General features: G+C 39.0%; 8 protein-coding genes and 2 pseudogenes across 10 annotated transcripts; 9 read left to right on the forward strand and 1 right to left on the reverse strand.

Annotated features, from left to right (window-relative positions):
* Nucleotides 1–6,029: 6,029 nt before the first annotated feature.
* Nucleotides 6,030–8,862, forward strand: LOC116044641 (annotated as a pseudogene).
* Nucleotides 8,863–15,038: 6,176 nt separating this feature from the next.
* On the forward strand, nt 15,039–17,911 carry LOC116045117 (annotated as a pseudogene).
* A 5,285-nt stretch (nt 17,912–23,196) lies between these two features.
* On the forward strand, nt 23,197–54,347 carry LOC116044656 (GTPase IMAP family member 4-like). Of its 2 annotated transcripts, none has more exons than XM_031292062.2 (2): nt 23,197–23,312; nt 24,280–25,271. In XM_031292062.2, exons 1-2 carry the CDS (start codon nt 23,282–23,284, stop codon nt 25,221–25,223), a joined length of 975 nt encoding a protein of 324 aa, XP_031147922.2. In that variant the 5' UTR covers nt 23,197–23,281; the 3' UTR covers nt 25,224–25,271. The 2 variants fall into 2 exon arrangements, with proteins under 2 accessions (XP_031147922.2, XP_035860629.1); XM_036004736.1 differs by lacking the exon at nt 24,280–25,271 and adding an exon at nt 53,245–54,347 and having other exon boundaries at nt 23,267–23,312.
* LOC116045126 (GTPase IMAP family member 9-like) lies at nt 26,354–46,901 on the forward strand. The gene is made up of 2 exons (XM_036004739.1): nt 26,354–26,447; nt 46,232–46,901. The coding sequence occupies exons 1-2, from the start codon at nt 26,423–26,425 to the stop codon at nt 46,888–46,890; spliced, it is 684 nt and encodes a 227-aa protein (XP_035860632.1). The 5' UTR covers nt 26,354–26,422; the 3' UTR covers nt 46,891–46,901.
* A 6,400-nt stretch (nt 54,348–60,747) lies between the features above and the next one.
* On the forward strand, nt 60,748–63,920 carry LOC118495778 (GTPase IMAP family member 9-like). Its single transcript, XM_036004860.1, has 3 exons — nt 60,748–60,780; nt 61,996–62,908; nt 63,914–63,920. Exons 1-3 carry the CDS (start codon nt 60,750–60,752, stop codon nt 63,918–63,920), a joined length of 951 nt encoding a protein of 316 aa, XP_035860753.1. The 5' UTR covers nt 60,748–60,749.
* A 5,101-nt stretch (nt 63,921–69,021) lies between these two features.
* LOC118495779 (GTPase IMAP family member 4-like) lies at nt 69,022–70,587 on the forward strand. The gene is made up of 2 exons (XM_036004861.1): nt 69,022–69,838; nt 70,574–70,587. The coding sequence occupies exons 1-2, from the start codon at nt 69,022–69,024 to the stop codon at nt 70,585–70,587; spliced, it is 831 nt and encodes a 276-aa protein (XP_035860754.1).
* Nucleotides 70,588–72,981: 2,394 nt separating this feature from the next.
* Nucleotides 72,982–79,541, forward strand: LOC116045150 (GTPase IMAP family member 4-like). Its single transcript, XM_036004735.1, has 3 exons — nt 72,982–73,264; nt 76,114–76,176; nt 77,276–79,541. Exons 1-3 carry the CDS (start codon nt 73,213–73,215, stop codon nt 78,208–78,210), a joined length of 1,050 nt encoding a protein of 349 aa, XP_035860628.1. The 5' UTR covers nt 72,982–73,212; the 3' UTR covers nt 78,211–79,541.
* A 4,629-nt stretch (nt 79,542–84,170) lies between these two features.
* LOC116044649 (GTPase IMAP family member 4-like) lies at nt 84,171–90,933 on the forward strand. 2 transcript variants are annotated; one of them, XM_036004738.1, is made up of 2 exons: nt 84,171–84,316; nt 84,957–86,233. In XM_036004738.1, the coding sequence occupies exons 1-2, from the start codon at nt 84,292–84,294 to the stop codon at nt 85,859–85,861; spliced, it is 930 nt and encodes a 309-aa protein (XP_035860631.1). In that variant the 5' UTR covers nt 84,171–84,291; the 3' UTR covers nt 85,862–86,233. The 2 variants fall into 2 exon arrangements, with proteins under 2 accessions (XP_035860631.1, XP_031147911.2); XM_031292051.2 differs by lacking the exon at nt 84,957–86,233 and adding an exon at nt 89,692–90,933 and having other exon boundaries at nt 84,197–84,316.
* A 2,978-nt stretch (nt 90,934–93,911) lies between these two features.
* Nucleotides 93,912–98,007, reverse strand: LOC116044642 (GTPase IMAP family member 9-like). Its single transcript, XM_031292038.2, has 3 exons — nt 97,847–98,007; nt 94,874–94,936; nt 93,912–94,735 (listed from the first exon to the last, which is right to left on the reverse strand). Exons 1-3 carry the CDS (start codon nt 97,869–97,871, stop codon nt 93,993–93,995), a joined length of 831 nt encoding a protein of 276 aa, XP_031147898.1. The 5' UTR covers nt 97,872–98,007; the 3' UTR covers nt 93,912–93,992.
* A 5,379-nt stretch (nt 98,008–103,386) lies between these two features.
* On the forward strand, nt 103,387–114,266 carry znf622 (zinc finger protein 622). Its single transcript, XM_031292082.2, has 7 exons — nt 103,387–103,531; nt 106,158–106,731; nt 108,119–108,400; nt 108,501–108,663; nt 109,700–109,815; nt 110,846–110,989; nt 113,360–114,266. Exons 2-7 carry the CDS (start codon nt 106,164–106,166, stop codon nt 113,485–113,487), a joined length of 1,401 nt encoding a protein of 466 aa, XP_031147942.1. The 5' UTR covers nt 103,387–103,531; nt 106,158–106,163; the 3' UTR covers nt 113,488–114,266.
* The last annotated feature ends 3,318 nt before the right edge of the window (nt 114,267–117,584 follow it).

Below are 117,584 nucleotides of genomic sequence, written 5' to 3' on the forward strand. Positions count from 1 at the left end.
GTTTATGTAAATTGACTAAAATATTAGTAATGAGGACAAAATCCACAATCCTCGATCCATGCTAAAATTAATTTTATCTTGCAGTTAATGTAAATATGAGGCTCCAGCAATTCAAGTTTATTTAAGAAACAGTATAATATCCTAGTTAATTTTAAAGCCCTGCTAAATGTCAAACTCAGAAGTGCACAGTATGTTTTGGCATCTTCAAAGAAGTGGTGGCATTTCTTGTAAATACTGAGGGGAGTGGTGAACAGGGTTAGCTGTCTGTGGTAAACAGAAGGAATGAAGAAAATGAGGGTGGACTGGATATTTAGGCTGTGCTAGTATAATTAAAGGATACAAATAAAAGGTCAAAGGTGTGAATCATTTAGTCAGTTATTGAAAGGTTAGATTAAATGTTAACACATGAAAGTGAAAACGTAGGAGGGAAAAGAAAGCGCAAAGTTAACTAATAAAGAGGGTCAGCTTAAACATAATTGTGCAAAATCCTGAAGCATAAAACTATCTAGGATTAGATAGATTCTAGATCTGTTTAGATAAGTGCTTCACTATTACAACACATATGTTGCATTTCTGTCCATCCAGGTAGACAGATCACTTCTCAGTTGATATTTTCCATTTGATCTTCCTGAGGTTTCTTCCATTGTCTCCCTGTTAAATTTGTTTTTGAGTTTTTTTCTAATCCAAGGTTTCAAAGGATGGAGGCTGCTGTATGCTGGACAGTGATTTGTGATAATGGGCTATATGAATAAAATTGACTTGACTAGAAAAGTGTTGGTTTGTGGTGTATAATGTCAGTTCGTCACCTGCTGTCTTTACTTCAAGAATCACCACTGAAATATGTTTTTTGGACATTGGGTCATCGTTAACATCTTGTGTGTGGTTTGTTGTCCACTGCTTCAATATGTCAAATAAACACAACTACATTTCACAGGTTAATAATTGTAGAAGATGATCGATAAATGTTTAAAAGTGCCACAGATTGTAAAGAACATGTTGCTATGCTGATCATGAAATAAAGCTGACAATACATGAGTAATGCTGTACTCTCATCATTCACACAAACTTCTTTCTTTTATATTGTTTAATTTTATGTAACTCTAAAACAATAGATGCCACCAAGCTGCACTCCTGTGAGGACACAAACATTGTACAATAGCCCCCTCTACTGGTCACTGTAAAGTCTTAACGATACAGCTGGAGAGAAATTATTGGAGAGCATAATATGAACAAAAAGTAAAATTAAAAGGCTTTTGATTTATGTAAAATTAATGATTTTATGTATAATATGAATGCTCAAAATGTAATTTATCTCATGTTGAGGTATAGTTTTTTATGACAGAATGTTAAACCACATATTTAAGTAGACTAAAGTAGACCAGAGTGCAATAATTCACAATTTCATTTCCATTCTATTTATTTTCCCCCATTGTCATGTTTGGATTTTGTGTGAATATTGATTCTAAAAAATCTACACCATCTAATGAAGTCTGTAAAAAACAAAAATATATAAAATCTGATATGAGACAATAATCAAAGGTTAAAGTTCCCCTTGTATAGTTAATTAATGCAGGGGAGGCTTTTAAATGGTAGAAACTGGTTTAAAAGCATACATTCCCATTTAGATGTAATCTTTAATCTGTTATAATCAGTATAGTGTTCAATGCATTTCATGTCAATGAACAGAACATTTCTCATATCCCCAGCATTGTTTTGCACCTGTTTAAATTATATTAGGGCTTATATTTGAGAGTGGGAAATTTACAAATTTACAAAAATACACACGTAATTCCACCAGAATCTCCACTGGCTCCCTGTTCCCTAACGCATCCAGTTTACAGTTTTTCTCAATCGATTTGGTACATTTCTCCAAACTCAGGTAACAGCTCTCAAAACAGTTAACACAGCAAACTAAACACACTCTTATGTTGGCGAAACAGTAAAGTATTCACTGCACAATGAAACACGGTATTTTATTCTAGTAATGCATTTATTAAAATTCAATATTAACATCAAAACTAAAACTGTGTTCTGTTGATTTGATAAATTCAGCTGAAGATACACAAAGAAATAAATGAAAATACATGTTTTTCATTAAGTTCTTTAATGAGGAGTTCAGATGTATAACAATGAGTTGTCACCCCACAAAAAAATATTATGCAAATAAGTACATAGGTAAATAAAAAAAAAAAAAAGTACTGTATTCACTGAATCAATTAATGTATTGATCATGCCTCTCAATTACATCTGGCCAGAGAATTTCATCAACATCACAGCAAACGCCTTGGATGCTGTATCCATCCTTGACGTGCTTGTGCCCCAATATCTCCACAGGCCTCTTCCATCGCTTGAAGAAGACTTACTTGGTTGTAAGGGTTGTGATCACGTACTTTCCATCTCCAAAAGGAGAAGAATTCCTCAATTGGATTCAGGAAAGGAGAATATGGTGGAAGGAACACCATCCTGAAATGTGAGTGATTCTCAAACCACTCTCGCACTAGTGCTGAATGGTGGAATTGGACGTTGTCCCAAACAACTACAAAATTCCACACCATTTGCTCCTGATCACCCTGCGGAAAGAGGATTTCATTGAGGAGGTTTAAAAAAATGTAGGAGCCTTGCTGTATTGTATGGTCCCAAGACAGCATTGTGTGCCATGACACCAGTTGTAGAAATTGTGGCACAGAGAGTGATGTTGCCTCCTCGTTGTCCAGGGACATTGACTGTAGCACGACGGCCAATCACATTTCTCCCTCTTCTCCTTTTTTTGTGAAGATTGAAGCCTGCTTCATCAATATACAGGTACTCATAATAAGTTGCACTGCTATCCAACTCCAATATTCTCTAGAGTAAAAAGAACACAAGGTACAATACAGTAAGTTAGTGTTTTACAGTAATGGCATTGATTGCAGTCAATACTACTGTGAAACTGTTGCTGAAGTTTGAGTTCACACTTTGAAGCAGCAGCATACATAGATATGCCTAAAGATTTTCACTTACAGTAGCATGGAATAGTTTATGGACAGAAACTTAAAATTCAGGAAAAATATATCTTTGTGTTGATAGTAAAAGTGCAGTAATTGGGTTGCACATACTTGAACAAACTGGAATCGCAACTCCTTCACTCTAACGGAGTTCCTCTCAAAGGGCACTTTGTATATTTGCTTCATCCGGATTGCATTTCTCCTTAGAACACGATCAATTGTGGAGAGACTGCATTGGTAGATATTGTGGAACAGTTGATTGTCCTGTGTTATTCTTTGCTGAATTTCTTTGAGGTGGAGGGTGTTGTTCTGGACCACTATGTCAACAATGGCATGCTCTTGTTCAATTGAAAGAAGTCCACCTGAATGTTCTTTAACTTCAATTCTGAAAAATGTTTGGACAAGCAGGAACATTTACTGTAGAAATCTAGACCTATGTCAAACAAGACTACATGGACTCTCATTGTAGAAGTAGAATGATATAGTTACTTACCGGTTTTCCCTCTGAAATATGCGAATAATTGAAGCCACTGTGGATCTGTTTATATTGGGCTGATTCTCTGCCCAGCTTCTCTCAGTGAGAGACCATGATTTATGACATGGTCAATAAGTGTGGCTCTGATTTCATTTGAAACACGTGTGGACCCTATCCTTCTACCTCTCCTCCCTCCTCTTACACCTTGCCCTCCTCTTCCTCTCTGTCCATCTCTTCTTATATTTTCTACTCTTTCTCTTTCCACTATAGCATTGCCCTCCAATCTATCCATCTCTTCTCCTCTTCCTACATCTTCAGCTCTTCTTGCTCCTTCTCCTACATCTTCAGCTCTTCTTGCTCTTTCTCCATCTCCTCTTCCTCTCCCTCTACCCTGTCCACCACCTCTCACTCTTACACCTCTTCCTTTTCCACTGCTCATTCTTCTTCTTTTTATTGTCTTTTCTCCTCATTCGTCTTCTTTGTTGTTTTTCTCTTCCCCTTTTGTAGTTGTTGTAATCAAGACAGCTGTGTGAACAATTAGGAAATTGGCTTTTTCTGTGTTGAGTGGATTACTAACTCATCAGATATCAATTTGGGGTTAATTGAGGACATAAGGTGTGCAACTGACTATTTTACAATTCACAGAGTTTTGTTTGTTGTGTTTTGAAAATGGTACAAAAATGCTTGTGATCTTTGTGAAGACCAATGAAAAAGCTACAAATGTTTTTCCTGATATATTAAAGATTTGGTTGGCTGTATGAACTGCTGTGATAACATTAGGGAATTTTGTGCACAGTGTTTTGAGAAAATTATGCATTTGATTTGTAATTTGTATGAAATGAAGGAGAATTTACTATCTGTTTAGGACAATTACAAAGTGTACAGATCACTGTGTTAACTGTTTTGAGAGCTGTTACCTGAGTTTGGTGAAATGTACCAAATCGATTGAGAAAAACTGTAAATTCCTCCTCATTACTCACAAATCCCCTCCGTAACCTCCAACACAAACCTCCTCTCCCCACCACTGGACCAAGCACCATACCTGGGGTGACAGAGCTTTCACCATTGCAGCCCCGTCCCTCTGGAACTCTCTACCCATACATATCCGTGACTGCACTGACCTGGACACTTTCAAATCACTTCTCAAAACCCATCTCTTTAGAATAGCCTTTACCCTATAATAACATTACACTTAACCTACTGTTAGCTGCTGGTTTTATCATTTTTATCTATGTAATATGCTTGTTTTTGTGTTTTGTGTTGTTTTATTGCTTCACCTGCTTTTATTGTACTACATGGTTTTACTGTAAAGTGTCTTCGAGTACTTTGAAAAGTGTTATATGAATAACATGTATTATTATTATTAGAACACATTAAAGCATTTTATAATGACTTACAAGGTCAAGTATCATAATACCCTTTAATTGCTCATCAATCAGTGAGTACCATTTGTAACACATTCTGCAGTTTCATAACCTTGACCTCAGTGTGTGTTTGTACTCATATATCACTACTGTTGTGGGGACCTGCCGACTTTTTGGGGACAAAATTCAAGTCCCCACCAAGTGAATTATTAAAATCTAGTTTCAAGACTTGATTTAAGGTCAGGGTTAGGCAGAGATTAGAATTAGTCTAGGTCTTAGGGAATACATTCAATTTAAAACAATGTCCCCTCAAGTGATGGAAACGAGTGTCTGTCTATCTGTGTGTGTGTGTGTGTGTGTGTGTGTGTGTGTGTGTGTATGCTTATGTGTTGGGGCGGGGAATTGTATGCACTTTGTGCAAAACAAAGTCTGATTGATTTGTAATGCTGAAATAGTCATTAGATAGTTGCATGCAGTATGGACGCCACTGTGAAGCTACTCAAGATGGGCTTCTCTCGTTGGTCAATCCGTGGTTGATCACATGATGAATAAGTGTGGCCCTTATCTCATCACAGATGGCTCTCCTTCTTCCTCTTCTTCCCTTGTCTTCCTCCTCCTCGTTGTCCCCTGTTTCTCCCTCCTACTCCCCTTGCTCTCTGTCTATTTTTGGCATCCATTATTCAAAACAGGTAATCTGACCTTTGACCTAGGTATAGGCCTATACTAAAGCAGTGATTGGTTAGTGTTCAGTTATGACATAATGTGTTTGCAAATGTAAGGAGTGTGTGTGTGCCCTGGTAAATAAGTGTAGCATTTTGATTGGTTGTGTTTAGAAAAGGAAAGCCAGTCACTTCCTGTTAGATTTTCGTGTCTTAGGTAGAGAATTGTGTGCAATGTTTTGAAAAAAGTGTTTTATGCAATTGAAAACTGAGTGAAAGGCTGAGAAATAGCTTATGGTTTTGGAGATTTGCTGTGTAGTTTTGCACTTTGAGTGAGAGGTTTCAAGAATTGTGTGACATGAAAAGATTTTGTGTGTAAGCAGTTGGAAAAAACTGTAAGTTATAGTAAACTAATGTATAACTTAATTTTGGGCTAAGAAAAGGGGGTCAAGGACATAAACTTTGCTGTCAATACTTTATGTTCAATGTATAAAACATCCTGTGAACTGAGCACATGAACACCTCTAGTCGTCAATCATCGTGCTCTATGGGTGTGGTTCGTAGCATTAGGTTTTCATATAAGAAGCATTGTTGCAAACACTGTCAACTCAGTGTTTTTTGACAACACATGATATAATAACTCCCAAAACAACATACATGAGCCTTCTATTTGACTCTGTGATACGGCCGCATCATGTCGTATTTTTAAAAATAGCATTTGTTGAACTGCTGACTGAGTTTGCAGCACATATGTTGTGAACAGAGACTAAATACTACAATTCAAAGGGCTGGCTACACCCATGTGCATTGTATTTTTTGGCAACTTAAAAGAACTGGTGTCATTCCTCCCTTGATGGGAGAGGTGAACAGGGTAAGCTGTTCATAGTTAAGACATGGAACGATGAAAATGCAGTAGGACTGGATATTGAAGCTGTGCTAGATTACAAAGATCAAATGGGACAATCAAGTGTGTGAACCATTTAAGGTTTGAATTAAACAAACAAGAGTAAATAAAATAAATATTACTATAAGTTAGCCAATAAAGAGGGTCAGCTCAAACACAATTAAGTCAAATACGGACGCAGCCTGTCTATAGGCTGTTGTTGGAAACACTTTGACAAAGTTCAGGCTGAACTGTAGGTGCTGATGGGATCAGTTCCGCACTGACTTTGGAGCAGTTATAACACATTAAAATGAAGAGAAGTAGCTGACCGCTGAAGGTGCAGTCTAACTGTAAATTGTCAATAAAATGTAAACAAGTACATTTGTACTTGTCTTTATTGAGCGTTTGTGCCAGAAAATACATACCTTTCCACCCATTTATTTCTATATTAATTATTGTTTTAAGAGTAATTGTAAATAATATAACTACATAACCTAACCTAACAATAACCTACATATAAAACGTTCTGATGTTAAAGCATTTGTTTAATCTGTGAAACATTGTAGCAGAACACAGTGACTCAGTGTAAAATGCACTTTGATGTCAGCAGTGTTTTAAAGGTGTGGTTTGTTGTATGATATCTTTTTATTAGGAGGTGTTGTTAAAGACTAACGTCAATTTACTTTTTTGGCTTAGCAGCAGACCTGCACTTCTCTACATAACCCAACAATGGCCAGCAAATACTACAAAAATGATAAGTCAGCTGTTTGTATAATGTTGATTGTAACTTGTATCCTTGTATATATGTGTATACGTGGTTAGCATGTTATAGGCCATAGTAATTGACTGATCTCAACAGTTTCAAAGGGGGCAGAGCTTAAATGGAGAAATTGAATATTTCTTGAATCCACAGCATTTTAATGAGTTGAGATTTCAATTTTTGGGAGGTGCAAAATTGCTTATATTTGTTTTAAGTAATTTATGATGATGTCACATGTTTTGTTCCTTAACTAGTTAATGATATTAAGATGATTCAGGGCTAGCCAATTACAACCCTGTGGGGGCTCCTGTTAAAGACTAAATTTAATGTTGTAACATTTAAAAACTTATAGTCTTAACTGTTTTTTAAGGCCCAACGTGAGTTAAATTTCTTTTTTTACAACTGTTTACACGCATTTTCAGAACTGTCCTTTTTTCAAAACTCTACACACAATTCCCAAAACTGCACATAAAATGCAAAATGCCTCATATCTCCTTCAAAATGAGGTTTCAAAAATTTAAAGATATTTTGTGTAAGCAGTTGTAAAAAACTTTAATATGTAGGGTACAAGTATGTAAAGTACAAACTAAAAGTGCAATTGATTATTCAGACCATCTTGATCCCATCCCCGCAACTGCCCTGTCAAATTTGCCCATGTTGTAGTTGCACATTGTTAGGTATACCTGAAGTGCTTTGTGATTTTATTTTTTGTCCATCCCATCAGAACCGACCATATACAATAATGACGCACTCAGGATTGTGTTTGTGGGGAAGACCAGAGTTGGGAAGAGCGCCACAGGAAACAGCATTCTGGGAAATCTTTGCTTTAAATCAGAGTTTTCTTTTAACTCTTGACTGAAGAATGTAAAAAGGTCTTTGGTGTAGTGGATGGGCAATTTGTTTCTGTTATTGATACCCCAGGTCTGTTTGACACCAGCATTGATGAAAAGAAAACGAGGACAGATATTGCCCAGAGCATTTCTTATGCTTCTCCTGGCCCTCACATTTTCCGATACACAGAGGAAGAAAAGAAGACGGTGCAGAAGATAAAGGAACTGTTTGGTGAGGATGCAAAAAAATACAGCATGGTTCTCTTTACCCATGGTGACCTGCTCAAAGAGAAACCTTTCCAGGAGTTATTGAAGGACAGCGGAGACCTGCAGAAACTTGTGGCCAAATGTAATGGCCAGTACCAAGTCCTCAATAATGAGGTCAAGGATCGTTCTCAGGTAAGGGAGCTGCTCAACAAGATCAGAACTATAATAAAGAAGAACGGAGGAAGTCATTACACCACTGAAATGTTCCAGAGGGCAGAGAGGGCGATAGAAGTGGAGAAACAACGAATCCTTAAAGAGAAAGAACAGCAAATGTGCAAAGAGAGGGAGGAACTCAAGAAGAAACTAGAGGAAGAGTTTGAGGAACAAATGATGGAAGTTAAAGCTGACAGGGAGAATGAGAATCGATTAAGGGCAGATCAGGAAAGAGTTAAGGATGAGAAAATAACACAACTGAACAACACGCAGCACGTTTTGGCTAGATCAGAAGTTGAGGACAGTGATGAAGTGATCCAACTGCTAACTGATGTAATTTTACCAATGGCGCTTCATTTTTTTATGAAATTGTTTTAATATGTGATTCTGGACTGCAGCAGCTTAACTAGCTGTTTTGACTAATTAATAATCACATTCCAGTTTTTTGTTTTATCCATTGGGCCTGATTTGTAATATAAGCAGTTACATAATGTCTCTAGTATTCCTTTAGAAGCTTGCTATTGTGCTCCACGTCATTGTAATCAAAGAAAGTTTTGGAGAAATATCACATATTTTAAATAAAATGTTGGCCATATTTTAATGTGTAAATGTAATATTTACCCTTAATAGCTAAGAAGTTTTGCTCCTTATATGGCATCCTTGATGAATCTGGGAGTTTAGGGGTTAAGGTCATTTATCTACTCTAAGTAACATGTATCAAGCATCCTGGGCTTCTATCATTTATATTACATGTAAATGACCATTATAACTTTAAAGTCAATACGTCAATAAAAATCGGATTTTATTGTCAAACCCTATTTCATTTTTACGATTTAATGCTAATACGGGTGCATTTTCATGAAAGGTTTTGTGGTAACATGAATTGGAAAGAGTTACCTCTGTGTTTGTGTAAATATGTCTTTTTTATTACTATTATTATTATAACTGATTCAATTTTCTTGTTCATATATATATTTTTTTCTCCTATGTCTACTTAATGTGTATTTGTGTTATTCGGATGTGTGTACATTGTTTTTCTTTTTTATTTTGAGCTGCTGTAACACAGGAATTTCCCCAGTGTGGGATTAATCTAATCTTATTTTATCTTATCTTACATACAAAAAAAATTTGAAAAAGGTCATAATATGATATGAAACATAGACGTTTAAATTAAGTTTATCTTTCTACTTTTTTTTGCTGAAAAACATATTTGACTTTGTTAACATTGTACAATTCTTAACATTCTGTGTGGTTTCATATCATCTGATTCATCATGTTAAATAAACCACACTAAATTTCAAAGATTAATAAATGTGCAAGAGGATCCATGAATGTTTAGTAGTGATGCAGGTTGTCAAGAATACTAAGTTGCTATGGTGATCAAGAAAGAAAGCTGATAATAAATGAGTAATGCTTTACTGAAATCATTCATAGGTTAAAGAAAATGAATAAAGGACTTAAATCCTGCAGTTTAATGTGACTGGAGTGTATAGTCAACCCTTGTGGAAACATAAAAAGAAAACACATTTTTTACATAACTTTATTCCTTTAATTACATTTTCCTTTTATGTAACTGCGACACATTAACTGTTTATTAATGCCACCAAGCTGCACTCATGTGAGGACACAGACATTGTACAATAACCCCCTCCACTGGCCAGAAATAACTGTACAGTGTGAATGGACAGAAATTAATTGGAAGCCAGAATATGTACAAAAAGTAAAATTAGAAGGCATTTTAAATTATTTTGAATTTATGTATAATTTGAATGCTCAAAATAGAATTTTTCATTCTAATGTTGAGGTGTAGTTTTTTATGACACAATGTTTAAGTACATATTTAACTAAACCAAAGCAGAACAGAGTACAAAAATGTACATTTTCCATTCCATTTATTTATTTATTTATTTTATTCCCCCATTGTCATGTTTGGATACATATACATATAATATTTGATATCATGAGACATTAATCAAAGGTTAACCCTTGTTCTGTTTATTAATACAGGGCATGAATAATGATATAAACAGTTTTAAAGCATAAATTACAACTTGTATTTAATCTGTGAAACATCCCACTTTAACAGAACATAGACGTGCAATGCATTTGATTTTAATGGAAAATAGAACATTTCTCAAATCCCCAGCATGTTTTTGTATTATATTCACATGTTTAAATTATATTAAGGCTTAAAGTTGAGAGCAGGGCTGCTTTGAGTGACAAGTCCTCACATGTGACTATAGCTGCTTTCCTATTTTGCAGTTCCTAGAACATAAAATTCCTAGAACCCTTTTTTTCTCGTGTTCCGACTGGACCAATTTGGGGATTTTTAAGTTCCTCTGGCCACAGTTCCTGTAACTCTTTCAGCTCCTACTTTAGGGCAGGATCTTTTCGCTGTTCTCTTTTCAGCATAGGAACCTAGGTCAACGAGGGTCGGGTTTTCGGTACAGACAGACCAACAACGGGACAATTTTAACAATTTTCGCCATCTTATTCATCACTAATTTCACTTCTGACAATGTTTTAGGCGAGAAATTAACTGTTTAGATTTCGAATATAGGCAGTCTTGCAAAAATTGATGCCGAATTGACAATTTGCTTCAAAGTTTTCGGAGTTGAGAAGCTCCATGAAATGAGGCGACAGCCAGCAGGCGCCTGCCCCGGCCTATAGCTCGTCGCTCGGCCAGTCATGCTCAGACACCTTGCTGTAAGTTGGAGGTCTCTCAAACCGGTCTCGTAAATCAGAGGCTTTTATTTCGCCATTGACGGTTCGTTTGTTTAGATATCACAACACATGTCCATCATAAGATTAACGGGAACCTGTGGTTAACTGTCTTTTCGGAGTTAAACTCCACAAGCGTGTCCTGCGGCTCGCCGGCCGTCACACACACACAGTCACACACAGTCACACACACACACACACACACACACACACACACACACACACACACACACACACACACACACACACACACACACACACACACACACACACGTCCACAGCGCAGCAGGCAGAGGCGGGGGAGAGAGAGATACTCGTTTCTCTTCGGGAGGCTTGTTTAAATTATGACAAATATGCTATATACATTAGATTTAGTATTTAGTTCATACTTTTTTTGGTGTATTTGTTTTCTGATTTTAACGCTATAAAGACCGTTGCGTTCTGTTGCCGTGCTTGCATCACTCCCTTACCCCTCCTACCAGTCCCTATGGCCACTTGGCCAGTGCGAATGCAATTGGAAAAAACGGTTTTGGGGTAGAGTAGTTAGTAGATCTGTTTAGAAGTGGACTTTTCCTTTAACTATGTTCCTGTAACTACTTGGTCGTAAAGCGGCTTATGTAAACGCCTTTCCCCACCTCAGGAGTAATACATGTTTAGAAAATTGTACTTGAGTATTTCAGCAAATATACTCAGTTACATCTTACTACTGCTAATAAATGTAGTTTTTATGTTGCCAGAGAAAAAACGCACACTCTTGTTTCTATCACTTAACCCTTATGTTGTCCATCGGGTCACAATGACCCGTTCAGTTTAGTTGACTTTTTGTATTGGCCTGGCGTTGCGCTTCGGGTCTCTGTGACCCATACGTTACTCGATGGTATATCTCCGCTACCGCAGCGCTGGCCTTCGTGTCACTATGACCCATACGTTATTCTATGGTATTTCTCCACTGCCGCGGCTCTGGCCTTCGGGTCTCTGTGACCCATACGTTACTCGATGGTATTTCTCCACTGCCGCAGTACTGGCCTTCGGGTCACTGTGACCCATACGTTGTTCCATGGTATTTCTCCACGGCCGCGGCTCTGGCCTTCGGGTCTCTGTGACCCTGGCCAGTATTCAATGGTATTGCTCCACGGCCGCGGCTCTGGCCTTCGGGTCTCTGTGACCCTGGCCAGTATTCCATGGTATTGCTCCACTACCGCGGCCCTGGCCTTCGGGTCACTGTGACCCATACGTTACTCCGTGGTATTTCTCCACGGCCGCGGCCGCGGCTCTGGCCTTCGGGTCTCTCTGACCCACGCGTTATTCCGTGGTATTTCTCCACTGCCGCGGCTCTGGCCTTCGGGTCTCTCTGACCCATACGTTACTCGATGGTATTTCTCCACGGCCGCGGCTCTGGCCTTCGGGTCACCATGACCCTGGCCAGTATTCAATGGTATTGCTCCACTTCAGCAGCACTGGCCTTGGGGTCACTGTGACCCACACGTTATTCCATGGTATTTCTCCCTGCTACCGAGACTCTGGCCTTCGGGTCTCTGTGACCCGCACGTTACTCAATGGCATTTCTCCAATTGAGCAGCTCTGGCCTTCGGGTCACTGTGACCCTGGCCAGTCATTTAGTGGTATTTCTCTTCACTACCGCTGCTCTGGCCTTCGGGTCACTGTGACCCGTACGTTATTCCATGGCATTTCTCCACGGCCGAGGCTCTGGCCTTCGGGTCTCTTTGACCCATACGTTATTCCATGGTATTTCTCCCTGGCCTTCGGGTCTCTGTGACCCTGGCCAGTATTCCATGGTATTGCTCTCCACTACCGCAGCTCTGGCCTTCGGGTCACTGTGACCCACGCGTTATTCCGTGGAATTTCTCCACTACCGCAGCTCCGGCCTTCGTGTCTCTCTGACCCATACGTTATTCGCTGGTATTTCTCCACTTGAGCAGCTCTGGCCTTCGGGTCACTGTGACCCTGGCCAGTATTCCATGGTATTGCTCTCCACTACCGCAGCTCTGGCCATCGGGTCACTGTGACCCTGGCCAGTATTCAGTGGTATTTCTCCACTTGAGCAGCTCTGGCCTTCGGGTCTCTGTGACCCTGGCCAGTATTCCATGGTATTGCTCTACACTACCGCAGCTCTGGCCTTCGGGTCACTGTGACCCACGCGTTATTCCGTGGTATTGCTCTACACTACCGCAGCTCTGGCCTTCGGGTCACTGTGACCCACGCGTTATTCCGTGGTATTTCTCCACTACCGCCGCTCCGGCCTTCGGGTCTCTCTGACCCATACGTTATTCGCTGGTATTTCTCCACTTGAGCAGCTCGGGCCTTCGGGTCACTGTGACCCACGCGTTATTCCGTGGTATTTCTCCACTACCGCAGCTCCGGCCTTCGGGTCTCTCTGACCCATACGTTATTCGCTGGTATTTCTCCACTTGAGCAGCTCGGGCCTTCGGGTCACTGTGACCCACACGTTATTCCGTGGAATTTCTCCACTACCGCAGCTCCGGCCTTCGGGTCTCTCTGACCCATACGTTATTCGCTGGTATTTCTCCACTTGAGCAGCTCTGGCCTTTGGGTCACTGTGACCCTGGCCAGTATTCCATGGTATTGCTCTCCACTACCGCAGCGCTGGCCTTCGGGTCACTGTGACCCTGGCCAGTATTCCATGGTATTGCTCTCCACTACCGCAGCGCTGGCCTTCGGGTCTCTCTGACCCATGCGTTATTCGCTGGTATTTCTCCACTTGAGCAGCGCTGGCCTTCGGGTCACTGTGACCCTGGCCAGTATTCCATGGTATTGCTCTCCACTTCCGCAGCTCTGGCCTTCGGGTCTCTCTGACCCATGCGTTATTCGCTGGTATTTCTCCACTTGAGCAGCGCTGGCCTTCGGGTCACTGTGACCCGTACGTTATTTGTTGGTATTTCTCCACTACCGCGGCTCTGGCCTTTGGGTCACTGTGACCCTGGCCAGTCATTTAGTGGTATTTCTCCACGGCCGCTGCGGCTCTGGCCTTCGGGTCACTGTGACCCGCACGTTATTCGACGGTATTTCTCCACGGCCGCCGTGGCTCTGGCCTTCGGGTCTCTCTGACCCGTGCGTTATTCGCTGGTATTTCTCCACTACCGCAGCTCTGGCCTTCGGGTCACTGTGACCCTGGCCACTATTCCATGGCATTTCTCCACTACCGCAGCTCTGGCCTTCGGGTCACTGTGACCCTGGCCACTATTCCATGGCATTTCTCCACTGCCGCGGCTCTGGCCTTCGGGTCACTGTGACCCTGGCCAGTATTCAGTGATATTTCTCCACGGCTGCCGCGGCTCTGGCCTTCGGATTCTATGTGGCCACTATTCCATGGTATTTCTCCACTACCACTGCTCTGGCCTTCGGGTCACTGTGACCCTGGCCAGTATTCAATGGTATTGCTCCTCTACCGCAGTGCTGGCCTTCGGGTCACTGTGACCCTGGCCAGTATTCAATGGTATTTCTCCACTACCGCGGCTCTGGCCTTCGGGTCTATGTGACCCATTCCATGGTATTTCTCCACTACCACTGCTCTGGCCTTCGGGTCTATGTGACCCGTACATTATTCCGTGGTATTTCTCCACTACCGCAGCTCTGGCCTTCGGGTCACAGTGACCCATTCCATGGTATTTGTCTACTACCGCGGCTCTGGCCTTCGGGTGTCTGTGACCCATTCCATGGTATTCGGGGGACCCTGGCCTGGCTTGTAGTAGTAAAACAGACAGGGTGAGGCAAAGCGGAAAGAAACAAACCTCGTTCTCGTCCTACTAAACACTTTTATTACACACACACACACACACACACACACACACACAAATGTATATACATATACATGTATATTGTACAGATTTTGTCTTCTTCGTCTTCTTCTTCTGGACCTTTGTACTCTTTGTACTCGGTTCAGCAGCCGGTTGCGACGCCGGCATGGCCCGCTGTGTGACTCTAAATTTGGAGCTGCATCGGGTTATCGCCCACGTGGCACGCAATGGCCCCCAAGTGGAAAATTTAGTAGTAGCAGAAGAAGAAGAAGAAGAAGAAGAAGAAGAAAAAGAAGACGACCACAGTGACAGCGACTCCGACTCCGACTCCGACTCCGACTCCGAATGGTCATCCGGCGGGTGTGCGTCAGAAGAGGACCGAGACAAACACGATGACGGAGAAAGAGACCGCCACGACGCTGACGAGCACGACCACGACCACGACCACGACCACGACGCAGGAGAAGACGAGTACGACGACGCCGACGACCGAGGCGAACGAGGAGAAGAACGAGGGGAAGAACGAGGAGAAGAACGAGGAGAAGAACGAGGGGCAAACGCGGCACAGGCTGGTGGACGGCAAAGGGGAGATGAAAACAGAGAGGGCGAAGACGCCGACGCCGACGACGACGAAGACGACGACGACGACGGCGAGCAGGACGACGAACGAGGAGAAGAACGAGGAGAAGAACAAGGGGCAAACGTGGCACAGGCTGGTGGATGGCAAAGGGGAGATGAAGACAGAGAGGGCGACGGCGGCGACGACGACGGCGAGCAGGACGAGGAATGAGGAGAAGAACGAGGGGCAAACGCGCCACAGGAGGGTGGACGGCAAAGGGGAGATGACGACAACGAGGGCCACGACGACGAGGAGCAGGATGTGGAACAAGACGATGAGGACGAGGAGGACGAGGAGGAGGAGGAGAGCGAAAGGTTTGCGTCGAGAGACGGCGAGATCGAATGGTCCTCCACGACGTATCATCCCCATCGCCCTGGACCTCGTCGCCGCCGTCGTGCCGAATATGAAGAGGACGAGGAACAACAACTGGACGACGGCGACGACGGCAACGACCAAGACCAAGACCAAGACCAAGACCAACGTGACCGAGACCAAGACGAACGACACGACCAAGACGAACGGCAACAACAAGACCCGGCCAGACGCGCCACCGCTCCGCAGAGCCCAGGACCCACAGAGTACGCGGCAACACGCGTCCGCGATATACTCTCCGCTTTCGAGCTGTTTGTCACGCGGCACATACAAGAGATCGTGGTGACCGCCACGAACATCGAGGGCCTAAGGAAGTGCGGCAACGGCTGGAAACTGATGGACGCCACGGACCTGCGCGGCTACATCGGGCTGCTGCTCCTCGCCGGCGTGTACAGGTCCCGAAACGAGGCACTGGAGAGCCTGTGGCACGAGGAGAGCGGCAGGGCCATTTTCCGCGCCACGATGCCGCTCAAGCGCTTCCACGCGTTCTCGCGACTGCTGCGATTCGACAACCGCGAGACGAGAGCCGCCAGACGAGCCGCGGACAAACTGGCGGCCATACGAGACGTGTGGGACGCCTGGGTGCGGCGGCTGCCTCGCCTCTACAACCCGGGCCCCGACGTGACCGTGGACGAGCAGCTGGTTCCCTTTCGAGGTGGGTATTTGTCACCGCAACTGCTACTTTCATTATCGTCGTATCGCGACCGCAGTGGCACAATTGTCTCGTCTTTTTCTTGGTCTTTTTCCAGCTCGCCGTTTACAATGCTTTTGTGTGTGTGTGCGCATGCGGACGTTTCTAAACATTTTGTTCTTTTCTCGTGTGCTTGTATTCTCATCTACAATTTCTATCTCATTCTTCTTCTTCTTCACCTTCCCTCCTTCCCCCCTTCTTTGTCTTCCTCCGAGTTCTTTTTCCGTGTCTTTCTCATTCTCACTCTTTGACGACACGTCCAACACGTCCAACGCCAACAACGACAACGACAACGCCAACAACGACAACGACGACGACGACGACAACGACAACGACAACGACAACGACAACGACAACAAGGTCGATGCTCCTTCCGCCAGAACATGCCCAGCAAGCCCGCCAGGTACGGACTCAAGTCCTGGGTGGCCTGCGACGCCGCGTCCAGCTACGCGTGGAACATGCAGATGTACACGGGCAAGTCGGCGAGCGGCGGGCCCGAGAGGAATCTGGGCGCGCGCGTGGTGCTGGACGTGACCAAGGGCCTGCGGGGTCCGCGCAACGTGACGTGCGACAACTTTTTCACCTCCTACGAGCTGGCCCGGCGGCTGCTCATCGAGAGGCGCCTCACCGTGGTGGGCACGATGCGCAAAAACAAGCCCGAGCTGCCGCGCGCCTTGCTCAACACCAAGGGCCGTGCGCTCTTCTCGTCCAGGTTCGCCTTCACGCCCACCGTCACTCTGGTGTCCTACGTGCCCAAGAGGCACAAGAACGTGCTGCTGCTGAGCACGCTGCACACGGGGAAGGCGCGCGTCCGCGCCACCAGGGACGCCAAGCCCGACATCATCCTGCACTACAACAGCACCAAGGGCGGCGTGGACAACCTGGACAAGCTCGTCGGCACGTACAGCTGCCGCAGGAAGACGACGCGCTGGCCCCTCGCCGTGTTCCACTCGCCTTTGTGCTCTGGCGAGAGCTCAGGCCCCAGTGGATGCGCGGCAAGCTCTACAGGAGGCGCGTGTTCCTGGAGCAGCTGGGCAGGGCGCTCGTGACTCCGCTCATCGAGAGACGCTCGCGTCTCCCTCGCACGGAAGCGTCCGCCGCACTCGTCAAGGCCTTGACGAGCAGGGCCGCGGCCGCTCGAGAGCACAGAGAGGGTGTTGACGACGACGACAACGACGACGACAACGACGACGATGTGGAACCGACCGCGCCCAGAGTGGCCAGCAAGAGGAAGAGGTGTCAGCTCTGTCCAAAGACAAAGGACCGCAAGACATACACCGCGTGCGGGGCCTGCAAGAGATACATCTGCGGGAGATGCACGCGGCTCAACTGCGCGGAATGTGTGCGCGGACTGTAGCCTCTTGGCTCGAACGCCGCCGGTTTGGGCTTGGGCTTTGCTCTGCACAACAACGAGCAGACAAACACAACAACGACAACGACAACGACGACGACGACACCCGTTGTCTCGCTCGTGCTTTTGACCGTGTCGACCTGGAATCGCCTACGGCCTGACACTGAACACCACGAGAGACGAGCGACGTCAACGCACACACAGTGTGTGCTATTGAGATGTGAACAGGTGCAACAAAGTGACATGAACAACACTGTTGAAAATCTTTTGAATAAAAACCCTTTGGCATGTGTCTGCTGTGTGAGATGTGAGATGATGTTACGCCCGCACGCACACACACACACACACACCCACACACACACACACACACGAAAGGGTCCAGGGACCCGAAGCACAACGCCAGGGTAGTAGGACAGTACATAAACTAAACAAGTCCCCGTGACATGAAGGACAACACAAGGGTTAAGGGGACATTGTACTTCATAAGTGTCACTGTGCCGTCTACGGCACAGCTTGTGGCTGTGGCGTCGCTGTAATCTCCATTTATAAACGTTTTTATAACTTTAAAGCATTAAATCTTCAAAATATACAGCCATGCGACACATCAATTTAAGGCTTAGACTCTCAGGATTCAATTAAGCCCACACACAAACCATAAGATGATTTACAGCAGTTACACAACTGCTACAAAGTTATAATAAATAAAACAATACAGCGTAAACAGCGCAGCCCGTGTGTAGTGCATCCTTACCTGTTTCCTTGTCCCTTTAGCCACTGCGTGGATTTTTTGCCCATCCCTGAGTGTCAAAGTATATGGGAGCTGTACCAATTTTAATTTGGGTATGACGTTTAGACCAAAAAGCTTGAAAATGCAGGAGACTCTTAATGTATTCCCTAAAACTAAGACTAATCCTAACATCTGCCCAACCCTGACTTTATATCAAGTCTTCACACTAGAACTTAATAATTTACTATGTGGGGACTTGAAGTTTGTCCCCAAAGTCCCCAAATGTGACTGTGTAAACGTGTGTCCCCACAACAGCAGCAATACATGTTTACAAACACACTGTGGTCAAATAAATGAAACCACAGACGATGTTACAATAATGTATTGCAGTTCTTGAGTTTAATTACATAAAAGTACATTTTTATCATGCATTTTGGTTCTGACCAAAATATTTTGTGAACCAAATTTTAAAAAAATGTTTCTCACTTAAAGGTCCATGACATGGTGCTCTTTGGATGCTTTTATATAGACCTTAGTGGTCCCCTAATATTATATCTGAAGTCTCTTTCCCGAAATTCAGCCTTGGTGCAGAATTACAGCCACTAGAGCCAGTCCCACAATGAGCTTTCCTTAGGATGTGCCATTTCTGTGCCTGTAGCTATTGATGAAGAGAGAGGGGGGACAAGGTGGAGGGTGCAGGTGTGGCCAACTGCCACTTTGCTTGTTTGAAAGCTGTGATGTCTCTCTCTCATAGGTGGGCCAAATTATCTGGGCGGGGAAAGCAGAGAAAGGGGAGGTTACCTTACTCCTTATGACCTCATAAGGAGCAAGATTCCAGATCGGCCCATCTGAGCTTTCATTTTGTCAAAGGCGGAGCAGGATACCCAGGGCTTGGTTTACACCTATCGACATTTCTAGCCACTGGGAGACCATAGGCGGGCTGGGGGAACTCATATTAATGTTAAAAAACCTCATAAAGTGAAATTTTCATGCCATGGGACCTTTAAGACAACTGCCACCATGATACACACATAGATTTTATAAAACATGGAGAAAGTCTCTGTGACATTACCTATAAGTATCTGAAGAGCCATTGTGACATATTGGCAGTGTCTGACTCAACCTTAGTCCCGGCTAATTCAAAAATGAGCAAAGATTTGGTGCATGGATGCTGAGGCCGGCTGAATAAAGCCTGGTTGCTGAAACACATCTAACTAGCTTTAAGCTACCGGCACCAACCTGTCACTCAAAGCAGCCATGCACTTCATAATGTGCATTTTTAAGCCTTAATATAATTTAAACAGGTGAGTATAATGCAATAGAAAATGATGTGGACATTAAATGCATTGAACACTAAGTCTTATGTTCTACAGTGGGATGTTTCACAGATTAAATCTAAATGGAAATTTATGCTTTTAAACCATTTTCTGTCATTTAAAATACTGCATTGCATTAATAAATGGAACAAGGTGAAATGTAAACTTTGATTAATGTCTCATGATATCAGATTTTATATAATTCTGGTGTTAACAGGTTTACTGTTTTTTTTTTTACAATCAATATTCACAAAAATCCCAATATGACAATGGGAGAAAATAAATAGAATGGAAATTAAAAAGTGAATTCTTGTACTCTGGTCTAGTTTGGTTTATTTTAATATGTGCTTAAACATTGTGTCATAAAAACTATACCTCAATGTGAGAATGAATAATTCTATTTTGAGTATTTAAATTATACATACACTAATAGTTTTTAAAATAGATTTTAAAATAAGTTAAAAGCCCTCTAATTGTACTTTTTGTAAATATTCTGTCCTCCTTCTCTCCAGCTGTATAATTCACACTGTATAGTTATTCCTGGCCAGTAGAGGGAGCTATTGTACAATGTCTGTGACCTCACAGAAATGTAGCTTGGTGGCATTTAGTTTGGTTTATTTGAAACAAGTAAACCAAACTAACAGGTCAGACAGCAAAACAATATTAGTATATAAATTATATGTAACTCAGAACTAGAAAGATAGACTTTACTTAAACGTCAAACTTTCCTAAAAAGCATGCTGTGACCTTTTTCAAATTGTGGCAGCGGTTTTGTTATGTACAAAGGTAAATTATTCCATTTCTTGCTACTACAGAACTTAAAGCAACAGGCACTCGTATTGGCAATAAATTGTCTATATTAAGTATGTTTTTCTTTTAGTTTTGACCATAAAATCCCATTTCTATTGACCTGTTGACATTAAAGTTATAATATTTTAGATTTTTGTAACATCAAACACTGTTTTTGATAATGTGTCAGCATATTTTCACCATTCAATGTATTAACATTCTTCACCTCTCTCGTATTTCCCCTCATTAGTAGTGGAGTTGACATTTGTTCAAGTTGCCTTTACAATGGACAATGGATGGACGGTGGTGGTGATGGCGCAGTGGATATGACACATGCCTTTGGTGTGGGAGACCTGGGTTTGATTCCCACTGTGATACATCAACCAATGTGTCCCTGAGCAAGACACTTAACCCCTAGTTGCTCCAGAGACGTGCGACCTCTGACATATATAGCAATTGAAAGTCGCTTTGGATAAAAGCATCAGGTAAATGACATGTAATGTAATGTAATGTAATGATTACAGTGGATGAAAAATATACAGCATGTTATCCAGCTCTCCTCCAGCCACACCAGAGCTGTATTAGGTTACTGCTAGTTTGGCTACGGCTGAAGTTACTGCGTAGCGATCATAGACTGTATATAAAATCTTGCACCAGATCTGCTCCCTGGAGGATAGGCTTTTGCTCCACTTTTTTCCACAGCTGATAAATTACCCAAACTTCTTTCAATGGATGCGTCAATGGCAAAGCTCTGCTATGCATGGCAATGGTCTGTTATTCTTAGCAACGGTCTGTTATAAAGAATTAGCAGACTGCAGAATGCCTTTAGATTTAACAAACCATGTCCTGCACCCCTGTCGGGGTTGCATTCGCTATAATGACGGCCTCGCTCTACATCATCATTTACATAATGGAAGTAGCTACGTCTGTGACTTTGTGGATATTTTCTCCTTGTTAACATCATATATGTGGTTTAATGTCCTCTGCTTCATAATGTCAAATAAACACAATGTCCTGGGTGTAATAATAATTATGATCCATGAATGTTTAGTAGTGCCACAGATTGTCAAGAATATGTTACTATTGTGATCATGGAATAAAACTGATATTTAATAAGAAATGTTTTACTGACATTCAAATGGCCAAAATGAAGTCACAAATTTCAACTCACATATCTCAGGCAACACTGATCTTTTGCTAAGCATAAATTTGCCATTTTAGAAATGACTGCAGTTGATGGCAATAATTATGGAGATATTTCTGTCTGGAACAAAGTGGTGGATTGATTGACAGACCGACTTTGCCATCCTGAGAGCTAAAAACAGCTTGTTTGAAAAGGTACAACTTCACAGTTCAGAGATCCTTTTTTCCCCCTTTCTCTCCTGTTAATCATCTCCTGACCCTTCACAGTTGTCTCACAACCCTCTATGGGGTTCTGACCCCCACTTGGGAACCTTAGTCCAAGTCCTTAGTCTTAATTGATATGTATAGCCTAATGCAGTTGAACAGTTTCCTATCCCAAATCTTAAAATGTTTGTAGCATAACAACTCATCTGAAAACAGAGCCAAGCAATAAAGGCGTTTGGGTCAACACCTCTATCTAAAGGGATGAGTTATCCTTGTTCTGATTTAAACTGTGTATTGTGAGTACAACTGTTTCCAAGTGTTTTGTATTTTTGTACGCATTATAAATATCTCAGAAAGACAGTTTCTGATTGAGGGGTGATGAGATTGGTTATCTTCATAGTCCCAGTTTTACTTCATAAATATTGTAAACAATGCATTCCTGCTTTCAGTAAGTTCCGCTGTCCTTATATTTCCTTTCCTAGCTTGTTAAAAAAACAAAGACAGTTTGAAGATGGGTGTATGTAGAGCTGACAGGCAACAATCTCTGCGGATTAGCAAGTTAACCACAAAAGAAGAAAGACCTGTATTATTTTGAATCAGAGCTCAATCTAGTTTCACTTCTAAGAAAGTGAGACTCATACATGAACATATTAAAAGGAAATAAACAATTAATGTAAAATACATGATAACCCAAAAAAATATGTATAATCTTACTGTTTAATAATAAGAAAAGAAAATTGTTGGGTTGAGTGCAAGATGTGCAAAAAATGTTGAGGGAATGTGCAGAGGTTTAGGATATGGAGTTAGGGGTTAGGGTTAAGGGTTAGGTTACGGTAAGGGAATGGGGTAAGGTATATTCCAGGACTATTGTATAAATAATCCCAAAACAAATGTACAATATATTTAATTGTATCTGAAGTCATTTTTATTCAATAAGTACAACTCAAGTGATTTTTTTAACGTTAATAAACTTCTTATGAATTCAAAACAGTTATTTATTTAGGATCAATTATACTTTCAGAAGACATAGCTCTTTTTGACTAAAAAAGAACCGTGCGTATATGAACCATACACATCTTGGTTTCACTGTGCTTTGTTTTCAACATTGAGATATGGGTGTGGTTTAGTGAATGAAGCTTTTACATCGAGAGGTGTTTTTGCAGACAATAAGATCTTCACTTCAACAGCACATCAAACATGGCCTGCGATGCCAAAAAAGCCGAACATGGTAAGTACAGAAACTCTCTTCTACATTGGCAGCGATAAAAAGACGGTGTGTTTTCAGGGAACAGATGGGTGGAGTGTGTGACTAAAATCTAGTTTGATCAACAGCCAGGACACATTACGTCAGTGTTTTACACAGCAGGAATAGGCCCTCTCCTCATCCACACATCCACTTCACACTTTTATGTTAATTCCAGGAAATGTAGCTACCTGTGTTCAAAATGAACATGCAATATAGTCCTTTAGCCTTTATAATAATTTTGTCTACCAATGACTCCTCATAACTTCACCTTATTTTCTAATTAAACCTTTGAACTAGGTAAAAGTATTTACATTTCATCCAACATTGATTGTTTTAAGTGTGTGAATCTACTTGACCATATCACCAGAGAAGAATTTGACTTTGATATTAGACACTATAATTACATGCAATGTCAACTTCTTTGTCTATTGCTAACTTTACAAAGTTCTCGCTTTCTACAATATTGTGCATGACAATTACGGAATGGTTATGGTTAAGCAATACTTGGTTAAAGTTAGATTCCACGACCTTACTTTTCAGGTCGCTGCATGAAGCATACACTATTCCCTGAATTGACACAGATAGTAGGCTTTGGACATAAACCACATTCCTATAGACACTGGGCTAATAAACAGAGTATAGAGTATATTTGGTTAACAAATTAGTCAAACTTTGTAAAAGCCATGAGTACAATGAGGGCTGCTTGGTTTGCAACACTTTACCAGAAAGTACAGCCTCTCTAAATTTTGGAAATAACTAGCCATGTTCTGCACAAGGTCAAACATGCACATTTGGTTTGAAATCCTGTAGTACTGCAAAATTTGGCCATTCAATACAAACTCAAAATGTTCTTCTCTGTATCATAAATGTCCCAAATACCAATACCAGACAGAGCTAAAATGCATGTAAAACACAACTGAGAATTAATAATATAAATTTTCTTCCTCAGAACTGACCAGATACAATAATGAGGAGATCAGGATTGTGATGGTGGGGAAGACCGGAGTTGGGAAGAGCGCCACGGGAAACACCATTCTGGGAACACAGTACTTCAAATCAGAGTTCTCCCCTAAATCTTCGACTACAGTCTGTAAAAAGGCCTCCGGTGAAGTGGATGGACAAAAGGTTTCTGTTATTGACACTCCGGGACTGTTCGACACAAGGATTGATTATAATAAAACCAGTAAAGATATTGTCCAGAGCATTTCTTATGCTTCTCCTGGACCCCATATCTTACTGGTCATCATCAAACTGGGCAGATTCACAAAGGAAGAAAAGAAGACGCTGCAGAAGATTCAGGAAATCTTCGGAGAGGAAGCAGACAAATACAGCATGGTTCTCTTTACCCATGGTGACCTGCTCAAAGGGAAACCTATTGAGGAGTTCTTGAAGGACAGTGAAGAGCTGCAGGAACTTGTGGCCAAATGTAACGGCCAGTACCACGTCTTCAATAATGACCTGAAAGATCGTTCTCAGGTCAGCGAACTGCTCGACAAGATGAGATATATAACTGAGAAGAATGGAGGAAGCCATTACAGTACTGAAATGTACCAGAGGGCAGAAAGGGCAATGGAAGAGAAGAAAATAAGGGAAACAAAGAAAACTGTAGCATCTCCAGTCTCTCTCCTTGGGTGGCCCCACCTTCAGATCTCTTTTCCTGGGTTCCATGCCCCCAAAATCTCCCTCCTGGGTCCCTTTCCTTTTAGGTACCACTTATGCCAGTATAACAGACCCCTGATGGTCGGAGGATGTATTGTATTTTCCTTCAGAGGTCAATATAGGCAAATGTGCAGGTCCAAGTTCATGAAATATCATATCATTACAAATGCAATAAACTATAAAGATATTATGGAAATGTCACCGTACATGTCATACATCAGGTCCTTCAATTAAAACAACGAAATATGTGATGTGTGAACATGATTTTTGACTTTTCAAAGCTAAAAACCAGAATCGTTGAAATCTACAGTGACTGTTTAATACTCAATCTGTGGTGTACAATACTTTTAAATAATTTTTGTAAATGATTTTTTTTTTTGCTGTATTCAATTATGAGAAGATGTGGATGTGTGAATGTGAAATGACAAACGCATAATCACTAACTTCTGTGCATTTGAGCTAACAGGTCAGTAGCGGAGACCCACAGCACAATGTTTTCCCGTTTCAGCACAAGACCCTTTTTATTACAGAAATAAAAGTAACAGAATCAGATCATAGTGTTAAAGGTCAAACTCAGAAGTGTTTTGGAAGCCTACAATCTTGTGAAAGTACAGTAGAATCTGTACTAATGTTCATTTGACACGTGAATAGAGGCTTACAGTAGATCAACAAGTCAAAGGGCTGTTCACACGCATTCATGGCTCTATATCTTTGGCAACTTAAAAGAACTGGTGGCATTTCTTGTAAATGCTGGGAGTAAATAGGGTTTGCTGTTTGCAGTTAACTGAAGGAACAAGGACATGCTGGGGGACTGGATATTCAAGTTCTGCTAGAGTATAAAAAATAAAATGGGACAACAAAGGTTGACTTAAAATGAAGCAGGAAAAGAAAGAGCAAGTTAACCATAAAGAGGGTCAGCTCAAAATCAATTCTGCAAAAACCTAAAAGATAAATCTATCTAGCGTGTTTATAGAAAAACACTTAACTCAAAGAAAGTAAGCAAAACGTTAAACTAGTGTTCTATTTGTGAAGAATATAATAGCCTACAACTGACAAATAGACATAAACATTGCTGTCAATACTTTCCCATGAAGGATTTGTTGTAAATAACGTTATATTCCACATCCCATTCTGTGAAAAGTCTGAAGAAAGTTGTTCTCATCCATTTTATTTTTATCCTAAATTGCAACACTGTTTTCATATCTGTGTGAACAGATTTTGAGACAATCCTTCCGCCCACCCTGAATCTCTTATCTTACTACACATCATCTAAATTCAATGTATAAAACAGCCTGGCAACTAGTCAGATAAACACCCCTAGTCTTCAATGGGTTATATGGGTGTGGTTTGTTATATTAAGCATTGTTGCAAACAGACTATTACCTTTCTTTCTGTACTTCACTATAAGTGCATCTGCTCTCTACAATCCAAACATGGGAGGCACATTCTCCAAATATGGTAAGTCAATATTTAACTATCTATAATAGTCATCATCATCTATTGGTGACACAGGTATGGATGTGTATTTCTTTTGTCTACATTTTTCATCTATAATGTGTTGATCAGAATCAGAATCAGAATCAGAATCAGAATCAGAATCAGAAAGGGCTTTATTGCCAAGTACGTTGCACATACGAGGAATTTGTCATGGTGTTGTTGGTGCATGTCACACATTCAAATATAAGAAGGATAAAAACAATATAAACAATATAAGTATAAACATATACACACACGATAAAATAAATGTAAATAAATAGTAAAATAAGTTAAACAGTAGTAAAAAGGAATGCTACAGCAGAGTAGGTACTGTGGCATGAGGAGCCAAAGCCATATTTATAAATTTGTCTTAGTCTTTTGTTTGCTCAGTTTTACTTTCCTTTCTCAAGTTTGCGAACAATGATTCTAGCATTTTATCTGTTATACTGTATATTTCTATGATAAAGACTTTTGAATGCTTTGTAATACAAACATGCTATAAATGTTAAGCACAAAGTTTAACCATATTACAGCCATCTAAAAAGGAGGTCTCTTGGTAATGAATTAAAAAGGGTTAAGAGAGCAGCATAAATTACAAGTCTTTAATACACATAGGTCAAACCAAGTAGATCCAGACAGGTTGAAAGTCTTTTGTGAATTAATTTTGTATATCTCAAGCTTGTGTCTCATATTTAGAAATAATATATGAACTGTTGATGTATTGTTGCTGAAATATTACTGAGAGTGCTAGCAAACGTAAGGCTATTTGACTTTTCTGTTCAGAAACTCATCATTGACACAGTGGCATTTTCAGTAAGCCTGTTCTGCTTTGTAAAGCGGTTTGACAACTAGATTGTAAAACAAACAGAACAAACTGCTTGCTCTTGGGGTAATTGTTGGGTCTCTGTCAATTATATTGTGGTCTAGACCTACTCTATCTGTAAAGTGTCCTGAGATAAAGTCTGTTATGATTTGATACAACAAATACATTTATTTGAAAAGGATTTTTTTTTTTTACGGAATAGGGTCACAGGTTTATAATACATTTTCAATTAAATTTTTACTTCAGCAATTAAATTGTAACTTATTGTACTCATTTAATTTGTGGTCATTTTATTTTTTAATTTCAGATTGTATTGTTCAGTTTGATGTTGTATGTCGATGGTGGGGTGGGAATGAGTTTCAGATGCTGATAGAAGCAGCATACTGAGGCCACGTCTACACGTACCAAAACAATCTTTTTTTTACCCGTCTTCCCTGGATTTGTTTCAAGAATAGTTGCGTCCAAACGAATCCATTTGTAAATGACTCAACACGCTACTTCATATTCCAGGCCTATAGGCGGCGCTGTTTCTGCTACAGAAATTAAAAAACGGAGAAGAAGAGCATAGTTACTTCCACTTCCCATCATAACATGACGTTCTCTTAATACATCTATGGACTATAATAACTTTCACCACTGCTCATTTTATAAAGGCCGCCGCAAGAATTGTTTACATTGTATAATGTGCTGTTGAATTGCTTTTTATTTTGCAATTCTGTTTTTATTTTGCAATTCTGTGTGCCATTGGACATGATTGCAGCGTGCTAGCTAGCAGAGCTGACGTTAGCACGCTAACGTTAGCTCTGCTAGCTAACATCGGCAGTCAAACAAACATCAGTGACCCAATGTCTTTTTGATAATCTACACATTTTTCTTGTGGTAGCCATTCTACAATAAGCCATGGTAAAAGTTACTATAATCCGTTCAAGGAGTTGATAAGCAGACAGATTAGCTAGCTAGTTGATAAGTTGTCTACTTCCACTTTATAAACAGCTAACCATAGCAGCTAACGCCATCCAAACGAAACTAAAAGAGAGCCGTTTTCGAATTTTTTTACCCTGAGACCAGGTTTCAAAAACGTTTTCAGGCTGTGCGTTTACAGAATTTGTTTGGACGGTCGGCCAAACGATGCTAAACATGTGCGTTTGCATCAAAAAGCGTCTCCATGTGGATGGCCCCTGAGACCCTAACTTGGTCTATGTTTTATGTCTTCTGTGGAATTGTATTGAACAAAAATGTATAAAGACATAAAGCTTAATAATTGTTTATTCTTGTATTTCAGGCCTTTGGTTTAAACAGACCACAACCTACCACAACAATGAGGAGATTAGGATTGTGGTGGTGGGGAAGACTGGAGCTGGGAAGAGCTCCACAGGAAACACCATCCTGGGAAAAAACTGCTTTGAATCAAAGTTTTCCCCTAAATGTTCGACTACAGTCTGTAAAAAGGTATTTGGTGAAATGGATGGACAAAATATTGCTGTTATTGACACTCCGGGTCTGTTTGACACTAGGACTGATGAAGAGAAAACCAAGAAAGATATTGTCCAGAGCATTGCTTATGCTTCTCCTGGACCTCACATCTTCCTGGTCATTATCAAACTGGGCAGATACACAGAGGAAGAAAAGAAGACGGTGATGGAGATTCAGAAAATCTTTGGAGAGGAAGCAGACAAATACAGCATGGTTCTCTTTACCCATGGTGACATGCTCAAAGGGAAACCTATTGAGGAGTTCTTGAAGGACAGCGAAGAGCTGCAGGAACTTGTGGACAAATGTAACGGCCAGTACCACGTCTTCAATAATGACCTGAAGGATGGTTCTCAGGTCAGGGAGATGCTCGACAAGATTAGAAACATAACAGAGAAGAATGGAGGAAGTCATTACACCACTGACATGTTCCAGAGGGCAGAGAAGGCGATAGAAGAGGAGACCCAACGAATCCTTAAAGAGAACCAACGGAACATAAACAAAGAGCTGAATGAACTGAAGAAGAAAACAGAGGGAAAGTTTGAGCAACTACTGAGGGAAGCGAAGGACCGGGAGGTAGAGAAGTTAAAGGCAGCTCAAGAAAGAGAAATGGAGGAGGAAACAAACAAACTGAAGGAATGGCACAAAAAGCGGGCTAGACAGGAAGCTGAGAACAGCAGTTTATTAATTGGAAAGTTGAATAAGTTTATTCTACCAATACTGAGGGTTGCTTTTGGGGTTATGAAATAACTTATGTAGCTGTTGTGACCAGCTCTGGAATTTCACTATTTCAGGGGTAAGGCCACTTGGCGTTTAATCTGATCACTTTTTTGAGACAAAGGATAAATGACAAAACAATCATTGTAAGTTCACGGAAATAAGGGTACTTTTTAATACATACTATAACTATTACTGGGGAATAGGGGGAGCTATTATTCAAAATTACTTATCGTTCTACAAACTCTTCTCAGAAGTTCACTCAGTCACATTTCAATTATAATCGTTTTGTCAGTTTAACTGTGTTATTATTAGCAGACTACACAGCATTCTGTGTAATATAAAAAGCAAAATTATAAACTTAATATTAAATAATTTATGAATGATGGGTTTCATCATTATTTTTATTAACATTTGAGCATCCTCTCCCTGTTAATGATGGTTTAACTTGATCCTAAACTGTGAGGTAATTTGTAAAGTCAGCTTAAAAAAATATTTAATCATGATAAATTCACTATAAATGACTCATTGACCATCCTTCTGATGTTTAATAATTTAATTCCTTAATTTAAAAATGCAGAAACGTGAAGAATTACTGGTAGGGGCGCCATATATTTTCAAATTGATTCCTGTGTCCGTCAGTAGTGGTCGCACATTATGACAACTGTTCTGGCACTGCTGGAGAACCACACCTATGCGACACAGGAGGTGGAGTGTGCAAATTAATCTATATGAAAACTGAGTTTAAGGGTATTTCTACATCCATTTATGGCTAAATGTGGGAGTGGAAATGAGGTTTGTGTGTGTGCACAGAGCTCAATAGTGATTAAGATCAATAAAACAGAACCAGGCAAACATGCTGGCGAAAATAATGCATATTTCTGTCTTTGTCTCAAAAAAGATACTAAAAAGACACAGAAAAGAGGCAGAGGAGAGAACGGCAAAATCAGCTCGAGCAGTGCGGACGGGCCATCAAGGCCACTGTGGCCGCAAGCCATGTATTTTTTTGAGGTGCATAACTCATTGAACTGTTTCTATAACATGCATTGTACATTAAAATGCATTGATATTATAAAAAAGACAGCAATGTACCCTCTTGGATTGATCATGTAATGCATTTTATTAGCATAACTCTAAAGATGACCAAAAAATATTTGTTTTTTTCAGTGGCTGCAGTTTATTTTTAGCTCACATGGGAAAAAGAAATGTTCCAACCTCAAAACAAGACTTTAGGAAGGTTCAGGCTTCACTAAATAAAGACCTTTTAAGTATTTAGTAAACTGCTAAAATTATTGGTTTTCATTTACCTTCCAGTTGTATCATGGTAGCTTTCACACAGTTGGCTAAAAGTGAGAAATCCTTTGACTCTAGTTCATAAACAAAATGCATTAACAAAATGTACTTTTATGTTATTAAACTCAAGAATGAAAATAAAATATTGTAATGCAATCTGCAGTTTTATTTCCTTAACCTTAGTGTGTGTTTGTGAACATGTATTGCAGCTGTTGTGGGGACACACATTTACACAGTCACATGTGGGGACTTGACCTTTTGGGGACAAATTCAAGTCCTGACAAATAAATTATACTAAGCATACATTTGGCATTTTAGAAATGGCTGCAGTTGATGGCAATAATTATGGAGATATTTCTGTCTGGAACAAAGTGGTGGATCAATTGACAGACTGACTTTGCTGTCCTGAGAGCTACAAACAGCTTGTTTAAAGTGGTGCAACTTCACAGTTCAGACATCCTTTTTTTCCCCCTTTCTCTCCTGTTAATCATCTCCTGACCATTCACAGTTGTCTCACAACCCTCCATGGTGTCCTGACCCCCCACTTGGGAACCTTAGTCCAAATCCTTAGTCTTAATTGATATGTATAGCCTAATGCAATTGAACAGTTTCCTAATCTTAAAATGTTTGTAGCATAACAACTCATCTGAAACAGAGCCAAGCAATAAAGGCGTTTGGGTCAACACCTCTATCTAAAGGGATGAGTTATCCTTGTTCTAATTTAAACTGTATTGTGAGTCAATCTGTTTCCAAGTGTTTTGTATTTTTGTATGCATTATAAATATCTCAGACAGACAGTTTCTGATTGAGGGGTGATGGGATTGATTATCTTAATAGTCCCAGTTTTACTTCATATTTGTTAATAAAACAAATGTCAGTTTGAAGATAGGTGTATGTAGAGCTGACAGGCAACAACCTCTGCAGATTAGCAAGTGAACAAACACAAAAGAAGAAAGACCTCTATTATTTTGAATCAGAGCTCAATCTAGTTTCACTTCTAAGATAGTGAGACTCATACAGTACATGAACATATTAAAAGGAAATACACAATGAATGTAAAATACATGATAACACAAACAAATATGTACAATCTTACCGTTTAACAATAAGAAAAGAAAATTGTTGGGTTGAGTGCAGGATGTGCAAAAATGTTGAGGGAATGTGCAGAGGTTTAGGATATGTAGTTAGGGGTTAGGGTTAATGGTTAGGTTAGAGTAAGGGAATGGAGTAAGGTATATTCCAGGACTATTGCATAAATGACCCCAAAACAAATGTACAATATATTTAAATGTATCTGAAGTCATTTTTTATTAAATAAGTACAACTCAAGTGATTTTTTAACGTTAGTAAACTTCTTATGAATTCAAAACATTTATATATTTTAAATGATTTTACATCTGTATTTCTTCTAAAGTAAAACTTGAATGCAGAACTTTCTGTCTTTGTTCACCACTGTTTATCAGCCACCTGGAGGTGCTGTAATTCAAGGGTATGAAATCAACTATGATATTTATCCATTTCTCTGTAACTGGCCAAAATTAAATCACAAATTTCAATTTCTGGACTGATATTTAATAAGAAATGTTTTACTGACATTCAAATGGCCAAAATTAAGTCACAAATTTCAACTCACATATCTCAGGCAACACTGATCTTTTGCTAAGCATAAATTTGCCATTTTAGAAATGACTGCAGTTGATGGCAATAATTATGGAGATATTTCTGTCTGGAACAAAGTGGTGGATTGATTGACAGACCGACTTTGCCGTCCTGAGAGCAACAAACAGCTTGTTTAAAACGGTACAACTTCACAGTTCAGACATCCCCTTCTCTCCTGTTAATCATCTCCTAACCATTCACAGTTGTCTCACAACCCTTTATGGGGTTCTGACCCCCACTTGGGAACCTTAGTCCAAGTCCTTAGTCTTAATTGATATGTATAGCCTAATGCAATTGAACAGTTTCCTATCCCAAATCTTAAAATGTTTGTAGTATTGTTTGTAAGTTTATTTGATTAGGACAATGCACATTAATCAACATTTCTGTAAATGCGCCAGTGTTAGCCAGTCGGCTAATTTTCAACTGTAGTCCTAATTACCTAGCATGCATGTCTTTATGGTGGGAAGAAACCGGAGCACCCGGAGGAAACCCACGCAACACAGGGAGAACATGCAAACTCCACACAGAAAGGCCCAGAACGACCTGGATTCTAACCCAGAAAGTTCTTGCTGTGAGGCAGAAGTGCTAAACACTTAGCCACCGTGCGGCCTACTAACAACTCATCTGAAAACAGAGCCAATCAATAAAGGCGTTTGGGTCAACACCTCTATCTAAAGGGATGAGTTATCCTTGTTCTAATTTAAACTGTGTATTGTAAGTAAAACTGTTTCCAAGTGTTTCGTATTTTTGTTCACATTATAAATATCTCCTGTGTCAGAAACTGACAGGACAGTTTCTGTTTGAGGGGTAATGAGATTGATTATCTTCATAGTCCCAGTTTTAATTCATATTGTAAACAATGCATTCCTGCTTTCAGTAAGTTCCGCTGTCCTTATATTTCCTTTCCCAGCTTGTTAAAAAAGCAAATGTCAGTTTGAAGATGGGTGTATGTAGAACTGACAGGCAACAATCTCTGCAGATTAGCAAGTGAACAAACACAAAAGAAGAAAGACCTGTATTATTTTGAATCAGAGCTCAATCTAGTTTCAATTCTGAGAAAGTGAGACTCATACATGAACATATTACAGTTTTTTCCGATCGCTATGACAATTTTTTCAATACTTTTAACAACTTTCCTAAACTCTTAACACAGTTAGCACAACATCCGTCTGTGTAGGCTATACATTTAACACATTTCTTGTTGCTTTAACACAAAATGCATACAGTTAACACAAATTTAAAATGCTTGAACTTCTTTTACACACAAGCTCAACCAAGACCAAAACAATGGATTTTTATTGACCAAATTGCAAATGCTCTCACACTGTATGTCTGAACAGATAACAACATGTTCTAAACCTAACGTATAGGCTAAAGTCAAAGTGAACAGCTGTTCACAAATAAACACAAATGTACCCCCTCCATTTTACTCCATTGCTACTGAAAAACAGCTGATTGAAGCTATGCAAATAGATCAATCACAGCTGATTGACATCTACGAAACACACTCAGGTGTTGAGGTTCTTTCAATCGCATGACCATATGTTACTGTAGTACATACAGAAAAAGAGGACCTATTTGGGCTGATTTTGTGTGGAAAAGGAACAATAAAGATGAACACAAAGAAAGTAAGAAAAATTGCTGCACGAGTGTACCAGGACATTTCTGTCTCTGTCTTCTTTCTTTCATACAGTAAACCGTACATTCTATAAAGCTACTCTGAGATGGGTCATTCATTTTTTGTATTGAATTTCTGCAGCAAAAGAAACAAAATGCATGCATTTACTAAACCCAACAAAACAAAAATGTAGAGAGGCTTCAAGAAAATCTGCAGTGTAAAACACAATCTAGGATCAATACAATATACTATTGTCTATTGTATAAGGGCAGACCTGACACATAAAATAATGCAGTTTCTGTAATTCCATCTGATGTTAGTGTTTTGTATGACTGTGCAGTGATCGACTAAATGTTCCTGTTGGAAGAGAACATGTGTTAGTGTTTTGGAAGAATTATTTGATTTTGAGACATGTTTGCATTGTTTTGGGGGACATAGTGTATTGTGTTAGTGAATTATTGTATTTTGAAAATTAGTGTTAGAGTTTAGTTTTCAATGTGTGATTTTGAGCATGAAATTAATTGTTTTGTCAATTGTGTGTTGTAGGTGTGTTGGTGCGTTAAGAGTTTAGGAAAGTTGTTAAAAGTATTGAAAAAAATAGTCATAGCGATCGGAAAAAACGTAAAAGGAAATAAACAATGAACGTAAAATACACGATAACCTAAACAAATATGTACAATCTCCCTGTTTAACAATAATAAAAGAAAATTGTTGGGTTGAGTGCAGGATGTGCAAAAATATTAAGGGGAATGTGTAGAGGTTTACATTTTTTACAGTTGCTAGGACGCATTTCTCAATACTTGGGTCACTTTTTCAAAACTCTTCACACAGTGAGCACAACAGAAGTATATGTGGGCTAAACTGTGGGTCATTTATCATTGCTTTGGCACAACATGCATTCAATGACTACATCTTTCCAATGACCTTCATTCTTTTCTCACTTCAACACAACAACCACCAAAACTCTATGACATACAGGCCAATTTGCACATGCTAACATACTGTTTTCAAAACTGTTAAACTTAAGTTCAAAACAATAACATAATAAAAACTGAATAAGACAGCAATTTGCTACATTTCGACAGTAATATTGTAATGAAATGTATTTCGAATCGAAAAATTAAATGCTATGAAAACAATTGGACAATTGGGCCAACCACAGCTGATTCTCATTATGGCTGAAGGTGTTACTTTCAATTTCATTACAAAAGGAGACAACCTCAGAATAGTTTTGTATTGTGATGTAAACATGGACCCAGCCAGAGATGGAGAAGTGGCTGAAAGAGGAAGAAGAGTGGCTGGGAGAGGAATTCATATGCGTGGTGGAAGAAGAAGAAGAGGAAGATCAAGAGCTGTAGTCTCAGATGAGATTAGAGCTACTGTAATTGATCATGTAATCAATCATAGTGTCTCAATGAGAGAGGCTGGTCAGAGAGTGCAGCCAAATCTGCAACGCTCAACAGTGGCATCTATTGTTAGAGTTTTCCGGCAAACCAACAGGTAACTTGTATTCTGCATGGCATCTGACTGAGCTGCACATTACAGAAGTAAATGCCTGCAAACCCACTTGTGTGTAATTGCTTTTGCTTTTCTGCTTAGGACTCAACGGCTACCTCACACAGGTGGGAGACGTAGGATGTTCACTGATGTGGAGGAAACTGCCATTGTTGATATGGTCATCAGAAACAACGGCATAAAACTCATTGAGATTCACGCTAGAGTCTTGGCAGACAAATATTCACAGTGTAAGCATAACAACTATTTCCTGAAAAAACATCAGGTCAGGATGAAGCAGTTGTATACTGTACCTTTTGAGAGGAACTCTGAACGTGTCAGGCAACTCAGGAACCAATATGTCCAGGTAATATCACAATACTGTAAAATACAGAACTGTTTTTGAACAAAACCAAACACACACAAAGACATACATTTTAGGTAATGTATACTACTGCAATAGCCTAACTCTTATGTTTCCTTGTGGATTTATTTTAGAGAGTCATGCAGATTGAAGGCAGGCAAACCCCCCACATTTTCATCTTTGTGGATGAGGCGTGTTTCAACTTAGCCAAAACACGGCAACGAGGAAGGAATGTGATTGGGAAGAGAGCCACAGCGGATGTCCCAGGCCAGAGGGGTGCCAACATCACAATGTGCGCAGCAATATCCACTGATGGACTGCTGTTACAAAAACCACTAATTGGGCCATACAACACTGAGCGTCTCCTTGCATTATTGCATGATCTCTATGAAAGGGTTGTGCTAGTTGAGGAAAGGGATGCAGAGAGAAGAAATCATTTATAATTGTATGGGACAATGTGGCATTTCACCACTTCCGTGCAGTCACCGAGTAGTTTGCAGCCCATCCCAGAATGGTTTCACTTTTCCTCCCACCTTACTCTCCATTCCTCAACCCCATAGAGGGTTTTTTTTCCTCATGGAGGTGGAAGGTTTATGACCACCATCCACATAATCAAATGTCCCTCCTGGAAGCAATGAATGCTGGATGCCTGGACATATCAGCAGAAGATTGCCAGGGATTGATCAGGCATGCCAGAAGATTCTTTCCTAGGTGTATTGCCCTAGATGTTATAAGATGTGATGTGGATGAGAACCTGTGGCCAAATGCAGAAGACCGAGTAGATTAGCATTCCTATTGTATCTGTATCAGTGGATGGTGTGTATACAAATTCTTGTATTTTGGAATTACTCAGTGCAAATAAAAGACATACACTATATTGAAGCATACTGCATCATGTCTGATTCATTCCAGTAACATATATTGTATTTTAGGTCATTGTTTTGTGGGTGACAAAGTGTGTTTGTTGGCTGTCAACCTTTGCTAGTGTTATGGGAGAAGGAGTTGATTTGAGACATGTATAAAGATATTTGTTAGTTTTAGTGCATTTTGAATGTGAAATGAACTGCTTTGCCAAGCTGAAAGTTGGTTAAGAGAACTGTGTTAAGAGTTTTGAAAAAGTAACCTAAGTATTGAGAAATGTATCCAAGCGACTGTCAAAAACTGTAAGATATGTAGTTAGGGGTTAAGGTGTTTTTGCAGACAATAAGATCTTCAATTCAGCAGCACATCAAACATGGCCTGCGATGCCGAAAAAGCTGAACATGGTAAGCCAATTCTTCTACATTGGCAGCGATAAAAAGACGGTGTGTTTTCAGGGAACAGATGGGTGGAGTGTGACTGAAATCTAGTTTGATCAACAGCCAGGACACATTACGTCAGTGTTTTACACAGCAGAAATAGGCCCTCTCCTCATCCACACATCCACTTCACACTTTTATGGTAATTCCAGGAAATGTAGCTACCTGTGTGCAAAATGAACATGCAATATATTATGTCCTTTGGCCTTTATAATGATTTTGACTACCAATGACTCCTCATATAACTTCACCTTATTTTCTAATTAAACCTTTAAACTAGGTATAAGTATTTACATTTCATCCAACATTGAGTGTTTTAAGTGTGAATCTACCTGACCATAACACCAGACAAGAACTTTGATATTGGACACTATAATTACATGCAATGTCAACTTCTTTGTCTATTGCTAACTTTACAAAGTTCTCGGTTTCTACAATATTGTGCATGACAATTACGGAATGGTTATTGTTAAGCAATACTTGGATGCCACGACCTTACTTTTCAGGTCACTGCATGAAGAATACACTATTCCCTGAATTGACAAGATAGTAGGCTTTGGACATAAATCACGAGGTGAAGAATCGTCCAAATGAATGTAATTCCTATAAAGAACTGAGCCAATAAATAACATAATGTCTACCTTTCAAAAATCTGTGCCAACGTATTTCTAAACTATATATATTGAGTGCAAATCTGTGCATTTGATAATTCTGCAAGTGAGTGCTTCTTTTAGTAAGTTTACATTCTACTTTACGGAATCATTCAATCTGAGATTGAAGACTAGGGTCACATTACTACGGGAATATAGAGGTGCATGACATTAACTTTGCAGTGGAAAAACTGGAACTTTGACATTCCACTCTGCAGTGAAACTGTTGTCATCATAACTTCCTCCTCCTGTTAATCCTACTGCACATGATGTGGAGCTCAGAGTATATTTGGTTAACAAATTAGTCAAACTTTGTAAAAGCCATGAGTACAATGAGGGCTGCTTGGTTTGGAAAGCTTTACCAGAAAGTACAGCCTCTCTCCATTTTGGAAATAACTAGCCATGTTCTGCACAAGGTCAAACATGCACATTTGGTTTGAAAATCCTGTAACACTGCAAAATTTGGCCATTCAATACAAACTCAAAATGTTTTTCTCTGTATCATAAATGTTCCAAATACCAATACCAGACAGAGCTAAAATGCTTGTAAAACACAACTGAGAATTAATAATATCAATGTTCCTCCTCAGAACTGACCAGATACAATAATGAGGAGATCAGGATTGTGATGGTGGGGAAGACCGGAGTTGGGAAGAGCGCCACGGGAAACACCATTCTGGGAACACAGTACTTCAAATCAGAGTTCTCCCCTAAATCTTCGACTATAGTCTGTAAAAAGGCCTCCGGTGAAGTGGATGGACAAAAGGTTTCTGTTATTGATACTCCGGGTCTATTTGACACAAGGATTGATGAAGAGAAAACCAAGAAAGATATTGTCCAGAGCATTTCTTATGCTTCCCCTGGACCCCATATCTTACAGAAAAGAAGACGCTGCAGAAGATTCAGGAAATCTTTGGAGAGGAAGCAGACAAATACAGCATGGTTCTCTTTACACATGGTGACCTGCTCAAAGGGAAACCTATTGAGGAGTTCTTGAAGGACAGTGAAGAGCTGCAGGAACTTGTGGACAAATGTAACGGCCAGTACCACGTCTTCAATAATGACCTGAAGGACCGTTCTCAGGTCAGCAAGCTGCTTGACAAGATGAGATGTATAACTGAGAAGAATGGAGGAAGCCATTACAGTACTGAAATGTACCAGAGGGCAGAAAGGACAATAGAATAGAAGAAAAAACTAATCTTGAGGAAGAGAAAGAGCTGGATAGACTTGAGAAGAAAATAAGGGAAACAAAGAAAACTGTAGCATCTCCAGTCTCTCTCCTTGGGTGGTCCCACCTTCAGATCTCTTTTCCTGGGTGCCAAGCCCCCAAAATCTCCCTCCTGGGTCCCTTTCCTTTTAGGTACCACTTATGCCAGTATAACAGACCCCTGATGGTCGGTGGATGTATTGTATTTTCCTTCAGAGGTCAATATAGGCAAATGTGCAGGTCCAAGTTCATGAAATATCATACCATTACAAATGCAATAAACTATAAAAATATCATGTAAATGTCACTGTATATTTCATACATCAGGTCCTTCAATTAAAACAACGTAATATGTGATGTGTGAACATGATTTTCTGACTTTTCAAAGTTAAAAACTTTCAGAACCGGTGAAAACTACAGTAACTGTTTAATACTCAATCTATGGTGTACTATACTTTTAAATATTTTTTGTAAATGTTTTTTTTTTGCTGTATTCAATTATGAGAAGATGTGGATGTGTGAATGAGAAATTACAAATGCATAATCACTGACTTCTGTGCATTTGAGCTAGCAGGTCAGTAGCGGAGACCCACAGCACAATGTTTTCCCGTTTCAGCACAAGACTCTTTTTATTACAGAAATAAAAGTAACAGAATCAGATCATAGTGTTAAAGGTCAAACTCAGAAGTGTTTTGGAAGCTTACAATCTTGTGAAAGTACAGTAGAATCTGTACTAATGTTCATTTGACATGTTATGAACAGAGACTTAGAACAACAACTCAAAGGGCTGGTCACACTCATTCATGGCTCTGTATCTTTGGCAACTTAAAAGAACTGGTGGCATTTCTTGTAAATGCTGGGAGTAAACAGGGTTTACTGTTTGCAGTTAACTGAAGGAACAAGGAAATGCAAAGGGATTGGATATTCAAGTTCTGCTAGAGTATAAAAATAAATTGGGACAACGAAGGCTGACTAAAAATGAAGCAGGAAAAGAAAGAGCAAGTTAACCATAAAAAGAGGGTCAACTCAAAATCAATTGTGCAAAATCCTAAAGAAAAAATCTTTCTAGCGTTTTTATAGAAAAACACTTAACTCAAAAAAATTGAGCAAAAAGTTAAACTAGTGTTCTATTTATGAAGAATATAATAGCCTACAAATGACAAATAAATAGACAAACTTTGCTGTCAAAACTTTCCCATCAATGCTTTGTTGTAAATAACGTTATATTCCACATCCCATTCTGTGAGAAGTCTGAAGAAAGTCGTTCTCATCCATTTTATTTTCATCCTAAATTGCAACACTGTTTTCATATCTGTGTGAACAGATCTTGAGACAATCCTTCCGCCCACCCTGAATCTCTTATCTTACTACACATTCTCTAAATGAATGGAGCGATTGTGAGAAAATATGTATATCCTTGTGTGTCTCATTACACATTTAGAACGTTGTGAACTGAAACCTGCTTCATGTCGCTTTGTTCTCCGAGCTCGCCACTGCTTTCAAAATCAACTCACAGGGGTCAAGCTAGTAGATAATAGGATTCGAACCACAAAACAATCCTGATTGGATTGCTTCACAACAGTATCAATGTACAAAACAGCCTGGCAACTAGTCAGATAAACACCTCTAGTCTTCATCTGGTTTTATGGGTGTGGTTTGTTGCATTAAGCGTTCATACAAGAAGCATTGTTGCAAACAGACTATTACCTTTTAGTCTAGTAGCCAACTAGGTGAACCCGGAAATGTTGAGTACACCAAAGTTTTATTGCAGAAATGTGAAATATGGGTCCCCAGTATACTAAAACTGCTGGATGCTAATTTGCATATGTTGATCAATTAGCATAATTAGCATAATTAACATTACTAGCTTAATCGTCCATTTTGACCACATATTTTGCACTGTATGGCCAATTTCTACAATATGTGAGTGGTTTTATAGGTTTTAGAGGATGCTGATTTCATTTCTGGCATTTTCAGATTTGAAAGAGCTAATTTTATTACATATTTTGATTTATTTAGGCAAATTCTGATTACTTTCAGGCATCATTTTAGGTTATTTTTATGGTAAACACAATAATCTTACATTTCACAATCATGAGTGCTCTTGTGAATGTTGATGCATTGTTTTCAGGGTGTAGTGAAGCTGAATCCCCTCCTGACACTTTTGAATATTCAAAATTGCTTTTTGGATAAAAGATGAATCTTTGTTATCTTTGCTGAATGTTATGCATTTCTGGAAGAAAAAGCAATGCGGGTATTTGACATAACTTGGATCCTGCAACTGTACGATACATATTAATGGGGTAGCTCATTAAGACACCCAATGACATGACATCATCTAAATCTAATCACCTTGTGTGATCAACGAACTATGTACAAACATACACTATATACATGCCATAAAAGACAGACCCCGCAAGTCGCTATGGCAACGCCCGAATGGCAGAAGGGCTGCCCAGGTTGGTCCACAAGTCGCAAGATCCAACGAGGACCCAGTTAAAACTCCGCCAGACGCAATAGTTAAAACTGAGTCTGGGAAACCCGGGTCAGCCCGCCAGACGCAAGGCTAACCAAGAGGGCCTCACCTCCGCACCACAAAAAACACACACACCACCTTCAGGCAAACTGCTATGTCTCACAATTAATTAACAAAAAGGCAGCCTCATCTTCACTATCCTCGTCTGTTCTGTCATCATCTTCTCCAGACCCTTCATCCCTCTCTTTGTGTTCTTGGTGTTGTGTAAGTATGTTGCAGCATATACCATCATTGCCTTTGCAGGAACAATAACTGGTACAGGCCAGACCTGCAGCTGCACAGCTGCACTTTGCTGATATGCAAGGTTTCAACCCGGCTTTGCAACCACAGCTGACAACATCTAACAAAGCAGGAGGAGCAATTGGACTTGAATCCTGGGTGGGCATAATCAGTTCATCTCCTTCCTTTAGGCCCATCTTCTTGTCCCACCCAAACAAGGTGATATCCACAGCCGGTGGTTCAGGCTGGTCTGCTGCTTTCCATAGCAGCACCTGTAGGTGGGCACGTCTTCCATGAAGGCACATATTGCGCTCTGTAGGAGGTAGTGTCTTCAGTGCTGGGGGCCTTTTTCGCTTTTGGTAAATTTCATACCGAGCTGCATCCAAGTTTAAAGAGTTCCTCTGATTGTACAGAGCCAGAAAGAAAGCCCTCGTTGCTTTTGTGATCTGTAAATCTGTGGCTTCTGCCTCTCCAATACAGTGGAGAAGCTTACCAGGTACGACTCTCATAGCCTTGAGTGCAGACACCTTCCCCTTCCCGACAGGATATGAGGTGGTATCACATCCCGAAAGAGCATGCATGGCCAGAATGGAACCACATTGGTCACCCAGATTCTCTGCAGTTGCATTTATGCTGAGAACAGTGCCATTCCATTTTTCCATCTGTAGGTTAGTTGTGATACCAGCCTTCCAACACCAATAAACCATAAGCACAAAGACATCTGTGTCATCACTGAGAATGTGAACAGTTGAAGCCCCATGTCTGACAGCATCTAACATGTAAGTTACAAGTGATATATCCGCCTCATCATGAGTGTCAATGCTGTCAGCTTTACTGACCATCATGATATTTCTTCCTACATTGAAAGTACACAGGAGTTCGCTCAGCCTTTGTTTGTTGTGCTTGTTCTTCAAGACTTTGTCTCGACTAGGTAGAGGTGTAGTCAATGAGAGCTTGTACTCTGTGGAGTGCTCTCCTGCTCTTCTATGTCTCTCATGGTCCTTGGCAGACACCTGCAAATATCTGTCAAAGATGACAAATGTTTGGGTGTCGTAACAATTAAGCCGACGTCCCATGCTGGCTGCAAGATCTGCCACTGTCCCAGACGATGGCCAAACCACGTGATAAATGAGCTGGGATGCATCCACAATGACAACATCTGGTGGCTGGGGATTGCAGACTGGAATTCCGGGCTGCTGGACAAGCACTGACTTATTGCCCTTTCGGAGGCATCCATTGTCATCAATCATAGACAAGGGGACTGGGCTAAGCTCATATTTGAAGAGAGAAGAGAGCTCCATTTTTCTCTGGCCTCCCACCACCAAAAGTCGAGCAAATAATGACTCTAGTTCACAAACAACCTTCCCACTGACCTTCATTCCCTTTTTCTGGAACTTCATAGTCACTACCTTGTTAGAGATGGGTGCATGAAATGCCTCCGGAAGTGATGAAGAAAACTTTTCACACATAGCCTGGCCAATCTTCAGCGCATCCTGCACATTTACTTTTTCATCAGCCACCTGTCCATTTATGATGTGGTAGAGCAAAGTGCTTTCTGTCATGAGTGGATTTGTGTTTTCCCACAGCATCCTATTTCAACATGTTGAGATTAAAATAGAAATTTAGAGAATAAAGTATGGCATCATGTTGACTTGGCATGACAATGTCAAAACTTGTTTAGAGAGGCATTGGTAAAGTAGCCGTCCTAGACTAGCAATCCAGGCTTTTAGGATACTGGCTAGTGTAACGTTAGGTTAGCTCTACTGCTGAGCGCACAACTTAAATTATGTTGTACCAAAAATTCTCGCTCCTTAACGTTTCAGTTGTTTGTGATTAGCTTGTTCGATAGGGCTATGAGTTCAATAGACATGCTTGAACATGCTAGTTGGTGAAACTACTCCCTTTATGATTAAGTTTTCCATACATTTTTAAATGTTTCAAGTACTTTAAAACTAGACTACGCTCCCTTGCTTTACAACATACTTATTACAACTACAACAGCTAGCTGCAACAGCTTATTTGTATAAAAACATGACCGGACCTCAAGAAATGTAAACAAATTTAGGTTATCAACATTCACATCAAAGAGCAAGAGCTCTTGTGATTCTGAAATGTGAGATTATTGTGTTTACCATGAAAATAACCTAAAATTTTGTCCGAAATTAATAAAAAATGTCTAAATGTATCCAAATTTGTTATAGAGTTACCATTTTGAAGTCTGAAAGTGCCATAATTGAGTTCAGCATCCTCTAAAACCTCTTAATCCACTCCAAAATTGTAGAAAGTCATCAGACAGTGCAAAATCTATTGTCAATCAGGACGATTATGCTAATTATGCTAATTGTGCTAATTATGCAAATTGCTCAACATACAAAAAATTAGCATCCGGCAGTTTCTGTATGCTGGGGACCCATACTTCACATTTCTGCAATAAAACTTTGGTGTACTCAACATTTCCGGGTTCACAATGGGGATCTATGGGCTGGCTACTAGACTATTTCTTTCTGTACTTCACTATAAGTGCATCTGCTCTACAATCCAAACATGGGAGGCACAATCTCCAAACATGGTAAGTCAAACGGTAAATTTTCTTAATCACGATTAATCATTGAATTTCTATAGTTAATCACGATTAATCGCATGTTTTATCACATGATTAAAATTCTATTATTTTGCATTTCAGAACTGTTTTTAAGTACATATTAACAATGGAAAGCAATTCTTACCAGTGGCTCTTGATTGGGAATCAAATGAATGCAAAGAAAATGACTTTATGAACTTGATTTTAAGATTTGTATTTGTTTATTATATATTTAATTTAGTCACACATTTGAATCTAGAGTCAATATTAGAGTTGGGTATTGTTTGGTTTGGATACCGGTGCTAAAGCGATACTTTTAAAACGGTACCGGTGCCTTTACGGTGCGTGAACCGATACTTTTTAAGAAAGTTAAAAAAAGAAGGGTACTAAACAGTTGGCGACATTAAAGAATGGCTTGTTTATTGCTAAGGCCATATCGTCAAAATTAAATGTTTAATAATAATAATAATCACTATAACAATAACTTATTTCACTAGTAAATAGCTGTTGAATGACAAAAACAACCACCAGATGGGAAAAGGGCATTTAACAACTTTGAATGCACCACAAGACTGTAACCAGTTTCATTGAACGCACCGTCTGTGTTTTTCCGACAACAGCAGCTGCAGATTGTTACATCCCGGTGTTGAATCCTCTACAGTGAAATACAGACAAACTTTACACCGTTTAGCGTTAGCTGTCAGCATTTTAACCGTGTTTAATCCAGCTACTAGCTAGCGGTAGGCTAACGTTAGCTGCTGTCGAGTATAGTGTTAACATGCAGCAATGTCTCTGTTGCCTGTAACAGAGCATCAGAGAGAAGTGCAGAAATATCAGTGGCACCAGAATGAGGCACCGAAATCCGCATTGCTATTCCTGCAGTAGCAGGATGAGTTACGAGGAAGTACGGCAAAATAGTAGCCTGTTAGGCATGACGCAAAGCAGAGTGAAATGAAAATAAAATAAATGGCGGCATGCGATTAATACGATGAAAAAAAATTAACGCATTATGCCCAGCCCTTAATCGCATTGCGATTAACGTGTTAATGCTGACAGCCCTAGTATCTGTAATAGTCATCTATTGGTGACAGTTATGGATGTGCATTTCTTTTGTCTACATTTTTCATCTATAATGTGTTGATCAAAGCCATATTTATAAACTTGTCTTAGTCTTTTGTTTGCTCAGTTTTACTATCCTTTCTCAAGTTTGCGAACAATGATTCTAGCATTTTATCTGTTATATATTTCTATGATAGACTTTTGAATGCATTGGAATACAAACATGCTATACATTTGAAAGTTTAACCATATTACAGCCATCTAAGAAGGAGGTCTCTTGGTAATGAATTAAAAAGGGTTAAGAGAGCGGCATAAATTACAAGTCTTTAATACACATTGGTCAAACTGAGTAGATCCTGTTGTCAAAAACCAAACGGGTTGAAAGTATTTTGTGAATTAATTTTGTATATCTCAACTATGTGTCTCATATTTGAAAATAATATATGAACTGTTGTTGCTGAAATATTACTATGAGTGCTAGCAAACTTAACTTTCTGTTGGGCAGAAGAAGGCTATTTGACTTCTGTTCAGAAACTTGTCATTGACACAGTGGCATTTTCAGTAAGCCTGTTCTTCAAAAGTTCAAAGTTGTAAAGGTGGTGTGGGAATGGGTTAAAGTTGTTGTAAAGCTTTTGGAGGAAGCATACTGAGACCCTAACTTGGGCTATTTTTACGGTCTTCATGGTTCTCCACAGCAGCCCAAATGTTTTCTGTGGAACTGCATTGAACAAAAATGCATGAAGACATAGAGCATTCATTTTTCATCCTTGTATTTCAGACTCTACGTCTGAACCGACCACAACCTACCGCAATGATGAGGAGATGAGGATTGTGATGGTGGGGAAGACCGGAGCTGGGAAGAGCACCACAGGAAACACCATTCTGGGAAAAGACTACTTCGAATCAGATTTCTCTCCTACTTCTTTGACAAAACACTGTACAAAGGTCTTTGGTGAACTGGATGGACAAAATAGTGCTGTTATTGACACTCCAGGTCTGTTTGACACTAGAACTGATGAAGAGAAAATCAAGGAAGATATTGTCAAGAGCATTGGTTATGCTTCTCCTGGACCTCACATCTTCCTGGTCATTATCAAACTGGGCAGATACACAGAGGAAGAAAAGAAGACGGTAAGGGAGATTGAGCAAATCTTTGGAAAGGAAGCTAACAAATACAGCATGGTTCTCTTCACCCATGGTGACCAGCTCAAAGGGAAACCTATTGAGGAGTTTTTGGAGGACAGCGAAGAGCTGCAGGAACTTGTAGACAAATGTAACGGCCAGTACCACGTCCTCAATAATGTGTTGAAGGATCGTTCTCAGGTCAGGGAACTGCTCAACAAGATCAGAAACATAACAGAGAAGAACGGAGGAAGTCATTACACCACTGAAATGTTCCAGAGGGCAGAGAGGGCGATAGAAGAGGAGAAACAATGAATCCTTAAAGAGAACCAAGAGAAAATTAACAAAGACCTGAAGGAACTGACGAAGACAACAGAGGAAAAGAAAAACCTGTTGAAAAAGTACGAAGACGAGGCTAGAAAGAAAGCTGAGAACAGCAGTTCATTAATTGGAAACTTGAATCAGTTTATTCTACCAATGTTGGCGATTGCTTTTGCTATTCTGAGAGCACTTACCGGTACGTAACTGTTATGATCAGCTCTGGAATTTCACCATTTCAGGGGTAAGGCCACTTGGTGTTAATTGTCAATTTTTTTTAGACAAATTTCAAATGACAGGGCAGCAAGGCCATCAACTAAAACAATCACTGTAAGTTCACGGAAATAATGATTTTGACTGAAAGGTTAAGGGTGATTTTTAATACATAACTATTACTAGGGAAAAGGGGGAGCTATTATTAAAAAATTACTTATCTTTCTACAAACTCTTCTCAGAAGTTCACTCAGTCACGTTTCAATTATAATCCCTTTGTGAGTTTAACTGATTGTGTTATTATTAGCAGACTACACAGCGTTCTGTGAAAGGCAAATTTATAAACTTAATTTTTAAATAATTTATGAATGATGGGTTTCATCATTATTTTATTAACATTTGAGCATCCTTTCCCTGTTAATGATGGTTTAACTTGATCCTGAACTGTGAAGCAATTTGTAAAGTCAGTTTAAAAATATATTGAATCATTACAAATTAACTATAAATTCCTTAATTTAAAATTGCCGAAACATTAATAATTAGTAGTAGGGTCGCCACCCATTTTCATATTGATTCCTGTGTCCGTAAGTAGTGGTCGCACATTATGACAGCTGTTCTGGCACCGCTGGAGAACCACACGTATGCGACACAGTCTGGGGTACTTTTTTTGCTGTATTTCTCTTTGACAGGTGGTGGAGTGTGCAAATGAATCTATATGAAAACATATAATAAAACGTATGAGTTTAAGGGTATTTCTACATTCATTTATGACTAAATGTGGGAGTGGAAATGAGCCTTGTGTGTGTCCACACAGCTCCATCGTAACTAATATTTATAAAACAGAACCAGGCATACATGCTGGCAAAAATAATGCATATTTCTGTCTTTGTCTCAAAAAAGACACTAAACCGTATTGACAGAAAATAGGCAGAGGAGACAACGGCAAAATCAGCTTGAGCAGTGCGGACGGGCATACAGTCAAACTCATTGAACTGTTTCTTTAACATGCATTGTACATTAAAATACATTGATATTATGAAAAAGACACAGCAATGTACCCTCTTGAATTGATCATGTAATGTCTTTTATTAGCATAACTCTAAAGATGACAACAAAATATTATTTTTTTCAGTGCGGACTGTGTAGTGACGGCAGTTCATTTCAAGCTCACATGGGAAAAACAAATGTTCCAACCTCAAAACAAGACTTTAGGAAGGTTCAGGTTTCACTAAATAAAGATCTTTTAAGTATTTAGTAAACTGATAAAATTATTGGCTTTCATTTACCTTCCGGTTGTATCGTGGTAGCTTCCACACAGTTGGCTAAAAGTGAGAAATCCTTTGTCTTTAGTTCAAAAACATGTTGGTGAGTCAGAACCACAATGCATTAACAAAATGTATTTTTATGTAATTAAACTCAAGAATGAAAATAAAATATTGTAACGCAATCTGCAGTTTTATTTCCTTAACCTCAGTGTGTGTTTGTGAACATTATTGCTGCTGAGGACACACATTTCAGTCTCATGTGGGGACTTGCTGACCTTTTGGGGACAAATTCAAGTCCTGACAAAGTAAATTATTTAAATCTAGTATTACAACTTGTTTAAGGTCAGGATTCGACTTCGGCCCTTTGCTGCATGTCATTCTCCTCTCTCTCCTCTTTCATGTCTTCAGCTGTCCTATAAAATAAAGGCCTAAAATGCCCAAAAAATAATCTTACTTTTTTTTTACATTTATTAACAGTGGCAAGATGTAACTGAGTATATTTACTCACACAGGTGCATCAGTAATAATAATCAAATTATAATATGACACTTACGGGAGTCATTCTGTCACCTATAAACATTTTTACATTTGATTTTTCTTTTCTTGAGTAAAAATTATGAATGCAAGAATCTGTCTTCTTTCACCTGTTTATCAGCCACATGGGGGTGCTGTAATTTAAGGTTTTAAATCAACTATGATCACAAATTTAAACTCACATATAATATCTAAGACAGCACTGATCTTTTACAAAACATGCATTTGGCATTCAGGAAATGATATATGCAGGTCAAAGGAGCTGTGCTGAGTAGATAGTGAACAGTGGCTTTTTACAGCTTTTTCTTTGAAAACATTGTCCTGCTGCTGCTGAAAACGATGCTTTGAAAGTGGTGAGAATCAATCTCAGTTGTTGAACTACTGACTGGGTTTGCAGCACACATGTTCATCTCACTTCATGTTGTGAACTGAGACTAAGAACTACAATTCAAAGGGATGGCTAAACTGTATATACACACTTTATTTTTCTCAATTTAAAAGAACTGGTGGCATTTCTTGTAAATGCTGATGAGAGGGGTGAACAGGGTTTGCCGTTTACAGCGAACAGAAGAGAGAGTGAAAATGCAGGAGGACTGGATATTCAAGCTGTGCTAGATTATATAAATAAAATGGGACAATAAAGGGTGAGAAGCATTTTAGTCAGTCATTGAAAGGATGAACAAGAACACAACACACTAAAGTGAAAAGGGGAAAAAGGGGGAAGAAATAGCAAAGTGAACAAATATAGAGGTTCAGCTGAAACACAGTTTGCAAATTCCTCTCGTTCAGGGAAAAAGAATCAACTGTAAGTTCTAACTAGATCATTGTCTTACTATTACAGCACAGAAAAATGCAATGAAAATGCAGTAGTACATATCAAAACTGTGCTGGATTAAAATGATAAGGATAAAGCAGCAGCTGACTGCTGAATGTACTAACTAACTGTATATTGTTAATTAAATGTGACACTTGAATTTGTATTTGTCTGTTTGTGAAAACAATGTCTCATGTTGTGTGTTGTGTTTAGACTGTAGACCTACTGTAGCTGACATGTACACTGTTTTTAAAGTGCCCATATTATGAAAAAATCCCTTTTTCTGGGATTTGGGGTGTTATGTTGTGTCTCTGGTGCTTCCACACACATACAAACTTTGAAAAAAATCCACCCATGCTGTTTAGAGTGAGATACAGTTTCTGAATGTGTCCTGCCTTCAGTCTCTGGGTGAGCTGTTCAAAATTGGCACAGCTTGTGACGTCACAAGCCGAAACGAGCAGGCTAACCGCAACCATTAGCTCGTAGCGTTAGCATGCTAACGCTAATGCTAACGCTAGCATGCTACCTCGTTCTCAGTAGCAAAGCACTGCTACAACACACACAAGTTCACCATAATCTACAAAAGAACTACTTACATGTGCGCCCTCATTTAGAAGTCTCCCAGCTAATCCTGCCTTGTAACTGACCAAAGTTGTAGAAACAGCCTTTCTTTTACTGTCTATGGAGCTAGCTAGCTGACATGATCTACATCTGAGCTACTGGGCATGTGCAGTGCAATCAAAGATAGTACAGAAGAAGAAGAAGAAAAGAGGTCTCACTCTGTAGCTAAAACAGAGACCAGCTGAAAAGAGGATCTGCAGCAGTGAGAGAGAGCACTGCAGTACAACACAAACATGGTGTTTTTTGAAAATTAAACCATGTAAACCTATTCTGGTACAACCTTAAAATACAATTATGAACCTGAAAATGAGCATAATATGGCTGCTTTAATAACATTTGTTTAAAATTCATACAGAACATATGTACAATTATAGTATACTATAACTTTGGGCTAGGAAAAGGGGCTAAATGACAAACTTTGCTTTATTCAATTTATGATCAATGTATAAAGCAGCCTGTGAACTAAGCACATAAACACCTCGTGTTTTGGGGTTTTATGGGTATGGTTTGCTGGATGAAGTTTTCAGATAAGAAGCATAACAAACGGACCCTCAGCCTTCTTTCTGTACTGACTCTAAAGCACATCTGCTCTCTACAGTCCAAACATGGGAAGCCCATTCAGCCTACTCATCCTATTCAGCTTATTCATCAAATATGGTAAGTTAATATCTAATTATAATCATCATCTACTGGTGACACAGGTGACATTGGGGCATGTATATGTATATCTTTTGCAGTCTACACTTTTCATCTAAAATAAGCCAAACAAAGCCTAATTTATAAACTTAAGTTAGTCTTGAGTTAGTAATTTAAACTCACAATAATGCAGATTCAGAGTTTACTCACCAAATATCATGATTACAATATGATGCAATATAAGTCATTACATTATCCAGCATTATATTAGAGTTGAAAGCTCTACCTTTTAATAGATGTAAGTTGATTTAAGTACATTGTGCTGATAATGACTCTTTCAGGACCCCTCTTTCATTAATAGTGCATAGTGTTTGTACTGTGTTCTATTAATAGTTTTACTTAAGATTTTTTTTGAGTACTTGTTCTACCACTGCCAATACCAACATCAACAATTCAAAATGATTTAGTTACATAGTTTACATTTAAGTAAACTTTTAGTCAAAAATGTTTTTCGCTGAATTTTGTCCGCTCTTTTTTTAATTTAGCTTTATGCTTGTGTCACATGTCTTGTCAGAATACATTGAACATTTCAATTAATCTAGTCTCGCCAAAACTAATATGTGACATCTTTTGCTCATGCGGGTCAGTTCAGTTTTGTTTTATTCACAGTATATTAATAATGAACGTATCCTGTTTACGAATTGAACCAAATTCACTGCACTGGGTACCCAGCACTTCACCTGTTTAATGAGAAGTAGATCGGACGAACGGTTCCAGATATTTGAATGACAGATGGCTGATGGACATACCCACAGACAGAGATTCCTTACTTTAATAGAATTACAGTAAATACATAAAAACATTAAAAACATATATTCAAATCTAACCTGTGAAACATCCCACTGTAGCAAAATTAAAAGACACAGTTTTCAATTCACTCTAACACCATTGTTTTATAGATGATTTAATGTCTTCATATCAGGAAGTGTTGTTGCAGAAAAACTGACTTTACTTCAATTCTTCAGCTCAGCAGCAGACCTGTCAGCTGTATTCATAATGTTGCAGCATGTATCTCAATAGTTATTTAAAGATGTATCGCATGTCATGTCATGTCAAGTTAGTTGAAGAGAATGTTTCTTAAATCCTGAACATTTCTCTGACTCACTCTGGCTGTACACAGACTGATCTCATGAAGTGGTGTATGTATGACACACTAATTTGTATGCCATTATTGGCGTGTTATCAAGAAGCATACTCGCTTTTTAGCGTGTTTATCAACCCCGTTTGGCCTTCATTGACTTACATTACCTTATGATAGCGTGTGAATTTACGCTGTAGTGAGTAGTATGAAAGGGTGAAAATCCGCGTAGGGAGGTTGGTTGGGAGGGGAGGATGGGTCAAACACAGGACTTTCACCAAGGAAACGGGGTATCGTGTCCCGCATGTCACGTTTCCATTGTGCCCCACGTGTGGCGTTTCCTAAACTCAACCGTAGATTTCTTCTCGCGATAACAACTTCTTTTTGCGATAACACGCCAAGTGGCGATAACACACTAAGTGGAGTGTATATTTACGTCCGCTGTATACAGCGTAGACATACACTCAAATGCTAGCTACAGATAACATGCTACTTGGCTTAAGAAAGTCGGCGTGCCTGTTTACGCGAAGTCAGGATGTGTTGTTTGATCCTACCAACAAAAAATGACCCACAGGAGTGTTTCATAAATATGCACCCCTAGTGATGGTGGAAATACGACCTCATATCTAAAACAGAGAACGTCGCTCGGGCTAGGGTTAGGGTTTTGAACGTAAAGGTCACAATTTTAAACACGTCTTTAATGTGAAATAGTCGCAGCTTGGTTATGGTTAGGCAATTAAAACTACTTGGTTATTTTCATTTGCATCACAACTACTTAGTTAAGTTTAGAAAAAGATAATGGTTTGGGTTAAAATCAGTTGCTTCACTTGCTGAAGGTTACACACGTGGTGCTGAACGTGACGTTTGTTAAGTTAAAAAATAATCACTGTTTTTCGGAATTTTAAGTCCAGTGTTTGTTTGACCTGTCCAACCTACGACCTTATTCCTTAAAATTGCCACTTCCGGGGCGCCTGGTAGCTCACCTGGTTAAGCGTTTGCCACAGAGGGTCAGTCCTTGCCGCAGCGGCCGGAGGTTGGATTCTGACCTGCCGGCCCTTTGCTGGATTTCATTGAAGTTGCATAATCTGTCGAATATCAAAATGTTTTGAAATTTGTTTTTCTACCATCAGAACCAACCAGATACAATAATGAGGAGATCAGGATTGTGTTGGTGGGGAAGACCGGAGTTGGGAAGAGCGCCACAGGAAACACCATTCTGGGAGAAGAATATTTTAAATCAGAGTTCTCCCCTAAATCTTTGACTGAACACTGTGCTAAGACCTCTGGTGAAGTGGATGGACAAAAGGTTGCTGTTATTGACACTCCGGGTCTGTTCGACACAAGGATTGATTATAATAAAACCAGTAAAGATATTGCCCAGAGCATTTCTTATGCTTCTCCTGGACCTCACATCTTCCTGGTCGTCATCAGACTGGGCAGATTCACAGAGGAAGAAAAGAAGACGGTGCAGAAGATTCAGGAAATCTTTGGAGAGGAAGCAGACAAATACAGCATGGTTCTCTTTACCCATGGTGACCAGCTCAAAGGGAAACCTATTGAGGAGTTCTTGAAGGACAGCGAAGAGCTGCAGGAACTTGTGGCCAAATGTAACGGCCAGTACCATGTCTTTAATAATGAGGTGAATGATCGTTGTCAGGTCAGGGAGCTGCTCAACAAGATCAGATATATAACAAAGAAGAACGGAGGAAGTCATTACACCACTGAAATGTTCCAGGAGGCAGAGAGGAAGATAGAAGAGGAGAAACAACGAATCCTTAAAGGGAACGAAGAGCAAATGCGCAAAAAGGAAGAGGAAATAAAGAAGAAACTAGAGGAAAAGTATGAGCAACAAATAAAGGAAGCAGAGGCTGACAGAGAAAGGATGAAAGTGTTAGTTGCAGATCGTGAGAGAGAAATGGAGGAGGAGAAGAAAAAATATAGAGAAGAGCAGGAAAATCGGGCCAGACGGGAAGCTGAGAACAGTAATCCAATAATTAACCTGATAAAACTTATCGTCAGATTTTTGTTTGGGTAAAATAAGAGCAGCAGCTTTACCAAACTGTTCTCTTCACAGCCCCTTTTTTGATTTTCGTGTGTAGTGCTTCAGTGTCAAATAAACACAACTAAATGTCACAGGTTAATATTTGAACAAGATGATTGATGTTTAGAAGTGCCACAGCTTGTAAAGAGCATGTTTCTATGGTGATCATGAAATAAATCTGATAATAAATGACATACTGACATCAGTCAGAGGTTAAAGATAATAAATACAGGACATGAAGGTCTTCTTCCATTTAATGTGACACAGAACCAGGTAGAAACATAAAAAGAAAACAGATTTTTACACACAAACTTCTTTCATTCATTTTATTTCATTTTATGTAACTGAAACAATAACTGTAAATGGATGCCACCGAGCTGCACTCCTGTGAGGACACAAACTTTGTACAATAGCCTCCTCCACTGGTCAGGAAGAACTGTAAAGTCTGAATGATACAGCTGGAGAGAAATTAATTAAAGGACAGAATATGTCCAAAAACTAAAATAAGGAGGCTTTTGAAATTACTTTAAAGTCTATTCCAAAAACTATGAAGTCATCACAAATTTAAACTCTAAATAACACAATCAGATTATTAAATCTCACATTAAGGTGTAGTTTATTTTTAAGGTGAAATGTTTAAGTATATATTTCATTAAACCAAAGTAGACCGGAATACAAATATTCACATTTCTACTCCATTTATTCTTCCACACTGCCATTTTGGATTTTGTATGTAAAAACTATTTTTACAATATTGTAATGTAGTATTTAAACGTCAGACATTTATCAGATTTGATGCCATCATAACACAAGACATTGAGACTATATTTCTCCTTGTTTATGTTTTCCTTTCATTGCAGCTTTGATTTTTTTCATTACTTATTTCATTATATTTTAAAATGTCCCTTATTGACTTACTGTTTTTCTTTAATGGAACATCCTAGCATTAGCATCTTACACGTATACTTGTATAACCAGTTTGACAATAAACATCAAGACACAGTGTTTGATGCTCTTTGTTGTCAGCAGTGTTTTATAGGTGTGGTGTTTTTGCATGAAGTCTTTACATAAGGAAGTTTCTTTGCAGACAGACTGACTTTACTTCTTCAGCTCAGCAACAAAACTGATCTTCTCTCCTTAACCCAACAATGGCCAGCAAATATGCCAATAAGTCAATAAACTGTATTCATAATGTTGGTTGTAACTTGTATCTAAATAAACATTTATAGATTGATTGCATGTCATAGCATGAACCAATCCCAACAGTTTTAAAGGGGAAAGTGCTAATTGAAAAACGTTTCTGAAATTCTCAACATTTTTGTGATTCACTCTGCATTATATAAAGAGGTGCTTCTGTTGTTTGGCCTACCCTTGCCTAAACATTATAACATTAATAAAGGAGGATTTATTGCAGTACTGCTGTATTAGACTGTATTAGTTTGTGGCAGGTGTTCCTAATAAACAGTCAACTGAGTGTAAGTTCTATGCCTCTGTTTAAGGCCCTATATAAAGTCAACTAGGCAAGGTAAAAACTTCATCTGCCCACTGTCAGAGTTGCCCATGTTGTAGTTGTATAAACTGGTTCAAAAAGTTTTGCAATTTCTTTCAGCCTTCCCATCAGAACCGTCCAGATACAATAATGAGGAGATCAGGATTGTGATGGTGGGGAAGACTGGAGTTGGAAAGAGAACCACAGGAAACACCATTCTGGGAAAACAGAACTTTAAATCAGAATTCTCTTTTAAATCTTTGACTGAACACTGTGCTAAGGCCATATGTGAACTTGATACACAAAAGGTTTCTGTTATTGACACTCCACAGTCTTAATGAAAAGGAAACCAAGAAAAATATTGCCCAGAGCGTTGCTTATGCTTCTCCTGGACCTCACATCTTCCTGGTCGTTATCAGACTGGGCAGATTCACAGAGGAAGAAAAGAAGACGGTGCATGAGATTCAGGAAATCTTTGGAGAGGATGCAAACAAATACAGCATGGTTCTCTTTCACCATTGCAGCCCCGTCCCTCTGGAACTCTCTACCCATACACATCCGTGACTGCACTGACCTGGACACTTTCAAATCACTTCTCAAAACCCATCTCTTTAGAATAGCCTTCACCTTATAATAACATCACACTTAACCTATTGTTAGCTGCTGGTTTTATCATTTTTATCTGTGTAATATGCTTGTTTTTGTGTTTTGTGTCATTTTATTGCTTCACCTGCTTTTATTGTACTACATGGTTTTACTGTAAAGTGTCTTTTGAAAAGCGCTATATGAATAAAATGTATTATTATTATTATTATTATTATTATCATTATTAGAACACATTAAAGCATTTTATAATGAGTTACAAGGTCAAGTATCATAATACCGTATAATTGCTCGTCAATCACTGAGTACCATTTGTAACACATTCTGCAGTTTCATTACCTTGACCTGTGTGTGTGTGTGTGTGTGTGTGTGTGTGTGTGTGTGTGTGTGTGTGTGTGTGTGTTTGTAATTAGGTATTACTACTGCTGTGGGGACCTGTTGACTTTTTGGGGACAAAATTCAAGTCCCCACAAAGTGATTAATTAAAATCTAGTTTCAAGACTTGATTTAAAGTCAGGGTTAGGCAGAGGTTAGGATTAGGATTAGTCTAGGTTTTAACGAATACATTCAATTTAATACAATGTCCTCTTAAGTGATGGAAATGTGTGTCTGTCTATTTGTGTGTGTTTGTGTTTGTGTCTGTGTCTATGTGTGTGTGTGTGTGTGTGTGTGTGTGTGTGTGTGTGTGTGTGTGTGTGTGTGTGTTGTGGAACATGAACTCAATTTCTTAAAAATTTCATTTGTTAGCAGTGGTAAGTTATAACGGAGTACATTTACTCACACACATGCATCAGTAATAATTATCCAATATTATAATATAACACTGACGGGGTTACTTCTGTCATCTAATGAGTATTTTTAAATTGCAAGTACATTTTGCTTTTCTGTATTTCTTCTTGAGTAAATATCATGAATGCAGAACTTTCTGTTTTCTTTCATCCCTGGTTTATCAGCCACATGGAGGTGCTGTAATTCAAGGTGTTATATCAACTATGATCTTTCTCCTTTTAACACTACCTGGCCAAAATTAGGTCACACAACCCACATATAATATCTCAGAAAACAATGATCTTTTGTAAAACATACATTTAGCATTTAAGAAATGTCTGCAGTTTACTGCAGTCTGGCCATTTTAGCTGTTTACAGAAAAGAGTGAAACTGACAGTTAGGCTATTACAGGCTATTTTAAAGAATAAGACATTTCTACATAAATCAATAAAATAAAAACTACTGAAATTGCCAGAATGAATGCTCTACTATGTCCACCAGCTAGTCTCTAACTGTGAGTGTCTGCTTTTTGCTGCTGAGAAGGTCGTGAACAGTGGCTTTTTACAGCTTTTTCTCTGAAAACACCTGGCTGCTAATGTTGAAACGATGCTAATATAGGGGTGACAGTCAAACTCAGTTGTGTTTTCAAAGAAGCATCTGTTAAACTGCTGACGGGGTTTGCAGCACACATGTTAATGTAACATGTTGTGAACAGAGGCAGACTACAATTCAAAGGGATGGCTACAATCTATATGTGCACTTTATTTGAAATTGAGTAATTTTTTGTGAATGCTGATGGGAGGGATGAACAGGCTTTCCTGTAAACAGAAGGGATGATGAAAATGCAGGAGGACTGGACTTTCAAGCTGTGCTAGAGTATAATAATGAAATGGTACACAAAGGGTGTGAACCGTTTCAGTCAGTCATTGAAAGGTTAAGCTAAATCATAACGCACAAGAGTGAAACATAGCAGGGAAAGAAATAGTTCATCAATACAGCATGCAAAATACTCCACTTCTGGGGATAAAACTCATCTGTTCTGACTGGATGGGTGATTGACTTGTACAACATTCCTATCAGTGACATTTAAATGATTGCTGTTGTTTGACAGATGTAAAATACATATACTGTATGTGTAAAGTTATATAAATTACTGTATAACTTAACTTTGGGCTAAGAAAAGGGTCTCAAGGACATAAACGTTGCTATCAATACTTTATGCTCAACATTAATAGTTTTTAAAATAGATTTTAAAATAATTTAAAAGCCCTCTAATTGTACTTTTTGTAAATATTCTGTCCAACTAATTTCTCTCCAGTTGTATAATTCACACTGTACAGTTATTCCTGGCCAGTGGAGGGGGCTATTGTACAATGTCTGTGACCTCACAGAAATGCAGCTTGGTGGCATTTAGTTTGGTTTATTTGAAACAAGTAAACCAAACTAACAGGTCAGACAGCAAAACAATATTAGTATAGAAATTATATGTAACTCAGAACTAGAAAGATAGACTTTACTTAAACTTCTAACTTTCCTAAAAAGCAAGTTGTGACCTTTTTCAAATTGTGGCAGTGGTTTTATTATGTACAAAGGATAATTTACCTTTGTTGAATTATTCCAATTCCTGCTACTACAGAACTTAAAGCAACAGGCACTCGTATTGGCAATAAATTGTCTATATTAAGTATGTTTTTCATTTAGTTTTGACCATAAAATCCTACTTATATTGACCTGTTGACATTAAAGTTATAATATTTGAGATTTTTGTGATATCAAACACTGTTTTTGATAATGTGTCAGCATATTTTCACCATTCAATGTATTAACATTCTTCACCTCTCTCGTATTTCCCCCCATTAGTAGTGGAGTTCACATTTGTTCAAGTTGCCTTTACAATGGACAATGGATGGACGGTGGTGACGGTGCAGTGGATATGACACATGCCTTTGGTGTGGGAGACCTGGGTTTGACTCCCACTGCGATACATCAACCAATGTCTCTCTGAGCAAGACACTTAACCCATAGTTATTCCAGAGGTGTGTGACCTCTGACATATATAGCAATTGCTTTCAATTGCTATATATGTCAGTCGCTATAATGACGGCCTCGCTCTACATCAGAACTTACATAATGGAAGTAGCTACGTCTGTGACTTTGTGGATATTTTCTCCTTGTTAATATCATATATGTGGTTTAATGTCCTCTGCTTCATAATGTCAAATAAACACAACGTCACGGGTGTAATAATAATTGTACAATGTGATCCATGAATGTTTAGTAGTGCCACAGATTGTCAAGAATATGTTACTATTGTGATCATGGAATAAAACTGATATTTAATAAGAAATGTTTTACTGACATTCAAATGGCCAAAATTAAGTCACAAATTTCAACTCACATATCTCAGGCAACACTGATATTTTGCTAAGCATACATTTGCCATTTTAGAAATGACTGTAGTTGATGGCAATAATTATGGAGATATTTCTGTCTGGAACAAAGTGGTGGATCGATTGACAGACCGACTTTGCCGTCCTGAGAGCTAAAAACAGCTTGTTTGAAAAGGTACAACTTCACAGTTCAGATATCCTTTTCCCCCCTTTCCCTCCTGTTAATCATCTCCTGACCCATTCACAGTTGTCTCACAACCCTCTATGGGGTTCTGACCCCCACTTGGGAACCTTAGTCCAAGTTCTTAGTCTTAATTGATATGTATAGCCTAATGCAGTTAAACAGTTTCCTATCCCAAATCTTAAAATGTTTGTAGCATAACAACTCATCTGAAAACAGAGCCAAGCAATAAAGGCGTTTGGGTCAACACCTCTATCTAAAGGGATGAGTTATCCTTGTTCTGATTTAAACTGTATTGTGAGTATAACTGTTTCGTATTTTGTTTCGTACTTTGTATTTTTGTACGCATTATAAATATCTCATAGTTATCTTCATAGTCCCAGTTTTACTTCATAAATATCGTAAACAATGCAGTCCTGCTTTCAGTAAGTTCCGCTGTCCTTATATTTCCTTTCCCAGCTTGTTAAAAAAACAAATGTCAGTTTGAAGATGGGTGTATGTAGAGCTGACAGGCAACAATCTCTGCGGATTAGCAAGTTAACAAACACAAAAGAAGAAAGACCTGTATTATTTTGAATCAGAGCTCAATCTAGTTTCACTTCTAAGAAAGTGAGACTCATACATGAACATATTAAAAGAAAATAAACAATGAATGTAAAATACATGATAACCTAAACAAGTATGTATAATCTTACTGTTTAACAATAAGAAAAGAAAATTGTTGGGTTGAGTGCAGGATGTGCAAAAAATATTGAGGGAATGTGCAGAGGTTTAGGATATGTAGTTAGGGGTTAGGGTTAAGGGTTATGTTAGAGTAAAGGAATGGGGTAAGGTATATTCCAGGACTATTGTATAAATGTACAATATATTTAAGTGTATGTGAAGTCATTTTTATTCAATAAGTACAACTCAAGTGATTTTTTTAACATTAGTAAACTTCTTATGAATTCAATACATTTATATATTTAGGATGAATTATACTTTCAGAAGACATAGCTCTTTTTGACTAAAAAAGAACCGTGCGTATATGAACCATACACATCTTGGTTTCACTGTGCTTTGTTTTCAACATTGAGATATGGGTGTGGTTTAGTGAATGAAGCTTTTACATCGAGAGGTGTTTTTGCAGACAATAAGATCTTCACTTCAACAGCACATCAAACATGGCCTGCGATGCCAAAAAAGCCGAACATGGTAAGTACAGAAACTCTCTTCTACATTGGCAGCGATAAAAAGACGGTGTGTTTTCAGGGAACAGATGGGTGGAGTGTGTGACTGAAATCTAGTTTGATCAACAGCCAGGACACATTACGTCAGTGTTTTACACAGCAGAAATAGGCCCTCTCCTCATCCACTTCACACTTTTATGGTAATTCCAGGAAATGTAGCTACCTGTGTGCAAAATGAACATGCAATATATTATGTCCTTTAGCCTTTATAATGATTTTGTCTACCAATGACTCCTCATATAACTTCACCTTATTTTCTAATTAAACCTTTGAACTAGGTAAAAGTATTTACATTTCATCCAACATTGATTGTTTTAAGTGTGAATCTACCTGACCATATCACCAGAGAAGAATTTTGATATTAGACACTATAATTACATGCAATGTCAACTTCTTTGTCTATGGCTAACTTTACAAAGTTCTCGCTTTCTACAATATTGTGCATGACAATTACGGAATGGTTATGGTTAAGCAATACTCGGTTAAAGTTAGATGCCACACCCTTACTTTTCAGGTCACTGCATGAAGCATACACTATTCCCTGAATTGACACAGATAGTAGGCTTTGGACATAAACCACATTCCTATAGACACTGGGCTAATAAACAACATAATGTCTACCTTTCAAAAATGTGTGCCAATGTATTTCTAATCTATATATAATGAAGTGCTCTGTTCATTTGATAATTCTGCAAGTGAGTGCTTCTTTTAGTAAGTTTACATTCTCTTTTGCGAAATTTTTAAGACTAGGGTCACATTACTCCGGGAATATAGAGGTGCATGACATTAACTTCCATTCCACTCTGCAGTGAAATTGTTGTCATCATAACTTCCTCCTCCTGTTAATCCTACTGCACATGATGTGGAGCTCAGAGTATATTTGGTTAACAAATTAGTCAAACTTTGTAAAAGCCATGAGTACAATGAGAGCTGCTCGGTTTGCAAAGCTTTACCAGAAAGTACAGCCTCTCTCCATTTTGGAAATAACTAGCCATGTTCTGCACAAGGTCAAACATGCACATTTGGTTTGAAATCCTGTAGTACTGCAAAATTTTGCCATTCAATACAAACTCAAAATGTTCTTCTCTGTATCATAAATGTCCCAAATACCAATACCAGACAGAGCTAAAATGCTTGTGAAACACAACTGAGAAATAATAATATAAATTTTCTTCCTCAGAACTGACCAGATACAATAATGAGGAGATCAGGATTGTGATGGTGGGGAAGACCGGAGTTGGGAAGAGCGCCATGGGAAATACCATTCTAGGAACACAGTACTTCAAATCAGAGTTCTCCCCTAAATCTTCGACTACAGTCTGTAAAAAGGCCTCCGGTGAAGTGAATGGACAAAAGGTTTCTGTTATTGACACTCCGGGTCTGTTTGACACAAGGATTGATGAAGAGAAAACCAAGAAAGATATTGTAAAGAGCATTTCTTATGCTTCCCCTGGGCCCCATATCTTACTGGTCATCATCAGACTGGGCAGATTCACAGAGGAAGAAAAGAAGACGCTGCACAAGATTCAGGAAATCTTCGGAGAAGAAGCAGACAAATACAGCATGGTTCTCTTTACCCATGGTGACCTGCTCAAAGGGAAACCTATTGAGGAGTTCTTGAAGGACAGTGAAGAGCTGCAGGAACTTGTGGACAAATGTAACGGCCAGTACCACGTCCTCAATAATGTGTTGAAGGATCGTTCTCAGGTCAGCGAGCTGCTCGACAAGATGAGATATATAACTGAAAAGAATGGAGGAAGCCATTACAGTACTGAAATGTACCAGAGGGCAGAAAGGGCAATGGAAGAGAAGAAAATAAGGGAAACAAAGAAAACTGTAGCATCTCCAGTCTCTCTCCTTGGGTTGCCCCACCTTCAGATCTCTTTTCCTGGGTGCCAAGCCCCCAAAATCTCCCTCCTGGGTCCCTTTCCTTTTAGGTACCACTTATGCCAGTATAACAGACCCCTGATGGTCGGAGGATGTATTGTATTTTCCTTCAGAGGTCAATATAGGCAAATGCGCAGGTCCATGTTCATGAAATATCATATCATTACAAATGCAATAAACTATAAAAATATTATGGAAAAGTCACCGTACATGTCATACATCAGGTCCTTTCATTTAAAACAACGAAATATGTGATGTGTGAAGATGATTTTTGACTTTTCAAAGCCAAAAACTTTCAGAAGGGGTGAAATCTACAGTAACTGTTTAATACTCAATCTATGGTGTACAATACTTTTAAATCATTTTTGTAAATGTTTTTTTTGCTGTATTCAATTATGAGAAGATGTGGATGTGTGAATGAGAAATTACAAACGCATAATCACTGACATCTGTGCATTTGAGGTAGCAGGTCAGTAGCGAAGACCCACAGCACAATGTTTTCCCGTTTAAGACTCTTTTTATTACAGAAATAAAAGTAACAGAATCAGATCATAGTGTTAAAGGTCAAACTCAGAAGTGTTTTGGAAGCTTACAATATTGTGAAAGTACAGTAGAATCTGTACTAATGTTCATTTGACATGTTATGAACAGAGACTTAGAACAACAACTCAAAGGGCTGGTCACACTCATTCATGGCTCTGTATCTTTGGCAATTTAAAAGAACTGGTGGCATTTCTTGTAAATGCTGGGAGTAAATAGGGTTTGCTGTTTGCAGTTAACTGAAGGAACAAGGAAATGCAGGGGGACTGGATATTCAAGTTCTGCTAGAGTATAAAAATAAAATGGGACAACAAAGGCTGACTAAAAATGAAGCAGGAAAAGAAAGAGCAAGTTAACCATAAAGAGGGTCAGCTCAAAATCAATTGTGCAAAATCCTAAAGCAAAAATCTATCTAGCGTGTTTATAGAAAAACACTTCACCCAAAAAAATTTAGCTAAAAGTTAAACTAGTGTTCTATTTATGAAGAATATAATAGCCTACAAATGACAAATAAATAGACAAACTTGGCTGTCAAAACTTTCCCATCAATGCTTTGTTGTAAATAACGTTATATTCCACATCCCATTCTGTGAGAAGTCTGAAGAAAGTCGTTCTCATCCATTTTATTTTCATCCTAAATTGCAACACTGTTTTCATATCTGTGTGAACAGATCTTGAGACAATCCTTCCGCCCACCCTGAATCTCTTATCTTACTACACATTCTCTAAATGAATGGAGCGATTGTGAGAAAATATGTATATCCTTGTGTGTCTCATTACACATTTAAAACGTTGTGAACTGAAACCTGCTTCATGTCGCTTTGTTCTCCGAGCTCGGCCCTGCTTTCAAAATCAACTCACAGGGGTCAAGCTAGTAGATAATAGGATTCGAACCACAAAACAATCCTGATTGGATTGCTTCACAACAGTATCAATGTACAAAACAGCCTGGCAACTAGTCAGATAAACACCTCTAGTCTTCATCTGGTTTTATGGGTGTGGTTTGTTGCATTAAGCTTTCATACAAGAAGCATTGTTGCAAACAGACTATTACCTTTCTTTCTGTACTTCACTATAAGTGCATCTGCTCTACAATCCAAACATGGGAGGCACAATCTCCAAACATGGTAAGTCAATATTTAACCATATCTTAGGACTGTCAAACGATTACATTTTCTTAATCGCGATTAATCTCTGAATTTCTATAGTTAATCACGATTAATCGCATGTTTTATCATATGATTAAAATTCTATTTTTAAAAATGTTATTTTGCATTTCAGAACTGTTTTTAAGTACATATTAACAATGGAAAGCCATTCTTACCAGTGTATCTTGATTTGGAATCAAAGGAATGCAAAGAAAATGACTTTATGAACTTGATTTTAAGATTTGTATTTGTTTATTATATATTTAACCAGTCAATATTAGGGTTGGGTATTGTTGCTAAAGCGGTACTTTTAAAACGGTACCGGTGCCTTAACAGTGCCTGAACCGATACTTTTAAGAAAGTTAAAAAAAGAAGGGTACTAAACAGTTGGCGACATTAAAGAACAGCTTGTTTATTGCTAAGGCCATATCCTCAAAATTAAATGTTTAACAATAATGTAATCACTATAACAATAACTTATTTCACTAGTAAATAGCTGTTGAATGACAAAAACAACCACCAGATGGGAAAAGGGCATTTAACAACTTTGAATGCACCACAAGTATGTAAATTACCAGTTTCATTGAACTAGTCTGTGTTTTTCCGACAACAGCAGCTGCAGATTGTTACACCCCGGTGTTGAATCCTCTACAGTGAAATACAGACAGACTTTACACCGTTTAGCGTTAGCATTGTAACCGTGTTTAATGCAGCTACTAGCTAGCGGTAGGCTAAGGTTAGCTGCTGTCGAGTATAGTGTTAACTAGCGTCACATGCAGCAATGTTTCTGTTGCCGGTAACGTCTGTTTCAGAGTATCAGAGAGAAGAGCAGACATATCAGTGGCACCAGAACGAGGCACCGAAATCTGTGTTGCTATTCCTGTAGCAGCAGGATGAGTTACGAGGAAGTACGGCAAAATAGTAGCCTGTTAGGCACGACGCAAAGCAGAGTGAAGTGAAAATAAATTAATAAATGGCAGCATGCGATTAATACGATTAAAAAAAATGTACGCATTATGCTCGGCCCTTAATCGCATCGCGGTGAACGCGTTAATGCTGACAGCCCTAGTATCTGTAATAGTCATCTATTGGTGACAGTTATGGATGTGCATTTCTTTTGTCTACATTCTTCATCTATAATGTGCTGATCAAAGCCGTATTTATAAACTTGTCTTAGTCTTTTGTTTGCTCAGTTTTACTATCCTCTCAAGTTTGCGAACAATGATTCTGGCATTTTATCTGTTATATATTTCTATGATAGACTTTTGAATGCATTGGAATACAAACATGCTATACATTTGAAAGTTTAACCATATTGCAGCCATCTAAGAAGCAGGTCTCTTGGTAATGAATTAAAAAGAGTTAAGAGAGCGGCATAAATTACAAGTCTTTAATACACGTTGGTCAAACCGAGTAGATCCTGTTGTCAAAAACCAAATGGGTTGAAAGTATTTTGTAAATTAATTTTGTATATCTCAACCATGCGTCTCATTTGAAAATAATGTATGAACTGTTGTTGCTGAAATATTACTAAGAGTGCTAGCAAACTTAACTTCCTGTTTGGCAGAAGAAGGCTATTTGACTTCTGTTCAGAAACTCGTCATTGACAGTGGCATTTTCAGTAAGCCTGTTCTGCTTTGTAAAGAGGTATGACAACTAAATTTGGAAACAAACTGCACAAACTGCTGCTCTTGGGGTAATTGTTAGGTCTCTGTGAATTATAGTGTGGTCTAGACCTACTCTCTGTAAAGTGTCCTGAGATAGAGAATAGAGAGAGAAGTCTGTTATGACTTGATACTACTGTGGCGACACAAGAGCGGACAGAACAGAGGAGGTTGTAGTCTAGGTGGAACCTGCTCCAAAAACACCCACAACGCCACCCTGGGAATTTCACCCAGAGAATGATTTGACTGATGACTTCCCAATTGCAATGTTATTGATACAATTAAGAACACACGTACGTAGACAATTCAGCCAGAGACGAGGTTCAATTTTAAAAACGAACACATTTTATTTCAATAATTTTAAAACAATTTAAAGCACATTCATACCTTGGGGAGGGAAACGGGGGGGAAAAAATTATAATTGCTGCTGAGGCTTACCAGTGGAGGAGAAGGGGGTCACGAAGGCAGTGAGGGATCCCAGGGAGAGTCACCCATGAACACACAAACACACAGCAGTGAACACAGCACAGAAAACGGGGTAGACAACACAGCACACAGGAAGGGGACACCACCACCGGGACACCACCACCTTCGGCTCTCATCAACTGAAACGGGGACAGAAACGGGACACACACGATTAACAGGGATTCACTCAACAGAAAGAAAATCAATATGAAATTTGGATGAAAAGAACAAACTGAAAGAAACTTATCACAATATAAACTGCCATATAAGCCACCAGTGGTTCCAGGAAGGCAGTGCAAAATAAAACGATATACATTTGAAAGAAAACACTTGTCAATAAACCAAGAGAAACAAAACACTAGAACACAATGAGAACTTAACCAAAGAAACTCAACTTTTTAGGTAGAAAACTAAACTCAGTAATAAGAAAGATTCAAGCAAAATGTAAATACAACTTTTAACTAAATTAACCAGAGAAACTCCCATGTTTAGGTGGAAAACTAAAGTCACCAATGAATAGAAAACCAAGCAAAATGTAAATACAACTTTTAACTAAATTAACCAGAGAAACTCCCATGTTTAGGTAGAAAACTAAAGTCACTAATGAAAAGATAACCAAACAAAACGTAAATGCAACTTTTAACTAAATTGAAAAAACAAAAAGGGAAAAGAAACAACTTAATCAACCAAATTATAATGTAGGGAGTCAACCCCTTCAGCTACATTCAAACATTTTAAAACACTGGCCCACATAAAACAGGTGGCTCACACATTTGACCGTATGGCCGTAGTTACCCAGTTGCCGTGAAGGCAGGATGGGCGTGCAGCAATCTGTTGAAGTTGCTGGTACAATATTCAGAACATGCACTTTAAGCAAACAGCAGCCCAGGCAAAACAGCAGCCAGTGGGTGAACGCTATGCGGCTGAAGACGATCTCCAGCTGAACCAGCCCGGTACCTGTTATTTATAGAAAAATGGGAGTTAACACAAAATACTAATAAAGAGTAAATCCTACACCATGTAGCCTACATACTGATCAAGCAGCGTTTGTGTCAACCCGAAGGAGGCAGCTCAAAGCGTGCAAACAGCAACTATCGGTAAGATTCGCTTTTGAATGCGTTGAACGACGGGGTGGAAGACTGACCCACCAAACGGAGATCTACGAGCGGTCAATTAAATAATAAACATGACGGCAGCCGATAATAGGGCTGGGCGTATCGATCTAAATATCGATAGTATCGATACCAAGATGAGTATTGGTATCGGATCGATACTGTTGTGATGAGATCGATACTTTTGTTGCCGTTTCTCTCACGAGTTCATGCGAGCACAGCGTCTCTCCAAGTCTTTGCGCAGTGTGCAAACAGCGCACCTCTCTCTCTCTCTCTCTCTCTCTCTCTCTCTCTCTCTCTCTCTCTCTCTCTCTGCCCCCTCCCCCTCCCTGTTCTGCCGGAGGCGGAGAGTCAGAACAGTTATATTCATATTTATACATTGTGGCTTTTGTTTACTTATTTTGCACAACTGACCTTATTTTTCACAGATATCTGCGTGTAATAGAAGGTATTTTTGGTTGTGTTGTTGAATTTGTTATATTTATATTTTGTTTTATTATTTTATTATTTTTATACTGTTACATTGTTTTATATTGTTCTAGTTAGTAAATAAAAACATTTAGATTTGCCTAAAATCTTTGTCCTGTTTTATCATAATCATAATCAACTAACTAAAGGCAAAATCACAATTATTCAATGATCGTGATGTTACAAGTAAAAAGTATCATTATCGGTATCGGCGATACTAGCCCTGTATTTACTTGGTATCGGATCGATACCAAAATTCCCAGTATCGCCCACACCTAGCCGATAACAGTGGAATAAGTGCAGAGACAGTAAAGCCGCTACCTTACCTGTAGCACAGCAGAACAACACACGGAATGAGTGACCCGGAAGTGTGACGCACTTCCATCACTAAGGAGCAAGAGGGCAGTCAGGAGGACTACTACCTGTATTTATAGGGGGGCCCTGCGAAAGTGATTGGCCAAAAGAACGCCAGGTAGTTACGAGTTAAACTCATACTGCTACGCTACAAATACATTTAATTGAAAAGGAAGTTTTTTATGGAACAGGGTCACACGTTTATAATACATTTTCAATTGCATTTTTACTTCAGCTATCAAATTGTAACCTATTGTACTTATTTAATTTGTGGTAATTTTTCAGTGAATTTCAGATTGTATTGTTCAGTTTGATGTTGTATGTCACACCAAAGTTGTAAAGGTGGTGTGGGAATGGGTTAAAGTTGTTGTAAAGCTTTTGGAGGAAGCATACTGAGACCCTAACTTGGGCTATTTTTACGGTCTTCATGGTTCTCCACAGCAGCCCAAATGTTTTCTGTGGAACTGCATTGAACAAAAATGCATGAAAACATAGAGAATTAATTTTTCATCCTTGTATTTCAGACTCTAGGTCTGAACCGACCACAACCTACCGCAATGATGAGGAGATGAGGATTGTGATGGTGGGGAAGACCGGAGCTGGGAAAAGCACCACAGGAAACACCATCCTGGGAAAAGACTACTTCGAATCAGATTTCTCTGCTACTTCTTTGACAAAAAAATGTACAAAGGTCTTTGGTGAACTGGATGGACAAAATATTGCTGTTATTGACACTCCAGGTCTGTTTGACACTAGAACTGCTGAAGAGAAAATCAAGGAAGATATTGTCAAGAGCATTGCTTATGCTTCTCCTGGACCTCACATCTTCCTGGTCATTATCAAACTGGGCAGATACACAGAGGAAGAAAAGAAGACGGTAAGGGAGATTGAGCAAATCTTTGGAAAGGAAGCTAACAAATACAGCATGGTTCTCTTCACCCATGGTGACCAGCTCAAAGGGAAACCTATTGAGGAGTTTTTGGAAGGCAGCGAAGAGCTGCAGGAACTTGTGACCAAGTGTAACGGCCAGTACCACGTCCTCAATAATGTGTCAAAGGATCGTTCTCAGGTCAGGGAGCTGCTCGACAAGATCAGAAACATAACAGAGAAGAACGGAGGAAGTCATTACACCACTGAAATGTTCCAGGAGGCAGAGAGGGTGATAGAAGAGGAGAAACAACGAATCCTTAAAGAGAACCAAGAGAACATGAACAAAGAGCTGAAGGAACTGAAGAAGACAATAGAGGAAATGAAAAACCTGTTGAAAAAGTACGAAGACGAGGCTAGAAAGAAAGCTGAGAACAGCAGTTCATTAATTGGAAACTTGAATCAGTTTATTCTACCAATGTTGACGATTGCTTTTGCTATTCTGAGAGCACTTACCGGTACGTAACTGTTATGACCAGCTCTGGAATTTCACCATTTCAGGGGTAAGGCCACTTGGTGTTAATTGTAAATTTTTTTAGACAAATTTCAAATGACAGGGCAGCAAGGCCATTAAATAAAACAATCACTGTAAGTTCACGGAAATAATGATTTTGACTTAAAGGTTAAGGGTGATTTTTAATAGATACTATAACTATTACTAGGGAAAAGGGGGAGCTATTATTCAAAAATGACTTATCTTTCTACAAACTCTTCTCAGAAGTTCACTTAGTCACGTTTCAATTATAATCCCTTTGTGAGTTTAACTGATTGTGTTATTATTAGCAGACTACACAGCGTTCTGTGAAAGGCAAATTTATAAACTTAATTTTTAAATAATTTATGAATGATGGGTTTCATCATTATTTTATTAACATTTGAGCATCCTCTCCCTGTTAATGATGGTTTAACTTGATCCTGAACTGTGAAGCAATTTGTAAAGTCAGTTTAAAAATATATTGAATCATTCCAAATTAACTATAAATGACTCATTGACCATCCTTCTGATAATTAAATAATAATAATTTAATTCCTTGATTTAAAATTGCCGAAACATTAATAATTAGTAGTAGGGTAGGGTTCCTGTGTCCGTAAGTAGTGGTCGCACATTATGACAGCTGTTCTGGCACCGCTGGAGAACCACACCTATGCGACACAGTCTGGGGTACTTTTTTTGCTGTATTTCTCTTTGACAGGTGGTGGAGTGTGAAAATGAATCTATATGAAAACTGAGATTTAAGGGTATTTCTACATCCATTTATGGCCATCTGTGGGAGTGGAAATGAGCCTTGTGTGTGTGCACACAGCTCCATAGTAACTAATATTTATAAAACAGAACCAGGCATACATGCTGGCAAAAATAATGCATATTTCTGTCTTTGTCTCAAAAAAGACACTAAACCGTATTGACAGAAAATAGGCAGAGGAGACAATGGCAAAATCATTAAAATACATTGATATTATGAAAAAGACACAGCAATGTACCCTTTTGAATTGATCATGTAATGTCTTTTATTAGCATAACTCTAAAGATGACAACAAAATATTATTTTTTTCAGTGCGGACTGTGTAGTGTACTGTATACTGTGTATTTCAAGCTCACATGGGAAAAAGAAATGTTCCAACCTCAAAACAAGACTTTAGGAAGGTTCAGGTTTCACTAAATAAAGATCTTTTAAGTATTTAGTAAACTGATAAAATTATTGGTTTTCATTTACCTTCCGGTTGTATTGTGGTAGCTTCCACACAGTTGGCTAAAAGTCAGAAATCCTTTGACTTTAGTTCAAAAACATGTTGGTGGGTCAGAACCAAAATGCATTAACAAAATGTATTTTTATGTAATTAAACTATTTCCTTAACCTCAGTGTGTGTTTGTGAACATTATCACTGCTGTTGTGAGGACACATTTACACAGTCACATGTGGGGACTTGCTGACCTTTTGGGGACAAATTCAAGTCCTGACAAATAAATTATTAAAATCTAGTATTACAACTTGTTTAAGGTCAGGGTTCGACTTAGGCCCTTTGCTGCATGTCATTCTCCTCTCTCTCCCCTTTCATGTCTTCAGCTGTCCTATAAAATAAAGGCCTAAAATGCCCAAAAAATAATCTTACTTTTTTTTTTTACATTTATTAGCAGTGGCAAGATGTAACTGAGTATATTTACTCACACAGGTGTATCAGTAATAGTAATCAAATTATAATATAACACTTACGGGAGTCATTCTGTTACCTATAAACATTTTTACATTTGATTTTTCTTTTCTTGAGTAAAAATGATGAATGCAAGAATCTGTCTTCTTTCACCTGTTTATCAGCCACATGGGGGTGCTGTAATTTAAGGTTTTAAATCAACTATGATCACAAATTTAAACTCACATATAATATCTAAGACAACACTGATTGGTATTCAGGAAATGATATATGCAGGTCAAAGGTAAGACTGAAACTGACAGTTTGGCCATTTCAAAAGAATGGCATTTCTACATAAAGCATTAAAATGAAAACTACATGAAACTCTCTGTATAAATGTTCCACTATGTTGACCAGGTAGTCTATAACTGTGTGTGTGTCAGCTTTTGCTGCTGAGTAGATAGTGAACAGTGGCTTTTTACAGCTTTTTCTTTGAAAACATTGTCCTGCTGCTGCTGAAAACGATGCTCTGAAAGTGGTGAGAATCAATCTCAGTTGTTGAACTACTGACTGGGTTTGCAGCACACATGTTCATCTCACATCATGTTGTGAACAGAGACTAAGAACTACAATTCAAAGGGATGGCTAAACTGTATATGCACACTTTATTTTTCTCAATTTAAAAGAACTGGTGGCATTTCTTGTAAATGCTGATGAGAGGGGTGAACAGGGTTTGCCGTTTACAGCGAACAGAAGGGAGAGTGAAAATGCAGGAGGACTGGATATTCAAGCTGTGCTAGATTATATAAATAAAATGGGACAATAAAGGGTGTGAAGCATTTTAGTCAGTCATTGAAAGGTTGAACAAGAACACAACACAGTAAAGTGAAAGAGGAAAAAAGGGGAAGAAATAGCAAAGTGAACAAATAGAGAGGTTCAGCTGAAACACAGTTTGCAAATTCCTCTCGTTCTGGGAAAAAGAATCAACTGCAAGTTCTAACTAGATCATTGTCTTACTATTACAACACAGAAAAAACAAGGAACAATGAAAATGCAGTAGTGCATGTCAAAACTGTGCTGGATTAAAATGATAAGGATAAAGCAGCAGCTGACTGCTGAATGTACTAACTAACTGTATATTGTTAATTAAATGTGACACTTGAATTTGTATTTGTCTGTTTGTGAAAACAGTGTCTCATGTTGTGTGTTGTGTTTAGACTGTAGACCTACTGTAGCTGACATGTACACTGTTATGAATAACGTTTGTTTAAAATTCATACAGAACATAAGTACAATTATAGTATACTATAACTTTGAGCTAGGAAAAGGGGCTAAATGACAAACTTTGCTTTATTCAATTTATGATCAATGTATAAAGCAGCCTGTGAACTAACCACATAAACACCTCGTGTTTGGGGGTTTTATGGTTATGGTTTGCTGGATGAAGTTTTCATATAAGAAGCATAACAAACAGACTCTCAGCCTAAACTGGCAGGAAATGGAAGGAGAGAAATCAATACATGATAATAAAAAAAAGAATTATAAGAGTTTATTTTTTAAGTATTACACACTCCTGTACAGTTGGTGGCGGTATACTATAACAATAGTAATCTGCCAAAAAAAAAAAACAAGAAGAAAAAGAAGACTCTCAGCCTTCTTTCTGTATCGACTCTAAAGCACATCTGCTCTCTACAATCCAAACATGGGAAGCCCATTCAGCCTACTCATCCTATTCAGCCTATTCATCAAATATGGTAAGTTAATATCTATTTATAATCATCATCTACTGGTGACACGGGTGACGTTGGGGCATGTATATGTATGTCTTTTAGGACGCTGAACTTGGCTCCACATTCGCTCCAGTTCTCCTTAAGTTTCGATTTCACCTTAAATAATGCCCGTTTCAGCCATAGGGTGGCAGTGTTTATCACAAAATCGAGCCATTCTGCATCAGAGCAGATCACAGCTTTTTATATATACATATATATATATATATATATATTTCATTTTTTCTGACACTTGTTTTTGTTGAATCTGTCTGAATGAAAGCCAACAATCTTGTAAATTATATTTAAAAAGTCACAAATTCTTATGACCTGTAGCCGACCACACTGTGAGGTGTAAGTGTAATATGTTGTTGTAATGTTTTTTTATGTCCATATCTACTGTGGAATTATGGAGAAAATCAAGCTCAAAAATAGACATTTTGACAATTCTATTGCAACAGATGCTGACTTTACACTGAAACTACCTGGAAAACAAAATGTAAAAGAAAGTATTGTAATATTATGAAAATTCTTTTAAATTCATACAGCGTGTGACAATTAAAACGTCTAAACTGTGATGTGTGCTTTGTTATCACATGTTTAAACTAATAATACATATGTTAAAAAACAAACATCTTCTTTCTCACTGTGTCTTTATGCTGAAAACGCAGCTTCCCTCTTCTGTGAATAATTACATAGCCTATGCTCTTCTATTATGAAGACAGCACGTGGTTGCTCAAACATTCATCGGACAACCATATTTGGGCATTTGGGGGCAGTGCAAAATCAGCAATTGTTGCAATAGAATTGTCAAAATGTCTATTTTTTTAGCTTGATTTTCTCCATAATTCCACAGTAGATATGGACATAAAAAAACATTACAACAACATATTACACTTACACCTCACAGTGTGGTAGGCTACAGGTCATGAGAATTTGTGACTTTTTAAATATAATTTACAAGATTGTTGGCTTTCATTCAGACAGATTCAACAAAAACAAGTGTCAGGAAACAATAATATATATATATTAATATATTAATATTAATATTATATACAGATATATATAAAGCTGTGATCTGCACTGATGCAGAATGGCTCGATTTTGTGATAAACACTGCCACCCAGTGGCTGAAACGGGCATTATTTAAGGTGAAATCGAAACTTAAGGAGAACTGGAGCGAATGTGGAGCCAAGTTCAGCGTCGTATCTCTTTTGCAGTCTACACTTTTCATCTAAAATGAGCCAATCAAAGCCTAATTTATAAACTTAAGAGTCCAAGATGGCGTAACCGTGCAGACGTGTCTTGTCTTTGTCCTGTGTAAATATTTGTAAATATTGTCTTTCGTAGGGTGACCAGATTTCCCGGAACTAAAACTGGGACACTTTGCGCGTGACCGTAGTGCTTGTGCACGCACATGCTTTTTAACGTGAACATGTGCCAGCCCAGGTCAGACATAGACACAGACAGTAACTTCATTATTTTGATAGTAGGCTCCTCATCTAATAATACATGTTTCTTCCTGTAAAATTAACAAAATTGCAGCAACAGCCTTTTTCAGTTTAGTGTGAGATTAATGTTGAGACTTTTTGAAGTGTTATTTATTCCAATAACACCAAAATAATTCAAATGATTTATTGAACATTTTGAGCATTAAACACTTCATTTCCTGCATTCAGGTGAATTTTTATGCACCTATTTCTACCTTTTTCTGAATCAATGTCTATCTTTATGTGAAGAGGAACATAGACTACAATCCAAATATGAAAACATAATGGGATATATTGCAGTAAGGCTGTCAGGCATTCTGTATTGCTTTCAACTACTAACCTCCGAGACTTCCTGTTGCTTATCGAATCTGTCCAGTGATGCAACCTCCTTCTTTGTTACTAAATTATATATATTTAAAAAAAACACCTATCTGCAACTGATTTCAACCCTGATATTCTAGCATTTGTTAGAATTTGCAGATTGTTATTCTAGAAATAACAATCCCCAACTATAACATTTTCCGTCAAGATAGAACCGCTAAAGGGGGAGGTGTTGTAATATACTGTAGAGAGAGCTTACAGAGCTCAGTGATCCTATCCAGGTCTGTACCCAAACAATTTGAGCTTCTACTAAAAATACAACTCTCTAGAAAGAAGGCTATAACTGTTGCTGCTTGTTACAGACCCCCCTCAGCCCCAAGCAGTGCCCTGGACACCATTTGTGAACGAATTGCCCCCCCATCTCACTGTAGAATTTTTATTATTAGGAGATTTAAACCTGGATATGCTCCACACCCCAGCCACTCTACTTGCTAAGCTTGATGCCCTCAACCTCACACAAACTATAAATGAACCTACGAGATACAACCTCAAATCCCTAAGCAACGGCACCCTCATAGATATTGTCTTGACCAACCTGCCCTCTAAATACACCCCAGCTGTCTTTAACCAGGATCTCATGGAGGTCGGTTCAGTTTTGTTTTATTCACAGTATATTAATAATGAACGTATCCTGTTTACAAATTGACCCAAATTCACTGCACTGGGTACCCAGCACTTCACCTATTTAATGAGAAGTAGATCAAAAGAACGGTTCCAGATATTTGAATGACAGATGGCCGATGGACATACCCACAGACAGAGATTCCTTACTTTAATAGAATTACAGTAAATACATAAAAACATTAAAAACATATATTCAAATCTAACCTGTGAAACATCCCACTGTAGCAAAATTAAAAGACACAGTTTTCAATTCACTCTAACACCATTGTTTTATAGATGATTTAATGTCTTCATATCAGGAAGTGTTGTTGCAGAAAAACTGACTTTACTTCAATTCTTCAGGTCAGCAGCAGACCTGCTCTTCTCTCCATAACCCGACTACGGACTGCAAATATGACAAAAATGGTAAGTCAACTGTATTCATAAATGTTGCAGCATGTATCTCAATATTTATTTAAAGATGTATTGCATGTCATAGCTCAAAGTAATGAACCAACTTCAACAGTTGTTAGTTGAAGAGAATGTTTCTTAAATCCCGAGCATTTCTCTGACTCACTCCGTCTGCACAAGTCCTCCAAACCATACGACGATATGGGTTGTTTGATCCTACCATCAAAAACGGCCCACAGGAGTGTTCCATAAATTTGCGCCTCTAGCGATGGTGGAAATACGACCTCATATCTAAACCAGAGAACGTCGCTCGGGCTAGGGTTAGGGTTTTGAACGTAAAGGTCACGATTTTAGGTCATAATCTTTAATGTGAAATAGTTGCAGCTTGGTTATGTTTAGGCAATGAAAACTACTTGGTTATTTTCAGGCACCACAACTACTTAGTTAAGTTTACAAAAAGATAATGGTTTGGGTTAAAATCAGTTACTTCACTTGCTGAAGGTTACACACGTGGCGCTGAACGTGACAGTTGTTAAGTTAAAAAATAATCACTGTTTTCGGAATTTTATGTCCTGTGTTTGTTTGACCTGGCCAACATACGGTCTTATTCCTTAAAATTGCCACTGGCAGGGCGCCTGGTAGCTCACCTGGTTAAGCACTCGCCCCATGTACAGAGGGTCAGTCCTTGCAGCAGTGGCCGCAGGTTTGATTCTGACCTGTGGCCCTTTGCTGGATTTCGTTCCCCCTCTCTCCACTTTCCTGTCTTAAGCCTAAAAATGCCCCAAATTGACGCTCCCATGTTTATTCCCTTACTTTCTTCTTTGCTCCCCTCATAATTACGGTCACTAGAAATGTAAATATGGCTCATAACTGCTGCTAACAAATGGCCTCAGGGCGTGTTTCTTGAGGACGGTCTCGTCTGCATTATAAAAGTAGGTGCTTCTGTTACATAGTCTACCTAGGCAAACTTACAGTCTTAAAGGTTTTTCAAGGCTCTATGTGGTCGACTGCATTAGGTAAAAAATAAACTTGTCTACTGTCAGAGTTGCCCATGTTGATGTTGCATAATCTGTTGAATATCAAAACGTTTTGAAATTTGTTTTTCCACCATCAGAACTGACCAGATACAATAATGAGGAGATCAGGATTGTGTTGGTGGGGAAGACCGGAGTTGGGAAGAGCGCCACAGGAAACACCATTCTGGGAAAACACAACTTTAAATCAGAGTTCTCCCCTAAATCTTTGACTGAACACTGTGCTAAGGCCTCTGGTGAAGTGGATGGACAAAGGATTGCTGTTATTGACACTCCGGGTCTGTTCGACACAAGGATTGATTATAATAAAACCAGTAAAGATATTGCCCAAAGCATTTCTTATGCTTCTCCTGGACCTCACATCTTCCTGGTCATTATCAAACTGGGCAGATTCACAGAGGAAGAAAAGAAGACGGTGCAGAAGATTCAGGAAATCTTTGGAGAGGAAGCAGACAAATACAGCATGGTTCTCTTTACCCATGGTGACCTGCTCAAAGGGAAAACTATTGAGGAGTTCTTGAAGGACAGCGAAGAGCTGCAGGAACTTGTAGACAAATGTAACAGCCAGTACCACGTCTTTAATAATGAGATGAATGATCATTGTCAGGTCAGGGAGCTGCTCAACAAGATCAGATATATAACAAGGAAGAATGGAGGAAGTCATTACACCACTGAAATGTTCCAGGAGGCAGAGAGGGCGATAGAAAAGGAGAAACAACGAATCCTTAAAGAGAAAGAAGAGCAAATGCGCAAAAAGGAAGAAGAAATGAAGAGGAAACTAGAGGAAAAGTACGAGCAACAAATAAAGGAAGCAGAGGCTGACAGAGAGAGGATGAAAAAGTTAGTTGCAGATCGTGAGAGAGAACTAGAGGAGGAGAGGAAAAATTATAGAGAAGAGCAGGAAAATCGGGCCAGACGGGAAGCTGAGAACAGTAATCCAATAATTAAACTGATAAAACGTTTTTTCAATTTTTTGTTTAATAAATACATTCCATTTAATGTGATACATAACTAGGTAGAAACATAAAAAGAAAACAGATTTTTAAACAAAAACTTCTTTCATTCATTTGATTTCATTTTATGTAACTGAAACAATAACTGTAAATGGATGCCACCAAGCTGCACTCCTGTGAGGACACAAACTTTGTACAATAGCCTCCTCCACTGGTCAGGAAGAACTGTAAAGTCTGAATGATACAGCTGGAGAGAAATTAATTAAAGGACAGAATATGTCCAAAAACTAAAATAAGGAGGCTTTTGAAATTACTTTAAAATCTATTCCAAAATTTATGAAGTCATCGCTAATTTAAACTCTCAATAACACAATCAGATTATTAAAGCTCACATTGAGGTGTAGTTTTATTTTTAAGGTGAAATGTTTAAGTATATATTTCATTAAACCAAAGTAGACCGGAATACAAAAATTCACATTTCTACTCATTTATTCTTCCACATTGCCATTTTGGATTTTGTATGTAAAAACTATTTTTACAATATTCTAATGTAGTATTTAAACGTCAGACATTTATCAAATTTGATGCCATCATAACACAAGACATTGAGACTATATTTCTCCTTGTTTATGTTTTCCTTTCATTGCAGCTTTGATTTTTTTCATTACTTATTTCATTATATTTTAAAATGTCCCTTACTGACTTACTGTTTTTGTTTAATGGAGCCTCCTAGCATTAGCATCTTACACGTATACTTGTATAACCAGTTTGACAATAAACATCAAGACAGAGTGTTTGATGCTCTTTGTTGTCAGCTCTGTTTTATAGGTGTGGTGTTTTTGCATGAAGTCTTTACATAAGGAAGTTTCTTTGCAGACAGACTGACTTTACTTCTTCAGCTCAGCAACAAAACTGATCTTCTCTCCTTAACCCAACAATGGCCAGCAAATATGCCAATAAGTCAATAAACTGTATTCATAATGTTGGTTGTAACTTGTATCTAAATAAACATTTATAGATTGATTGCATGTCATAGCATGAACCAATCCCAACAGTTTTAAAAAGGAAAGTGCTAATTGAAAAACTTTTCTGAAATTCTCAACATTTTTGTGATTCACTCTGCATTATATAAAGAGGTGCTTCTGTTGTTTGGCCTACCCTTGCCTAAACATTATAACATTAATAAAGGAGGATTTATTGCAGTACTGCTGTATTAGACTGTATTAGTTTGTGGCAGGTGTTCCTAATAAACAGTCAACTGAGTGTAATTTCTATGCCTCTGTTTAAGGCCCTATATAAAGTCAACTAGGTAAGGTAAAAACTTCAACTGCCCACTGTCAGAGTTGCCCATGTTGTAGTTGTATAAACTGGTTCAAAAAGTTTTGCAATTTCTTTCAGCCTTCCCATCAGAACCAACCAGATACAATAATGAGGAGATCAGGATTTTGATGGTGGGGAAGACTGGAGTTGGAAAGAGCGCCACAGGAAACACCATTCTGGGAGAAGAATATTTTAAATCAGAGTTCTCTCCTAAATCTTTGACTGAACACTGTGCTAAGGCCATATGTGAACTTGATACACAAAAGGTTTCTGTTATTGACACTCCACAGTCTTAATGAAAAGGAAACCAAGAAAAATATTGCCCAGAGCGTTGCTTATGCTTCTCCTGGAACTCACATCTTCCTGGTCGTTATCAAACTGGGCAGATTCACAGATGAAGAAAAGAAGACGGTGCAGAAGATTCAGGAAATCTTTGGAGAGGATGCAACCAAATACAGCATGGTTCTCTTTACCCATGGTGACCAGCTCAAAGGGAAATCTATTGAGGAGTTCTTGAAGGACAGCGAAGAGCTGCAGGAACTTGTGGAAAAATGTAACGGCCAGTACCACATCTTAAATTTTTTTTCTAATCTGAGGGTTTTAAGATGGAGGCTGCTGTATGCTGGACAGTGATTTGTGATAATGGGCTATTTGAATAAAATTGACTTGACTAGAAAAGTTGGAGGGGTCTGAACACAACTTTTGCTCTTTGACTTGGGGTGATTTTATTGATGACTTACATATTTAAAGTGTTGGTTTGTTTTTTATAATGTCAGTTCGTCACCTGCTGTCTTTACTATTCAAGAATCACAACTGAAATATGTTTGTTGGACATTGTTTCATCGTTTAAATCTTGTGTGTGGTTTGTTGTCCTCTGCTTCAATATGTCAAATAAACACAACTAAATTTCACAGATTAATAATTGTAGAAGATGATTGATACATGTTTAAAAGTGCCACAGATTGTAACTGTGAAAAAAATAACTGCTGGTGATGCCATCAAGCTGCACTTCTGTGAGGACACAAACATTGTACAATAGCCCCCTCTACTGGTCACTGTAAAGTCTTAACGATGATTAGTTTAAATCTATGTAAAATTAATAAATTTAGGTATAATTTGAATGCTCAAAATTTAATTTTTCTCATGTTGAGGTATAGTTTTTTATGACAGAATGTTAAACCACATATTTAAGTAGACTAAAGTAGACCAGAGTGCAATAATTCACAATTTCATTTCCATTCCATTTATTTTCCCCCATTGTCATGTTTGGATTTTGTGTGAGTATTGATTCTAAAAAATCTACACCATCTCATTTAATGAAGTCTGTAAAAAACAAAAATATATAATATCTGATATCATGAGACAATAATCAAAGGTTAAAGTTCCCCTTGTATTGTTAATTTAAATGGTAGAAAATGGTTTCAAAGATGTAATTTCTCAAATCCCCAGCATTGTTTTGCACCTGTTTAAATTATATTAGGGCTTACATTTGAGAGCGGGAAATTTGATGTCTTCCAAACTTACAAAAATACATCATTCCACCAGAATCTCCACTGGCTCCCTGTTCCCCAACACATCCAGTTTAAAGTCCTTCTTATTACTCACAAAGCCCTCCGTAACCAGGATCCTACCCACCACACAGACCTGCTCCACCACCACAATCCCCTCCGTAACCTCCGACACAAACCTCCTCTCCCCACCACTGGACCAAGCACCATACCTGGGGTGACAGAGCTTTCACCATTGCAGCCCCGTCCCTCTGGAACTCTCTACCCATACACATCCGTGACTGCACTGACCTGGACACTTTCAAATCACTTCTCAAAACCCATCTCTTTAGAATAGCCTTCACCTTATAATAACATCACACTTAACCTACTGTTAGCTGCTGGTTTTATCATTTTTATCTGTGTAATATGCTTGTATTTGTGTTTTATGTTGTTTTATTGCATCACCTGCTTTTATTGTACTACATGGTTTTACTGTAAAGTGTCTTTGAGTACTTTAAAAAGCGCTATATGAATAAAATTTATTATTATTATTGATATTATTATTGTAACACATTAAAGCATTTTATAATGACTTACAAAGTCAAATATCATAATACCATATAATTGCTCATCAATCACTGAGTACCATTCGTAACAAATTCTGCAGTTTAATTACCTTAACCTGTGTGTGTGTGTGTGTGTGTGTGTTTGTAATCATGTATTACTACTGTTGTGGGGACCTGCTGACTTTTTGGGGACAGAATTCAAGTCCCCACACAAGTGATTTATTAGAATCTAGTTTCAAGACTTGATTTAAGGTCAGGGTTAGGCAGAGGTTAGGATTAGTCTAGGTCTTAGGGAATACATTCAATTTAATACAATGTCTCCTTAAGTGATGGAAATGTGTTTCTGTCTATCTGTGCGTGTCTGTGTGTTTGTGTGTCTGTGTGTGTGTTTTGTGGAACATTAACTCAATTTCTTAAAAATTACATTTCTTAGCATTGGTAAATTGTAACTGAGTACATTTACTCACACAGATGCATCAGTAATAATTATCCAATATTATAATATAATACTGACGGGGGACTGATGCATCAGTAATAATTATCCAATATTCTAATATAACACTGATGGGGGTACTTCTGTCCTAATGAGTATTTTTACATTACAAGTACATTTTGCTTTTCTGTATTTCTTCTTGAGTAAATATCATGAATGCAGAACTTTCTGTTTTCCTTCATCCCTGGTTTATCAGCCACATGGAGGTGCTGTAATTCAAGGTGTTATATCAACTATGATATTTCTCCTTTTAACACTACCTGGCCAAAATTAGGTCACACAACCCACATATAATATCTCAGAAAACACTGATATTTTGTAAAACATACATTTGGCATTTAAAACATGTCTGCAGTTTACTGCAGTCTGGCCATTTGAGCAGTTTAAAGAAAAGAGTGAAACTGACAGTTAGGCTATTACAGGCTATTTTAAAGAATAAGACATTTCTACATAAATCAATAAAATAAAAACTACTGAAATTGCCAGAATGAATGCTCTACTATGTCCACCAGCTAGTCTCTAACTGTGAGTGTCTGCTTTTTGCTGCTGAGAAGGTCGTGAACAGTGGCTTTTTACAGCTTTTTCTCTGAAAACACCTGGCTGCTAATGCTGAAACGATGCTAATAGAGGGGTGACAGTCAAACTCAGTTGTGTTTTCAAAGAAGCATCTGTTAAACTGCTGACGGGGTTTGCAGCACACATGTTATGTAACATCATGTTGTGAACAGAGAGAGACTACAATTCAAAGGGATGGCTACACTCTATATGTGCACTTTATTTGAAATTGAGTAATTTTTTGTGAATGCTGATGGGAGGGATGAACAGGCTTTTCTGTAAACAGAAGGGATGATGAAAATGCAGGAGGACTGGACTTTCAAGCTGTGTTAGAGTATAATAATGAAATGGGACACAAAGGGTGTGAACCGATTCAGTCAGTTATTGAAAGGTTAAACTACATCATAATGCACAAGAGTGAAACATAGCAGGGAAAGAAATAGTTCATCAATACAGCATGCAAAATACTCCACTTCTGGGGATAAAACTCAACTGTGGGTTCTGACTGGATGGGTGATTTACTTGTACAACACTACTATCAGTGACATTTAAATGATTGCTGTTGTTTGACAGATGTAAAATACATATACTGTATGTGTAAAGTTATAGCAAACTACTGTATAACTTAACTTTGGGCTAAGAAAAGGGTCTCAAGGACATAAACTTTGCTGTCAATACTTTATGCTCAATGTATAAAACATCCTGTGAACTGAGCACATGAACACCTCTAGTCGTCAATCATCGTACTCTATGGGTGTGGTTAGTAGCATTAGGTTTTCATACAAGAAGCATTGTTGCAAACACTGTCAACTCAGTGTTTTTTGACAACACGTGATATAATAACTCCCAAAACAACATACATGAGCCTTCTATTGGACTCTGTGATACGGCCGAACAGAGACTAAATACTACAATTCAAAGGGCTGGCTACACCCATGTGCATTGTATTTTTTGGCAACTTGAAAGAACTGGTGGCATTCCTCCCTTGATGGGAGAGGTGAACAGGGTAAGCTGTTCATAGTTAAGACATGGAACGATGAAAAGGCAGTAGGACTGGATATTGAAGCTGTGCTAGATTACAAAGATCAAATGGGACAATCAAGTGTGTGAACCATTTAAGGTTTGAATTCAAACAAACAAGAGTAAAGAAAATAAATATTACTATAAGTTAGCCAATAAAGAAGGTCAGCTCAAACACAATTATGTCAAATACGGACGCAGCCTGTCTATAGGCTGTTGTTGGAAACACTTTGACAAAGTTCAGGCTGAACTGTAGGTGCTGATGGGATCAGTGCCGCACTGACTTTGGAGCAGTTATAACACATTAAAATGACGAGAAAGAAGTAGCTAACTGAAGGTGCAGTCTAACTGTAAATTGTCAATAAAATGTAAACAACTACATTTGTTCTTGTCTTTATGGAGTGTTTTTGCCTGAAAATACATACTTTTCCACCCATTTATTTCTATATTAATTATTGTTTTAAGAGTAATTGTAAATAGCCTACATATAAAACATTTTGATGTAAAAGCATTTATTTAACCTGTGAAACATTGTAGCAGAACACAGTGACGCATGTTAAATGCACTTTGATGTCAGCAGTGTTTTATAGGTGTGGTTTGTTGTAAGATGTCTTTATATTAAGAGGTGTTGTTACAGACTAATGTGAATTTACTTTTTCGGCTCAGCAGCAGATCTGCACTTCTCTACATAACCCAACAATGGCCAGCAAATACTCCAAAAATGGTAAGTCAGCTGTTTGTATAATGTTGATTGTAACTTGTGTCCAAATATATGTTTATATGTGGATAGCACTTTATAGGCCATAGTAATTGTCTGATCTCAACAGTTTCAAAGGGGGAAGAGCTTAAATGGAGAAATGGAATATTTCTTGAATCCACAGCATTTTATTGAGTTTAGATTTAAGTTTTTGGGAGGTGCAAAATTGCTTATATTTGTTTTAAGTAATTTATCATGATGCTACATGTTTTTTTTCCTTAACTACTTAATGATATTAAGATGATTCAGGGCTAGCAACAAACTTATAGTCTTAAATGTTTGTTAAGGCCCAACGTGAGTTAAATTTCTCCTTTTTTCAAAAGTCTACACACAATTCTTAAAACTGCACACAAAATGCAAAAATGCCTCATATCTCCTTCAAAATGAGGTTTCAAAAATAGTGTGACATGGAAAGATGTTGTGTGTAAGCAGTTGTAAAAAGCTGTAATATGTAAGATACAACTATGTAAAGTACAAAGTAAAAGTGCAGTTGATTTTTCAGACCATCTTGATCCCATCCCCGCAACTGCCCTGTCAAATTTGCACATGTTGTAGTTGCACATTGTTATACCTGAAGTGCTTAATATTTTTTTGTTCATCCCATCAGAACCGAACATATACAATGATGAGGCACTCAGGATTGTGTTGGTGGGGAAGACCGGAGTTGGGAAGAGCGCCACAGGAAACAGCATTCTGGGAAAACTTTGCTTTAAATCAGAGTTCTCTTTTAACTCTTTGACCGAAGAATGTGAAAAGGTCTTTGGTGTAGCGGATGGGCAATTGGTTTTTGTTATTGATACCCCAGGTCTGTTTGACACCAGCATTGATGAAAAGAAAACGAGGACAGATATTGTCCAGAGCATTTCTTATGCTTCTCCTGGACCTCACATCTTCCTGGTCGTCATCAGACTGGGCAGATTCACAGAGGAAGAAAAGAAGACGGTGCAGAAGATAAAGGAACTGTTTGGTGAGGATGCAGAAAAATACAGCATGGTTCTCTTTACCCATGGTGACCTGCTCAAAGGGAAACCTTTCGAGGAGTTACTGAAGGACAGCAGAGACCTGCAGGAACTTGTGGCCAAATGTAACGGCCAGTACCAAGTCCTCAATAATGAGGTCAAGGATCGTTCTCAGGTCAGGGAGCTGCTCAACAAGATCAGAACTATAATAAAGAAGAACGGAGGAAGTCATTACACCACTGCAATGTTCCAGAGGGCAGAGAGGGCGATAGAAGAGGAGAAACAACGAATCCTTAAAGAGAAAGAAGAGCCACTGAGCGGAGAGAGGGAGAAACAGAAAAAGAAACTAGAGGACATGTTTAATAAAAAAATTAGAGAAGAGAAGTCTGACAAGGAGAGAGAGAAAAAGCTAATGGCAGCTCATGAACAAGAAATGGAAGAGAAAACAAAGCAACTGAGTGAAGTGCAGGAAAAGCAAGCTAGACAAGAAGCTGAGAAAAGCACTGCTGTACACAACATTATAGGTTTGGTTGCATCAACATTAGCTTTGTGAAAGCAATAATATAGCTGTATTGATATTTGGCTGTAACATACTGCACCTTGTCCAGTTAATCCTCTGTGGGGTTTTTTGTTACAGTTTGAAAATGTTACTGGTTAATGTTAATTTACATATTTAAAGTGTTGGTTTGTTGTGTATAATACCACTTAGCCACCTGGATACTGGCTCTCTTTTCATCAAGAATCACAACTGAAATATGAGTCTGACTTTGTGGACATTTCTTTTTTTATCATTGTTAACACCATGGGTGTGGTTTAATGTCCTCTGCTGTTAATAATTGTACAAGATGATCCATACATTTTTAGTGGTGCCACAGATTGTAAAGACTTTGTTGCTATGCTGATTATGAAATAAAGCTGATAATAATGAGTAATGCTGTACTGACATCATTCAGAGGTTAAATATAAACAACACAGGACTTGAATCCTGCGGTTTAATGTAGCTTGAGTGTCAGAATGAACCAGGTGACAGAAAAGAAAACAGAATTTTATACATATGCTTGTTTTGTTGATTTGATTTCATTTTATGTAACTGTGACACATTAGCTGTTCATGGATGCCAAGAGCTGCACTCCTGTAAGGACACAAACATTGTACAATAGCCTCCTCATATATATGTGTATATATATATATATGTGAAGTGTAATTGACACAGATCGAGAGAAATTCATTGGAGGACAGAATGTGTACAAAAAGTAAAATCAGAGGGCTGTTTTTCAATTTCTTTTTATCTTTTATCTATGTAAAAATGTGAATGTATGTAAAATTGTAACATGTTAAAGTACATATTTAGGTCAACCAAAGTACACCAGAATACAAGAATTCATTTTTTCATTTCCATTTGTTCCCCCATTGTCATGTTTGGATTTTGTGTGAATATTGATTGTAAAAGATCTATGCTAATAATTTCTACACTTAAAATATTACAATGAAATCTGTAAAATGCTAGAAATGTATAAAATCTGACATCATGAGACAATAATCATAGTTTACATTTTCCAATGTTCTGTTTGTATTTTAAATGATAAAAAAAATTGTTTAAAAGTATAAATTCAAATTCATTTTGGAGACGGCTGGAGCCACCACACCAAGTTTCACAATAGCTCAATGGCTCTTCAGAGTTCTGTCAGTGACGTCACCAAGACTTTGTCAATGTTTTAATAAACGATAAACCTCCTCGGGCATTAACCTTTATCCTTAATCTCGCAGGGGTCATTCTGTCACCTAATGTATTTTTACTTTTTAAACTTTAAATACATTTTGCTAGTAACACGTCTTCATTTCTTCTTGAGTAAAAATTATGAATGCAGGACTCTCAGCCACATGGAGGTGCTGTAATTAAAAGGTTTTAAATCAATTATGATCTGTCTCCATTTAACACTACCTACCTACTACCTTGGCCAGAAGTAGGTCACACATTTAAACTCACATATGACACCTTTAGAAAACACTGGTCTTTTGCAAAACATACATTTGGCATTGTAAGAAATGACTGCAGTCTGCCATTTGAGCAACTTAAAGAAAAAAGTGAAACTGACAGTCTGGCTATTTAAAGAGAATTGTCATTTCTACATAAATCTTTAAATGAAAACTACTGAAACTTTAACTGTGTGTATCTGTTGTTTGCAGCTGACCAGGTAGTGCTTTTTTAAAAGCTTTTTCTCTGAAAACTTCTGCCTACTGCTGCTGAAAACAATGCTATGAGAGCAATGAGAGTCAAACTAAGTTGTTTTGAAAGTAGCTGTGGAACTGCTGACTGGGTTTAAAGCACAAATGTTCACGTAACATGTTGTGAAGAGAGACTACAAATACAATTCAAAGGGTTGGCCAAACTCTATTATGTGCATTGTATAATTGGCAACTTAAAAGAACTGGTGGCATTTCTTATAATGCTGATGGGAGTGGTAAACAGGGTTTGCTACTTACAGTTAAGACTAGGAATGATAAAAATGCAGGAGAACTGGATATTAAAGCTGTGCTAGATTATATCACCAAGCAAAGTTAACCAACAAAGATCAGTTGAAACACTATTATGCCAAATACTGAAGCACCCTGTCTGTAATTGGTTTTTGGAAACATTTTTGACTTTAGAGCAGTTCTAACACATTAAAATGAAGCAGACGCTGCTGAATACTGAAGGTGCAGTCTATCTGTATACTGTCATTTAAATGTAAAAAACTATATTTCTACTTGTCTTTATGGAGTGTCTGTCTCTGTCTGAAAATACAAATGTATTTCTCCCCATTTTCATATTTTTTGGACATTGTTTTATGATTACTTGTAAATAACCCACATTTAAAACATGTTCTTGTAGTCTGTAAAACACCAGACATCTATGAAATTTGTAAACATTGAGTCATAAGATATTATTCAAAGGCTATACTTCTCTTTCTGTTTATTAATAAAGGGCAGAATATTATACTTTGATAAATGACTAAGAAAGGATTAAAACATCATACTGTTGCAGAACTAAAGACACAAAGTTCAATGCACTTTGATGTCAGCAGTGTTTTCTAGGTGTGGTTTGTTGAATTATGTTTTTATATAAGGAGATGTTGTTGCAGACTGACTGACTTACATTACTTCCTCAGCTCAGCAGCAGAACTGTTCTTCTCTCCCACTATGGCCGGGACATATTCCAAAAATGGTAAGTCTACTCATATTGTTGATTGTAACTTGTATCTAAATGTACATCTACATGTGGTTATCATGTTATAGGCCAAAGTAATTGACTGATCTCAACAATTGTAAAGGGGGTAGTGCTTAAATGGAAAAAAACTGGATATTTCTAGAAAGCCCAGCATTTTAATGAGTTTAGGAGATTTTCAGTTTTTTTGAAGATGCAGTATTTCTTTTACTTGATTTTAAAGGTACAATATGTAGTGGTTTCCTCAAAGAACAACAATGTATTTACTAATAGTAAATGGGTTTATAGAGTGCTTAATAAAGATTAAAATGCTTTACATAAAAAAACATACAAGAAGATAAATAAAGAGTAAAATAAAAAAACAATACACACTTAAAATAAAGCAATACATACAAAATAAGACATATGACAGGTCAACTAAAAGCCTGTTTAAAAAGTTAGGTATTTATTTGACTTTTAAGAGTCCACAGAAACAGCAGACAGTAAGGGTGGAGGTGAAGCCTTACACAGTTTTGGTGCTACTGACTCAAACGATCAATGACCATGGGTTTGTTGGATGCATGGAACAGTCGGTAGATTTAACATATCAGACCGTAGTGAGCAAACTAACAAAAATGGTTGAAGTCGCTCAGCCATATATGCAGGTTACTTACTGTGCATATGCTCTGTTGTAAGTGGTTCATACACAAGCATTCCCTTTCAATCATCACTTATGATTATCTACCAGGTAGAAGTGTGTGGTGGTGTATGTATCTGCAGAGAACTGGCCCTGTGGCAGGATAATCTCATTCATGTTTATTTGATGAAGTCGGGACATTTTGTGGGTGTGGCCAAAGAGACTTTGAGCCAGTAAGGCCATACTCACTACATATTCTACCTTTGAGTGATTTATCATGAGGCTACATGTTTTTCTTTAACTCAGTAAGATTATTTAGGGGTAACCAATCAGAACCTTGTGGGGGCTCCTTTAAAAGACTAAATTAGACAACTTACCGTCTTAAATGTTTTTTCAAGGCCCAACATGTGGTCATATAAGGTAAAAATTAAACTTATACTAGATTTTCCAATTCATTTTGAGCCCATCCAGCCAAACCACCCTGTCAAAGTTGCCCATATTTCAGTTGCACATTGTTTTGAATACCTAAAGCATTGTTCATTTTTGTTGTCCATTCCATCAGAACCGCCCAGATACAATGATGAGGAGATCAGGATTGTGATGGTGGGAAAGACCGGAGCTGGGAAGAGCTCCACAGGAAACACCATTCTGGGAAAACCGTACTTTGAATCAGACTTTTCCTTTGACTCTTTGACTAAACACTGTGTTAAGGCCATCGGTGAAGTGGATGGGCAAATGCTTGCTGTAATTGACACTCCGGGCCTGTTCGACACCAGCATTGATGAAACGGAAACCATTAAAAATATTGTCCAGAGCATTTCTTATGCTTCTCCTGGACCTCACATCTTCCTGGTCGTCGTCAGACTGGGCAGATTCACAGAGGAAGAAAAGAAGACGGTGCAGAAGATTCAGGAAATCTTCGGGGAAGAAGCAAACAAGTACAGCATGGTTCTCTTTACCCATGGTGACCTGCTCAAAGGGAAACCTATTGAGGAGTTATTAAAGACTAGCAAAGACCTGCAGGAACTTGTGACCAAATGTAACGGCCAGTACCAAGTCTTTAATAATAACGAGGTAAAGGATCGTTCTCAGGTCAGGGAGCTGTTCAACAAGATCAGAAACATAACAGAGAAGAACGGAGGAAGTCATTACACCACTGAAATGTTCCAGAAGGCAGAGAGGGCGATAGAAGTGGAGAAACAACGAATTCTCAAAGAGAAAGAACAGCAAATGTGCAAAGAGAGGGAAGAACTCAGGAAGAAACTAGAGGAAGAGTTTGAGGAACAAATGATGGAAGTTAAAGCTGACAGGGAGAATGAGAATCGATTAAGGGCAGATCAGGAAAGAGTTAAGGATGAGAAAATAACACAACTGAACAACACGCAGCACGTTTTGGCTAGATCAGAAGCTGAGGACAGTGATAAAGTGATCCAACTGCTAACTGATGTAATTTTACCGATGGCGGTTAATTTTTTTATGAAATTGTTTTAAATATGTGATTCTGGACTGCAGCAGCTTAACTAGCTGTTTTGACTAATTCATAATCACATTCCAGTTTTGGGTTTTATCCATTGGCCTGATTTGTAATATAAGCAGTTACATAATGCAAATTTTATTACATAAACATTTGTCCTCCAGTATTCATTTAGAAGCTTGCTATTGTGCTCCATGTTATATACATGTTATATAAAGAAAGTTTTGGAGAAATGTCACATATTTTAAATAAAATTTTGGCCATATTTTAATGTGTGAATTTAATACTCAATAGCTAAGATGTTTTACTCCTTATATGGCAACCTTGATGAATCTGGGAGTTGAGGGTTGAGGTCCTTTATCTACTAAGTAACATGTATCAAGCATCCTGGGCTCCTATCATTTATATTACATGTAAATGACCATTATAACTTTAAAGCCAATAGGTCAATAAAAATCGGATTTTATTGTCAAACCCTATTTCATTTTTACAATTTAATTCTAATACGAGTGCATTTCCATTAGAGGTTTTGTGGTACCATGAATTGGAAAGAGTTACCTCTGTACATACAAAAACAGCTTACTGCCAAAACTTTTAAATTAAGTTTATCTTTCTACTTTTTTTTGCTGAAAAACATATTTGACTTTGTTAACATTGTACAATTCTTAACATTCTGTGTGGTTTCATATCATCTGATTCATCATGTTAAATAAACCACACTAAATTTCCCAGGTTAATAAATGTGCAAGAGGATCCATGAATGTTTAGTAGTGATGCCGGTTGTCAAGAATATGTTGGTATGGTGATCAAGAAATAAAGCTGATAATAAATGAGTAATGCTTTACTGAAATCATTCAGAGGTTAAAGACAATGAATAAAGGACTTAAATCCTGCAGTTTAATGTGACTGGAGTGTAAAGTCGGCCCTCGTGGAAGCATAAAAAGAAAACAGATTTTTACACATAACTTTATTCCTTTAATTAAATTTTCCTTTTATGTAACTGTGACATTTAACTGTTTATTAATGCCACCGTCGGGTTGGTGTGTCAGGGCCTTTAGGTCCTACCTGACTGACTGACTCCATGTGTACTAAGCATCCCTTGTTGGCCAAATACTTTAGCTAGTTTTGTCATTCACATAGCAATCACACTGAACTGAATTTGGCATCAACAACATGACTTTGAATACCTTCTTCTAGACCAATACATACATTACTTTTAAACAAATGGTATTGGCATTAACATTCCTCCCGAGACTACTGCTTAGACTACTTCTGTTTTGATTATGTAGACTTTTTCTTTTTTCTTTTACGGACAGTTAAGTCACTCACTCAGAGGTTGATTTACTATGGTAAAACTCATAGCAAGGATTTATGCTACTTCATATTTACAACAGTTAGATTTTCTAGAGGCTGCATCTGTCCTGACATTGTATCTATGTAACAGACTTAGAAATGTAGTGTATTGTTATATATGATTTTCGCCAAAAATGAACAGCCTTGTTTAATAGTTGTGAATGGAGCCACCCTTGGCCATTTGGTGTACTACAGATCTGCTGTGTGTAGTTTCGTGTTACTTCCCTACCCGATCAGAGAAGCTGTATACTTTTGATCGGGTAGGTTCAGTGTACAAAGTACTTCACCCAGTATATCTGAAAGTAAATTGATGTTTAGGTTGATAACTTCGATGTATCTAATGTGTTATATTATTCCCATGCACTGTAACGATCGTACTGCATTTTGCATGGTTTGACAGAAGTTTGTTAATGTTTCTTTTTTGAAATTCAACATTTCGCCTCTGTCCCCCCTGATGCTTGACCATCGTTACACCTATTCCTGTATTAGATTCCAGAAATAGCAAGTAAAGCAAGTACCACCCAAGAAGATGGATAGGCCAACTAGTGCTCAGGATTTCTTTGCCACAAGGATGTACAACTTGAATGTATACATTTTTTCTGGCATTGTCATGTGACGCTATTTTATTATTATTTTTTTATTTATTTTATTTAAATGGGTGTGTGTACTTCTAACATGTTTGGTTGGTAAAATAAATATGTCGTAAATTCAAATCAAGCGTCTTCTGTGTCTGGAATGGATGTATTCTTGAGGCTATAAGGTAACAATAACATAAGAACCTTGTTTGAAATGGGTTTGGCTAAAAGAAAAAAAAAAAAAAATTGGTTTTGTCTATACTACTAGGTACATATACTAGGTTGCCTGGGTTAAATAGAATTGTATTACTAAAAAGAGACTAAAATCTAATTCATTGACTAAAAGTCCTCTGTTTTCGTCGACTAAAACAAGACTAAAATGCTCAGACTTTTAGTCGACTGAAACTTGACTAAAAAGTAAGAACAGGACTAAAACTAATAAACTAAAAAGACAGCTTGACACAAAGACTAGACTAAAAATTAAAACAGGCCTAACAAAAACACCACTAGTGACTGTAAACGCCTGTCCCACAACAGCAGCAATCCATGCAAACAAACACACTGGTCAAATAAATGAAACTGCAGATATCGTTCAATAATTTATTGGTGTTCTTCAGTTTAATTACATAAAAGTACATTTTGGTTCTGACCCACCAAAATATTTTGTGAGCCAAATTTAAAAAAAAAAAAAAAAAAAAAAAAAAAGGTTTCTCACTTAAGACAACTGCCACCATGATACACCCATAGATTTTATAAAATATGGACAAAGTCTCTGTGACATTACCTATAAGTATCTGAAGAGACATTGTGAGATCTTGGCAGTGTCTGACTCTACCTAAGTCTTGGCTAATTCAAAAATGGGCAAAGATTTGGCGCATGGATGCTATTAGTAGTGAAGTTCACATTGCCTTTACGAACAGTGGATGAAAAATATACAGCATGTTATCCAGCCACACTAGAGCTGTATTAGGTTACTGCTAAAGGTCACTAAACATTTCATACTACTGCTGCTTCACATTAAGAGCATCAATAATGGCTTTTATTGTGAATCAGTCACAGGAAGGCAATGTGTTGTTGTGGTTAGCGCTAACTGCCATCGTTCAAATATGTGTCTACAAAGCCATTTTTTGACAATAGATCAGATACAATAGCAAGCTACTAAAGGATGGTTCTATCTTGGAAGACAAATGTCAAACATTAAAATCTAAATTAACTGTTAATGTTACAAATCAGGCCTAATGAGAAAAACTGGAATGTGAATATTAATTCTTCGAATTACACCCCAGAAGAGAAATAGCAATAGCAGCCAGTATACCCAACACTGAAGCTACAATTTGAAGTACATCATCTCTTTTCTCGGCCTCGTCTCTAGCTCGCTTTTTCTGGTTCTCTTTTACTTTCTTTATTTCCCTTTCCTTTTCTCTTTCATGAGCTGCCCTTAGCTTATCCAACCTCGTCCCATCAGCCCCTTCTTTCCTCATTTTTTTCATCAAACTCTTCATCTAGTTTTTTCTCCAGTTCCTCCCTCTCTCTGCGCATTTGCTCTTCTTTCTCTTTGAGAATTTGTTGTTTATACTCTTCAATCGCCTTCTCTGCTTTCTGGAACATGTCGTTGGTGTAATGGCTTCCTCCGTTCTTCTCTTTTATAGTTTTGATCTTGTTGAACAGCTCGCTGACCTGAGAACGGTCCTTCAGGTCATTATTAAAGACGTGGTACTGGCCGTTACATTTGTCCACAAGTTCCTGCAGCTCTTTGCTGTCCTTCAATGACTCCTCAATAGGTTTCCCTTTGAGCAGGTCACCATGGGTAAAGAGAACCATGCTGTATTTGTTTGCATCCTCTCCAAAGATTTGTTGAATCTTCTGCACCGTATTCTTTTCTTCCTCTGTGAATCTGCCCAGTCTGAGGACGACCAGGAAGATGTGAGGTCCAGGAGAAGCATAGGAAACGCTCTGGGCAATATCTTTACTGGTATTCTTTTCATCAATGCTGGTGTCGAACACACCTGGAGTGTCAATAACAGCAACCACTTGTCCATCCACTTCACCAAAAACCTTTTTACAGTGTTCAGTCACAGATTTAAAAGAAAACTCTGATTTAAAGTTCTGTTCTCCCAGAATGGTGTTTCCTGTGGCGCTCTTCCCAACTCCGGTCTTCCCCACCATCACAATCCTGATCTCCTCATTATTGTATCTGGTCAGTTCTGATGGGAAGGACATACAAATGAAAACATCAACCAAGAACTTTTTAAGTTGGTTCATTATTTGAGCTATGGCATTCAATTCATCTATAAATATATCCTGAGATACAAGTTGCAACAATATGAATGCAGTCGACTTACCATTTGTGGCATACTTGCAGTCCATAGTTGGGTAATAGAAAGAAGAGCAGGTCTGCTGCTGAGCTGAAGAAGTAAAGTCAAGTCAGTCTGTGTGCAATACTTGCAATAACACTTATATAAAGACATCATGCATCATACCACAGCTATAAAACAATGCTGACATTAAAGTAAATTGAACACTGGTTTACGCTCCGCTCCAACATGTTGTTTGACGGATTAATTCAATTCCAATCTACTTCATACTTGCCGACTGCATTGGTGGGTACCCATTGCAGTGAATTTGTAAACACAACATCCATCCATCCATCTTCTTCCGCTTATCCGGTAACGGGTCGCGGGGGTAGCAGCTCCAGCAGGGGACCCCAAACTTCCCTTTCCCGAGCCACATTAACCAGCTCCGACTGGGGGATCCCGAGGCGTTCCCAGGCCAGTTTGGAGATATAATCCCTCCACCTAGTCCTGGGTCTTCCCCGAGGCCTCCTCCCAGCTGGACGTGCCTGGAAAACCTCCCTAGGGAGGCGCCCAGGGGGCATCCTTACCAGATGCCCGAACCACCTCAACTGGCTCCTTTCGATGCGAAGGAGCAGCGGCTCTACTCCGAGCTCCTCACGGATGACTGAGCTTCTCACCCTATCTCTAAGGGAGACGCCAGCCACCCTCCTGAGGAAACCCATTTCGGCCGCTTGTACCCTGGATCTCGTTCTTTCACAACATGTTCATAATTAACAGAATAAAACAAAACTGAACCGCATTGGCAAAAGACATCATGCGGTTGTACATAAACATGTAAACATGGAGACCACTGAAGTCAACCACAAGCCGTCTGCAGCAGGCTACCTGGTTCTATTTGGAAATTAATACCAAGCTGTGCATTTCATTTGTGGGGACTACTTCTAAGGGTTTAAATAATCTAGGCAGGGCCTCATTCCTGAGCACAGATAACCACTGTATATTTTGCAAGCACATTACATATTTTATTGACTTGCAGAAGTAGTTATCCATTGCTAATGCTAATGTTAGCTAACTTATGTCAAAAAGCAGTAGCTAACTAATGTTACTGCCAATATATGGTTTCCAGTGAAACCGTATCTTGGCAGTAGCTAATTAACGTTTCTGCTTTTTGAGATAAATTAGCGTTAGCAACGGATAGCTCCTTCCCAAGCTAATTGATCAACAGAATTCAGGTTAATAAAACACGGTAATGTAACCAAAGTATTAAAAACTACTTACATGTTGCTATAGTGTGACATGTATGTAGGCCTACTGTTGTTCAGCCTCGCAGCTAGTTACAGTGCTGCAAGGCCTGTTCAGATGACATGTCAGCTGTGTGTTAAGTTAGCTAGATTGCTTGTGAAGGATGAGTCAAACTAATAGTTACATGTTTAGTTTTTACCTTACCATGTTAGGCATTGAAAAACCTTTAAGACAAATTTCCCGAATTTATTGTTTTAGAGACAGGAGCAAGAGCCCCCCACAAGGTTCTGATTGGCTACCGCTAAATAAGGTCACTATCCTTAAGTATGACGTTATACATGTGCCTCATTCCTGAGCGAGTAACTGTATGTTTTGAGCACAGAGAACTATATTTTGCAAGCACACTACATCACATTTTGAACAGGAATTAAAACTCGCAAAATATAAATGTTTGAGCATACAAAAACCTATTCTGTGCTCAATAAATGTATTTGCATGTTTGCCATTATCCATGTGAACGTGCAATAATAACCCCGCTCACGTAGTTTCCTCATGGGCCCTCTCAAAAAACTCTCTGCGCTCCGGTAGACGCTGCTGCGCTCCGGTCAGGTCTCCCTTGCTCTCAGCCTCTGCACTCTGTGCGCACTCAACTCTTGACACACTCTCAAATTTTCACAGTGTGAAGTGTGCCACAAAACCAACCAATTAAAGGTCAATTATGATTGGCTGTTCGTCTCCAATTAGATTGCAAGTAGCAGGAAACAAATCTAGGAGGAACGGTCTTTTTCAGTCAACACCTGTTGGTCAGAATACTGACTACAGTGGAGCTGTTCGATTAACATTACTGGATTAAAACACATTTCGGTCAGTATTTTGTATTATTGACTTAGATATATCACAGAAATGTTTTAATATTTGTGTGTACTATAATGCAGTTTTTTTTTTTTACTCATATCTCCTTGTGTGACGAACGTTAGTTTGAGTCATCCTTCGCAAGCAATCTAGCTAACATAGCACACAGCCGACATGTCATCTGAACAGACCTCGCAGCACTGTAACTAGCTAAGTTAGGTCTCGCAATGCAAGACTGAACAGCAGTAGGCCTACATACATGTCACACTATAGCCACATGTAAGTAGTTTTTAATTCTTTGGTTACATTACCGTGTTTTATTAACCTGAATTCTGTTGATAAATTAGCTCATGAAGTTGCTAACGCTAATTTATCTCAAAAAGCAGAAACGTTAGCCAACTACTGCCAAGGTTTCACTGGAGACCAGAGAGGTGTTGGAAGACTCGTCAGGTGTTGTCATGCGTTTGCACTGTGCATAGTATATCCTTATTTTTTTAAATGTATTTAAAATGAAACCGTATCTTGGCAGTAACGTTAGTTAACTACTGCTTTTTGACATAAATTAGCCAGCGTTAGCAACGGATAACTACTTTGCAAGCCAATAAAATATGCAATGTAATGTGCTTGCAAAATATACAGTAGTTATCTGTTCTCAAAACATAAAAAATTTTGCTCAGGAATGAGGCACATATAACGCCATACTTAAGGAGATATGGAAAAACACGTTGCTGCATTATAAATTACTTAAAATCAATTAAAAGCAATGTTGCACTTTCCAAAAAACAGATCTCCTGAACTCGTAAAAATGCTGGGAAATTAAGAAAATATTCAGTTTTACCATTTAAGCTCTGCCCCCTTTAAAACCATCATTTATATAATGTATATAGATACAAGTTACAATCAACATTATGAATACATATGACTTACCATTTTTGGCAGGATAGTTGCCCATAGTTGAGTTGTAGAGAAAAGAGAAAGCCTGCTGCTGAGCTGAAAAGTAAAGTCAGTCTGCAACAACACCTCTTTATATTGTGTTGTGACCCCTCCCTTTTCTGCTTGCTGTTGGCTTCTCTGGCTTTCCTGACTGAGCTGGCATTTTAGGAGGGTTTGTTAGCTAATTGGTGGACACCTGGGTAGGCTTCAACCAAGGCTATTTATGCAAGTCATGTCTCATTGTTGTGTCTCTGCCTTCTCCTTCTCCTAGGCTCCACATCTCCTGGTTTGGGTTCGTTTCACCTCCTCTTTTGCAGTTGTCATTTATCCACACATCTTTCACTCACCCACACACCACCCACACTACTGATACCATTGATTTTTACACGTCATGATTCTTTTGTTAATAATTATCTTGTTTATTTTACAATAAACAATTAATTGGCACTTTAACCTGTCTGATCTCTCCTCTTCGTCACATGCGTTGAGCCGGTTTGTGACAACTGTATAAGGGACATCATCCAACAAACCACACCCATAGAACACTGACATTCAAATTCATCTGTCTTTAGTTAATCCCATTTTTAGCAGAATGGGGTGTTTCACAGATACATTTGATTTAATTTGACCATAATGTATGCTGTAGTTCCTTTTGAATAAAATGGTAATTGACCAGGTGCATGTAATTAAGTTAACTTATTTGATCATGCTGAATCCTTTATGTATTTATTGTAACCTTTCACTGAATATTGACCTGATTGCCCATCTGAATATCGTCAGAAGATTCTCACCTCTAGTTAGACTCTGTTTTGAGAACATAGGCATGCAACACACTAACTGACTGAAACCACCCTGACCAGAGGGAGAGTACCAAGTTAAGGTATCGGTGTGCAAACTACAAAAAGAAACATTTGTCTTGTTCCTTGATGTTAGAGTGCATCAGACTCTGCTTAGGCTGGGACAGAGGACGTATGTCACTCATCCAAGGCTATGCCATCCATGCTGAGCATAGAAAAATAAGCGCTTTAAAAAAAGCGCAGCTTGTGACAAAAGTGGCTTGGATCACAACATTTGTCTCCATTAACCATTGTTTTCATATTGCACAGTAAATCTTTAGTGTTATATATTCCTTGTTTAAGCTTAATTTCCATCAAATTTGTAACTTCTTACTGACATTGACTATCTAATTTTATCACAAGCAAATCAAAGTCATTTCATATAATAACATTATAGGGACCCAAGACATTTCCCTGTGGCACTCCACATGTTACTTACAGTAGATAAATGATCCTAAACCTAAACTCCCAAATCTCTTAAGGATGTCACATATGGAGTAAAACTTCTAAACTATATCGGCTAAGTTTGCACTTGCACTCAATTGGCATCAAATTCTATAAATTAAGTGTGTTTTCTGTTCGGTTCTGTTAGTTTTGACCAAAAAAAAACATTTGTATTGACCTGTTGACCTTAAAGCTAAAGCCCTGTTTACACGTACATGGTTAGTTTGAAAAACTGACGTTTCCCTTCGTTTGAGCGAATTCGAATTCGCCTCTGAAAACGATTCTTTCTACCAAAGTGGAGATTTTGGAAAACTTTGTTTGCACGTTTGCATGTAAACTGAGACAAATGGAGGTTTAGGCAGCCGAAGAAGAGAAGAGAGTAAGTGATTCGTTGCGGTTGTTGCTGTTTTGGGGATTCTGATTGGTTAAGGTGGGCTTGAGCTTCTCGTCACACTGCCACCTACAGGTTTGGCATGCTCTTGACGGCACTGTTGTTTTTGCCATTTTTTGAAAACGGATCACTTTTTAACATTGCAGATAATAATGGAGCATGAAAGATCAGCAAAAAAAATTAGACGTAATCATAAAAGCCAATGTATTTTTTTCATCTATTTAGACTAATTAAGAACTGTGTAACCTATGACGATGCCAAAATACTTATGCACACAAAGATTTTTTCACACCCCAGTTATTGTGCTACCTTGTGGTCACAGGCAAGTCTATATGTGACCAAACCATTAGAATCTAAAATCATACATTAAAAATATTGGCCAAAATGCCAACCAGATCACATCATTGTCACATCCTGAGAGATCTGGACATATTAAGATTGGGCAATTGCATTGCATTTGCAATCTCCAATCTCATCTGGAAGCACTTACATGAACTGAGAGAGATTGAATGGGACAGGGTCCTCTCTAAAGGAGACCTGGAGAGTGACTGTGACCAATTCACCTCAACAATTAAAGTTATGGGGCCCTACCTCAGAAAACGGAGCCAAAAGAAAAGCAGGGACACACATTGCCCTGGCTTAATGAAGAGTGTAGAAAACTTATGAAGCAAAGAGATAAATTATTGAAACAATCTTTAAAATCAGGTCTTAACAACAGACCAACAAAAATGTACCTCATTAAGAAACAAAGTAATAAAAAGGCTAAGGCAAGCTAAAGCCAACTTCTTCATTGATACTATTGAAGAGGCAGGAGGAAATGGGAAGAAGATATGGCAAACCATCAACAAGCTGATCGGCAGAAAACAATTATAACAATAAAGAACTAGAGTTGAAAATTAACACTGAACTAGTCACAGATCCAACCATCATATCTACAGAACTAAACACTTTCTTTCTAGACTCTGTTCATGAAATTACCCAACTTTTTAATTCACCTAGCTACTCTACTTGCGCCATTAATTATGCAATTACCATCAGTGGCTTAAAACATTCTAAGGCCATGGATATCTATGGCCTTGGTACTAATTTTTTAAAAAGGCACAAAGAGACCCTTCTACAGCCTATTACATATCTGATTAATCAGTCCTTAAGACAATCCATTGTTCCATGATCATGGAAGATGGCCCTGGTCATACCCATTTTTAAATCAGGTGAAAGATCAGATCTGGCCAATTATCGGCCAATCAGTATTTTCTGATGTTTCTAAAATATTCAAAAAATGGGTGGCTAAATTATTGATTCAACATCTCATTAAAAGCAATAATTCACTCCACCCTATGCAATTTGGGTTCAGGGCCCATCATTCAACAGAAACAGCCAACTGTTTGTTTTTGGAAAAGGTTAAAGGCCACCTAGATAAGAGTTCTTATGTTAGTGCTGTCTTTTATATATATATATATATATATGGTGCTGCAATTCAATGGTTTAAAATCTATGATACTTATGATACTATGATATTTATCCTTTTCACTGTAACTGACCAAAATTAGGTCACAAATTTCAACTCGCATATCTCAGACAACACTGATCTTTTGCTAAGCATACATTTGACATTTTAGAAATGACTGCAGTTGATGGCAATAATTATGGAGATATTTGGTCTCCTTTGGTATGTACTTAAACAATATGTACTTAAACATTGTGTCATAAAAACTATACCTCAATGTGAGAATGAATAATTCTAGTTTGAGTATTTCAATTATACATAAATTCATAGTTTTTAAAATTAGATTTTAAAATAATTTAAAAGCGCTCTAATTGTACTTTTTGTAAATATTCAGTCCTCCAACTAATTTCTCTCCAGCTGTATAATTCACACTGTATAGTTATTCCTGGCCAGTGGAGGGGGCTATTGTACAATGTCTGTGACCTCACAGAAATGCAGCTTGGTGGCATTTAGTTTGGTTTATTTGAAACAAGTAAACCAAACTAACAGGTCAGACAGCAAAACAATATTAGCATAGAAATGATATGTAACTCAGAACTAGAAAGATAGACTTTACTTAAACTTTTCTAAAAAGCAAGTTGTGACCTTTTTCAAATTGCGGCAGCGGTTTTATTATGTACAAAGGTAAATTATTCCAGTTCCTGCTACTACAGAACTTAAAGCAACAGGCACTCGCATTGGCAATAAATTGTCTATATTAAGTATGTTTTTTTTTTTGTTACCATAAAATCCCATTTCTATTGACCTGTTGACATTAAAGTTATAATATTTGAGATTTTTGTGAAATCAAACACTGTTTTTGATAATGTGTCAGCATATTTTCACCATTCAATGTATTAACATTCTTCACCTCTCTCGTATTTTCCCCTATTAGTAGTGGAGTTCACATTTGTTCAAATTGGCTTTACAAACATAGTGGATGAAAAATATGCAGCATGTTATCCAGCTCTCCTCCAGTCACACCAGAGCTGTATTAGGTTACTGCTAAAGGTCACTAAACATTTCATACTACTACTGCTTCACATTAAAAGCATTCATAATGGTTTTTATTGTGAATCAGTCACAGGAAGGCAATGTGTTGTTGTGGTTAGCGCTAACTGCCATCGTTCAAATATGTGTCTACAAAGCCATTTTTTGACAATAGACCAGTTACAGTAGGAAGCTACTAAAGGATGGTTCTACATCTTGGAAGACACATTAAAATCTAAATTAACTGCTAATGTTACAATTGTTTTGTGGTTCGTCTGTGACTTCACTCTTAAAGCAGCGACACAAAGCAGGGTTCAATTCACAATAAAGGTTTAATGAGACACACAAGCAAGGATATATACATGTTCTAACAATTGCTCCATTCACTTAGATGACGTGAGAGTAGAGAGATAAGAAACAGGCTCCAGAGGAAAGTAGGATTGATTTAAGGTTGGTACACGCAGGTAAATCTTTAGGAAGGAAAACAGTGTTACAATTTCTGATACAAATTTCTGATAGCAATTAAAACTGATAAAAGAGGATTTGTTCAGAGTTTTTTGCAGAATATAAAAGTAACATATTCTCAAACCTTTGGTAAATGTACTTAGTTAAACTCCACCACTGTTGACCAACTAGGCTTCGACCCAGTGGCGATTTTAGACCCTTTTTAGGGGGGGCTCAAGCCCCCACTAAATTTCATCTCAGCCCCCCTAAAAATTATATCTTACATCTTCAAGTCAGAGTTTGCGAACGTGTCTGTTAGCGACAGAGGACAAACAATTACAGGTTCAAAGAAACAGGTTTAATATCCTTTGTCGCTGTCGCCAATGCTATGCACCTGTAACCCAGTCAAGGAAAGTTTTATTTTCTATTTATTGTTTACACCTCAGTATTACTATGGACATCATGTTATCTATAATCCTGTGAAATTTCTATTTAAAATTGTTATTTTTTTTAAATTTGTTAAACTTGCCCATGCAAGGGACTACAGGTGGAAATTAGCAATTGCTGCTATAACCTGGCCCAAGACATATTCTCTTGTTTAACAAGTTTAGTGTTTATTTGTGCATTGTCCCTGTTTCAAATAAATCAATTTCCAATTCTAATTATCATTTCATTTGATTCTGGTAGTCCGTAAAGGAGCTTTCTTCGTTTTTTCATATGTTAAATATTTTGCATGTATTCTGTTATAATAAATACATATATTCATTGTTATCCAGTGAAATTGCTGATTTAGCAGGGGGGGGGGTTAACGTTTTTGCAAGGCTGTATCTGTGTGTCACATTCTCATTAGGGGCTGAGCCCCCCTAAGGTCTGATCCTAGACTCGCCCTTACTCCAGAGCAGCAGGGGCGGTAATGCGCCGGGACAGCTGGTTACCAGCCGCCTAAAAACATCACGGAGACCGAAGAAGTTCAAAGTTCACAAGGAAGTTACCCTCGTGTTGTGGTGTAAAGGGAGACAGGAGCACACTTACGCACAGAAAAGAGATTAAAAATACTATTTTTCCAAAGGAGACAGTTTACTGAATAAGTAAGTAAACATTTGACGTTCGTTACTTCCTCCTGTCGTTGTCGCGAGTGTTACGAATGCTTATCTTTTAGCTGTTATTGCGATGTTTACACTAACATGCTGCTTGCTAGCCGATGTTAGCATAGTTCGTCTCAGACTGGCGCAGCACCTAATTCAACAGTTACAGCGTTCTTAAAATATAAAAGGATGTGTGAAACATTGATATATTTGGCCGTATAAGGAGCCCTAATTAAGGTTGACTGCAGAAAGTTGATTATGTTCCTTGAGTATATGTATTTTTATGTATATTTTATGTGCTCTTTGTTTTTATACTCATGTATGTATTTGTACGTATTCTTAATACATCCTAGCTGTTTTAAATATTACATTACATCCAAAGCAGTAGTAAGAGCAAGTACATTAGCTTTAAATACGAAAAACTACAAAGAGCCATATGAAAGTACAGCTTTAAGAGTGTATATGTATTAGGGGTGGTTCGGTTCGTATCACGGTTTTAGGGTCACGGTTTTCGGTTCTGTACGGTTCTTGTTATTTTTTCTTTTAATCTTTAACACTCCAGAAATATACTTCAGCATATGATATATAGCTAAAGTTAGCATATTGAATGCATGTTGCACAATACATGCACACAGTGGCAGTTCTATCTATTGTTTTATTGCCGCTGTCATCATAGGTAACATGAAATCCAAAATGTTCCCACACACCAGACTATATACGACGCTGGAGCATCCTCCAACTCCGGGCAGCCTTCCTCATCTCTCCCACCTGACATTTCTGCATGTGACGTGACCTGCAGCACTCCACACGGCACCTGAGGAGCGGTCGGCTCGGCGCCTCTCAAAATCTGACGAAAATCTTTTAAACTGACCTTTGTCGATCAAAAAAACTATGGCCTATTTCTCGCATAAAATGTTTTCAGAAACACTTTTCGGTGAACTATTTTCGTAAAATACGAGATCGTATTCAGAACGAGACGCCATTAGAGTCTGTTTTGAAATTCGGGAGCAGCAAGAACCACGTGACGTGTTCGTCCAATCAGCTGCCATGTGTTGCGTTTGTCACGCTCATCCCCCTCGTCGTTTCCAGTAAGTGTTTTAACATAGGTGTGTAAAGTGGGCACTACGGCAGTAAGTGGTTAGTGCACATTAACAGTGGACTGACGAACCGTGCGACGCACACACACTCCGAACCGAGCGGTTTGGATGTTTTTTCATGAACCGTGCCACGTCGCCGTTAACGCTGAATGGGGATACACGATATATAGCTCTGTATTTTTTTACCAAGTGGGCTAAATGTTCAGTTTTAAGTCAAAGCCACTTTTCACAAGCTCTTTTATTAAAACAGATTGTGATTAAAATAAAATGCAAAGACAGGGTTTCCTTTACCAGTTTGAAAATATACAGCTGCAACACATTCAGAAAGTTATCTGAAATAAATAGCTTAGGATATATTAAAAAATATATATATATTTCTGAGAAAGCTCCTTCACTTGTTTTCAACAACAATAACAGACTGATTAAAAGAGAGAGAGGACGCACGGATAGCTCAGTTGGTATATATAGAGGTTCGACTCCGACCTGCGGCCCTCTCCTGCACGTCATTCCCCCCTCTTTCTCCCCTTTCATGTCTTCAGCTTTCCTATCAAAATAAAGGCCGAAATCTAAAAAAAAAAAAAAAAAAAAAACAGCGGGAGAGGGAAGTGCGATGGACTGAAGTGTATGCTACTCACAGAGTAACGGCTGACTGGGTCCAGCACGGGTCGAATGTGCTTTGGCAGGTCAGCGGCGTTACACATCTTGTGTAGGCTATGAAATGTCTGTATCGTCACTGCGCTGCATTTTTATGAACTATGATATTCTGGCCATGGGTCACATCTCTCGCCCAGGTCCAGCAGGCTCCATCTCACGCTATTACTCAACGAACTGAAGTTAGTTGCATTTAATAACTTCTAATGTGTTTTTTGCCGTGGCGGCCGCAATAACAGAGAGTTACCATCGTAAACACTGGTACCAATACAGGTTTCCCTCTCATACTTAACAATATGTAGCTGTGTTAACAATTAAAACTGTAGACAAATGTCAGCAGTTTGGACCGGCGGCGCTGTGTCAGACAGACACAGCGCCGCCGGTCCAAACAGCTGCAGGGGTGCCGTGTGTGAGTGATTGGGGGCGGGGCTGCGCGGAGAGATATCCAAACACGACTACGGCTTTACAGAAGGAATGGGTCATGTAACGCAACATTAAACCATATCGATATAAACGACATCGCTTCGTTCGTGGAGAGGCAGCGGATGCGAGGAAGTTAGGTGCACTGGTGCGACCTAGGAAAAATCTTAGTCGCACCCTTACAAATTTTGGTCGCATGTGCGACCAAAATGGTCGCACTCTAGAGCCCTGATTAATCATTTTGAATACACCTGTGCTTTTCCTACTATGACATGTCAACATGTCTGCTGTGAAAAAGGTCTATACCGACCGTATATATCGACACCAATGTATTAGGTCCAAAATATCGTGATATTTGATTTTCTCCACGCCCAGACCTTATAGACGGTTTCACAAGGTAAATTTGATAAGAACTCGGAGACAAATTTGTTGTTAATTGGACTTTCCTCTCTTACCTTCAGGTTGCCATGGCCTCCTACACCTGCATCAGCTGCAGAGTGGCTTTCACAGATGGTGAGGTGCAGCGAGCGCACTACAAAACCGACTGGCACCGCTACAACCTGAAGCGCAAAGTCGCCGACATGCCACCGGTCACCGCTGAGAACTTCCAGGAGCGCGTCCTGGCACAACGGACGGCTGCCGAACAACAGCTGAGCGAAACGGCGGCCACCGAGGGCTGCACCGTCTGCAACAAGAAGTTCTCCAGCGCCAACGCCTACCAGAACCACCTGCAGTCGCACAAGCACCAGCAGGCCGAGAAGCAGGCCCTGCTGGCCGCCCAGAGGAAAGTAGAGATGATGAACGAGAAGAATCTGGAGAAAGGACTTGGGGACGAGAAGGTGGATCACGACGCCAAGAACGAGGCCCTGCAGCAGGCCCTGAAGGAGCAGCAGAGGCCGAGCCCGGCCAAGCAAGGCTCATCAGAAGGAGCGACGAGGAAGAGGGCGGAGAAGCTGGAGAAACCTCCCAGGCTGATGTGGCTGGAGGAGCAAGCCAAGAGGCGAGAGGGAGAAGACGGAGCCACAGCTGTGGAAGGTAAGAGGGAGAAATAAAACCAAAAAATCATAGACATCACTGAATAAACTTTTTAAAAACCACAGTCTCTTTGTTTTTAAGACGCTCTAGATTATGGATGCACCGAATCCAGATTTTTGAGGTTCGGCCAAATACCGAATCCACTGGTTAAGATTCTGCCGAATCCGAATACCGAATCCTCCTCCCATCCTCAGTCCATGGACACAGTCATTACATTAATGAAGTAAACAGTGACTGTCCTTCCTTTGCCGTACCTGAAGTTGCTGCATTTTGGCTGCTGTCTGTAGATTCCTTCATGCACAACTCGTATTCTTTCAGATGTTTCATACCAAATGTTGTAACAGCGGTGATGCTGTGTATAGTTTAGGGTCCTCGCCACCACGAGACTAATCGTCATTGCAAAAATTGACAAAAACCTGGAGTACGACGACGAAACGCTGGAGCTGACTCTACCTTCAGGTGACTTGAAATGAGTTTTTATAATCGGTAAAGGGCAATTGTGGAACATAATAAAAAGTAAAGAATACATGGCTCCTGTAAATGTCTTAAAGAAAATTCATGAAAAAAAGTTTATACCATTTGTGGGTGAAAACAAACCAATATTAGATTGTTGAAGTTGCTGCATTTTGGCTGCTGTCTGTAGATTCCTTCATGCACAACTCGTATTCTGTTGGATGTTTCATACGCCAATGTTTTTAGGCAACACTAGACGTTTCCCGCTTCGGTCCCCCTACAGATTGGAAACGGAATTGTCCATTACATTACATTATGCAAGTTTGCCAGATCGGGTAGCGGATCTGTCTCTGGACAAAGTAATGTAATGGACAATTCCCCTTCCAACCTGTAGGGGGACCGAAGCGGGAAAAGTTCTCTAGTGTAGTGTTGCTTTAACAGCAGTGATGTTGTGTATAGTTTAGGGTCCTCGCCACCACGAGACAAATCGGCATTGCCAATTGAACATGTAGCTGGACTTGAATGGCCTTCTTTTGACTGAAAGTACTGCCAAACTACACTTTTTCTGCTCACGAGTTCCATTAGCCTACTGCGTTGAACGCTCCACCTACGTAAACACCTTCCCGTAATCAACGGCGCTGTCATTACGTCGACCAGCGTAGTGCAAGCATAGGGTTCGGTTCGGTGGGAAAAAACTCTACGGTTCGGCAGTAACCGAACCCCGTCAAAAAGCCAAATATTCAGCCAAATCTGAACCCGAATCCTGGATTCGGTGCATCCCTACTCTAGATGCCTTTTTGAAATGTTGAAAGTATTCACATTTAAGGCGCTGTAATCAGAGAAAATGTAAGTTTTAGTTAGAGTTTAGGATCTTTAATAGTTTTTTTGTGTGTTTAAAAACTGACTCCATGTTCCAATCATAACAATCTCCCAGAAGAGTGGGAGGACGTTGTGGAAGAGGAGGAAGATGACGATGAGATGGAGGAGGAGGAAGAGGAAGAGGAGACGATGGATCAAGAGGAGGGAGACTCGGCCGCTGCGTCGGACCCCCGACCCCCTGCTCTGCCGGGCTCCATCCCCGTCACCGACTGCCTGTTCTGCTCCCACCACTCCAAGTCGCTCATGAAGAACATCGCCCACATGACCAAAGTCCACAGCTTCTTCATCCCCGACGTGGAGTTCCTCGTCGACATCAAGGGCCTCGTCCGATACCTCGGTGAGTGTTTGGGCAGATAACAGAGGAAAGAGATCAGCACTCTTGATGTGGCGATGCTCAATCCACTCAACCCCAGCCCATTGATTTTTTTGTGTTACAGGAGAGAAAGTCGGTGCTGGAAACGTGTGTTTATGGTGCAACGAGAAAGGCCGCTCGTTCTACTCGACAGAAGCAGTACAGAGTCACATGACAGACAAAAGCCATTGTAAACTCTTCACAGACGGCGACGCTGCCCTGGAGTTTGCAGACTTCTACGACTTCAGGTAATAAAGTCATTCACGTGTGATGTATTTAACTACGTCTGGGTGTATTAAAGTGCTCATATTATGCTTGTTGGCTTTTCCCCTTTCCTTTATTGTGTTATATATCTTTTTTGTGCATGTTATAGGTTTACAAAGTGAAAAGCCCAAAGTCCACCCCAAAGGGACTTACCATCTCCAATAGGGCTTTGACTCCGAACTTCGCTATTCGAATATAATTTGAATCTAAAAAAAACAACAAATATTGATATTCGAACGAATATTAGGCAGTCCTTAATATTCAAACCTGTTTTGGAGAACCTTGTTTTTGCATTTCAAAATGTAACTCTCGCTCTGACTGGCTAGTAGTCCTTACCTAGCTACTGTCAGGGCACGCCCTCATACTCTGCTTCTGACTGGCTAGTAGTCCTTTCCTAGGTACTGTCAGGACACGCCCTCATACTCTGCTTCTGACTGGCTAGTAGTCCTTTCCTAGGTACTGTCAGGACACGCCCTCATACTCTGCTTCTGACTGGCTAGTAGTCCTTTCCTAGGTACTGTCAGGACACGCCCTCATACTCTGCTTCTGACTGGCTAGTAGTCCTTTCCTAGGTACTGTCAGGACATGCCCTCATACTCTGCTTCTGACTGGCTAGTAGTCCTTTCCTAGCTACTGTCAGGACACGCCCTCATACTCTGCTTCTGACTGGCTAGTAGTCCTTACCTAGCTACTGAGCATGTGTGACTCCCAACAAAGATGTTACAGCAGTGAGAGGTCTCACTCTGTAGCTAAAACAGAGAGCTCAACACACTGGGTGAAAAGAGGAGCTGCAGTAATGTGCAGTACAACAAAAAGATGGTGTTTTTTTGAAAATTAAATCATGTAAACCTATTCTGATATAACCTCTAAATACAATTATGAACCTGAAAATGAGCATGATACGAGCACTTTAAAGTCCAGTGGTAATGTAGATGAAGTTTATCTAAAGGCATAAGAAAGTCATTTATGCTGCATCTTTGTCATCTGATTCACACTTTTTGTGTTGTGTTTTGCGAACAGGAGCAGCTACCCAGACAGGAAGGAGGGAGAAGATGCTGAAATGGCCGAAGAGGAGCTGCCTGATGACAAAAACCTGGAGTACGACGACGAAACGCTGGAGCTGACTCTACCTTCAGGTGACTTGAAATGAGTTTTTATAATCGGTAAAGGTCAATTGTGGAACATAATAAAAAGTAAAGAATACATGGCTCCTGTAAATGTCTTAAAGAAAATTCATGAAAAAAAGTTTATACCATTTGTGGGTGAAAACAAACCAATATTAGATTGTTGAAGTTGCTGCATTTTGGCTGCTGTCTGTAGATTCCTTCATGCACAACTCGTGCTAATTGAACATGTAGCTGGACTTGAATGGCCTTCTTTTGACTGAAAGTACTGCCAAACTACACTTTTTCTGCTCACGAGTTCCATTTTCACTTTCTCACAGCCTACTGCACTGAACGCTCAACCTACGTCAACATCTTCCCGTAATCAATGGTGCCGTCATTACGTCGACCAGCGTAGTGCAAACGTAGGGTTCGGTGGAAAAAAATTCTAAGGTTCGTCAGAAACCGAACCCCGTCAAAAAGCACAATATTTGTCCGAATCCTGGATTCAGTTCATCCCTGGAGCCTAGTTATTTTTTTTTACAGCCCAAAATCTCCAAACTGGCATTGCTCTTCCCCTCGCCTATACCTGCTTGACGGAGAAGTTATTGTCATATTGCCACAAGGTGGTATCGGGTGTGGTAGTATCGGAGTCATTTTATGACTACGAGTACATGCGCGCGGCATCGGACTGATACTCGATACTGGCATTGGTATCGGTCCATCCCTAGCTGTGTTAATTGAGTGTTTGAATTGTGCTTGTTTTCTGAAACATTTCCATTGTATGTATGTTGTCCTGTACACAGGTCACTCTGGAAAAACCAAGTTGTAATCTCAGTGAGATTTGTTGTCTGAGTAACATGATGAAGTGATAATAAAGGCGAGCGATGGGTTGGGCCAGAAGTACCGCGCTGAAATGAATGGAAGTGAATGCTGATGGAGAATCCTTTTATCAGATCTTTCTGTTGGATCTCTGCTCTCATTCGCTCCTTGTGGACTTTGGCTTTATCGTTTTATGTTCATACTGTAACAGAATGCACGTCCTCGCTGTGTGTTTCTTCAGGTGCTACGATCGGCCACCGCTCCCTCATGAGGTACTACAAACAGCGGTTCGGCGCTCAGAGAGCGGTCGTGCTCACCCACAATAAGAACGCTGTGGGCCGAGTCCTGCGGCAGTACAAAGCTCTGGGCTGGGGAGGCGACGCAGGTAAGATTCAACCAGGAACACACAGCATCAGAATCATTTCCCTGGCGTCATTTGGTTCATATTCAACAGTTAAAAGAGAGAAAAAGGGATGAGTCGTTTTGGACCAGTCTGACAGTTTCTCCTGAACATTCAAACCAAATTAGTTTTTTCCCCTTTCCTCTTAGTTGTCTCATTTACTAAGCTGGGCCGCCATTCAACCTGTATTTTACTCAGTTGTTATTTTACTCAGTTGTGCAGCACTTTTCAACACTTTACATGCATGTTGTACTATACTACCACCACAAGCAGAAATATTATTACCAAGCCAGGAATGAACTTTAATGTTCACACAAAATAAAATGTTCAAGTTGGTCAAGGAGAGAAAGAGATCTACAGATCATACAATTATGAACCTGAAAATGAGCATAATATGAGCTCTTTAAATCTTAAGTAAATGTGCTTACTTACAGAATCAGAATCGCACTTTATTGGCCAATACGTTGACTTATAGGTATGTGGTATTTGACTCTGCGTAACTTAACCTTAACCATGTAGTGGAAATTGTTTATGGCGTAATTGGTTAAGAAGGGGATAATACAAAGACACTAGGGTTAATTGACCTCTGCATTTGATGCATTAAGCGTTCTTTATACCTAACACACATTATCGGGGGTGGAAGGAAGGAAAAACTGAAAGGAAAAAAATCCTCACTGGTGGGTTTCAAACTCAGTGAGGTGAAAGACTTGACAGCTCTCAGGACACACACACACACACACACACACACACACACACACACAGGCCTGACTTTATTGCTATGGGGATTATCAAATACACTCTCCCATCCTCATTTAAATTCAAATGTGTTCCCTCTGTATTTTTTTTGAGGTGTCACTAGAGTGCAGGTTCCCACAGATAAAGGAGGATTTCTCTGTATTAACTGCGTTCTCGCTTTTAGGTGATGGTGCAGAAGAATGTAGCAATGAATATTGTTTCCACACAAATATGTAAATGAGGCAACTGTAATGTAAAATGTACTTACCTGAACAGGCTTAGTTTTACCAGAAAGGAAGCTACATGAAAAGACAAGGCTGTAGAAGTCTCTTTAAATGGAACTTAACTTGAGTTATTGTATTAAAAAAAGACAGAAAAGGGGGTCCATCTAGGGACGTGCATTGCACATTAGCTTAGGCTATAAATGCCGTGGTGTTCGACATAGGTCTATGCTACATACTTGTCCTTATACAACTAAACATAAATTGCAAATTACTTTCAGTGCCGAGCTGAATTTGCCTCAGTTCATGTGATTCTGCTGACCCTGCAGTGTTGCCTTATCCCAGTTTTGATTGATTGTGTTTACTTATAGGAGTTTGGGGAATCTCTTATCACTTCTTTGTGTGTGTGTGTGTGTGTTTGCACTTTAGGTTTATTGATTGAGCTATTTCCGTTTATCGGTTCCACCAGCTTCCTCTTTCAGCCTTTTTATTTATTTCCTGTGTGGTGGAGTTGGTAGAGTAAGGCATTATCACCGTCAGGGTGAGTGTGGAGCCTCCCATGCTTCACATCGGATTAGTTACTTAGATGAACTGTCTTCACTGTAGGGGGGAAAAAAAAGGCCCGCGTATACGAGAAGTAGAGCTCTGTTCAGGCACAATGTAATGTTAAAGTCATAACACTAGTGGTTACTTATACAGAGCTTTAAACACAACACAGTTCCTCCAACATGCTTTACAGTACAGAGAGGAAAAGGGAAAGAAGAGGCAGAGTTATAAAAAAAATCATTTTCATGATAATGCAAACAGAGACAACACACTCCTACAGAGAGACATTGAAAACACATGGCTCAGAAGAAACCTATTAAAACTAGGGCTGCACCATATGAGGAAAATATCTAATTGCGATTATTTTGACCGATATTGCTATGAGGCAAAGTTAGTTAAAAAGTTAAAATGATTATAGTGTACTTTATGCGAGGAGCTGTACCAAACAGTTGTGTTGAATGCGATTGGCCGGGACGTCTCTGCAGCACCACAATACTTCAGTTAGAATAGTTTGACACATATTTTGCCTTTTTAACAAATATTGCACCCCCCCCCTCTGTGATTTGGATATAACACTAGTCCATATTGCGATTTCGATAAAATTGTGATTAACTGTGCAGCCCTAATTAAAAGGTAATACAGGATGAATTCTTTACTTTTGGGCAACGATTGAGAAAGCCCTGTCCCCAAAACACTCGGTGCTGTGCACAGTGAGAGGTTAGAAAGTACTCCTCCCCCTTGTGTTCGCTTTGCATTCCCCGTAATAACTGTGAGGAAACTGCTCCTGAACAATATTGTGACACACAACATGCACATGCATGTTGCCCCTCCCCTCCCTCTCTCTTTCTCTCAGGCTCCCTCTACCAGAAACAGAAAGACATGCAGTACGTACAGATGATGAAGTCAAAATGGATGCTGAAGCTCGGCATGAGCAACAACGCCACCAAGCAGAAGCACTTCAGAGCCCAAGTGATGTTCTAAACTGGGACCGGAGGGAACTGAACGTCAACGAAATGTGACGTGGACTTTCAAATTTAAGATCTTTGCTACAAGACTTTCAGTACAGCTGCGAGAATGGTGGTTCCTTGGCACAGCGGCAGAAAGAAAAATCAAACGTGACGATCACGTCACGTCAGCAGCGCTATTGTGTTTTGAAGGAAATGAAGCCGTGTTGATATGAGGTTTAAAAACTATAGCAAAAACCTCGATGTGGAGAAACCTTTACCTACTTCTTGGAATTCTCACATTAATTTCCAACTCTCCGTTATCTCTGTAAAGCTGCATGGCGGTGTGGAAAGTGTAGGTCGTCTGTAAATCTGCTTTGTCTTCCTATCAACTTCAACCACTTTTGGTGGAGATCAAGAGCATGAATTACATTTATAAAACGATTTTGAAACCGTAAAAATCGAGTCAAAGCTTAAGTAGATCAATATTAAGGAGGTGGTTTTACTATTTTCATTTTGTAGGGCTGTCCTCGATTAAAGAAGTTCTTATTCGACAAACGTTCGTACATTTTTGTCGACTACTCAATTAGTTGCTTTAATCAACCGATCTTTAAAAATTAGTTTCTCCACAAAGAATCAAGCAAGAGCACCACATTTCTTGGAAATAATGCATTCAGCATGAACACAGCATAAAACATTACTAATCGACTAAAGAAGTCTTAGCCGACTAAGACCACAATGGCCAGGATTGGGCATCGAGAACCGGTTCCAACTTGGAATCGTTCCAAAACTTACGATTCCAATGGAATTGCTTCTTTATTGGAATCGTTTGGAAAATTTGGTTTTGAATCCGATCATCACTTTAAATTTTAACATGCGCAATATATATTTTTTTGTATTGGCCAGGCGCTTATTGTGTTGCAGTCACGGAGCACAGTAAGCGGCGCTCTAAAGTGTGGCTGAAAAAAAAAAAAGCCCGGTAAAACTGTAAATCACCATTGAATAAAAATGTCCTTATCTGTGAAATAAGCCTGTGACCCGTTTCAACTCCACCCCTCAAAGAATCGGAATTGAGAGGAAGAATCAGAATTGGAATCAGAATTGTTAAGATCAAAATGATGCCCAAAAACCCTAAAACCGGCTGATTAGTCGACTAAGAGGGGGCAGACCTACTATTTTGGACTCATTCAGTTATGTAACACATTTTATTTTCAAACTTAACGACCAGATTACAAATGTATGATTCAAACCAAATAAATGTGTTTCATATTTATTGGAAACATTGCAGTCTTCCTTTTAATAACTTTTTTTACTCCTTGTTTTCAGGTAGAAAGAAGAACATGATTCAGTGCTAAAACTCTCCAGCTATAATCAGTGTAAAATCTGTCATTTGCTCTTTGTTTATTGTTCAAATATCAGCAGGATTCACTGCAGATCGTTCGTTAACATGACTGGAAGAGTACAGCCACGCTAGCTGTACTGTGAGCCGGTAATTATCTATTCACAGAAGAAACATTTCCCCCGAGGTTGGCGCCTGAAGAAAGCCATGTTATGTTCTGGCTGTATATATTGGTATGGTCTTTATTTTCGACCGAGTTTGGCTCATCACATGCGTCAGTCGTCAGCATATACTGTGTGTCTGTTGATAAGTAACAACAGATTACAGTAAAGAAATGAGGTCTTTGAGAAACAGCTTCTTCATTACATAGTTTTTCCACCAGCGAGTGCTGTCAAGTTTATTATTCAGTATAATGTCTCGCTTAACTTGGTCATGTTTAAAAAACAAACATAGGGCAATTGGACTTTTTAAACGGTCAAATATTGGATCAGGATAGACCCTAAAAAGATTCAGTACATTTGTTGGCACCAGAGTATTAGAATGAATATATGCCTACAGATAGCATGTTTAAATGTTAATTAACTGCATGAAAACATACTAAAGTTTAGTATGTAATTTTGAGCACATTAGCTTGTTAGCTAGCATCATGTCAACATTTGTTCCGGCACTTTACAGTTTGTGAATTTGCGTTTCCTAGGAGGGCGAAAGGAATGTCCCGCCCCACTCGCCTTACTAACCCAACTAACCAATCTCACTCCTCATTCCTAAACCTAACCAATCGAACCAACAAAGGTAAGGGGTAGCCAATCAGAGGCAGAGTAGGGCGGGACATTCCTTTGCCATCCTAAGAAACGCAAATTTGTGTACAGTTAGCACGTAAATGTCCAGCTGAGACAGAAAAGCCTTCTGTCGTTGGAAGTAGAGCTTAGATCGGCCCAAAAAATCAAGCCCGAACCTGCCCGAGCCCGAGCACGTTGTGTCCGAGCCCGGCCCGGCCCGACACATTAACTGTAATTATGAGCCCGAGCCCGATTTAAACCCGACAATTTTTTTAATACGTGGGCCGTTAAAACTGACGTTCTCAACTACAATTCAGAGTTGTTTGAACTGCAGAAATCTGTTTAGAATAATACAACAAGGACGAAGCATGTAAACTGCTGTTTGTTTAGAATGGAACGGATCGCAAATGGATCTGAATGAAGAAACGTAAAAAAAAAAAGAAACAATGATGAACAACATATTGTTGTCACTGCCCACGACTTGTTTAAACTGCTTCCATACCTCCGACTTTCCTCCACACTTGCTCAAAGTTAATTCTCCTGTTTTTCTTTTTTTCTTTTTTTCTTTACATCTTCAAGCTCCCGGTGTGATGCGTGCGAGAGGAGGAGACTCCGCGCATGACACGTGCTGCATTTTGTAACTGCAGCCTAACTTTTGTAGGCTACACATTTGTTACTTTTATATAGCCTATATATATATATTTATAATATTTCTGATTATGGCATAGCTTTCTCCCCACCCAAATAGGATAATAAGGTAATGGATTAAAAAAAAAAAAAAAAAAATTGCTTGATCAAGGGTCCGGCCCGGCCCGAGGATGTGGCGGAAAATAACGGCCCGAGCCCGACCCGAGGTCCGGTCTGGCTCAAGCTCAGGCCGAGAATCTAAACTCTAGTTGGAAGTGTCCGGTCATGAATTGAAGTGCCAACATCACGAATAACAAAACTTAAATTAAGTATCACATTGTTATCATATTGTTATGATTTTTCTCTTCTGTCCTTCTTCCTCCCTCCTTTTTCTCCTCCTCATCTGATTGGAAACCACAAAACTGTTAACGTTTTCACCCACCAGCAGAACTACACCCTAATCTTCTTCACAGCGAGTACTGGAGTACATTTTACTGGTAATGTTTACTGAAGCGAAATATTGAATCTTCACCATCCCTGTAGTTCTCTTCAGGTACGTCAGATTTATCAATGACTCAGCCCTGTGCAGATGATGTCATCGAAAGCTGATCGGGCCTTGAGCAGGATGCTGACCCACCACGCCGCCTCCTTTAATGAGCTCAGTTACTCCATTTGTTTGTGGTCCTTCACTTTATCTTTTGGCAGGCTGTCCCACTTCCTTTTTTGCAGGCTGCAAGAGTGTTTGCGGCGTGATGGTTTCAGGGCGTCTATGGCACTCTGCCCTGTGCAGTACGCACTGTTTGACAGAGTTGACAGGAAAAACAGAGAGGTGGGGGGAGGAGGCCCTGCAGACAGGCCGACGGCGAGAAAGAGGCTAATTGATCAGGACAACTTGGGGAGAGAAACAGGCCGGATGGCTGAGAGGCATTAGCACTGTGGAAGTCGTGGGCGGAGGTGATTCTTAACGAGTATGACGGTTTGACCGATGCGTTTTTGAAGGCCGATAAATATCATTTTGAACACTGGCTGTTGTATTTAATTTGCTCACATTCCGTTTTTATATAGTTCCCTTGAAATCTACTCAAGCCTCATGCTCTTCATGATATTTTGCAAAATAAATGGAATAAAAAGACAAATTAGATCACAATGCAGACTAATGTCAATCTAGTAAAGCAGCTTTTTTTTAGTCTGAGCTGCTGGAAATTGTCCTGATTGGATCAATTTGAGTAATTAGATCACAGCCATAGACTGTTAATATTAATAGACAGAGCATGTGTGACGTCACCCATTGGTTTGTGGAGGTCTGCTATGAGTCGTCGAGTTTGCCGTTACGGGTGCAGCCATCCTGGTCGCGGATGTGGCGATTTTAGACGTGAGGGAGGAGCCACG

This window comes from Sander lucioperca, chromosome 9 (genome assembly GCF_008315115.2).
Source record: "Sander lucioperca isolate FBNREF2018 chromosome 9, SLUC_FBN_1.2, whole genome shotgun sequence".
Taxonomy (NCBI): domain Eukaryota; kingdom Metazoa; phylum Chordata; class Actinopteri; order Perciformes; family Percidae; genus Sander; species Sander lucioperca.

What these genes read in the sequence shown, in the direction of transcription:
- LOC116044656 (XM_031292062.2), top strand. Translation starts at nt 23,282, where the DNA reads ATGGCCTGCGATGCCAAAAAAGCCGAACATG. An exon ending in TGCCAAAAAAGCCGAACATG is followed by an intron (nt 23,313 to 24,279) that starts GTAAGTACAGAA and finishes TTTCTTCCTCAG; the next exon opens with AACTGACCAGATACAATAAT.
- LOC116045126 (XM_036004739.1), top strand. Translation starts at nt 26,423, where the DNA reads ATGGGAGGCACATTCTCCAAATATG. An exon ending in AGGCACATTCTCCAAATATG is followed by an intron (nt 26,448 to 46,231) that starts GTAAGTCAATAT and finishes CTTGTATTTCAG; the next exon opens with ACTCTACGTCTGAACCGACC.
- LOC118495778 (XM_036004860.1), top strand. Translation starts at nt 60,750, where the DNA reads ATGGCCTGCGATGCCAAAAAAGCCGAACATG. An exon ending in TGCCAAAAAAGCCGAACATG is followed by an intron (nt 60,781 to 61,995) that starts GTAAGTACAGAA and finishes TTTCTTCCTCAG; the next exon opens with AACTGACCAGATACAATAAT.
- LOC118495779 (XM_036004861.1), top strand. Translation starts at nt 69,022, where the DNA reads ATGAGGATTGTGATGGTGGGGAAGACCGGAGCTGGGAAAAGCACCACA.
- LOC116045150 (XM_036004735.1), top strand. Translation starts at nt 73,213, where the DNA reads ATGGGAAGCCCATTCAGCCTACTCATCCTATTCAGCCTATTCATCAAA. An exon ending in CAGCCTATTCATCAAATATG is followed by an intron (nt 73,265 to 76,113) that starts GTAAGTTAATAT and finishes TCAATTCTTCAG; the next exon opens with GTCAGCAGCAGACCTGCTCT. An exon ending in CTGCAAATATGACAAAAATG is followed by an intron (nt 76,177 to 77,275) that starts GTAAGTCAACTG and finishes TTCCACCATCAG; the next exon opens with AACTGACCAGATACAATAAT.
- LOC116044649 (XM_031292051.2), top strand. Translation starts at nt 84,292, where the DNA reads ATGGCCAGCAAATACTCCAAAAATG. An exon ending in CAGCAAATACTCCAAAAATG is followed by an intron (nt 84,317 to 89,691) that starts GTAAGTCAGCTG and finishes CCATTCCATCAG; the next exon opens with AACCGCCCAGATACAATGAT.
- LOC116044642 (XM_031292038.2), bottom strand. Translation starts at nt 97,871, where the DNA reads ATGGGCAACTATCCTGCCAAAAATG. An exon ending in CAACTATCCTGCCAAAAATG is followed by an intron (nt 94,937 to 97,846) that starts GTAAGTCATATG and finishes TTACTTCTTCAG; the next exon opens with CTCAGCAGCAGACCTGCTCT. An exon ending in CTGCAAGTATGCCACAAATG is followed by an intron (nt 94,736 to 94,873) that starts GTAAGTCGACTG and finishes CCTTCCCATCAG; the next exon opens with AACTGACCAGATACAATAAT.
- znf622 (XM_031292082.2), top strand. Translation starts at nt 106,164, where the DNA reads ATGGCCTCCTACACCTGCATCAGCTGCAGAGTGGCTTTCACAGATGGT. An exon ending in CGGAGCCACAGCTGTGGAAG is followed by an intron (nt 106,732 to 108,118) that starts GTAAGAGGGAGA and finishes ACAATCTCCCAG; the next exon opens with AAGAGTGGGAGGACGTTGTG. An exon ending in GGAGCTGACTCTACCTTCAG is followed by an intron (nt 109,816 to 110,845) that starts GTGACTTGAAAT and finishes GTGTTTCTTCAG; the next exon opens with GTGCTACGATCGGCCACCGC.